At 48.7% G+C, this 139,135-nt stretch overlaps 6 protein-coding genes and 1 long non-coding RNA gene across 19 annotated transcripts; 2 read left to right on the forward strand and 5 right to left on the reverse strand.

Moving 5' to 3' along the window:
* Positions 1-18,130: 18,130 nt before the first annotated feature.
* NRGN (neurogranin) lies at positions 18,131-25,295 on the forward strand. Its single transcript, XM_031443448.2, has 4 exons — positions 18,131-18,324; positions 23,582-23,808; positions 24,060-24,077; positions 24,481-25,295. Exons 1-2 carry the CDS (start codon positions 18,310-18,312, stop codon positions 23,801-23,803), a joined length of 237 nt encoding a protein of 78 aa, XP_031299308.1. The 5' UTR covers positions 18,131-18,309; the 3' UTR covers positions 23,804-23,808; positions 24,060-24,077; positions 24,481-25,295.
* Positions 25,296-25,559: 264 nt separating this feature from the next.
* Positions 25,560-31,369, reverse strand: VSIG2 (V-set and immunoglobulin domain containing 2). 3 transcript variants are annotated; one of them, XM_010986506.3, is made up of 7 exons: positions 30,256-31,369; positions 29,660-29,823; positions 28,893-29,100; positions 27,950-28,108; positions 26,737-26,832; positions 26,466-26,610; positions 25,560-26,202 (listed from the first exon to the last, which is right to left on the reverse strand). In XM_010986506.3, the coding sequence occupies exons 1-7, from the start codon at positions 30,314-30,316 to the stop codon at positions 25,842-25,844; spliced, it is 1,194 nt and encodes a 397-aa protein (XP_010984808.3). In that variant the 5' UTR covers positions 30,317-31,369; the 3' UTR covers positions 25,560-25,841. The 3 variants fall into 3 exon arrangements, with proteins under 3 accessions (XP_010984808.3, XP_010984809.1, XP_010984807.3); XM_010986507.3 differs by having other exon boundaries at positions 25,560-25,742; positions 26,713-26,832; XM_010986505.3 differs by having other exon boundaries at positions 26,713-26,832.
* Positions 31,370-31,427: 58 nt separating this feature from the next.
* On the reverse strand, positions 31,428-39,701 carry ESAM (endothelial cell adhesion molecule). 2 transcript variants are annotated; one of them, XM_010986504.3, is made up of 7 exons: positions 39,479-39,701; positions 35,829-36,019; positions 34,626-34,830; positions 34,300-34,455; positions 32,924-33,046; positions 32,506-32,632; positions 31,428-32,264 (listed from the first exon to the last, which is right to left on the reverse strand). In XM_010986504.3, the coding sequence occupies exons 1-7, from the start codon at positions 39,546-39,548 to the stop codon at positions 31,949-31,951; spliced, it is 1,188 nt and encodes a 395-aa protein (XP_010984806.2). In that variant the 5' UTR covers positions 39,549-39,701; the 3' UTR covers positions 31,428-31,948. The 2 variants fall into 2 exon arrangements, with proteins under 2 accessions (XP_010984806.2, XP_031299306.1); XM_031443446.2 differs by having other exon boundaries at positions 34,626-34,833.
* A 4,010-nt stretch (positions 39,702-43,711) lies between these two features.
* MSANTD2 (Myb/SANT DNA binding domain containing 2) lies at positions 43,712-72,149 on the reverse strand. 5 transcript variants are annotated; one of them, XR_010378947.1, is made up of 5 exons: positions 71,288-72,149; positions 53,472-53,561; positions 49,461-49,716; positions 47,757-47,817; positions 43,712-45,244 (listed from the first exon to the last, which is right to left on the reverse strand). XR_010378947.1 is itself a non-coding variant. In XM_064482177.1 (4 exons), exons 1-4 carry the CDS (start codon positions 72,047-72,049, stop codon positions 44,392-44,394), a joined length of 1,776 nt encoding a protein of 591 aa, XP_064338247.1. In that variant the 5' UTR covers positions 72,050-72,098; the 3' UTR covers positions 43,712-44,391. The 5 variants fall into 5 exon arrangements, 4 of the variants coding, with proteins under 4 accessions (XP_064338247.1, XP_064338246.1, XP_064338248.1 ...); XM_064482177.1 differs by lacking the exon at positions 53,472-53,561 and having other exon boundaries at positions 49,461-49,560; positions 71,288-72,098; XM_064482176.1 differs by lacking the exon at positions 53,472-53,561 and having other exon boundaries at positions 71,288-72,098.
* Positions 72,150-107,311: 35,162 nt separating this feature from the next.
* Positions 107,312-122,946, forward strand: ROBO3 (roundabout guidance receptor 3). Of its 3 annotated transcripts, XM_064482180.1 has the most exons (28): positions 107,312-107,471; positions 110,510-110,836; positions 111,142-111,299; positions 111,767-111,887; positions 111,982-112,120; positions 112,435-112,562; positions 112,834-112,958; positions 114,137-114,308; positions 114,607-114,812; positions 115,051-115,132; positions 115,432-115,597; positions 115,795-115,961; positions 116,576-116,697; positions 116,885-117,110; positions 117,315-117,436; positions 117,694-117,865; positions 117,992-118,177; positions 118,957-118,980; positions 119,057-119,099; positions 119,287-119,426; positions 119,714-119,908; positions 120,073-120,211; positions 120,345-120,557; positions 120,954-121,105; positions 121,230-121,340; positions 121,550-121,717; positions 122,174-122,358; positions 122,694-122,946. In XM_064482180.1, the coding sequence occupies exons 1-28, from the start codon at positions 107,312-107,314 to the stop codon at positions 122,703-122,705; spliced, it is 4,161 nt and encodes a 1,386-aa protein (XP_064338250.1). In that variant the 3' UTR covers positions 122,706-122,946. The 3 variants fall into 3 exon arrangements, with proteins under 3 accessions (XP_064338250.1, XP_064338251.1, XP_031299302.1); XM_031443442.2 differs by lacking the exons at positions 107,312-107,471; positions 110,510-110,836; positions 111,142-111,299; ... (12 more) ...; positions 117,694-117,865; positions 117,992-118,177 and adding an exon at positions 118,621-118,651; XM_064482181.1 differs by lacking the exons at positions 107,312-107,471; positions 110,510-110,836; positions 111,142-111,299; ... (12 more) ...; positions 117,694-117,865; positions 117,992-118,177 and adding an exon at positions 118,360-118,651 and having other exon boundaries at positions 118,957-119,099.
* LOC116150181 (uncharacterized) lies at positions 112,356-118,065 on the reverse strand. 2 transcript variants are annotated; one of them, XR_004133850.2, is made up of 3 exons: positions 117,975-118,065; positions 114,113-114,289; positions 112,356-112,584 (listed from the first exon to the last, which is right to left on the reverse strand). It is a non-coding gene; the product is annotated as an uncharacterized LOC116150181 (long non-coding RNA). The 2 variants fall into 2 exon arrangements; XR_010378948.1 differs by lacking the exon at positions 117,975-118,065 and adding an exon at positions 115,624-115,856.
* A 1,461-nt stretch (positions 122,947-124,407) lies between the features above and the next one.
* Positions 124,408-137,704, reverse strand: ROBO4 (roundabout guidance receptor 4). Of its 3 annotated transcripts, none has more exons than XM_064482182.1 (18): positions 137,567-137,704; positions 136,903-137,232; positions 136,531-136,688; positions 136,215-136,335; positions 135,799-135,926; positions 135,472-135,700; positions 135,097-135,209; positions 134,234-134,402; positions 133,904-134,089; positions 133,733-133,775; positions 131,670-131,806; positions 131,301-131,546; positions 127,665-127,772; positions 127,322-127,460; positions 126,915-127,037; positions 126,399-126,757; positions 125,202-125,408; positions 124,408-125,068 (listed from the first exon to the last, which is right to left on the reverse strand). In XM_064482182.1, the coding sequence occupies exons 1-18, from the start codon at positions 137,619-137,621 to the stop codon at positions 125,058-125,060; spliced, it is 2,862 nt and encodes a 953-aa protein (XP_064338252.1). In that variant the 5' UTR covers positions 137,622-137,704; the 3' UTR covers positions 124,408-125,057. The 3 variants fall into 3 exon arrangements, with proteins under 3 accessions (XP_064338252.1, XP_031299299.2, XP_064338253.1); XM_031443439.2 differs by having other exon boundaries at positions 126,915-127,166; XM_064482183.1 differs by lacking the exon at positions 137,567-137,704 and having other exon boundaries at positions 126,915-127,166; positions 135,799-135,955; positions 136,903-137,010.
* Positions 137,705-139,135: the final 1,431 nt, after the last annotated feature.

Below are 139,135 nucleotides of genomic sequence, written 5' to 3' on the forward strand. Positions count from 1 at the left end.
CGGGGAGGCGGGCGGCGGGCGGCGCCCTTTGTGCCGGGAGCTGTTCTAGGGCTCAGATGATGCAGGGGGAGTTTTAGGCAGCATAATGACTCGTTTCTCCTCCACCACACTGCACTTAGCGGCGGTGTTTTCGTTGCGGTGGTTTAGCCCGCCGGCCCCGCCCACAGCCCGGGCCCCGGGCCCTCCAGGCAGGCCTCCTGCTGGGTACCGCCCCCCTCCCCCTCCCCAGCCCCGGGAGTGTGCGGCTAGGGAGGGGGCGGGTGCGATGCTGAGGTACTAATTGTATTAATGAGAATGGCAAACACACATTCTTTCGAAAGGAGAGGCTGTTGGGAATGCAATTAACCACTACAGGAGAGCGTAAAATATGTCAGGTTTAGCAAATGAAATTAGTATCTCCGATTACTAGAACTTCACTAATGAGATGAATACAAACTGCCTTTCCTGGTTGCAAGAGGAAGAACCTGTCACATAAAACCCAAAAGGCCATTTCCTGATAGGAATCTCTGCCACTGAGACAGGCATTTTCCGTGTTGAGGATTCAGGTCGTGGAGCCCAGGACGATGTTCCAGTGGTTGGTGACGCACACCCTGACATTACAAACCGAGGTTGGGGGGTTGGGAGGGGGGAATGTCCTTCTGGAACTGTGCTCCCGGGACTCCAGAGGGTTCTGGACAATCCCCAACATGCATGGCAAGATGGCCAAGGATCCCACGAACCCCTGGCACCACACCCCAGTCACTTTTGCCACATTATCCACGCAGCTTTCCAGACCTGGAAGCAAGTGGTTGTGGCCCTCTTTTGGCCAGATATTTCCGCAATGTCTGACATTTTTTTCCTTCATGAAATTTGTATATAGCAAAAGCTGGCTTTGCTTTAGGCAGAGCATATGCTTCATATTTATTGGAATCAGTTTTCTAGTTCCTTAGCATTCTGTTCACTGATATTCCGTATGTTAAAAATATCTCAGCTTTTCCCCCTGATACTCAGTAGTAGGCAGCCACAGTTTTCCTCTATAGTTTTTCTGGGTAGAAACCAGAAGCTGCTCTCCACGGCCCCAGGGGAGTATTCTACACCTTTGGAGAGGATGACCTGATTTCCTACCCAGGAAGAGAAAGACGATTTTCTTACTCTCCACCAGTTTCCCAGCTAATGATACCAGGCAGCCTCATTCCAGGGAGTGAAGATCCTTCTTTTAGAAAGAAAAAAGGTAAGGCCAAAGACTTTGCCTCTCCCGTAATATTCTGGAATTCTGATTCTTCTTGCAAGCCTATAATGTATTTGGTGGAGGAAGCAAAAAGAAGATCTGAACTCTTCAGTAAGTCTGGGACTCAAGGAGATTGCAAATAAGCTCAGCAGGTCCACACTTCCTGGGAGGACTGTGCTATAATCTCCCTGGGACCTCACATGCTGAGCCCACAGCTACAATAGCCTCTGTGATTTCCCAGAGGTCCAGTGGGAAGGACTTTGTCTCTGCTGATCCCCTAAGAGACACAGGGAGCCACTATCTCAGCAATGGGAAACTGCTTTTTGTGAGAACTCCAGCAACAAGAGAATAATGAACAAGCCAGAACTGTCCACATTTGAAAAACAGAATTTGGGGTTAAAATGATAGAATCAATATCAAAGCTCATACATACACACACACACACACACACACACATCTGTGTGTGTGTATACGAATGCACATGAAAGAGAGAAAAGGAGAGAGAGAGGAAAAAAAGAGAGATAAGGTTTCCACTGCTATTGCCAAGGCAGAAAATACTAGTTTTCAGATAGCCCAAGATGGAGCTCAGAATGGCCTTCTCCCCATTCCAAGTAGGGTGGGGTCGGGTTGGGGGAGATATTTATCACAAAGAGGGAAAAACAAACCACTCCTTGGAGGAGACCTCAGTTGAATGTGCCCCTCATCTGCTGGAAGGGTGAGGTGCAGGATTTCCTGCCAAGGCCAAGCCTAACTATCTACTTTACTAACCCTAACAGCCCACCAGCGATCTCCTGGGAAGAACTGCCCCCTCATAATTCATTTATATGAAACACTGCAGTTTATTGTCTCATCTGAGGCCAGAAACTGTCCAGAGCTGGGCTACAGGTCATAGCTTGGTAAACCCACTAGCAGATCAGGTACCCACCCTGGACCCCTACCTGTCTTCTCTGAGCCTGGCCTCAAAGAGATTCTGTAAGCAAACCAGACTTACAACCTCCTTATGCTTCAAATATTCTTTTTTGTAAGATGGTTATCTCGAATTTAAAATGTCTCTTTTCATGTAAACAACACATTGGTTCATTCATTCAACAGCTGTTTATTGAGTACCTCCTATACCAGGTGCTGGGGGCACAATGATGAAGAACAGGCATAAGACGTATATTTTCAGATCAATCCATAAAAATCCATTTAATCAATAAGAGAGACAAGCTAATGTTTGTGTGGGAGAATCCCACTCTGAGCTCCATCTTGGGCTACCTGGAAAATAGCATTCTCTGCTTGGCAGTAGCAGTGGAAACTGCCACCTGGTCCCTGAGCAACAGCAGACACAGGTAAGAAAGTGCAGAAGCCAGTAATTGTTGAGCGCCTACTGTATGTCTGGCTGTGCAGGCAGTTTACGTACGTCTATGAGATATGCCTCTGTGACACAGACACAACTGCTCTCTGGTTTTATGGATAAAGAATCCAGTTCTCAGAAGCCTAGTCAGTTGCTTAAGGTCATAGAGTTCGTGACTAAGCTAGAATTTGAGCCGAGGCTGCAGACACCCAAGCCCATGTTCTTCCTTCTATTCACCAGTTGACTGTCTCAGTTTGGGTTCCAGGGCTTTGGCCCCGGTGTCACGGGAAGTGAAGCTTGCTGATGTGGAGGTCATTCCTAGGTCGATGGTTCTGCATTCAAGCTCCGAGGACACCAGCCATTTCCCCCACGTGGCTTGCTGCTGTTGTCCAGCTTGCTGCCTTCCCTGGAACCCTCATGACTCTGGCCATGTACTCAAGTGGCCAAGACTCGGCTAGAACTGAGAAGCCTTTTCTTCCTCTCTGTTTTCTCGGGGGGAGGCTGTAGGAGGCTTGCAGGAGGAAGCCAGAGTGTGAGTAATGAACGAGCTGTTATGTAAGAGGGAACCACACTGTCTAGGACACACGGGCTTCTCCAGGAGTCTAGGAGCCAGGATGCCGGGGTTCTGTTTCAAGTTCTGCTACACTCAGATCTGTCCCCTTGAGCAAGTCTCTCCCACCTTCTCCAGTTTCCTCCACTGTCACCTTGACAAGATGGTGCTCTTCCTCCCCTTTCCCACCAACAGACTCCCACAGAATGGGGCATGGCGGCCACCAAGCACTGGGTGGCACTCTGAGGGACAACCCCCAGGCAATGGCGCCCTCATCTTCAGGGGCTCACCCTCCTGTGGCACCCCACAGAGGTTGTGGTCCCACATTTGTCTCTCAAATGTCTTTAGACTTATTTGATGTGCCTAAGAGGCCTGGGCTTCTTCCCTAGGGGCCCAGTAAGGTTATTATGCTTCTGATTGTCTAGCTGTGTGCAGAGGAAGCCAGCAGCAGCTTCGACTTAAAATAAAATTAGTCTCAGCCTGGACACGTGTTTTCTAATTCCACCTCTGCCACTAATTAGATCTGCATCCTGGGAAAGTCACTTACCTCTCTGGACCTCAGTTTCCGCATCTGTAACAGAAAGGGATTAAACCAGGTGTTTCTAAGAGTCTTGGCAGTTTCCTAACCAACCCTTACCTAGGCGTCTGGGCCATCTTCTACGTCCTTTTATTTCATAACCTTAGGAATGGTACAGCTCCATGGGCTGATTCAAAATGACACGTGGAAACCAGCCCACACCCAGGCCGTTCCCAATCAGGCACCTAATTAGACCCCTAGTGTCAGGTTCTGAGAGGCCACTCCAGCCACTGTCATCAGGAAGTGTCTTAAATAAAGCACGGCTGCTGCTGTACCCCCTCCCCTCCCCCGTCCCCAGCACAGGCTCCTTTGCCTCAGTCCAGTTGAGGGAGGGTTCCTTTGCACAGCAGGCCGCTGCCCGCTGCCAGTCCCTCTCTGAAGTAAGAGGGGTGAGGCTGGAAGAGGAGACTTGTTCCTCGCCCCAGCCGCCCGCATCTCAGCCTCAGGACAGTTTTGCTCTGCTCCACACGCCCTGCGTGGGTCGGCTCCTGTTGCTAGGAGAACCTGACCATTTGCATTTCCTGCTGTTTTTATTTTAGATTAGCAGCCGCACTGCTGCAGAAACACAGGGTATTTTAAGAAAGACAGAAAAAGGAAAAGTGAGGGAAGGACCTAGCATAAGACCTCCTTCCCAAAGGCCTCCCAGACACTCAGACCGAGGGGGCGCCCATCCCAGCCCCCAGCCCCACCCTGACCTCTTGCCTCCTGTTCCCTGAACAGCACCATCTCCCCACCCGGACACCTTCACAGGCACTTTCAAGCTATACAAGAACAAAACAACACAGTCTTCTTCCAGAAAAAAGTCAGGCCTTGGACTCAACCTAACACACAGCATAGTTTATTCATATTAAAACAAACTAACCGATAGAAATACTTCTAGATTCTCCAACCCTGCCAAACCACCTGCTCTCCAATTATGGAGATTAAGGATTATGTTTTCTCCTTTTCCTTGCCCCTTTTCTGCCCTAAACATGGGGGCATGACTTTTCCTTAAGGCCGCACACAGATCAGTATTGCCTTCTCAGATCCCCCTCCCTTCTAGTCATCTCTCCCTCCCTGTTCTAAAAATACCCGCGTCTTATCACTACTACCGCTCCCTTAGATCGGCAATCTATTCTTCTGTCTTCCCCATAGACTACGAACTCCTCGAAGCCAGCGTCTATGCAATTTTTATTTTTTTAAATCCCCTTATTACCTCGAGAATATTTTGCTCACCATGGATACTCATTCACACCTTTTAAAATTGGTTCATCCCCATCAAGCATGCATGGAACCGACCAAGAATTATATGCCACAGGTGACCGTGAAACATTCTCGATCATTAAGGAGCTCTTCACCTGGCAGAAGAAGACAAGTAAACGTTTTTAAACAATGTGATGAATGTTGTAATAAAGATATGTTCAAAACTGCAGAAAGCTTCTGGAAGCAGGGGTGGGGGTGGGGTGGAGTATGAACCAGAGAAATCAGGACCTGCTTCACGGAGCTGAAGAGGGACAGCAAGCCCACCGTGGGATGACCACTCTCTCATCAGATGCAACAGCTTGTGTAAAGGCACAAAGACTTGAGAGAAATGGAGTGAACTGAACATGCCACCCAGGTCCTTAACAAGTGGAATCTCCCTCTGGCCCAGTTCACCTCTCTGACACCCACGACCTGCCCTATTTGCATCTTTCTTAGAAACTGAAAATGTCTTCCCTCTCCTCAGTCACCTGTTCCAGGCTGCGGGGAGCCAAGTGCTGCCAGTGAGAGGAGAATTATGATAGACCAAGGAGCCGTTCCTCGACACACACCGCAAAGCCCCTTCATTCCTCAGTGGAACAAGCACCTGTTTACTTAGCATCCTTTCAGATAACCGCCCTTGCCAGAGGTTAGACCTGCACACCTCCCGGGTGGGGCCCAGCCTCTGCAGACCTAGTGAGAACCCAGGCGTGGCTGACGGGTCTCCAGAACAAAGTGGCATTTGGATGCCTGGCCTTTATCCTCAGTCAGCTTTGTCTGGGCAGCAGGCATGGAAACCCTGGAGAGATGTAATATCTCCTCCCCCAAATCCAACATTCTTGACCTTTAGCAGCAGAAATTCTTACTTATCTATCACTCTCTCCTTTTTTCTTATTAACGGAAACGCAGATTTTATCCGGAGCTGCAACATGGTCAGCTGAGAGACTGTATTTCGCAGCCTGTCTGCAGGTGGGTGTGGACAGTACGATGGAAGTGGATTTCTGGGACAGCTCGTTAACAGGGGAACAGAAAACTGGAATGGAGCCTTTTGGCCCCCTCCTCCCCACCCCACCTTTCTCCTGCTTCCTGCCCAGAAGACAGATGTTCGGCCAAGGCTCTAGCAGCCATCTTGAACCATGAGGTGACCTCAAAGACGGGCACCTCATGCTGAGGACGTCCCTGTGGGACATCATACGGGTTCTGATGGAAACTCACAATTCTCCCCCAAAAAGCTATCTCTAGGCACACGCACAATTTTGCAAACAACTCCCAGAGTTTCAGGAGCCCTGCCACCAAGTCCTGGACCCCAGGTTAAGAATCCTGCCTTAGCGGTGTGGGGAGGGCCAGCACGCACCTGGCTTCTTTGATCACCATGTTAGAGCAGGGAGAGCCTGGGATTGTGCGGTGACCACGTCCTCTGTAACCTGACAGGCCTCGTCTTCCCCCTCCCCAGCCATTCTCCTGGGCTGCCAATCCCACTCCAGAGTCACTTCATACCAGGAAAGAAATTAGCATTTGTGTTGGGACAGAAAGTGACACTGCTCAGCTCTCACTGTCATTCTGCTCTTAATTAATATTTAACCTCAGAGAGACTGTGTAGCAGACGGAAGTGGCTGATGGGAGAACAAAGCCCGAGATGGCTCTCCTTTTCAACACAGCCTCCCTCACTTCCAGCTCCTCTCTCTGTACCTTGGGGCCCTGAAGGACCCAGAGGGCCAAGGGGAAGTGAGGAGGGGAGGCAGGCGGTGCCCCTGAGGACCCTCACCTGTACTTTTTGGATTTGCTCCCTCAGATCTCTTATCTGGAGAACCCTTCTGCAACAGAATGAGAGCAGCGGGAGCCCAGAGCCTGATTCTCAGGGCCCAGAGCTAGACCCAGGCCTGGCCTGCCCAGAAGGGTGATGAGACAGGCAGGAGGGGGATTGGGGGAAGCAATGCAAATGTGCCCCTCAACAGATTATATTTAATGCACTATTTTTAGTTGCCTTCAATCCCTCGGGGCTGTCAGGGCGGTTGCAGCCCCACTCCCCCGGGAGAGGAAATGACAGGCATTATTACCCAGCCCAGAACACTGGTGCAGTGCGTGGTGGGGGGGTGGGGGGGGGAGGGTGCCTTGCCAGCTCCAAAATTCCCCAACTTAACTTCCAACGGGAAATTGAGGACACCAAGAAAGATCAGGCCACGTACAGAAGGCCCACAAGACCCCCTCCTCTGTTCCCAGCCAGCCCTGCCAGACCATCCTGAGATACAGTCCACTGGGCCCAGACCAGGAGTGTGGGAGTCTCCTCAGTCCCCAAGTGTCTTAAAAAGTAGGTTATACAACATCCCTCACTGCCAAGATCTTCCTTCTCTCTAATCTTAGCCCTGCCTTCGGTCTAAGCCCATCTCCCCTTGCTCTGCAAGCAGAGGCAGAGAGGACAGCTGGTCACCACCCCCACCCCCAGCAGGAGAGCCCTTCTTTGTCTCGATGAAAATGATTCAGTTTCCTCTTGGCCTTCTCTTCTCCAACCTGAGTCATTCCGTCTCCTTTAACCTTTCCACACATGTCATGTTTTTTAGCTCAGCGCCTTGTCACTCTTCTAACCCCGCTCTGAATATATCCTTGGATATATTCCTCCTCGGAACCTGAAAGATTCCGGGCCTTCTCCAGGGAGCACCTGCGCGGCAATTTGAATAGAAGAACTTACCCAGTGTTTTCTCATTGTCATAGTTATCCTGCCTCCACAGGACCAAACTGCTGCCTCCCAGCCATGTGATGTTGTTCAAGCTACTTGACCTCTCTTTCCCCACACTCTTCTTGCCAGTAAAACATGGATATTAGTGTTTGCTTCATTGTGAGCATTAGATGATGTAACGTATTGAGATGGATGTACATTACTCAGTCAGCCTGGTCTGGAACAACCTCCTTTCTTCTGTGGAACTGCTCTTGCCGACTCTAACCAAGTGGTTCTGCAGGGCACTGCCAATCGTATAATCCAGCTGGTCACACGGTTGTGCCATGGGCCAGGTCAGTTACAATACTTCATCCTTCAAGCCACAAGGATTGGGGCAGGGATGAGTATGCAACCTAACTCAGGTTTGTTGAGACCACTCCTGGAATTTAAAAATTATTATTAATGAAGTTGGGATTGAAGAACAAATTTCCCCTCTGTTCCCAAGGCTATAATGGTTTAAGTTCAATGGTGCCTGCAGACAGAGTTCCAGTATCGTGAGGATGGCAGCATTATGGAGAAAGAAGCAGACATAGGAGACAAAAGAGGAAGAAGAGAGTCTTGATAAGATTCTGTATTCCTGGATCTGGTCGTTTCTGAAGCTCCTTCTCCGCCCTTGCTGTAAGTCAGGTTTCTACCCCTTACAACCAAGAGTCTTGATCTATACAACATATGATGCCCTCAGTATAAGGCAGATGGCTCGTAACAAATATTTGGCACAGAAAGTGCTCTCAGGAAAATGGTTTGAGACCTTTCAGACTTAACAAAATTTTTACTTTAGTTTAAGGTAAATTCAGAAGTCCTTGTATATATATGTGTATATATATACTGGTTTACAACAATAATAATGTCCAATAACAAGTGTCCTCCCAGAGTCCCAGAGATTTCTGCTTGCAGGTACAAGCCATTCCCATGTAGGGCTTAAAAGTAATGGCCATTTTAAAGGAGACAAGCATACTTGACCCAAAGAACTGGTGGAGACTCTTCGTCCTAAGGATATCTGATTAACCCTTCAGATTACCAACACGACTGGACTGGCAACTGCGTGTGGACCACAGTACTGTCCAGAGGAGTGGTGGGGAGAGGAGCCACATCCTGAAGGAGCTGTAAATGCTGTACAAACGAGGGATTCTGGATGAGTATCCGCTCTGCCTGCTCTGTCTCCTTCCAGTGCTAACCTTGGAGGGTTTTATTTTTAGTAAAAGAAGTGGGAAGTTTCTTCATGGGATGGTCTGATATGGTTGATCCCAAACTGAATAAGTTTATATGTTAATGACTTCCCCCAACCAACCAAGCCTGTAGGATGGATAAAGATGGATAAAGACCAGCCTGTCACTGCCACCAATAAGGAATTAAAGGGCTACCACCTGCCACTTTTTAAAAACCAATATAGATCAGCCATCCGACTAGAGACAAAATGCCCCAAACCATTCAGTCCTCATCAGTCTCTGGGTTTTCTTCTCTGTCTTAAAGGAATTTTCCTTACTCATCAGTAATTCTAAGTATAGCAAGCCCACACACCAGACATGGGACAACCAGGAGAGGCTGATGTGATAGAAATGCTGAAAGAGACCAGGGGACAAAGGCTTTGAGCGTGACTACAGGAACTATAAATGGTCACCCAGAATCCTACAATGGTTCCTTCAACTGTGCAGAGCCAATGTAGGGCAACTAATCAGGAAGCCAAGCTGCATGCAATCACGCAATCACATAAACTCATGTCTGAAACAGTAGCTGTTCCAACTTAGACCTTTCAGGGTCTGTAATCAAAGAATCGCTGGAAACAGCTGGCACTGGCTGTCCCCGTCCTGTCAGGATGCTCGGTACACTGATCTGATGCCCTCGGACATCCCTTGGATTATTACAGCATGTTAAGGATTAGTTTGTGTAAATCTTATGGAAAGCCCGAATGATAATGGCTTAAATATATAGGAGGTTATTTCCTCATGGTTTTAGCATTTGACTTGATGCTTCAAGGTCAAAAGGGAGCTGATGCAGCTCTAGACTTCAGCTCTGAATTCAAGGAGGAAAGAAGAGGGGTTGGTGGTGCCAGCTGCCTTTGCCTCCTCCTGGCTGGAGAGTAAGAGCTTTCCTAGCAGATTTCTCTGCAGAAATCTGCTTATATCTCACTGGCCATAGCTGGGCTCTGTGAGCAGCCCTAGCTGCCATAAAAGCTGAGAAAGTAAAATCAGGCTTAGATTGATTTTGACATGTTGTCAGGTCAGGATCCATGACGATCCCAGCAAAATTGCAGTTCCGTTAGGAAGTAAGTAGGGGGAACTGAATGGACATTGGCCAGGTAACCAGTAGTGTCTGCCATGATGGTTTCATTAAGATCCACACCTCATCACATAGTATCCCAAATGTGGAACTTTCCTGTTGCTACGATCTGACATACATTAAGCAAATCATAACATAGCTTAGCTCTGCCATCGTGTTCCCAGTAGAACAGAAAGTGCTCTCTCTTCTTTAAGAACCAAGCTTTATACTCTTTCACTGCCGAGGAACACCTGCTACATAAGATTGTGAACACTATACAGATCTTTGACTCTGTCTCCCAGGTTTATGTGAACCCTGAACATCTGTAGAAAGACCGTTTAAATATCTTAAAGCTTCAGGGCCCAAGGGACAAAGTGGTTTTACCTAACATGCCTTCTCTCTAAGCAGCAGGAACATTTCCACTAACAACCCAATCCAAAACCAGCTCATGTTCCAGCACTCCCCACGCTCACCCCACTCCGACACACGATCCCACGGCAGGCAAAGCGAAAATAACCAAAGTGTATCGACCCAAATGACTATCAGTTCTTACCTCATTGAACGCAAACACTCCACCCAAACGCCTGGATAACAAAAGCTTGTAGTTAATAATCCTGTACTTTTTAGTGCTTCAATTTGACCCAAAAGGAAAAGAAAAAAAAAAGTCAAACTAAAACAATATCCCTTCCCAAGGTTAGAGCCAGGGTTAATCTGCGTAGAACTACTCTCGTTTTTTCACAGGGAAAGACATTTGACCCAATGACCAAATTCCTGTGTCATGATCCATTCTGAGGGGTGTGTGACATGTCTTTCATGCTGGGTGACGCCCCTGAGAAAACTTTCTCTTCCAGGTGGCCTGCCACCTAGGCCCTGCAGTGGCTGAATTCTAATAGCTGCTCACCTGTATCTTGGCTCTATTGGATGACAGTCTGCTTGGACAATTCTGTCAATGTCTCCTTCCTTTTGAAGCCTGGGGGAGAGACCTTTCCATACCAACACTAACTGTCACCCCAGAAGCTCATATGAAAGTTCGGTAGAAGGTGATATTTGTAACACCATCTCCAGCCCGATGGCTGATCTGTTTTGGTTTAACGGAAGTGGTAGGTGATAGGCCCTTAATTCCTTGTAAATGACAGTGGCAGGCTGGTCTTCATTCACCCAAAGGGCCATTGGTTTGGCCTGGTAGGCAGAAGTCATTGACATATAAACTTATACTAGGCTTATTCAAGGGGATTGGGATCAACCACATCAGAACACCCAGTGAAAGAAACTGCCCATTTTTTTTTAAATGAAAATAAAACCCTCCAAGGTTATCAATGGAAAGAGAATTCCTCCAAATAAAACAGGGCAGCAAGACCACAAAGTCCGACTCTGATCCCCTGAGAGCCCCTTCTTCCTGAAGTCCCTCATTAATGGAAGCTGCCACCCAGTTGGCCTTTTGACCTTGGTCTCTTGGGTCTAACACTGAGTATATAATTCTTCCTTCGCAGTTCTTTGGCATAACTGAGACAAAGTTGAAATCCTTGATCAAACTAAAGGGAGGAAGCCATAAAACAGAAATAGAAACATTGAACTAGAGAAACTGGTTGTAGGCAAGTTCCCTTCCCAGGCTCACAGGCCCTGTCATGTTCTGTCTCCCATGCCCCTCCCATGAAGGGGGGGTAGGGGGCACCTCAGCAAAGTCTTCCATGGAGCACGGGGCCCTGTGTCTCAGCTCTCCAGAATGGACACCCTGGTACTGAATCTCAGAGACATGAGGAGCTGCCTCCCTGCTTAAGGCCCACCTACTAAGTCCTCACTGAGGACACACCTGGGCCTCTAACAGAATCAGGGCCCCTGAAGATTAGCTCATGCTCGACCACTGAAATGTGCACTTTTCTTTACTCCTTGCTTCCTCAGGACAGTGTTATTCATTTGTTCCCTCATTTATTCAATCATTCAAAACGTATTTATTGAGTGTCCACTATGTCCCAGACATTGTGACAGAACTAGAGTAGCCAAGAAAACAGCAGGAACCATAGACAGAGAATACAGACTTGTGGTTGCCAGGGGGGCGGAGGGTGGGAAGGGATAGACTGGGATTTCAAAATTGTAGAATAGATAAACAAGATTATTCTGTATAGCACAGGGAAATATACACAAAACGTTATGGTAGCTCACAGAGAAAAAAATGTGACAATGAGTGTGTATATGTCCATGAATGACTGAAAAATTGTGCTGAACACTGGAATTTGACACAACATTGTAAAATGAATATAAATCAATAAAAAATGTTAAAAAAGAAAAAAAGAAAACAGCAGGAACCTCTTTCTTTATGGAGCGTCCAGTCTAATGAACATACTCTTTAAAAATAAGTATTTAAGGGTCCCTATACGTCTTGAATAAAATGACAAAGGGGGAATCATAAAGCGTATAGATAAGTTTGGGGATGAGCTGAGAATTACTGAATGTGGGTGATGGGTGGAGTCGAATTCGTTATATACTGTTCTATTTGCTTTTGCATGTCTTTAAATTTTTCTGAAGAAAAACACAAAAGGCTGAAAAAAGTATTAACACAAGGCAATAGTCGTTAGATGTCAAATGAGTGACAGCCATGGCTAGTGCATTCAGATCAAAATTGCTGCTCAGAGGTCTCAGATCAGAGGGAGTCTGCATGGAGAAGCACGAGGCTAGAATACCAGACACACACACACACACACACACACACACACACACACACACACACACACACACACACACACACACACACACTCCAAGACATGCTCATTCTGGATGATTTCAAGAGAGTCTCCATCTCATGGATAAGAGTTTCCCCCTTCTTCCCCAAGGAAGACGCGCAGGGAGAATGACCTGAACATCACTTGACACACATCACTAGTAGAGCCAGGAATTTCTTTTATCTGACTGTCCTACTGAACCACAAAAGGAGAAAGTGTCTTTCAACAGACTAAGGAATAAAATAAAAATCATACCTCAGGTCAATCTTTCTATAAAAACCAGTTAAAACAGGCATTTGTCTGGACCAAAATCAAGGTGATTTATTAGGTTTGTGTCAGAGTTTAAAATATTATCAGAATGGTTATATAATAAGATGATTGCATTGGTCCAGGGTTTACAGGTGGGCTGCGAGGCCATCACTAGCTTTTACTCATCAGGAAAGGTGGGGAAGCAAACTGAGGAAAGGGAAGTGGACATACAGAACCAGTAAACGTTCTGGGCAATGTAGGAACAGGAGCAAACCACATCCAGGACTGAGCCACACTGAGACCCAGAGTGAAAGGGTGTGGAGGTGGAGGAAGCAGACACCTGGCCCATCAGCAGGTGCACGGGGCAGGTGTGTGTCAGAGCTCCTAGGAACAGCAGGGCCCCTGAGCAGGCACGAATACACATCTGGTGTGACCTGGAGGTCCGGGAGTGCTCCAGTGTGTCACATCAGGGCACTGAGCCTTAGACACAAAGACCCGTGTGAGAGGAAGGAGATGGGGACTGTTGTCCTCAGGGTGGTTCTGGACTGGGATAGCGTAAGCCAGCAGGGATACTAAATGCAGGGCCTGGCTCACAACATGCGCCACTGGCTGCAATGTCCTTCTGCCCATTCCCAGCCCCCTCCACACCGTCCTCATCCAGGAAGCCTTCCTGGATCATCCAAATTCTCAATTATTTCTCCCACATCTCAATTCTTATTACACTTAGCCGTCTGCATCATTCATTTGGCATCTATCACTTACTGCTTTGGGAGATATAAATGTATCTAGTACATGTATAGGTAGATATATACATACATCTAAGTCCATATATACATAAGACATGTGTGCACATAGATACATATATACACACATACATATACACTTTTCTGGTGTTTTTAATTTTTTTAATTTTTAAAATTTTCTATTGCAGTATAGTTGATTTACAGTGTTGTGTTAGTTTCTGGTGTTCAGCGTAGTGATTCAGTTATATATATATATTCTTTTTCATATTCTTTTTCATGACAGGCCATTACAAGGTATTGAATACAGTTCCTCGTGCTCTACGGTAGAACCTTGTTGTTTATCTATTCTGTATGTAGTAGTTTGTATCTGCAAGTTCCAAATTCCCAATTTACACCTCTCGCCCCCCTTTCAACCCTGGTAACTGTAAGTTTGTTTCCTGCGCCTGTGTGTCTCTTTGTTTTGATGCACATATACTTTTATTTGCAAGATACTAAGATCCAAGGGAGAAGAGACTGATTTGCTAACCACTGTACCCCGCTCCTTCCAGCCCAGTGCGAGTGCTAGGAGTGGTAGAGGTGAAAACACACAGAATTCAAAGCTACATCTCCTGTGTTTTGGTCCTAGTTTCGCAGTTCACTACGGGTCTGATACCGAACAAGTCACAAGTCACAAGTCACTTAACCTCTCTAGGCCTCGTTTTCTCCTCAGAGAAAAAAGGGATGAAAAATACTCACACCTCCTCACACAGTTCTCAGGAGCTCCAAATTCCATCAGAGACTTGGAAGCACTTTGTAGAACCACTATTCAGATTCAGGATAATGATATTATTCTGTTCTGAGTTTGAATCAGAGTTCTTCCATTTCATAACAGTGTAACCTTGGGTGACTTCTTCAGCCCCTAAAAGCCTTTGCTTCCTCATCTTTTAAACAGGAAACATAATGTCCAACTCACAGGGTTTTTTAAGAATTAAATGAAATCACATGTACAACGTGGCTAACACGACACACAGCCCCTAGAACTCACTCGGAAGTCTTGGTCCCATCCCCCGGCTCACCAAGCGTGTCCTATTAAACCTTCTGGATCGTGTCCGAGCAGCACCCTGCACACGGCGGAAGTTCAAGAAATAGTTACTCTTTCTGATCAAGCTGCTAATGACAGTGATGCGATGATAATGAGTAACAACTATCGGTGAAGATGACTTACTGGCCGCCTAACACCCAGCAAAACTGACTTTAAATTCAGTTGCTCCGTGCTTTCCCCCTCTCTCCTTTATGACGTGTGGGGTGAGGGTGGGAGGAGGCCTCCAGTCTGGCAGAGGCCCCTTTAAAAATGTACCCGGGCTCCTCCTCTGCCAACCAAGTTGCTAAAAATACTACCAACAGCAAAAGCTGAAATATTTGCAGAGAAAACTGAATTTGCTGCCCCCCCACCCCCTCCACTCAAATGGGTAAAATCCTGACCTAAGAAGTCCCCAGATCAGCTCCACCAAAGGCACAGCCTCCTGCTTCCCACCTCCGACTCATCACGGAGTCCCTCTGTGGGCTCGAGCTGGGATGTTATGTTCGGAAAGTGCCCACTCCAAGGGAAGCCACAAGTATTGGCAAATAGCTCGCCATGTGCCTTGGCTTTTCTCTCTGCTTACGAGGACAAGCTCTCTCTAAATCCCCCTCCATCTGTCTCAAGAAGGATCTGTATTGGACCCCAGAAGCTTCCCACTCATCCATCTTTATCCTCTCTTCTGCCGAACCATCTCCTCCCCTGCCGGCCTTGCCATCCTCTCTGTGCCCTGCACCTCCCTCCACGGGCCCATCCCGCCGCAGCGCCCTCTCTAACCTGGCCCTTCTGGAGTCCCCCTCCTTTCCAGGCCTGCAGTCCTCCTCGTTCAATAGCTGCGGGGGCTGGGAGCTGGCGAAGACAGAGGAGAGCTTTTGAAATGTGAAGAGTCACAGAGGATAACTGCAGGGCCCAAGCCCAGCGGGGTCACAGGTAATACCCAAAGGCTGACCTTGGCACCAGGCCTAGGCCGGGCAGCTTCTGTGGGGAGTGTCATCTGGTCTCACAGAGTGAGGCAGCCTGCTCCTCAGACCCGGAATTCCACACGACTACCATCCCATCCCCTTTCCTCGCTCCTCTGTTGGGGAATCAGAGGCTCAGAGTTGCACCCAGCAGGTCCTGCTGACAGACTCTGGCCTCCTAGTCCAGAAGAGGAACCCTTACCAGGGGGCGTGCTTGCCCTCGCTGTGTGGTGGCAAAGGGGGTCCACTTCTGTGCACGGCTTCAGATGCCAGTGGGTGGCAATGTGCCCACGTATGTGTCTCTCTGGATGTGCGGGCAGTGTGTGTGTCTGGGTGGGTGTCATTTAAATGGGGCCATCCATGTTGCTGCTCCTGCCTCTGGATATGTGAGTCTGTGGGTGGCTGTCTTCCTGTCTGTCTACCTTTTCCTCACCTCCGTCTGCCCATCCCCCAGGACAAGCTCTGCGGCCAGTTCTGTGTGGGCGCCTCAAGTGGGCTGTTGCTGAAATGCTTGTTTTGCGGATGGAAGCGACAGTTGAGTACCTGTTCTCCCTTGGGCCCACTGGTGTTCAGAGACACCCTCATCCCACACAAAGGTGTCTTTTAGGAAGAGAAAAGGGCTGTGCTGCTGGTATGAGGGTTTGGAGGGGGGCGCATTATAAAGATACCCCGTGTTCAGCTCTGACCAGCAGGAAGAAGGGCCCAGAGGCAGCGCAGCCTGCAGAGGGATGTTGCCTAGCAACTTGGGAGACTTTACTGCAAACTCACTAAATCCCGAATTCCTCAGCTCTAATTTGGGAAGAGACAAGCAGAGAGTCCAGGCCTGATATCCAGTCTGCCCCCAGTGTCCTCCTTCCCTATCTCCTTTGGATTCTGGAGTTGAAATCCAATGGGAAGCAGCACAAACCAAGGCCCTAGATGCGCCCATCATTTAGGCAAGGGCCTGAGTTCCCAGGACATTCTGCCATTTGGTGGAGGTGGGGGGATGGAGGATGTGCCAGAGACAGATTGGGGAACAGATTTTCAGTTACAAGGGTGGGTGGGTCCCAAACATGCTGGGAGAGACACCCCTGCACCCCAAGCCCTGGAATCCCAGCCAGCATCCAGCTTAGCTTGGGGGCTCCAGCTGGCTAACCGTGTCCCCAACCTAAGTGACCACCGGAATTTCCCTCCCACTCATTTTCCTTTTGGCAAGCAAAGCCCATGGCCTAAATGTTCAGGTAGGAAGGAAGTGTGTGACAGCCGTGGGGACTGGCCAGTGGCTGCGGGCTCACAGCAGTGCTGTTTCAGGATCTCCCATCCCAACCAGAGCCATGGGGCATTTTCCCCCTCCTCCCTCTTCTGCAGTCAGCAGACCTGAGCTGCAACCATCTTTTTTTCTTTCCCTCCTCTGGGACCTCAGCTGAGAAAGACTTTCTAGTTTTCTCAGAGATGGCTCACCCTATTCACACAGCACGCCGCACCGCCAACTCTAGTACCCTGACAGGTTGCGGGACATTGGAGACCACAAAAGTGGCAGGCTGCTCCTCCACGATGCTCCTCCCTTATCTCCCCTTTCCAAACCTCTCACAAAGCCCGCATCCTTCCTCCATCATGCACCCAAAGAACTGATGATGACTTCTAGTATTTCCCTACACTGGAGTTTAGGTTTTTTCTTTTTCCCAGGGGCAAGGGTGAGAGTGGCCAGTTCTTGTCTTATTCAGAAGCGGTGGATCAAGAGGTTAGGGAGAATTTGGTACGGGGAATGGTAGGGAAGGGCGCTTTTCCCGTCAGTATCTCTATATAAATACATACAAAATGGGTGTTGTGCATATATGATTTTGCCTCTTTAGTGCAGAGCATATAGATAGATGGATAGGTAGATAAACTGGTATGTCTATGCAGACATCTTGGGTAGAGTGTTTGCATGTGTGTCCACAAAACAGGGAGTCTGCATATATCTGCACGGTGTGTGTACGAGGTCTGTGTAGTTATTTTTGCAGGCTGTGTCTGTAGTGTCTGCATGTGGAAGAAGCGCACGTTTTAGTGAGTCTGGGGAGTATCGTATATGGGCATGTGGGGCCTTGCATGAGCTTCTGTGCCCCCACCGGGTTGTGCATTCCATAGCAGAGTGGTGGCGGGCCTTTTTACCCGCACATTTTAGGGGGCATTTCTTCGAGGACTGAGTGGGAGGGAAGGTAGAGGAAGCCATCTTTGGGACTCTAGCTGGGCTGCGGAAGTATGGGGAGGTGGGTGAAGTGCGCGTGGTTTTCTGTGTAGGTGGGAGGAATGTTGTGCCCAGATGGGAGTGTGTTTGTGCCCGGGATGTCGGGGTCCTCCTTCTGCCTGAGCCGGCATACATCTGCCTGGCAGTCTGCCGCCTCAGCAAGCAAGAGGGGTGAGTTTGGGAGGATGGGGTGTGTAGGAGGAAAGGATGGAAGTGTGTAGGCGGAGGGGTTGGGGCAGGAGGGGGAGCGAGGCGGAGGGAGCCTAGAGGGGGCGTGGTCCTCCCTCCATTTCCCCCGCCCATCTTGCCGAAGGCTTCTCCTGATTGGCTTGTCGACCGCAGGGCTCAGGTTACTTTCGCGAGCAGAGCGGAGCGCGGGAGAGAGGACCCGAGAGCAGAGCGGCTGGTTCAGCGCGGGTCCGCGGGCTCCCCACCGCCCCAGAGTCCCCACCTGGCACCACACAGACCCCACTCCCGCCCTGCGCCAGCCCCTGCCCCAGCCAAGGACCTTCAACACCAGCATGGACTGCTGCACCGTAAGTTAGAAGGCCTGGGGGACGGACACTTAGCTTGATCTGGGGGAAGGGGCTCCTGAGAACCCTCTGGAGGGAGATTGAGGGCTGGAAGTGGGTGCAGAAGACCTCGGAGCAAGAAGAGTGCCTGCTGAGACGTGGGTGGTGGGTGGTGGAAGGCACCCGCCTGACTTGGAAGCCCTAGGGAAAATGCTCCCCAACTCGCGGGGGCGTCTTGGCGCCCATCAGCCAGGCAGTCTGTGTTGGACTAGGAGCGCCGCAGGGCTTTGCAACCGGGAAGCTGCAGGTTAGACAAGAAGAGGAACTTCCCCCAGAGAGACGCTGGAAACCGTCTTGCGAAGCTATCCCGACTCCTTTCTCCTGGCTTTCGGCCCCCACCCCATTCCCCATCCCACTGCTGTCGCCGGCGGTGGGCGGACGGGATGACCCTCGTGACCCTCGCGCCCTGTACAGCGCAGGATGGGATAGTCAGTTCATACTGGTTAGCTAGTCGTGCTAATGGGCAGCAAAGAGCCTAGTCCGTTTGGTTCTGGGGGGAGATTGGTCCGACCTCCAACGCCTTCTATCCTTGGAGGAGGCTGAGTGAATTGACCGCGAGAGAGCCCTGCTGGCGAGGGAACTAAGTGTCTGCAGTGTGCCAGCGCCCACACGACCTAACGCCAAAGCAGGTTGCTCGCTGTTAAGGTACTCGGGTATGAAAGCCCCTGGCACAGGACCAGGCTCCTGGCGCACTAGAGGAGTGCAGTCATCATACATATATGAAATATATTTGTTATTTTTTATTTGTTTATTTTTAGACCCTACATATGGAGAAAGTCCTACTCCAAAGTCCTTGTTTTCTCAGACGTTGGGTCAGCTAATGACACAACAGGTTATGATTTGCCTGCTCCCCACCCCCCACCCTGTGGCTTACAAAAGGAAAACAAAGTGAGGTTTGGAAGGAAAGCATAGGCCACTTTAGAAGAAATGAGACTTCCCTATATCTGGGTACCGAGGACTTAGGGACAAGTCCTTGTGGTCGTTATTATGATGTTAACTCTTATTAATACAAATTATAGTTGTCAATTTGTGAATGCTTACTGTGTACCTAACACCTTATATTTAGTCATCACAACAACCCTGCAAGGTAGATATTTTCCCCATTTTACAGATGTGCAAACTGAGGTTTAGAAAGATTAAATGTTTTGCCCAAAGAGGCACAGCTTCTAAATGTGGAGATGGGATATTAGCCTTGTCTGATTCCAATAGTTGTACTTTAACCTCTCCTATATTTACCATATTTCCTCATTATAAAGGTAATATGCTCATAACAGAAAAATTTTAAAACTAAAGAAAACTATAAAAAAGAAACATGTCAGTCATCTACAATCCCACCCCCAGGAAAAAGCCCTGATAATTAATTTTCTTCCAATTTTTTCCTTCCATTTGTTATTCTCCAGGAAGCAGTTTTTGGTTGTGAAAGGAGGAATGGGCTCTTGATGGAGGTTCTGGGGCTCCTCCCCGTCCAGCAGTGTTTTATAAAGTGGAGAAAATAAATGGATGGCGGGTTCTGGATATGAGTGTAGGGAGAGGCAATATTGCTAATGGTAAGAATGATGGGGAAGGGAAGGCAGGAAGCATGATCAGTGGGAAGACAAGAGAGAGAAAAGAATCTGAGAAGCCAGGGAATGAATATAACTTGTCTCTGCTGGTACCTGCAGTACTAACTAAGGTAGGATGTCCGGTCCCCGCCCGTAGGCTCTGGTCTGCCCTGGACCATGCTCTTGAGTGCCCAGGAGACCATACTGAGGGACTGGGAGGCATGGTTAGAATCAGGGGCCCCTAAAAAAGGGAGAAGCTACCCACCCAAACAGTACAAAAGAGGCAAATACACAATTATCCCTGTGGCCCAGGGCCCTGGGTGACCTCCTCCAGCGCGTTCTGTACACAGGAGCCTTCCCTTTTCAGGTCCTGTCCTAGGTCTGCAGGACTCAAGGGCTGAGCGAGAAACAGCATCATTGTCAGCCTGTGCGGGTGGAGCAAGAAGTAACAGGGGCAGAGGGTTGGGCAGGGCTGGGACTGAACATTTTCCTATCTATCCCCATCCTGCGGAGGGCTGGGGTCAGTGCTGGGAGCAAGCTGGGATGTGCACAGAGAACAGAGTGCATCTGCAGGGCTGGGGACAGGTCCCTCCTCACCTTCCATTCTGGGGCTCTCCTTGCTGACCGTCTGACTTGGTGTTTGGGCAGCATCTAGTCCTGCCTTATTTCCTTCTTTCTCCTTGGTAAGGAGGCTCAAACAGAAATAAGAAGAAGAAAACAGATCTGTTGTTTTTTTTTTTAAGAGCAAGAGCTGTTGATTCAGATGCACCAGTTGCCAATTGACATAGTCACATATATCTGACTTTCCTGAATTCACTTAATACAAAAAGGCAAAGAAATATTTTTTTGGATCCTACTCCTTTCTTTTGCTTAGTCTCATTGACTTGGTCCAGCTGAACTCAGAAATAATTACCTGCCCCGAGGCAGTGGTTAATAGCACAGGCTTCTGAATCCCACCACTATTTGTCAGCTCTGTGACCTTGGGTAAGTTACAAAATGTCTCTGAGGATGTTTCTCAAACGCTAAAATGGGGATTAAATGAAGCAATGTGTGCAAAGCGCTTAGCACAGGGCCCAGCATTTAACAAGCAGTAGGCAGGGATCATTCTTAAAGCTTTTAGGATTTGGAAGCTAAAGGAGACTTCATTCACTGAGGCTAAGTTCTAGCTGTGGCTGAAGATATTGAGACCTGCAGGGGTGGAGTGATGTGCCCATTTGGGACCAGAAGGCATGGCTGGTGTTTTGCCCACTGCTCTGTCCACCCCACCCCCAGGCACCCACCATCAGATCTTGGCTTTGGAAGGCACCAGTCTGGGCACTATGACCCTTCCTGGATTCCTTTTACTGTCTCTCCATTTCTGCCTGTGGACAGGCCACCTAGCAGCTCTGCCCTGAGAATTCAGCTGGAGGGAGAGGGAGCTGATTCAGGGAGGAGCAGGGTGTCGGGGGTGGCTCTGCCTGTCGTTCCAGTCTGGAGGCAGCTGGGGTGTGTTGGTGACAGCAGGTGGGTCTTAGCATGGTTGGAGGAAGATACCCCTTCCTCCGCTCAACCTCCACAGCTGCAGGCCTAGGAGACAGGGTCAGGAATTTTTTTTTTTTTTGATCATTGTCCTCTTTTGAGGAGATGCTTCACTGTTTCCTGAGAATATCCCAAGAAAGGCTTGAGCTCTGAGAATCAAGAATCCCAAAAGAGTTGTCTCCATTTATAGGTGGGGAATAAGACATCAGGAAGAGAGCGCCAGACCCTGGAAAGACAAAAAGAGTATATCGGGCCCCTCCGCAACCACATTGGCCCTTGATAACTGCTTCTAACTGGATTTAGATCCTCTGTGGACATCTTGAGCACAAACTGAAGAACTTTGAAGCCCAAGAAATGAAGACAGCTTTGGGAAGCATGATGAGAGGAAACCAGGGCTCAGGCTATCTGAGACATAACCTGTGCCTCCTAGAGCAGGACCCGGCTGGGGCAGTGATCACTGAACCTCCACTCACACCCATCCCACTTCTGTGAACTGGACGAGTGATGGAGGGAGGGGAAAGGAATAGAATAGAATTACTATTACTACATAAGACCTTGGTCATTTCATGCCCATGCTGGAGAAAGCCTCAGGCAAAAAAAAAAAAAAAAAAAAAAAAAAAAGGCAGTTTCCTAGGAGCTAGAGGTCAGTTCAAAGGAGAAATACCCGCGTAATTCTACAGTAACCATCCACTCCCCACCGCACATCATCGCTGTGAGTGATATTAAGCAGCAAAGGGGCTGGGGGCTGAGGCCCTTTCCTTTCCACAATCTTGTCTCTGAAATCAGTAGCATCAGTTTCCCTCACTCCTTTTGTTCTCAGCTAGGGCAGGCTGCCAGAGAAACAGAAACCTGGGGCATGGGGCTGGGTCTCATTATTATTAGGTTGATCTCTGTGAAATTGTTTTATATGACCTCTTTAGCCAACAAAAACCACTGTTCCGCATCAACTTACTATTACTGAAAGGAAGCATAATAGCTACCATTAATTGAGCAACTAGATTATGCCAGAACCTTTCTGTGTATCACTGTGCTTCCCCATAACCCAGAGGTAGAAATTATTATCCAATTTCAGATGAAGGAACTGAGATAAGAAAAGATTAGAAAACTTGCCCAAGTCCACTCAGTTACCAAGTGGTAGAGATTGGTTCACTTTTGTGACTGCCTTTGCTTATTCTGCAGAGTAAGAGTTAAAAATATACTCTGGACTCTGACATACAAGAGTTTGAGTCTTTGGTCCACTGATAACTATCTGTGTGACCTCGGGTAGGTTTTTAACACTCTAATCATCAGTTTTATTAGTAAACTGGGACAACAATAAAAGGTACGTCATAGCTTTGTTGCCAGGACTAAATAAAATAACATCTGTAAAAAAAAAACACTGTGTTGCTGCGCCCAGAACAAGGGCAGTGCTTGAATGGCAGCTATTGTCACAATTCTCTTCTCCCTCATGAGGACATCACTGCCAGGGCTTCTTGCTCCTGCTTATCTTTCTTCTGTCCTTTTTTGGAATGAAGCCTTTTCTCTGTAGCTTCTTCCAGGCCATCTCCTCGCATTTGAGTACCTCTTGAGGAGTGGTCCGGAATGGAGAGACAATGGGAAAACAGCCTCCCGCCTCTAGCCCTGGGTGGAGGGAGGCCGCCTCACTGAGCGGTAGCCCCATCTTCACCCTAACTCCAGCTTGGAGCTCTGGTGGGATTTTACTCAGCAAAGGGACTGTCCTGCTCATTCTTCTAAACCTTCTCCCAGGGAATCCTGGACACAGAAGGGACCCTTCTGAGCTGGAGGCACCCTCTGAGGACAGGGGGAAAGGCAGCCACCTCAAGGGGTCCCTGCTGTGGTTTACTTTGCTCCTCCAAACCCACCCTCCAGTCAGCTGGGCCACTCTCCTAACTGGGGGGAGGCTGCAGGTGATGGGCCTTGGCTCACTGAGGGCCACCTGGCTGTCCTGAATTCCACCTACCGCGCCCTTCTCTTTCCTGAGTTGGGAACACAACTGTGTCCATCTGACCCTGAACTTTCCTTTTTGCCTGCCGCTGCCCAGGAGGGACACGCACACCGGTGGGCGGCTCCCTCGTCTCAGTACCCCCACGCTCTCCTCCCACCCCACCCTTGCGGGGTCTCGGCCCACTCACCCTACAAGTTCCCCCCTGCCCCGCCCCCAGGAGAGCGCCTGCTCCAAGCCTGACGACGACATTCTAGACATCCCGCTGGACGATCCCGGTGCCAACGCGGCCGCTGCCAAAATCCAGGCGAGTTTCCGGGGCCACATGGCGCGGAAGAAGATAAAGAGCGGAGAGCGCGGCCGGAAGGGTCCGGGCCCCGGGGGACCGGGCGGAGCTGGGGGCGCCCGGGGAGGCGCGGGCGGCGGCCCCAGCGGAGACTAGGCCAGGTGAGGCGGGCCGCAGGCTCCCGACCCCGGACCCCTGAGAGCGGCCCCCCTCCGCCTCCGAAGGAGCAAAGAAGACTAAAGGCGGCTGGGGTGGAGAGGGTGTGGAGTGGGGTGTGGAGGGAGCCAAGGATGGGGGCCTCGAAATCTGAGACGCGCGGTGGATGGGTGGGAGGAGGCAAAGGGGTGCATCGGGTTCCAGAGCTCACCTGTTTCTTTCTCCACCCTCCCTTCTGCCTCGCCCTGGACCGAAGAACTGAGCATTTTCGAAGGTAATGACTACGACTCCGAAGCAGCGGGGTGGGACCCCTGAGTGGGAGGAAAGGACCAAATCCCCAACTCTTACCTCCGCCCGCCCTCAGCCCCTCCCAGCCAGGGAAAGTGCACCTGCGCCTGCGGGTCTTTTAACACTTAGAGACACCTGAGGCTGTGACGGGGACACACCTGGACCAACACAGACTCTCAGTCACCCCCACTTGGCGGCACAAGCCCAGCCGGGGCCATAAGCACCCTGCGGCTCACACGTGTACTGGCCATGGGCTCATGTCAACTCAGTGACTCCGGGTGGGCGGTTCCGGGTGACCGGGGCTCTGCTGTTCCCCGCCCTGGTGTCCTGGTTCAGGAAGGATGGGGGAGAGAAAGTACGAGGGGAGAGCAGATCTTCTCTCTCCTCAGTTCCCGAAGAGAGATGGATGCCGCGTCCCCTTCGCAGTGACGAGACTTCCCTGCCGTGTTTGTGACCCTCTCCTTCACACCAACCTGCCAGCTTCAGGAGCCTTCTCTGCGTCCCCAGAGACCCCCTCTCCCAAGCAGGCTCCGTGGAGGAGTCGCTAAGTCTGTCCTCTTTTAGTTAGTTCTCCAGTCTAGTGTGGTCCCCATTCGCCCTTCCTCCCCACCATAACCCCAACCCCGCGCTCCCGAATCTTCCTTCTTTAGCTTCTCGCCCACCTCTCCCCGCACCCAGCATGCAGCTCTGCCTCCGCAGCCTCGGTGCGCTTCCCTTCGCGCACTGCGGAGGGCGCCCTAAGCATTGCCCAAGGACACACTTAAAAAAAAAGTCTCCATTCTGTGCGCAGCTAAAGGGGGCGTCCTGCGTCTCTGTGCTGTTCTCTCCCCACTCTAGCCCCAGAATTTCGGATCTGGGGCGAGGAGAGAGGGGAGGAGGGGTTTTATGGTGTCCGATACCCCTTGCTGTGATCGGAAGGGAAGTCCCTATTTCACACCCCAACCCCATGCCTGCCTGTAATCTGCCCTCCTCTGTCCCCAGCGCACCCGGAGAGCCGCCTCTCCAGCTCTCTGCTTGTTTAAGCAAACGCCGAGCGCCGGGGAGGCTCGGTAGGAGGAGTCTTCCGCGGTCCCGCCCCTGCTCCTGCTGGCCCCGCCCCCACCGGGCTCCTGGGGCTGTGGCCGGGAGGTTTTTTATCTCCGTGTGTGCATGTGACCGTGCTGGGTTGGAATGTGAACAATAAAGAGGAATGTCCAAGTGTTCAGAGGGTGCCAGAGGGGAGGGAGTTTGGATGCACAAGGCCACCACTCGAAATGTGAACAAGTCTCCTTGGAACAAACCAAAAAGTGGAGAGGGGGAAGGGAGAAGAGGGACCTAGGCTAGAACTACCCCTTGGAACCAATCATACTTCCTTCCTGCAGCATCATCTCTGGGACTTCAAGCCCGCTCCTTCCTTTACTGGTAATACTCCTTGGGCCGCCTAGAGGAATTTGCTATACCCGCAGAAAGAAGAGGGAGACAATATGGCACCCAAAGGCTTTAATTCTTTGTATTCCCCCTCAAGAATCCAGAGAGAAATCAGACAATTGTAGGGAGCTTGGACTTGGTGGTTGTCACAGTGCTGGCAGAAGGGGCGCTGTCCAGGAGCCCCTTGCTAGAATCAGCCCTCACAGAAGTTTGCTCTGAAACCCCAGGTGCAACGGCATCCTCCCTGATGGATGTAGGCAATTGTTAGTGAACGCTGGAAGCATCCCTCAGAGCACGCCTTTCCTCTGACCCAGGGACTTTTCATTTTTACTGTGCATGGGAATCATCGTGGAACTTTGGTTGAAATGAAGCTTCCAGGCCCCATCACCCTCCGGCGCGCGTGCGCACACACACAGACACACAGACACACACACACACAGATTCTGCTTCTGGAGGGATAGGAAGTGGCCTGAATCTGAATGTTTAACACACTCTGGTGATTTCTGTCCAGGTAATCTGAGGACCACATTTGGAGAAACATTGCTCTGGTCCCTATTCTGACTCCACAGCTGACCCCTAAAGTTGATGACAGGTTGCTTTTGCCTCCTTTCCTTGCTGCCCCACACAGATGAGCCAAACTCAGCTGAGGGTTCAGGACAGACTCAACACCTGGCCTCCGCCTCCTGCCCATGTGTACAAAAGGCCTTGAAAAGTGAAAAGTAAAAATTCTCCTAAGTATGAGGAAAATGAGGGCAGTTCGTGAACCAAACCCTCCACCGTGTACACTTGACTCACATGCTCTAATACCTGGGCTGTCCTGCCACCCCCACCACCAAAACCCAGGGCTGAACGGAGCCCCTCACTCTGACCCACCCCAAAGGTGTCAGAGTTGGAGGGCTGAAGTAACCAGCTCTTAACTCAAGCCCTTTCCTCCCACTCTGCCCCAGCCCCCAGCCCTCCTGCTCACCGTAGGTCACTACCCCCATATATCTCCTTGCGCTTCTTCCGCCTCTCTTTCTGGAACCTTCTCAGGCAGAACACAGCAACTGACAGGAACAGCACACCCAGGAGCACCCCAATCAAAGCCCCGGCCACTCGGCCTTTAGAAGGGTCTAAGGAGACACAGGATCCTCAGAGCTGCAGGCCTTCCTTGGTGCCTCAGATAGCCCCCCCACCCAGGCCTGCCAGCCCAGCCTTTGCCCAGCACCCCCTACCAGTCACAGAGAGGGTCAGCTCACAGGATGCACTACCCATCTGGTTGGTGGCCAAACAGCGGTAGGTGCCCGCAGATGCCAGGGAGAGATTCGTGAGAATGAGCTGGCCAGTCACCTCGTCTAGAGGGTAAAGAGAAAGCATTCATCACTCATTCAGCTCCCAGGGAGCTATACCATGACAAAACCGTGTTTCATTTCATCCTTATGACAGTCCTGTCAGGAAGGGACTAGGCGGCTCATTCTAGTAGTGGGGAGACGGGCTCAGAGGGGGAAAGTAATTGTCCAAGGTGACCTAGAGAGGAAGCGCTGAAGCCACTGCAACTTCCATGCCTGTCCCACCCTACACAACTGCCTTTTTGGGGCAGGGGGACACTGCACACACTTGAGGGGTTCAGAAACCACAATGGAACTGGGGTGATGTGCCTACTGGCTGATGTCAGATTTTTGGTTTCAGGGAAAAAGTTTGATTGCTAGAAACTGTAACCTCTGGGGTGGCTCTAAGCTGACACAAATGATTTTCTAAGTTGCTTACCTTCTCGTTAGAAGGAAGACCATACATCAGGAGGTGATCTGGGGGCTCTCTGGATGGCTAAAGGGGCTTGCTGGGGCTGGGGCTGGGACGAGAGCCAGGGCACTGGAGCCAAGGTGGAGAGGTTGAGAAGCCAAGGCTCTTAGCCAGTTATGTGGTTCCTCCGAAACTACTGGCTAAATGATTCAAGCCAGTCCCTGCTACTCTGCTTCAGTCTCCTCTCTAGGAAGTCTGGAAATGATTTGTGACCCTTAAGAAATCTTTAGATTTCTTAGCAGGGGGAAGGTAGAGCTCAGTGGTAGAGTGCCTGCTTAGCATACACAAAGTCCTGGGTTCAATCCCCAGTACCTCCACTAAAATAATAAATAAATAAATATATAAATACGTAAATAAACCTAATTACCCCCCCAAAAAAGAAATCTCAAAGAAATCCCCCAAAATAGACAAGTGGGAATCATAGAATGCCCCTTGCCTTCCACTCTCTTCCAAGATATCAGGAGTACGTTTAGCTGAGAAATGCCCCCAGGACCACGCAGCCACAGACTGTACAGAAAGACAAAGGGAGCGATAAAGGAAGCCAAGGAAGAAGCAGGGAAAAGTGTAGCAGCTTGTCTCCTGCCGCAGACTTGGAACTTGTACTGTGGGTGTGTGGAGTTTCGAGCTTTGCCCAGGTCCTGAGTCCCTTCTTCCTTGGTGGCTGGGTCTTACCTTGCACCATGCTGCCGGGAGAAGGTGGAGAAGACGACCCAAGGCGGACCCAGTTGTACACGGGCCTGGGGGCTCCCTTGGAAGAGCTGCATCTCAGTGCAGCGGAGCCCCCCACGGAGGTTTGACCGCTGTGACTGCACCAGGGGCGACTGGGGGGCACTGCAAAAATCACAGGAAGTACCTTAGCCATTTCCGACCCCCACGCCCACGAAGTGCTAGATTTCCTGCTTCCATGCTCCTGCCGCATAGTGGTCCACCTCTGTCCACATGCCACTGCGTTTCCCGGAAATGATTTCCACTATTGGAAATACTGATAGAAAATTCTTCCTCACTTTGAGCCCAAATCCAAGTAACATCCACCCATTGGTCCCAATTCCTGCCCTCTGGGCCCTTAAAGAGAAATGAAAAATCTCTCCTCCCCAGGACAACCCTTCAGATATTCGAATGCAGCTGTCATCCCACCTCCTAAGCCTTCTCTTTTCCATCTAAACATCACCAGCCTCTTTAATAGTTTCTTCAGTTTGCTCAGCTCCAAGCAGGCTCTAGTTTGGGGTAAGATGGACTCTCTGAACACAAATTTAGTGCTTAGAGATACGGGCCCTTTTTCCTTTAACGGCCACGCCCCCTCCCTGCTGCTGACCTAGAGAGGGACAGAATCTGAGCTACAAATAGGAGGTTCCCCCAAGACAGAGCTGTTGGGGGCATGACTCAGATCCCTATCTGTGGGAAGGTTCTCTCTTGAACATTTGCTAGAGACTGAGGGAGGGGACACTTTTGGTGGAGGGTGGAGCAGGGGAATGACTGCAAGACTTTGGAAAGGGGGTATTTTCCCTCGAGGTCCCCAGTGCAGTTGTGCGCTTGGGCTGGAAATCAGGACAGGGGAGGATTTAGCAGGGCCAGTGCAGTCTCTCAGGATACATGGTCCCCAGTTGCCCTGCCTTACCCAGCACAGTAAGGTTGATTAGCCCCAATCCATTGGTGTAGAAATCTGGTGGGTTGTTAACATGGCAGAGGTAGGTTCCAGTGTCTGAGGGGCGGACATCAGTCAGCTTCAGGCTGGCCACCCCTCCTGTGGGGGGATTGTGAAGCAGGCTGGCCCTCTCTGCCTTAGAACCAGTTGGATACAGTTGACCATTGGTGAAGTACAGGATCTGGGGAGAAGCAGAAGACACACATACATGCCTTTTGCCACCTGGCACCAACTCTACAGTCTTTCTCAAAAGTGGGTGTAAGAGGGCCCCTCCCTTATAGCAGCCGGGAAGCTGATACTCTGAGCCAGAACCATGAAGGTCTACCTGTCCCCAGATATCATCCTTCCCCAGATACTAAACGAACTAGATTCATTGCTTTCAGCTAATTGTGGCTCTCAATAATAATAACGCAAATATTCCTGGAAGGAACAGCATTTTATCCCGGCTTAGCCTCAGTGGGTTCATTAACTGAATCTAGAGCCGCACTAATGCACTTAGGGGCTCTGGGGGAGGAAGCTGGGTATTCAGCGCTGTATATGTGATACAGACTCACCAGGCTGCAGTCTTAAGAAAATCTAGAAAAAGGCCACTGATTTTTTCACCCAAGCATACTAATCCACAAACACACCCTCTCCGACCCGCGCCCTCATCCTAGGTGGGCCCTCTGTTCCTGCCTCTCCCGGCCTGAGCTGCCAAGAGGCAGGAGGGTCCCCACTCTGCGCAGGTGCCCTCAGCTTACAGGTTGGGAAGCGGAGATGGGCCTCCCAGGCTGTACGAAGCTCCACTCCAGGGCGAAGTTTTCTCCCACCGACGTGCTGTAGCTGCAGGTCAGCTCTGCAGTCTTGCCCAGCGGCACACTCAGGGGCTCTGCGGGCACCTCCACCTCCACAGCCAGCCCGGGAGCTGGGGGCGCGGCAGGCACAGGCGGGAGAAGTGCTCAGATGACCCGGCCAGGCCTGGGGTGATCAGAGGCCGGGACGGGGTGTGGGGAGTGGGGGTGGGGGCCTCCCTCCTGGGGTCCAACTCCCTCTGCTCCATCCCTCCCTTCCGGAAACCTGAGGTTTCCGGGAGGGAGGAGCCGACATCCTGGCCGGGTTTGTGGGTAAAAGGACCGAGAATGGGCCAAGTCTCAGGGTGTGTTTGTCGGGAAAGGAAAACAATAGTCAGGTGATGGTTAAATTCTCCTGAGGCCCAACTCTTCTGCGAGCCTTCCTGCCTCCCTTCTCCGCCCTCCTAAGCTTCAATGCCTCCTCCCCAACCTCGCCCCAACCGCGGCCCCTGTATTCCAGTCTCTGCCCCCCAGCTCTCACCACAGTCCGCTGGCCCCCTCCTCACCACTCAAGCAGACCCAACCCAACAGGGCCCCACAGAGGAAAGGCCCTGGCAGCTGGGTCATGGCCGTGTCCTGCCCTCTGTTGGTCCGTCTGGGTGTCTGGGTCTGGCAGAAGGAAGGGAGCACCCACAGGGCAGCCTCCTGGTGCCAGGCTCTAGAGAGACTGGCTATCTCAGAGCAAACAAGGGGAGAGGCTGGGCCCTCAGGTAAGGAAGTGCTCCTCCCTTCTCCAGACCCAGTGCAGGAATCATTCTAGCCCTACTCCCTTCTTTTGTCCCCTTGCCCCCAATTTCTGAAGCTGTCAGGCCCTGGGGAAAGCGTTGTGCTTGGGGTGGGCACCCCTGGGCGGGGAGGGATCAAAATGGGAGCTCTGCAGGAAAAAAAGAGTGACCCTGGAGGCAGAGGGACTTGTTCTGAGGACCTGAGCGCTGGCAAATGACGTCACACTTTGGGGCCTCACGTGGAGGTTAAGCTGCAGGCCAAGACCCCACCTGACCCCTTTGGAGGGTCTTGTTCCTTCCGAGGCCCTTCTTTTCTCCTCTGACATCTCTTCTTTGGTACTTTTAACACCGCTTGCTGAGACAGGCATCTCCATGGAAACTACAACCCCTGACCTGTCCCAGAACCACCCCATTTCATGGGCAGAAAAACAGGGATCTGGAGGAGACCGCACTCTTGGTAGGAAAGCACGTGGCAGGATTGTGGCAGACACCGGCACCACATCCTGTGTCCCGCTCTCCCTCGGTCCAGGGGGCATCACTGCTGGATGGGCAGGAAGATGGGTAAAGATTCAGAAGTCTGGGGCAGGGAGCACAAGTCAGGCTCCTCTCCCCAGCCCTTGAGGAGGAAGCAGGAGATGAAGTGCACGCACACCCAAGCTCTGAGCACTCAAGCTCCAGCAGAAAGTCACCAACTTCATCCCCTTGCTGCTCAGAGTGGGTAAGCATGTCCCCAGCCTCAGGCTCTTTGTGTCTCTCCACCATTGCCTGACAGCAAATGACCCTTTTAAAGACTCTAGAAGAGCCATCCCGAGCCAGTAAGCTGAGCCAGAGGCCACGTACAGAAGCCCTTTGCGGTCCCCCGCCTGGGTAGTGTCCTCTTTGCATCATCCTGAGACTCAGCCTCTCCTGGGAATTCCAGGTTTGAAAAGGCAATTTGACGCTCTCACTTCCCATACAAACACAATGTATCTTTATTGAAGTTTGCTAAATAAAAGCAAAATCATGCATTTCAAGTTAGTTTAAAAAATACCGTACTTATCCCTCGCCCCCAAACCCAACCAGGCCAGCAGGACAGGTTATATTAACGCAGGGAGCTGGAGTAGGAGTGAAGAATGGTGTTAGATGGGGTGGGGTCCAGGCCAGGGGGGCCTGGAGGGCTTGGCTGGCAGGCCCTTCCTGGCCCCGGGGGGCTAGGGGGGTGGTAGCATTCTCAGCAGCATTCCACTCCAGTCTCAGAGAGAGAAGGCCCAGGAAGGGGGTGGAGGCTTTTCTGAATCCCAGGCCCGCTTCCTGTTCTCCTATGTCCTGGAAATTTGGGTCTTAACTGAGATTCAGTTTCCCCATAGTAAAGAAAGGTGTGGGCAGAGGCCACCCTGAATGTGGCCACCCTGCCAAGACTCAGGCCTCTGTGCTGGGGATGTCCCCTACAGGAAGGAGAGAAACCAGATGGCTTAGCCAGCGAGGGGCCAAGCCATCACACCAGAGACCCAGCCTGACTCTGGGCGGGCACCATCACGGGGACAGCACCCATGCGGCTCAGAGCAGAGGAAGAGACCCCAGCAGGGTTATGGGATATTGGTTGAGGGTGGGCCCCATCTGTCCTGGGCAGCCCTGGGGAGGGCGGGACCTGACTGGAGAGGCTGGGTGTGGGGGTCAATGCACCAGGCCTGGGGGTGCCTCGAGGCAGCCGGAGGGCTCGCGCTGAGGTGACAGAGGAAAGGGTCCCATTCTTGGAGATTGTGTCTGATCCCTTGGGCCAGGGCAGGGTCCGGGGAGCGATGGCGTCCTCCCTAGTCATCAAAGAAGTAATACAAGGTCAGAAGCTGGAAGAGGGGGAGGGAAGAGTTTCCACAAGCGTTGTCTTACTCTCACCACCACCCCCCCTTCAACACTCCTCGTTCCCTTAAACTGCGCATAGGAATGATGTTTCAGCCACTGTCCTTCTTTCATGAGATGACAGCTACCTGAATTCCCAGCCCCTGCAAGGGGAGCTAGGAGAGCCCCATCCTGGCAGGGACTGGGGACACTTACTTGATATCGTTGGCCGGCTCCTCTAGGGCCTTGGCCCGGCGATGGTACAGGATGACCAGCACTGCCAGCAGCCCCAGTCCAACCAGGGTGCCCACCACAGCTCCAGCAACCACCGTAGCCCCATGGCCTGGAAAAACCTTGCTGTCAGAGGGGGACTCCCAGCTGCTCAGCCGCCTTTTCCAACCCCAGTGCTGCACTGTCCCATGGCCACCACATGCATTTTCTCCCTTTGTTAGAGAAGGTGACTGTCAAGCAGAAAGTGGTCACTGACCCAATGCTTGTATGCACATTTGATCAAGACAAGCTCCTTGTCCTGTTATAATGAGAGGCCTCAGCAGACAGGCCTCCACTCTTCTCTTGCACACCCACCCGTACCATTGACCAATCGTCTCCTTAACCACACTTACCCCTCACTGACCTGTGCTCACTTCCAGGGTCACATTGCACTGGGCACTGCCCACCTCATTGTGGGCCTTGCAAATATACACTCCGGACATGGAAATGGAAAGGTTTTTGAGGCTTAAAGACCCACGGATGGCATCTGTGAACACAATTTAGCCATCAGTCCAGGGATCCTCTTTCCCATAAAAAAAATCCCACCCCGCCTCTGAATGTCCTCTTTGACAGGCTGGGAGACTTGCTGTCTGTTCCCTGATGGAGGGACAGGCGTGACAGCTGGTATTCTGGTTCTGCTCCTGGCTGCCGAACTTCTAGCTCAATACCTGTCCCCATTTCCACTGCTCAGTGTCCCCAAGTGATATCTGAGAGGAGGCTAAAGAGGAAATGATGCCCAGAAAAACCCAAACACAATTTTTACTTTTATTTCTGAATGGCAGAGCAGTGAGAGAGAAAGAACATTGGGAGAGAATTAGAAAACCTGGGTTTTACGCATGTGACTTTAAAGAAATTACTTGCTATCCCTGGGTCCCAATTTCTTCATCTGTAAAATGGGGTAATATGACCTACCTGACAGTGTTGAAAGGATTATATGAAATGATCTAATGATTTTAACAATTAAAGTGTACTGGCTGCTCACCACACCAAAGACTGAGTGAGCTCTTTCTGTGTGCTAAATTACAAAAGTTTCACAACAAATCTTTGCTTTAAGCACTAGGTAAAAAAGTTAAAACCTTTTATTATAAAAATGGTCAAATGAAAAGTAGAAAGAGGGACAAAATGAAAATCCATATACCCACCAACTTAAATTCAATAATTACTAACATTTTGCTTTACTTATTTTCTTTCTTTCTCTTTTTTTCTGAGACATATTAAAATAAACATTTCAGCATGAAACAAAAAGTAAGGATATTGTCCCACATAACCACAAACCATTACCACACCTGATAAATTAATAATAATTCTGTGAAAGCATCAAATACTCCATATTAAAAAGGTTTCATCAATTATATCTCAGTAAAATTGAAAAAAAAAGTTCCAATTGCCCCCAAATGTCTTTTACAGCTGGTAGGTTCAACTCAGGGCTATTGATAATCCCATTTTACAGATGAAGAAATAGAGGCACAAAGTCACACACCTAGTGAGTGGCTTAGCTGGAATCTGCACGCAGGTCTTCTGGCCCCCGAGCCTCTGGAGTAAGTACCATCAGTGCACAGCGCGGGAAAGCCCCAGTACAGCGCCTGCACCTGCCAGGCCCTCTTTCTCCAGCCCCCTCCCCACATCCTCTTCCTCCACCCAGTGTTCTTTAGCTTGGCCTCCCCCTGCACCCCAGCCCCTCTGGTACCTCATTTCCCCCACCCCAGCCACACTCTCAGTTGTCTCCAGAAGTCCCCTCACCTAAAGCTGGTGCAAAGAAAACCTGGGAGGATGGGGGCGACCGCACCCACTGGTATTGGGCAGCAGGCTTGCTCCTTGGGGACTGGCAGCCCAGGGTCACGTTGGTCCCCACGCGGGGCACGCCCCGGAGGTGGCAGGATGGAGGAGCTGGAGGAACTGGCAGAGGGGAGACAGGTTAAAAACTCACAGCCAGGGCACCAACAGCTCCCCTCCCCCACTCCCACACACTGACCCTTCTGTCACTCCCTCTGCCCCTCCCCCGACCTTCACACTCAGTCGTTTGGGAGAGGGACCTCCCTGACCTCCCCGGGGTGCTCCCCACTTACCCAGCACATTGAGTTCTAACGTTCTGCTGCTGTGAACTCTGCTCTCTTTGCCTTGACTGGCTTGCACATTCACAGAACAGAGGTAGGGCCCAGAGTCTTTCTCCTTCAGGCCCTGGAGCCGCAGGGACACATTCCGGGAGGGCATGGAGTAGACCAGGGAGGCTCCAGTTTTGCTAGAGGTGACCCCACTGATGTGCGACAACACCTGCTGTGGGGCATGACACCTCCCCGTTATTACATGCGTGCTTTGTGTCCGTGGGCAGCTCCTCCCCTGCCCTCCCCCAAACTGGGGGTCTTCAAATGCCCCTCACCTGCACCCAGCCCAGCTCTCCATTCACCCCCTGTGCCCCTAGCCACTCTCTCACTGCCCCAGGTCCTCTTCACCAGAGCAGTTCCTGTTCCCCTGTACACTGTGTCTTCACCTCCCACTTGGGAGTTTAGAAAGTGGTATGATGGACAAGAGATGGTGCAAACAGGGGGATGTATGAAAGAAACTTAGACTGCTGGGTAGCTCCAAGAGAAAAAATACACTTTTAAATTTTTTTTGAAGATTCCCTCAATGTTTAAGGCCCTATGGAACCTGGATCCACCCCTGTAGTCTGAGTTTCTTTCATACTTACCCCCTACTTATCAAATGACCTTCCAAACATGCTTTCTAGGGCCCTGCAACGAGCCATGCAAGTAAGGGGCTGAAAATGATGGTTTTGTTGGTTTCTGGATAAACTTGCCTCTGAGTCTGATGTCAGGAAGGAGGGTAATGGGAGATTGTAGGAGGAGACTGCTCCTTGCCTCTCCAGGGGGTTATAAAGGGGCAGCAGGACAGATAATCATTTGGGAAGAGAAATGGCCTGTGATAATGTCCCCAGTACAGATAATGTGAAAATGAGAAGATGCTCACCTTTTAAAAGTTATGTGATACTTGCCCTAACTCTCCTATACCCTCAATCCTCACGTTCCCCCTCACCTAGCAAAGCGCCTGTCCACTTGTCAGTGTGCACTGGACTTCCAGGGGAACCTGGGGGAAAGAGAATTCTTTGGGGAAGACTCCAAGATCAAAACAAAAATTGAACTGGTGAGGAGGACCTTGCTTTTCCCTGAAATTCCTTTGCAACTTCCATTCCCTGGCCACCCTCCCACGGTTGCCAGGTCCCCTCTATGGCTCCCAATGGATGTAGCTAGCCTCTGCCGAGAGGATTTCCTCACCTCCATCAGACCCTTCTCTTCCTCTAAGAACCACATCAGGGTGAGCACCTCCCAAGGCTTGGGCTTGGTCGAAGACACCTCCCCTTGCAGTGTGTACCACACGGGGAGCACCACTTCTGCTCCCTCTACCGCCTGCAGCTTGGTCAGTCCAGGGGGCACGTGCAGCTCCAGCTGGGCCCGCGATGGGGGTGCTGGGGACGAGAGCGAGGAAGGTGAGTGCAGACTCTGTCCAACGTGCAGCTGGAGGGGAGGACGAGCCTCGCGGGGTCCCGGCACTGCAGGTCTCCGGGACAGCCCAAGGATGGCTGACGTGGGACCCCACTGTCAGTTTCACCAGGGCTTATCCTCCCCAACCTCAGCCTTGTAGCAGGGATGGGAACACGTGTTTCTGCATTTATTTGTATCCAGAAGCGGAGATTTCCGAGCCCCAAGGGGAGGGGGAAGATTTTCAGCGAGAAGGGGAAGACAACAAAGAGGAAGGGGCAGATTAAAAGTTTTGATCTATGCTCCACATAAGCTACTTGCTCCCGCAATTTCTTGGGGGCAAAAGCCAACAGGGAGAGACCCAGGCCAGGATCAACAGCGTTCCCATCTCCCGAGGTCTCAGCCAGATGGGCGTAGGGGGTTGGGATGGTTAATCAGTTACCGGTCAGCCCTGCGGCTCCTGAACTACTCTGAACCAGGGAGACTGGAGCGGCCCAGCGCCCAGCCCGGCCCAGCGACTGGGTGCTCCCCACCCTCCCACTCAGTCTCCACACATGCATTTCCCCAGGGAAGCTTCTAAGGGCCCTTTTGGGGTCCAGGGGATCTGGGCCAGGACCTCTGAGGTCACAGGGAATCAGGGCCAAGCTGGGAGAACGAAGGTCTCCCGGCAATCAAGTACGAAACAACAACCAAGTTCGCAGCTGTCTGCCTGCATATGGCCTTCGGAAGGTGGCCGAGGGTTGGTTTCAAGGAGGTGACTGTTGAATCATGGCATCCAGGAACACTCACTACCCTTCGGAGAGACAATGGAGCAGCCGAGACAAAAGCCCTTTGGGGGAATAACTTTGGGCTTGTACCTCGCCAGGCCTGGGGATGCTGGCGGCCCTAGTCCTTGGCCCTGCTCTTTCTCGGCCTCAACACTCCGCACTAGTGTCACCAGTGCCACCTCTGCGTGGTGGTCAGGGACAGAGGCCGCACACAGGCTGGGCGTTCCACCCTCCTAGAGAGGGGCTGAAGGCTTCTAAGGGCCCCAGAGCAGATCCGGCCAGGATGCATGCCACCCCCACCGCTTCCTGGCTGCTCCTCTTTACAGAACCCCTACCCTTATTCCTTGGCCTTCTTAGCAGCCCCTTTTCCATTTCCTGGCGGGTCCCTGCAGGCTGAGCAGGAAACTTGTGCCTGTTGATAAGCCTGAAGACAATGAGGAGGCCGCCGCCGGACCGGAGGCTCTGTAGGCGAAAACAGCCTCGCCTCAAGGAGCCGGATGGCCCCTCGGGACCTGTTCACCAGCGGGGACCCTGCGAGGCCTGCGGGTGGTGTCCCTCTGGCCCAGTCCTTCTGCAGCTCACTCAGAGCAGCCAGACACGGTTCCAGCCCAGAAACCTGCCTGGGTCCCCCGAGAGGGGCCAGCTGCCTCCATCTTGGGACCCCCAGGAACCTCCCCCAGGTCCTGCATTTATAATTTCACTTTGCAAAAGGTAGAGGGGGAATAAAAATCACTAGTACGGTCCACAGCGCACTCTGGGCAAAGGCTCCGTGCTGCGCCGCCAGCCAGAGACTAGGAGCTGGAGAGGGCCCGGCTTCCTGCCCTGGGTCCTGGGTGTCCGCTGGAGCAGAAGCCCCTCAACCCTTGTCCCCTTTCGCTTCCAGGTACCACAGGGAGAGGGAAAGGGGGGTTGGGGTCTGAGTGAAGGAGACAGAGGAGCCCAGGAGAGGGACCCACTTCAGACCAGAGTGAAGGAGCAGGCCAGAGCGAAGGAGGACAAAAATGGGCCCGCTCCCCAGGGCTACTATTTTTAGTCTCCCTCTTTCTCTGAGAAACTCCCCCCGCGGGCTTCTCACGCCCCAGGGGCAGCAGCACTGAGCCACCAAGGAGGAGCCCTGCTCGGAGCAGAAGGGCCTCTCCGGAGCCCCATAGGTTAGAGCTAATGCCTGCCTGCCCACCCCAAAGCACCGCCATCCTGTGGACCATTTAACCCTCAAGTGGGCGGCTGGAGCCAGGCAGTCCCCAGGGCAGCCCTGAAGTGATGTTGAGGTTGAGGCCCTGAGTATGAAAACTGAGGCTCAGAATTAGGATGGAAAGAGAACAGGGTGCAGGAGAGCTGCAGATGACGCCCTGTACGCAAACTTGAATTTTTCTCCCTTACTTCTGAGATCCTCAGCAGGAAGGGAGCTGGGGAAGTTGGGGGAAAATGCAAAAAAGGAAAGGGGTGTTGAGGCTGAAGTTGGGAGGTGGGGCTGAGACATTAAGGGACCCTGGAGCAGGCCCACCAAGCCTAGAGGGGGAGGAAGCTGTCCAGGCTTTGTTGTGGCTGGCAGTCTGGTCTTGAGTCCCGCTTTGTCTGGGGACCCTAATACTTCATGCTCCAACACCCTTGCAGCACAGACTGGGCTAAAGGGTGAAATTTAGGTGGTTCCCATCTCAGTCCCCATCACTGTGGTTCAGTTGCTCTCTACATCTTTCCAAGCCTCACTTTCCCTGGTGACCTCCAACCTGAGAGAAATGAGTTAAAGCTGATCCCGACAAACCTACCCTTCACCCCCATTCGGGATCCTTGAAGAAGGATGGCAGGAAAGCCTGTTTCCTTATAAGTAAAACAGCTTATAATGGGTTCCTGAGGGTCCTTTTTTCCCCCAGATGTTGCCCTGGGCCACCCCCAGCTCCTGGAAGCCTCCAACACTCCTCAAGCACTTGCTCTATGGAGGTGCCCTAATTCTCTGGCTCTTTGAGGCCCTCCTCTCTATTTCCTTTGTCCTTTTGGCTCTGGGAACCAATGGGGGTAGTGGACCTCTTGGGGGGGGGGTTCATAATTCTGCTCAGCTCGGCATTCGAACCCCTCCTCCATTTCCTGTGTCCCAAATGACCTCACGGTCGTGCTTTTGGGGCACCTCCCTGGTTTCCCAGGGCAGGAAGCAGGAGGGGGCAAGAGGGAGGTTCTGGGCTGGGGAATTGATGTGAGGAGCGTGAAGTGCGTTTGTCAAGCCTAGGGACCAGGGAATTCCCCAGGGGCTCTTGTACATCAGCTTGTGTGTGGGGTTGGGGTGTGGGTAGGGGGCGGGAGGGGGGCTGCAGTTAAGTCCTTAAGCTCTTTAGCCAGCGTCTTATCGAGCAGCTCAGCTCATCCGGCTCTGCTGGGTGGAGGTGGGGAGTGGGGGTGAGGAATGGTTCCAGTCACTCACCCCAAGCGATGCCCTAACCCTCTCCCCTATCGCACACACAAACACGGCGCCCAAAGTGGTAGCTGTTCCCTGGCACAGGGGGACAGAAGTCAGCACCAGACAGTGATACCCTGCATGAGGGAAAGTAGAAGTAGAGGAAGGGAGAGAGTCAGAGGCGGGAGTCCCGTCCCTCCCAGTTCCTCATCAGTGCCCAAACCGCCTTCCTCAGGGTCAGGTTCACCCATTCTCCCGTCTCATGTCTCCTCCAGGTCCAGCGTTTCACTCACCGAGGGTGGTCAGCCCCAGGAACAAAAACCGAAGCAAGCTGGTCGCCGGGGACCCGGGCAGGGAAACCATGGCCTTCCCTGGCCCTGACGGAGTCAGGGGCACCGGCTCCGGGACACACCGACCGACAGGTGCTGAGGCTGCACGACAGCCGGAGTGGACGCGGGAGCCGGGCTACTGACACCAAGGGCGCTCTGGCCAGAGCCTGTGCGTTCGTGTGCCGGTGGTGGGGTGGGGACCGACAGGGACTCGGGGGCGGGGCATTAGAGGGGGCGGAGAGGTCGCGGTCCTCCCGGGCGGGGCGCGCGGGTGACCCGCCGCGGGGGGAGGGGGGCGCTCCTAGCGCTCCGACGGCCGGATGCCAGGCCTCCGCCGGCTCAGGGCGCAGGGTGGGGTCGGGTGAGCTGTGGCATCCTCACAGCCCGCGGGGGGCAAGGGCAGAAGAGAAGGGTCCTGAACTATCACACTGCGCCATACTCTTCCTCCTTCGCCGGCGTGGGGTAGGCAGGAGGGCCAGGAAGGGCCGGAGGTTTGGGGATTATCCGACGTCCAGGGGCCACACGCGCCCGACACCCTCAACAGCCCAGGCTCCAGACCGACTAACCGGCTCCGAGCTTAGGTGTGCCGCATCCTCAGCCTAAAGGAAGAGGAGGGGAGCCGCATTTTTCCAGGGGCCACTGGGGCTCCGCGGCGTGGGAATCGAAGCAGCAGGAAGGGGCCAGAGCGCCGGCCGCGCGGACCCGGTTCTGCGGGCCGAAACTACCGATTTCCCAGCGCCAGGGGCGGTCTGGGCCGCGGGAGCCGGCCCAGGGAGCGGCCCTGGAAGGGAGGCGGCCACGCCCGCCTCCGCCCAGTCCCGCACGTGCCGCGTGAGCCCGAGGCGGCGGTAGAGGATGCCCGGGGCCGCGCCGGCGGTGGACGCGGGGACTGTGTTCACCTGTGGGAAGAGAAGGGGGGGGGGTCTCTCATTAGGTTCTCGGAGACTCCCTAAACCCAGGCTTAAGGGTCAGCCGGGGCTTGTGCAGCAAACCAGGGGCAGGGAAATGATTGGCGCAAGAAAACCCCAGGAGCTGAGCAGGAAACTGAGTAAACAAGAGCCTGGTTTCCCGCTCAACTCGGAAAAGCCTTTTGCTGACCGAGGAGGAGGAGACGGCAGCTGCAGGAAGGTAGACAGCACAAAGTCCCTCCACTTATTTATCCCCATGTCTTTGCTGCCTCCCATCCCTCCTCAGGCCGGCTCTGATCCTTTAATTCCCGGGACTACATCTTGTTCGCTGTGAAATTTAATTTAACCGTCCCTTCCCCCTCCACCCCCTCGAATCCCCCGCCAGTCGGTCCAAGGCGCCTCTGCGCCCTCTGGCGGCTGCAACTCCCTTACAGAAGGGCACGCACCTGTTCTGGCTTCTCTGTCCGGCAGCCAAAATAAAGATGCTTCAAACGTCCGGGCACAGCTCAACAACCGGGCAAAGGTCACCGAGGACAGAAAACATAACAATGAATCCCTGGCGCTGCCTTCTCTGAGTGGCAGTTGTCTGGGAAGAAAAGCAGCCAGGCTTCCTGGATTCCATTTACTTTACAAGGTTCTGCTCTAACACTGAGTGTGATCCTTGAGCCCGGGCTGCCCAAGATCTGTTTCTACGCAGCGCCCCACAGACCCTCTCAGCTGCTTCTTCCTAGTGTGACCCCTCTGGCTACTCTTTAAATACTTGCCATGCCGTGGCTTTGAGAAATGCTTATGCAAACACTAGACTGCTCATGCAACCCCTGGAATCTAACACTTGGCAGCTCAGTGACAGCAAAGGCAACAGTTTTAGGTAACTGCCAGTCTCATACCCTTATAGAGGGACCTATAAACTTGGAATTGTCAAGTAAATTGTGTGTGTATGGGGAGAAGGTGCTGTTGGTTTGGTTTTTCTATTCCATCAGTCAACTTTTCTAAAAATATGCTTTAGTTTTCATTGCAAACCACCTCTTTAAATATCCCTCCTTTGTTTCCAGATCAGGGCTAGATTATCTCAAATACAACTCCTTCCAAGAAAGGCAATGCAGAGCTCTTGGTTGCATCCCAGTTAAACCAAAGCATCTGATTACAGAGGCTGTGCTCATCCCTGTCAAGTACTACACACGGCAGAGCCTCAACATTCACTCTCAGGAGCTAACTTTTCAGAATTTGCCTCCCAAGTAATCTACATCAGAAGTGAAGCTACAACCAAAGACTTGTAAGCAGTGACCCTCTCCATGTGACACAAGAGCAATCCCTTCAGGACACTTTCACTGCTCTTACCCAGTCAGAGAACTTTCTACACTATCACCTATTCCAACCACTTTTTTTCTGCTTACCCTGAAGCGGTCAAGTGGTAGGAGTTAGCAGAGCAGCTCCATTACTTTCTGAAAGTTTTTGCCGAGATGCATTTTAGGGTGAACATTGCTCTCTGCCTTCGTGTGAAGCGGGAATGTTAGCACAGATAATCTGTGAGCGGCCTGGGAATGGCTTTCACAAACATGCTGCGTGCAAAAGCCAAGTTCATAGTTTCATATATTAAGAGAGACTTGCAGGTTACGAGCGTTTCTCCCAATCATACTTCTTTTATCTGTACAGTATTTTCTAATGCTGATTCTTACATTTGAATATAGTGTCTCCATCCCCCTTGAATCAGTTATAAGGCTTCATTAAGGTCTAAATAGTCCACTTTTTGTTTTTAGGAATGCCCCTATCGTTACTGGACACCCTGCTGTCCTCTTTTCTAGATTGTTCTGGCCAAAGAGAGTGGATATTCCGCACCCGCAAGGTACTTTCTTTCCAAGTCTCCATTTCCCAGTGCTCAGCTTTGTCCTCTTGCCCCTACCCTCACCATCCCAAGCCACGTCATGAAAACACACACTGGTCAGTCTTTGCCATATTCCCCATGCTGCCTCCTCAGAGTGGTCTAACGATGCCCATCCTCGGTAATGTTAGGTAGGTCTCAAACATGCTCACTGAACACTCCCAAAATGTGCTGCCCCTGCTAAGTAACTCACAGCAGTGAGAAGTGGGACAGAGGGAAAAATGAATGAAGCACAATGTGAGTTTTAGGGCTGGTCAGAGGCAAAGTTTGGAGGATGTCATGTACTACTCCTGGTGATAATGCTTTATTCCTGCAGCACTTAGCACTAATACTATGAGATTATTGCCACAAAATGGTCAATGGGGCCTCAGCTTTTAGGACTTCAATTCCAAGTTCCAAAGAAGAGCAAACTCACAAGAATCTCCTAAGGCCCATACTTACTGTGCCCAGGAAGAGGAGGTGCTACCCTCACACATTCCAGAATATTTATACTCTCCTAGCAGCTCACATCAGGAAACAGCCAACTCCATAAACCCAGACTCAAAGGACATTATTAAAAGTCATCCCATTGACTGTAAGCTCTCTAGCCATTAGAAAAATAAATAAGCATTGAACAACCAAGGGGTATCAGAATGAGAAAAAAAAATCATTGATTTAAGACCATTTGGTAGTGGGAAAGAAAGTAACATTTTTTTAATCAATATGCAGTTTTACTTTCAACAGTATAGAAAAATAGGGAGAATTATAGCTCTTACCTGGATTTGCAGTCTATTTAAAGTAGCGCACCTGAGAGATGTTGGGGGAATCATTAAAGATAAATAAATAACCAGTCTAACAAGTCCCTGCCATGAGACCAAAGTGACCCTTGACTACCCTACTAGTAAGCTAGTTCTCAGCCAAGAGTACTAACCTCTCAGTGGAGTAGTGCTCGTTGACCCACAGAAATCTCTGAACGATCTAAACGTGATAGTTACCTTCCCAATGGACTGATACCTTAAAATTCCCTGTCCTCTGGATCACTGACAAATTCTGTTTGGATGTTTCTATTAGATCTCCTCTCCTTTTGTGTAGGCAGTATGATGGCATCAATTCCCCCCTTGTACCCCTGGGAGAGCTGCCCCTGATTACTGAGTGTCAAGATGAGGGATGAAAGTCTCTCACAAATGTATGTACTTAGAGCCAAAAGGAATATCATTTTGTAGCTTTTGAAAAAGTAATACCAAATGAAATGTCCAATGGCCCTTGGTACTCGGGCAAGAAATAATGACACTGGTCAGTGGGGACTGTGTAGAGGGTGAGAGGAAGTGGAGCTGTCCTGCTCTGTTTGTTCTGTTCATTCCTAGCAGGGAAGTCGGAGCACAGCCCCACTGCCAGTGTGCCCACACTGCTACAGAAAGCCCAACTAGTACGCCACGAGGCCAGGAATTACTTTAATATTTTTTTTCTTAAAAAAGTTTAAATGGCAACACAATCATAAGGTTGGTACATCACAGAAACAAAGGTCTTTGCAGGCAACACTGATTGGGAATAGCAAAACACTTGGTTGGTGAAAAAAATGAAACTCTAAATTATATACAATAGTAGCTAAGGGTAATATTGAAAAACAGTCTATTTACTGTGACTCAGGATTTAACTTGCCATTATCTATTGCTTATTTATTCAAGATTGTAAATAATACTTATATAGAGACATAGAGATGTGTAAAAATGAAACATTGTGAAAAAAATACAATTTTTCAATTTCATATGAAACTCAAAGTATAAGTTTTGTCCAATATGGAATGTACCTAACATTTGTTTACATTAGGGCTCTAAAATCCATTTAAAAATTGCTTTTTTTGTTTGTTTTTTAAAAAAGAAACAACTGCCCACCATGCAAGTCCGCTGTGTAGCTTGCTTGCTCAAAATGAGCATTTTCAGGTGAGGTCTGTTTCTTCTGCCCAAAGTCTGCTATGATTCCTTAGTTGTACTGGCCCGATCGTGGAAACAGTTTCCATGAAGAGTCTGATGGCAGCATCTGGATGAGGGACGGTCTGGGTAATGGGAAGTGAGAAGAGAGGTAAGAGCCCAAATCCTTACGAAGGATGACATTCAGTTGTTAAATTTTAAGGGGTATCCAATGGCTTTTTCCAGGCACTCAACCAAAGAGCCGGCGGAAAGAAAATCCCTCTCTACTTCTACAAATTTGATATAGATGGATTTGGGGGAAACTCCAGGATCCACAATACAGTTCTGAGACAAAAACCCATTAATACCAACCCAATCTTTGCTGAAGGTTTTGGTATTTGCTTGGAAATGTAAAAATAAGCATTGCTGCAGAGTCCGGACCTCAGCAATCCCGAGGTAGCAATAGATAATTCGGGTGGGCTCTATTTCCACCTGTAGTGAGGCTTGTGCTGAAAGGGTTTCCATGTCAACCCGGCCCTCCTTTCCTGGGTCCAGGGGACGTCGCTCCATGTGGGGTGAGGGGGGCCTCTCAATACACTCTTCGTAGCCAATGGCATAGAGGCCTGGGCTTTTGGGAATGCCTCCTGGCAATAAATACTGAACAACGTTCCCACCAGTTGGTTTGGAGTGGGCAATGGGTATCCAGTCAATTTCCATGTGCAGCTCCAGGCACCTTGCTTCACTAATAGTGATCTCTAAAAATTTGTAGTAAACATTTTTCCAGTTCATTTTCTGCACTCGGGTCATGATGATCCGTCCCTCGGGCTTCTCAGAATTGAAGTACTCCCGGAGGCGCTTGCCAAGGGGCACCTGGGAGCTGATCTCAGCATAATGGTAACGGATATCCTCTTTCCAACGAGTGTTATAACCAATTCCAAAAATGGCCAGTTTATTAGAAAGATGAAGTCTTGAAAAGTCTGTCCAGCTCTGAAACAGTTCCCATTTCAACTGTACTGATTCCAGAATCTGTACAATATTCTGCATGATGTCTCTTTTCCTAGAAAGAGAAATAAAAGATACCTCAGGTGTCTAGATGAGCACTGTCCAACAGAACTTCCTGCAGTGGTGGAAATGTTCTATATCTGTGCTGTCCAATACGTTAGCCATTGGCACTTAAAATGTGGCTAGTGTGAGTGAGGTATTAAAATTTTAATTTATTTAAAATTACATTTAAATAGCCGCAGGTGACTAGTGGCTACCATATCAGACAGTGCAAGTCTAGATAATCACAGTATTAAAATCTGAGAAATGCTCACCCCAGGAAGCTTCTAGGAACTAATGATAAATTGCTTTCCATTATTTCTAAAGTCTGGCCGTATTACACTTAGTAACTATTGATATATAAGATCCTAAGATTTCAGAAACACAAGGGTCATGAATTTTTTTAAGTGGCTATTATAATGCATATGATGGCCTTCAGATCTAACTATCAGAAGCAGGTGAAGGATGCTGTATTCAGAAAGGTAACCAGTATCAGTTAAAGAAATGAACAGATTAATTTCTAATCTGGAAATTCTGAAAGTTCAATAATTTTGGCCTATACATGCTTGCCATAGGGAAATATACAACCAGTTAAGACTCATGATCTGATACAAAATTATGAAAAAAAATGACATTTTCTTCTATTTGTCTGAAATACAGTACTACTCCCCCTCCCCACAAAAAAACTGTCAGTTTAGCACAGAATTAAGATCTGAGACTTCAGCTGGAAAGTCCATATTGACCTTTGGTTTTAAGAGAGAAAAATTCCAAGTAATGAATTGAGATTGTTCTAAAAAATATTTTATAAAGGGAAGCAAAAGTATAGAAATTATTTCAGTTTTGACAATTTTGTTTCTCAGGTAGGGCAAAACTTTGGTATTGGAAGATTGGAGTTTGTTCAATATTAACTTAGTAACAAACAATTACACTCTACATCAATCACAGATTCATGCTACGAAAAAACTACCACACATACAATCAAACACAGGCAAGAAAAGAGGGTGTAATGGTTGTATGCTAACAGCTTCTTGGAAGGAGCCAGATCCTTGAAGCTTTCCTCTTAAATTCTCATACCTTCTAGGAGGAGAGCTTTCGGAACAAACTGGGGAATCTTTCATTCAAACTGGGGAAACAGTCATTCTCAGTCTGTCCTCTTACTCTCCTTGACTTTCTTTTTGAGATGACAAAGAGCTACTCTTTTGTTATCAGCTGCTTCTTGAGCCAAAGACTGCCCTGGACTTATCCTCCACACTTCAGTTTGCCTTGAAAGATACTCAAGGATCTGCGTGGCCATCTAGATGAAATCACTGCATTTCTGGCGAACTGTTTCTCTTCTCAGAGTACACAAAGGCACTCAACCACCTCTCTAATATTGAGGTTGTGGTGCTTATGGGGCTAAGACATAGGACTGTGTTTCTGCACCAGTCAATGCTTTAAAGAAAAATTATGTTTCACAGCCACCATCCTTCCTTGTCCTCTTTTAAAATATTTTACTGATCTCAAGGAGGACTAAGCTAAGGAGTTGGGATGGAGGGCAGACATTTGTATCTGCTTTGCTCACTGCTGTATCCCAATGCCTGACATACAGCAGATATTTGATAAATCAGTGGTGACCCTTCTTCACGGGTGAAGGACAGGGCATTTTACTACGGGACATATATGCTAGTTCAGGCTAATCCCACCTACACCTAGAATAAAAAAAATCCAATGCCCACATGAAGTGTTTATTCAGCATTGTCATTGCCCTAAATCATCCGTAAGGAGCAGGTATGAGGAATCTGTTACACTGGAAAATAAATCACCTATTAGGAACCTCTCTGCCTGTGAGCTGAAACCTGGAGCAGAGGCAGCCAGGCTAGACATTTCTGCAGAGCCTGTCAGCTTTCTGCCCCACTGATCTGATCTCAGCCTGACGCTCTGTGGGCTCAAGTCTCAGACTGGCTTTTCGAAGCTCTGGAGCACAGTGAGAACCGGCCCCGTTATTCAAACAGTTCCTGTTGCAGTTCCTGATTTCTGAAGTTCCAACCATGGGAAACGTTCAGGGGGTCTGAAACTGGGGACGCCAGTTCTGTGAGGTCTGAGTTCATCCCCAGTTACATCAGTTGAGCCTCCCCTGTAGTTCCTAAGAGCTTGCTTTTTGATTCCCAAAATGGAATATTCTAAGGGATTTAAGTGTCCCTCTGCCCCTCCTATCATTTCACCTAACCCCAGACAAACACAGGGCCTTGCGAGTCATCTTTGTATTGTATTTACACGTCCAAACATCCACACCCACACACAGGCAAATACCATAAACAAGCTTATTTTCATGTAATACATTTACTTCTTCTTCTTGTATACAAAATCCTCAGCATTTTAGGTTAACCACTGGAACACTCAGGCTAAGAAGATGAGAAAGATCAACTAGACCTGCCTCCTCAGTGGTGGCCGTGACTTTCACAGCACATCTAACTGCAGCAGTCACTCTCTGCGTCTCCCCGTTAGACTCAGGTAAGTGCACTCTGTAGAAAGATGGAACATCTACTTACTGCGCTTCTTCAGAAGACTCCTGTTTTATTTTTAATGTTCTCTTTGTGACAGGTATTTCATCTGAAAAACAGAGTTTTGGGAACACATTATATTTTCCTCAGTGGTGGCATATATTTACGTAGTTAAGATGTATTAGGTAGATATGCTTACTTTTTGTTCCATACTTTGCAATATGAGAACTTAATTCGAGTGTCAAACACTATCCAATGCAAGATTTATAAATATAACTCTTATTTAATGAGATGCGTACATTTATATGCAAGATCAGAAACCAGCTCTACAAGTATAAAAATCTTCAAGGTCACCAGTGGATTTCCAGCTAGGAGCTTAAAGCTTAATTTCACTGCAAACATGATTTTTAAAGGAACAAGAATGAAAATAACTCTGTTCTACTTAGATTTTCTAGGTGGGTTTTGCAGAGCAGTTATTCCCCCAGTATCAGGATCAATATACTCTGTATGTTATTTTTTTCCAAAGGTTTGGGTGACTTAACTCTCTCCAGTAAAACTGGAGTTATAGGTTGCCACAGTAATTTAGACCTCATTCCACGTTGAAATTAAGAGGGAGTGATCACTTAGCATCTGCTCTTTTTATTCTTCCAATCACTAAGTCTCTTTCTTACATTGTGTTAGTCTTACAGTTCTATAGCTTCTTTCTTTTCTCCCTCTCTTCCAATATTTGAGATTTTTTTAAATTTAGAAATAGCATTCATAAGAAATATTAGCATTCAACCCTTTTTCTTTTGAATTAGCATTTCTCTGTCATCAGAACGTCTGTAAAATAGTGCCTGTGGACTTTTACCTTCAGCTAGGGAGGCACATTTACAGTGCCGATCCCGGTTCCGCTTCCTCAGGGGCTGCCCAAGCACCTCGCTGGCGAGGAAGGGCGTTTGCTCGTGAGCCCTCGCTGCACCACTTGCCGCTAATGCGCAGTGGCCGCGGCAAAACCCTGCTTAGTACTTTCAAACTATGAAAACGAAAATTGGAGCATTTACTGCAAAAAGAAACAAAAAACAACTACATATACCTTCTTAATTAGGCCACGTAAGTTTAGACTTGATGGCCAGGAGTGTTATTTTCCATTTTTAATGTGAAGACTGTGAATAAATCATTCCAGCTACTGTTGGGATGGGATCCTAATTTATGAAGTTTGAAGGAGTAGGATCCCTGGTAAAGTTCAAATATCAGCGCCTTTCAAACACAGGCTTCCCTCCATTTACTCCTCAGACTGGAGCCTGGGAAGGGACCTTTTCCAGATCACAAATAGAAAAAAACAAAACAAAACAAAAACAACAACAACAAAAAAAAAAAACTGGGGATAAAGGAAAGGGAAGACAGTTTTATCCATTGCGGTTGAGCCAAGAGCCAATATTCTCGGCAGTCGTTTTAGAACTAGGAGGTGCAGGATATTTTAAATTGCATAGGATTCTATCTGTCACTGAGCTTTGCTGTGTAGCTCAGAATTATGTATTTAGGAATTTTGTCTTCAGGAACTTTGTGGGGCCCAAATTACCAAGCACTAGCTGGCACTTTAAGATTAAACCAAGGATGCCCAAATTGCCCCACATAGACTGGCTATATGCATTGTGCTGTCAGTGGGAATGGTACCAGAAGGTATTACGGACATTAAGAACCATATAAAGATATGTGTACACACACACACACACACACACACACACATATCATTGATGCTGGCTTTCTTACCCAATTCCTGATCTGTTGGATAGCCATGGAGATCCTGACTGTGGTTTCCCCAGTCCTCCTGTGAATACTCCTCCATAGTGCTGCCATCTGACTCCAGCTCCTGGTACAAGCCACTACTGTTAATAAGTACAGGCTGGCAGGGCTGAGCATCCCATCCTCCCTGACCAAACACCTGTTCCAACTGTTCAAATGTGTAACTGCTCTTTCTTTTCCCAACACCATGTTCTTTCACCCGACTGTAACACCTGCGAAGGGTCTAAGACACAAAGTCTTTTGTTATTCCTTTAAAGCTGTACTTCCTCTTCCAGGTACGGACCACAGATATTAATTACTATTAGACAGACACAGACAGACAAACACAGACACATTGTTACAGGAATGCTAGATTTCAAATTCATTATTATATTAGAAAAAAATACTAATTTAGCATTTAATCAAACATGTTATAATTCAAACAATTATTTTGCAATTAATTATCCATTAAACAAGAAACATTACAACATTATTGCATGTATCCCATACACATATTTTTATACCCCCACCCCCATTTTAAAAGAAAAAGAAAAAAAAAAAAAAAAAAAAAAAAAAAAAGAAATACCAGCCAGCCAATAGGATGCACACCTGCCACAGAAAAGAAAGAGCTGCTATTGTGCCCAGAATTTGGAAAAAGTGAGGGGAGGGAGGACAGAAAGAAGAATTTCCCAAAGCAAAGAATAACCTTCCTTACTCTTGATTAAGAAAGAATACAGGGTGAAAACAATTGCCTAAATGAATGAGCTAGTAAAACGTATTATTAACATAGTCCGTATTCCTTACTAACTCACTTTGTCTTTGGGGAAGTTGCTAAAATTTAAAAGAGATTTCAAATCAATCATGCCACAGATTCCCAGTCTCCAACATCAATTATCCAGAAACAGCACCTATGCCTAGAAATTAGCCAGTAATAATACTAGTCTGTTCTACCAACTCAGACTGCCAGCCAAACAAATCAAGAAGCCAATGATTTCTTTTTTGGGGGAGGGGGGGAAGTGAGGTGGAAGGGTGTTATTTCACTTCTTTTTCTGCCATATGGCACACAGCAAATAAATATTATTATGCATGTCCACAGATAGAACCTGGATAATGTTATTATTTTGCACAAGCCTTCAATTTGCTTCATGGTGTTCCAATTAATGCATATTTCCGATTATTAGTCCAGTTTCCTTAGTTTAATGGTACATCTCATGCTATCTGACATGATCGTTCAAGAGATAAATCAAGGACTTGGTCCCAGTCCTTGCACCTTAGTTCCAAATTTAGCTTAGTTACATTCAGTCTCTAACCCACCTCTGCCTCCTTCTGTTCCTTCGAATCTCCTTTCTACTTTACTGGGTTTGACTCTGAGAATTTTCATGACAGACAAGACCCTTTTTCTCTGGTGGATCCCAAATACTTTCTAACTCAACTGTGCCAAAGCACTTCACCTCAGACTTCATTTATACACATTAGCCAGACTATAAATTTCCCCTGAAATTGAGATTACTTTCCATAAGCCAATATATCATCTACTCTCACCAAATGAACACAACTCTGAATAATCTTTACAGAGCCTCTGCAAAAGCTCAGTATCACAGCTGCAAACTACTGGAAGACACTCTGTCAAATACTTTGCAGATCTGTCCCTTGAGGCCAGAAATCCCGACGGGCAAAAGGAATAATAAAAGCATGACATATACGACGATCTTCCTCAGACACAAGCAGAGCAGCGATTAGAGTCACTCCATCCTAAAACCAGCCAGCCTGTGCCCTGCATAAGCACCTGCCTCATTCTCCCTTTCTGGAGACCTCTTCTGGTGCCTCAAATGATGCCTTAAAAAAAGTTGAGGTTTCTGATAATATACTCTTTAAGAGTTCCTTCTTTCTCTTGGTAAAGGATAGTCACAAGTATGTAACACACAACTTTCTAGAAATGAACTTGGGAAACGTGTCCTGAGCAACTCTTTCAATGGAAGGAGACAAATGCCTGCAGCAGATCTAATTGGACTTTCTACACACTCCCCTTTCCTGGTGCCCTCTGCCCTCCTTGCAGGGATTGGAATTTGAATTGCAAACATCTCCTGCCAATTTATTTTTATCTCACAATGTCTAGTTTCTGCCTCCAAGAACACCCCAACCACTCTTTTCAACTCCTCCAAGGACCGTAAATGGAGAGTCCCAGCCATGTGCCTTTCACCCTTCCAAGGCCATAAATGGAGATGGAAACCATGCCGCTGCTCACTACTTACTGCCTAGAGAAAGGCATTCAGGACACAAAAGAGCCCAACTGGAGCTGTCACTGAGGGTTATTTCAGAAGTCAAGGAATAAAACTAGCATTCCTTTGAAGGAATTATCAGGATTGTGACATGGGCATAAGCAAAGCCACCAACCTTTGACCATGTACGTGGTGGAAAACCACAGAAAAGATTTACTTTCTTTGAAACTACCAAATTGAGCTTAAAATGTCACTTAGCGGATGTAATTATGACTACGGAAACTACCAATATCTAAGGGTTTCAGAAATGGAAGAACAGTCAGATGAGATATTTTATATTTCATCAAAAAAGCCTAACAGACCTTGCCACCTCTTATTTTAGTGTACTTTTGAACTACACGTTAATAGTGTAATAGGCTGATATGTAAAATATCTATTAGGGGGTCTGAATGAGAAATGTTCTGGTAACTCATAAATCCATGTGATAGGAATCTGAAGTATTAAAATAATGTTTAAAAAGATTTCCAAATTGATTTTAACTCTCTCAAGGCATAAATATACAAAAGAGGTACTTTCTGGGTTCACTGAAGACCACACAGATCCAAGGAGAGGCTGTTTAAATAGCACAAGTCAACTACGATGGAAAAAAGAGTAAGAACTTACACACCAGCTTGACTGCTACTGTAAGAAAGACTAGGATTTAGTTAAACTAGAGGGACTTGGACATATGGAGACTTTTCAATTCTTATTATCCGTAATAAAGCAGAAGAGGTTACACTTCCCACACACTAAATGATTAACCAAAGCATACCGTTAAGTGATTGTTGTATCTACGTCAACAGTCCTAAATAAGCCGACTACATACCTACTGTAAATCTGAGATTCACATAATGATCTGGAATCTAGGAAAAATGGAGTCTCGCCTCCCATATTAGACGCTATACCAAACCCAACAAGAACCTCAGTGCAGCTTACTTAGAGAACCATCTCCTGTTCAACACAAAAACTTTGTTTTCCTTCCTCCTTCATTCACCTCACTCATCTTAGAAATGTACAGGCACTTAGCTCTAGCAGTTTTTTAAAAATTAAGATCTCAGTGGGGAAAGAATCCGCTAAAAATTATGAGACTACACTATTGACAATTAAGAAGAGTAACGCTTCCCTTGCTGTTGGAAATGTCCGAGGTAAATCGGGATCCCTGTCTCCGCCCTGGGGCGAGAGCTGTGAGATAACACGACCTCCTAAGTGAAGCCACAGCCACAGAGGCCAGGGGGAGTCAAGAAAAGCCAGACAGAAGAACTAAAGCACAGGAAACAACCTGATGAGGTGGTCAAATCAGAGGAGGTCAAAGGTATTTGATTTGGAAGAAATGCCAAGTGAACTTCTGGTAGACCCACTGTGCCAAGTGTTCAATGGCTACAAAAGGAAAAGACGTGGAAGATGTCCCATCACCAAAGCAGGGAGAAAAATAAGATGGCTGACAACTGACAATTTATAGACAGAGGGAGAGTTCTGCCGAAGTTTAAGATTATAGTGAAAGGAAATGAGAGAATAAAGATGACATTAATTGTGGATGGATGTAAGGGGAGTCTGGGGGTGGGGTGGGGGGGCAGGTAAACAAAGGCAGGAGTTTTAGATTGGCAGGATTGGGGGTTTAACGGCAGCAATGCAGAGAGAGACCCAGGGTTACAGGACACGTAACATTAAATACAGTGCACAATGCAGCTATCTTGCCAAAGTAAGTAAATCCAGTATTGGGTTGTATAAGCAGAGGAATCACATGTAAGCTATGAAGGTGGCTCTTCCTCTCTATTCAGCACCGGTGAGGCCACAGCTGGAGCACAGCATTCAGTTCTGGGCATCGAACCAGCTACAAGAGAGGGAAATTGTAGAGTTCAGAAAAGGGCAAATAAAATAATGAAAGGCTTGGAAAATAAGATCTATAAGTAGGGCCAGTGGTTTCATCAAAGCCCTTCCTGACATCATATCAGCTACTTTGGGGGTAAAAATAAGGTTTCTTTTGTTTCCGTGTCCTCCAGTCCCTCCTTTGACTTTCAGGAAGTGGGAAGAACAGAATTCTTCCCTGGCATGGCCAAGTAGGAAGCAAGCTAAATAAATCTTATGGGCATACGACACCCAATTCAGCTACTGGCTCAATCATTTTCTCAAAATTTGCCCCGTTTCATACAATCATAAAATCATCACCATGACAAACCACTGTTCTAACAGAACTGACCGTGCGTGGAACAGGATATATAACAAGGAGGGATAGAAATAAGGCGTAACTGCCATATAAATGTTTAGAAAACACTGGCCTGATCAGTGTAAGATGTCAGATGAAAAACAGTCAAACTGCAGGGAGGACAGCTTAGTTATAATAGCAGGAAACAATGTTATAAGAAAACACAAGCAGTGAAACAGATTTTCAAATATAGCTGCTAAACTGGCCACACTCAAAATGGATTACATAGTTTATCTTAACCCACTGCTAACTAAATGTGATCAATTTAAGATTATTTAACCCAAAAGATTAAATAAAGAGTACACTTACTTGCAAACAAAGGCTTTAAAAAATCATGTTATATTCCACAAGAGGCAGTGGAAATTACACTGGGAGCAAACCTCCAGTAGAACCTTTACTATCTGCTTTCTTAGGTTTTCTGTACATTAAAATCTGGCGAAGTGACTTGCCAATCACCTAATCCTTCAAAACCACCAACCAAAAACCCCAACAAAACAAAACCAAAACTAAAAGCACAGCACTGCTCTCACACTCCCCAGTTCTTAGTGCTACAGAGGTTTTGGCAAATGAGAAATCTTTTTATTCTTACGAGTCCCTTTTCCTTTTCCTCCCCCTCTCCAGAGCAGAGGTTCTTAACTTTTCGGGGTCCTGGATCCCCTCCCTGGAAGCACACACATACAAAACTGTTCTGTACAGTGTTGGGGGAACATGGACTATCTGAAGAGCTCATACAAGAACCTCGGGTTAAGAAACTCTGCTCTCTGCCATGGGGTTATTTCTTCTACTAAAGAATATAGTAAGTATTAGTAAGAAACCCTAAAATAAGGTAGACTTAGCCTGTGTCTTAGGTTTTACAAGAGAGTCTGAAGACTGGGACCAGTTCAAATACAATTTCCCCAGTTTCTTCAATATGCTGCTCATTTAGATAAAGCAGCATTAATATTTCCTTTAAGAGGTAAATTAGTGAAATTCCTCTGCTTCTTGAAAGCAGCAATTCCTATCAGTAAAAGCTTACAAGGATATCAATTTACTCTTCACAAAAATATAGCACTTTTTTTCTACCTGGAGGGGAAGAAATCTTTTCCTGAAGTAGCAATTAAGCAGCAACAAATGATTCATGACTTACGCTGATGATCTGTTCCAATTGCATCACATAGTACTTGGTCATTCACTATCTGATTAACTTATTAATATAGATGCTAGATAAATTACCTAGGATAACAACTTAGAACAGGGAAATTCACACACCTAGAAACAAGTATAGTGAAGTCAGTCTTGACTACCTTCCTTGGTAGACAATGGCTAAGCTTTAACATCTCCCCATTTTAACACAGCCTGAAGACTAAAGGGACTCAAAGCAATAGGCAATGTCTATACTAACTCAGTCGTTAACCCAATGGGATCAAAGTCTGGTCTATTATTCCACTGAAACTGTTCGTATAATAGTCAGCAATGCCTTAATTACTACGAACAATGGTCCTCAAACTCTCTCCTTAACTCATGGGACCTTCCTGCAGCCCTGGATGCTGGTCATTACCTATCCGCATCACTATCCTTGCCAAACACCTCCTTTGTAAAACTTTCTGTGATATACTGATTGCCAGGGGGTGGGTGGAGCTGACCAAGGCTCTGATGACATACCAGGTTCTAACTTCCAAAATACTATGGAAGTTTTAAATGGGAAAAAAAACTTCAGAGATCATCTAGCCCAACTTCCTCATTTAACAAAATGAGAAGCCAAGGCTCCAAGTCAAATATAAGTATTCCTCCAAAAGGGACTTGGCATATAGAATTAGCAAATGCCACTCACAAAACGCTAACTTATCCTAAGAGAGCTGTTCCACTAGATTACAAACTCCATGAGGTCGGGAGTATGTCTGCCTTGTTTGCTGTTTCTTGGAGTCCAGAATAGTGCCTATCACATAAGGATTGTTCAGTATATATTTATTAAGTAAATGAATTGAGGTAATTTTGTAGTAAATCACTAGCAAGAAGATCAAAATTTTCTTAGGAAAGAAAATCAGGAAACTCACTGTTTAACCACAATGGTGGGTTATATTTACAAAAATCAATAAACCTAAGGCTCCTAAAACCTGAAAAAAGCAGAGGCAGCGAAGGGTATAAAACATAGACACAGTTATAATTAAAAAAGCAAAGTAATTTCTTCGTAGCAAAGGAGGACTAACAGCGGAGGGCAAGGCTCTTTTTAAATATCTACCACTCTTGTTACACTCTCCTTTGGGGGGCAGGGTTGGGGAGAGGGATCGCCTGCCAAAAGGAGCTCTGTAACCCTGTCCACATTTTATTATTTCTTATGCCTTACCCGTTAAATAAGTAAAATATTCAAGAATATAAAGTAGCTCTGTCAGAGATAGAAAAGGAAAAAAGACTCAATTGTTTCCTGGATTTTAACAGGGCCAAACAGAAGAATGACTACCAGAAACCAAGAGCTCTTACCTCTCTGCAGTCTTTGTGGGGAACTGTCCAGGACTGAACTCTACCGGCTGTACCATCCCGAATCTGGCTATCAACGATTCACTTTTGTGTCTATGACTGGTCAGTATGTCTTCACGAGGGAGAAATTCTTGCACAGAACAAATTATTCAGGAAATTCTTACTCTCAGTGAATTATCAACCCCTGATTTTCTGGCTTCCTCCATGCTAGCAGATGCGGGTCTTACCCAGGCAGATTATGAAGAAAAAGAAGCCCTCAGGGAAGACAATCCTAACTGTCAAAACCAAACAGCCTTCATTGCTCAAGGAACCATGCCCATGACCATAAAGCTTTTAACTCTATACTGTACGTAAATCATACAGACACTCATACAAAATCCCCCATGGGCAGCGATACTAGATAAGCCACACTTAGCATGCATGGTCATGTTTAATGGCTTCTTTGGGATACAAGAATCCTTCTAAACATGGAATCCTCAAGTGCTTCTCTAATAAAACAAGACAGTTCAAAAAATTAGATTATACTGAACTACTTAACTATTCAGACATAAGCATCAGACATAACACTGTCTTTCTAGAACCTTCTCCCCACCTAAAAGAGAAAAAAAAATCAGTTTGGTGAAATACTGACTCTGATTAGAGGTTATTTTCCTCCGATCTCCTATAACACCTCTGATGCTGCTACATTAGCATCTCTGTTGAATCTTTTTCTCAGTACTTCACACCCTAGGGCACCAACAAAAAGAAGTATTTGGATGCTATTAAAGAGCTTAAATTTTATTAGCATGTGATAAAATTGAAAAAAGACATTCAAGAGAAATATCTGTACTATACCTAGGATAGCAGGATCATTCATCTTTAAAAGCCTCCTGTGCAGACACCCTGCATTATGCAATTTCATAATCAACAGTGTTTAAAAATTAAGCATGACACATGAACATGTGCACCCAGACCCCCAAAATCCTCACACGGCTTTATTGTTACATGAGACTGCTTCCCAAACACAAAGACACTTTCTTCCACTCTTGCGACCGATGTTTATGCAGAGCGGGCTTCCCTCTGAAATAGGCCGCTTGATTGACCCCTCTCATATAGTGACCACTAATTCTCAGTTTTGCAGTCATTTTCCTACTAAAAACTACCATCTATGATGCAGAGATAACCTACAATACAGATTTTTTTTTCCGTTAGTAAATTTTGCTTATTTGGTTGTGAAAGAATTTGGACATCTAAATAAAGTCATCTAAAAAATAAGCTTATTAGAAATCCTCCATTAAGATATTGGGGTACAAGCATTAAGTGAAGTTTCAGTCAATTGTTAAAACCAGGTAAATATTAAATTACTTCACAAGATTGGGTTTTTTTTCTTGCATTTGCCTAGTACAAACTACAGGTCATATATGCATGAGAAGGATACATCTTCATATCCTGACACATACCCTATGAAAAACTTGAAAATAAGCATGTTTTAAGTTTATGTACCTGTCCTTGGGCAACCTGAACTTACTGAGGAAGTTGTTAGAAACTCAGGTAATCATTAACACTTCTAATAGCTCATTTGGTAGCATTTTTTAATTTTTACAAGGATTGCTAAAAGCAATCACCATATGAAAAAATGTCAATTATCTTCTACAAAAATCAAACAGTTTTCATATGTGGCTCAATGTCTCATGTAATGGAAGTAAACCATTACTCTCATTTTCTCAGTGCCTACCATGTGCTGAGATTTGGGGTAAGCAGTTCACATTTATTATTCCTAATTTTTACAATAATGCTAAAAGAGAGGGTCCCGGGAAATAAACCCTGGGGAGGCTGTGTGCAGGCGGTTTACAGGAGAGGGCGCTTTAGAACAGCACTTGCGAGAGAATGAGGAGCAGGACTGGGCAGAGAAAGAAGTGGAAGTGATTCCCAGCTGCAGCAGAGGCCTTGGCTAACCCTCACGTGAAGTAGAGAACCTGGATGACCCTTCAGAGTCGCCCTGAATTGAGGCAAGGAGGCTGTACCTCTGTATTTCAGCACTGACCAAACACTGGGTTCAGGCGGCCACTGGAGAGAGAGCCTGACCTTGGGCAACAGGAAATTCCTGGGAGGAATCCAACCAGAAGTCATCATCAGTCAGCACTGCAAGGCAGCTGGTGGGGTGGACTAGTGCCTCCCTCCTGCAGGAGGGGTCTGGGCCACGTGTATTACATCTCTCTGGAAGATAGGTGAGGCACCCCTGTTTAACATAGACGAGAACTTCGAGAAACCCAAGAGCTTATCCAAGGTCACTGTCAGACTGTCCTTAATGTCATCTTAGGTTTCAAAACTGGGACCTGGTATGCTTCTCTTCTGCAGATATTGAAAACTACACAAAGTCACTGTATTTACCTTTTTGCCATGGTCGCCAGGAGGCTCATAGGTCATTTCAGTATTTAGCTGAAGTAAACATATTTACCTGGGTTACTGCTATACACCCTGCACTCTCTCATTTCTCATTTTCTGATTCTATGTTTAGCTTTCTTCATATGCATATCTCCTTTTTATATATTTATCTTATATATTACAAAACAGTCCATTTCATCCTCACCATCTCTAAGGAGAAGAGTACCCAAGTCATTTACACATGAGGTGAACAATGGCAGGCATAAAGCAATGGACAGTACATGGCTCCCTTCAGTAAGCCACACCCTTCCTGCTTTTACTCTTAAAAAGTCATTCTACTTTGTAAATGTTTCTCCTTCTATAATGTCAAACTTACTTCCTTTAAGAGGAGCTGGCAGTCCAATACATACCATCACTTATATAAAGGTCTGAATGACTGAATGAGTCTTCTGCCAAAGAGTCCTATTTATGGTTCAACACCTGTTTTAAATTTTTCCTTGGGACTTCCAAATCAATGTCTCTCATTGTGTTTATAATCTTAGGACACTATGAATTTTAAGAATTCTTTAAATTTGTGTTTTCATTTCTATGACAAGAAACATGTATGGGCATAATGAGGCTCATCTGGGTGTTGCTATGTGATTCTGGTTTTGTATTTACGACTGTTTATGATCCCATTGTTGCCAAAATATTTCAACTGTCAAAATTTAATAAAAAGTGGGCTGATAATTTATAAGGGGGTACTGTAACCAACTGGTTAAGAGCATGGAGTCAGACTGCTTAGTCCAGCTTTGTGACCTTAGACAAATTAATCTCTCTGTGCCTCAGTTTCTCCATCTGTAAGGTGAGGCTAATAATATATCTCCATTTTAGATTTGTTGTGTTAAATGAAAAATACAAGTAGAGCATTTAAAACAGTGTCTGCTCAATAGCTTACGTTAAGTAAATGTCAGCTATTTGTTATTATTACAAAAATGATAGTCATACCATTTAAGACCAAAGGGCCTTGTCAGTAAAGGTTCGTTCAAACAGAGAAAAAACAACAGCAAAGTTGTATCACTAAGCACATGGTAGGAATAACAAACTCAAAAGAACCTCACTGTAGCAGTCAATATCAGAATCTTGTTTGGAAAAGCAAGTAAGTTTCAGCTAAACTATATCATCCAATATTAAAGGAATGCTCACTTGATTTTTCTTTATTGTTAGTTTTATTAGTACTTTAAGTGTTTTCTAAAGCTGTTTTTGTTTGATAACATGTTAAAACTCTTAAGAAAAAGAAATTTGTATCTAGATTTAGGTTTGTTACATATTAAGTAACATTGTTATATAAAACATTTTTGCCCATACATTATTCAAGTTTCAGAAACACCTGGCTATATCTTCATAGATTCTTCAACTTTTCAGATTTATTCTTTTATAAATAACGGCCAATCATGTAACCATTTTCAAAGGTCTATAGTCTTGGCAAGAATACGATGACTAACACTCTGACATACAAGCCAAGGGATTAAAAAGGGAATCCTACCTACCTATCCTGAGTGAGGATTTGGCATCACTCACTGGGCAACCTGTTTGCAAGAAGCAGGAGGCAGGCATGAATCAAGTAATAAGATATATGAACGACCTATATATGTTCTTGGAATTTGATAAAACAAAAAGCATGTAGACCTCACATTTATTTGGTGCATGAAAATTTATTGGAATTAAAGTAAGATTCACCATCACTTCTTGAAAAATAACATTTCAAGGATACATAGTTACGCTATAGTGAAGTTAAAATTTTTCCATTGATTTTTCCTCTTTATTTTGTAATGCAGTTTATATAATTTATATAAAGAAAAAATATTTTATACTGTTCTAAAATTGGCACAACTCTGATCTCTCAAGTCCAACTATTAACCATGTTTCCTAATTTGCACAAGAGAGAAGAATCTGCTCAATCTGCTGAAGACGGCACCTCTGGGGCCCAGCACAGGGATGCTCATTATCTAATGACTGCGTGAATTCCAACAGCATGGCACTCTGCTGCTTCCAGGGCTAAACCTTAGTGACAACTGGAAATACTGCAACAAAGAGGCCTAATATAAAATCATGTAAGTCATTCTTAACAAAGCCAAATGAATTTCTATTTCTTATGCATCATGAAAGGCAGCGAGCTCAAACTTTCTGAGATCAAGAAGGCTGGTATCCAGGAACATCACATTTGAGAGGTTTTCTTTCTAATCGTGTTAATTGTTTTGAATGAACACGTTTTAAATATTATATTGTTTTCTACCAGAATATAAGCTCTTTGAAGGCAGGGTTTTGTTTTTTTTGTTTTGTTTTTTTTTTTTTCAGTTTTATTCACTGATGTATTCCCAGCGCCTAAATCAATGTCTGGCATGCAGAAGCAGCTCAATAGATTTTTGCTAAATGAATGAATCAATGAATCAATGAATGAAAGAAAGTCCCTCACGATTGTAAATAGCATCTGAGAGATCAAATACAAGGTCAAGGTACTTTCTGACTTATCATACTCTTCTTTCTAAATCATAAACCAGCTCTATCCATTTAGAGAAAAGTATCTGTAAATTTTAATCAATAATGATAAAAGCAGGTTTTGGTAGGTATGAACTTTATTCTGGTTTTATTAATATCAAGTACAAACATAATTGACTTATTCAGATAAATGAAATAATCTGAAGGTAGTAGAGAAACAACATTGTGAGTTTCAAAAATTCAAGCTATTACAACAGAATCATCTTACACAGGCTGAGAAAATGCAACTATAAAACAGATCTAGGTAAATAACTTCCATTCTACTGTATCACTTTATATTGAATGAAGTATTATTTGGTAGCTTAAAAAATGTAATTTATGAATACAGCCAAGAACACATATATAAAAATAAAATGATGGCTGTTATTCCTAAAATGCCTGAGAATAAATCAGTTTTTATTCTTACTAAGGAATAGTACCACATCCCACCCACTAAGTGACAAGATAACGCTCACTTGATTAGTGCCAAGAATAAAAGTATTCCCACCGGCTCTCAAGGACTCAACTACAAATAGGTAAGAATTATACAGATTTAAATACATGTCTTATTCCAATATGCAGACATTACTCAATTATTCAAAACAATAAGGGGGAAGACTTCGCATAGATTACAAACTCCACATAATTTGTAACATATGCAGCACAAGAGGCCCAGACTCACCGAGCACCCCTTCTGAACACTGGATGAAGTTTCTGCAATGGTAAATAGCAGGCAGAATAACACACTGCACAAACCCCACAAAAGGAACAAAATTAAAGAGTATCTAATAATCAGTGGGCAATCCTAGCAATCAGTAGTTTAAAATCTAAAGTTCTTTATGGTACTGGTCTTTGCTTTTGAAATTTAAGAAGTTTTTTCTCCCTTTTTCTTTTCTTTTTTAAACATTTTTAAAACATTACACAGTTACAACCTTCCAAAGCGGGGAGGGTGGGGGGACACAGCTATTCTGCCTCATCCTAGTGACGTGAGCCTGCTTTAGAGCGCAGGCACGACAATTAACATTCAAAATTTTAGATCTGAAATTTAGTTCCTGCCCGCCAGTAATGTCAGAGAAAAAGAAGGCAGGATCACTTCTGAAACCTGGGGAGCAGATCAGAATCCAAGAGAGTCTGTACAGAGTACACCCTGAATGTAACACAGACGGGACTGTCCTAAAATGGTGTTTCAGTTGGACCTCAGTGGTGTCTAGAACCAACTCTAAAAACTTAAGCTGTAAGTACCATAATGATCTCTAAGGACAACTAAGAATCCTCTGTGTAAGTTGGTAGAGAAAGAACATAGTGAGCTGTGTGCCGAGACCGAATAAATCTTATAAATTAGAATTTTCAGATTCTCTGTAACAGCCCGACTAATTTTGATATATCTGAAGTCTGTTCCCCGCCTCTTCATTTTCCCTGGCACTGTTTTATTTCACCTCTTGTCTAGCTCACAGCAAGGAGCCTCTAAAAGATCTCTGTGTTTCCAGTCTCACCCTTTCCAATTCATTTTCCATCTTATAGCCAGTTCCAGAACCTCAGACTAACCATGTCACTCCCCAGTTGAAAATTCTTTGATAATTTAGGATGAAGTCCAAACTCCTTAGCACACCATCAGACCTCTTGTTTATGTCTTCAGTCTCATTTCTTACCACTTCCTACCTCCTTTCACCCTCTCCCCTCAAACTCTAGGCTCCAGCTATCTAGAACTACATAAAAAACACCCCACCGGAATTATCTGGGACACAGCCTGTTCCAAATTAATGACATTTCTTGAGTTTTGATACCTTAAGTCTAAAGTAGCACAATGACTGAAATAAACCTGATCTCACCTCATTATCTTCCATTCCTCTTTTATCTAACTGCAGGTTATAACCCATTAGTATGCTGGATAATCAATTTTAATGGGTTGTGATCACCTTTCTAAACACCCCAAGTAGGAAATGAAGACACAGTGTACACAGGAACTGCTCTGGTGAAGAGGACCTGAGGCAATGAGAGAGTGGCTAGGGGGACAGGGAGTGAATGGAGAGCTGGGTGGGGTGCAGGTGAGGGGCATTTGAAGACCCCCAGTTTGGGGGAGGGCAGGGGAGGAGCTGCCCACGGACACAAAGCACGCATGTAATAACGGGGAGGTGTCATGCCCCACAGCAGGTGTTGTCGCACATCAGTGGGGTCACCTCTAGCAAAACTGGAGCCTCCCTGGTCTACTCCATGCCCTCCCGGAATGTGTCCCTGCGGCTCCAGGGCCTGAAGGAGAAAGACTCTGGGCCCTACCTCTGTTCTGTGAATGTGCAAGCCAGTCAAGGCAAAGAGAGCAGAGTTCACAGCAGCAGAACGTTAGAACTCAATGTGCTGGGTAAGTGGGGAGCACCCCGGGGAGGTCAGGGAGGTCCCTCTCCCAAACGACTGAGTGTGAAGGTTGGGGGAGGGGCAGAGGGAGTGACAGAAGGGTCAGTGTGTGGGAGTGGGGGAGGGGAGCTGTTGGTGCCCTGGCTGTGAGTTTTTAACCTGTCTCCCCTCTGCCAGTTCCTCCAGCTCCTCCATCCTGCCACCTCCGGGGCGTGCCCCGCGTGGGGACCAACGTGACCCTGGGCTGCCAGTCCCCAAGGAGCAAGCCTGCTGCCCAATACCAGTGGGTGCGGTCGCCCCCACCCTCCCAGGTTTTCTTTGCACCAGCTTTAGGTGAGGGGACTTCTGGAGACAACTGAGAGTTGGGGGTAAGATAAGGTACCAGAGGGGCTGGGGTGCAGGGGGAGGCCAAGCTAAAGAACACTGGGTAGAGGAGGAGGATGTGGGGAGGGGGCTGGAGAAAGAGGGCCTGGCAGGTGCAGGCGCTGTAGTGGGTGCTTTCCCGAGCTGTGCACTGACGGTACTTACTCCAGAGGCTCGGGGGCCAGAACACCTGCATTCAGATAGAATAGAATACACCAGAGTGTACTGCACAGAGTGTACTGCACGTAGTTAAGTATGGTGTCATTACGTGCATTGAATAAGTTAATATTTGTAAAGCACTTAGAACAGTAAAGCACTTAGACACACAGTAAATGGCACATAAGTATCATTATTTTGTGAAATTTGTTTCAGTCATACACATACATATATATGCATGTGTGTGTGTCTACATATGTATGTATGCATGTTATGTGAGTACTGGGCCACAGGGTAAAATATATTTCTCCTTGCTGAATGTTCACAAAGATGCATTGCTCTGTTTTTTCTTCCCAGTATATACTTTAAGGAACGAGATATATAATGGATATTTGCATAACTGCAATTCAAACTATAAAAAAGTTATTTATCGAAACATGCACGTGATCTGGAATTGGCATGTCCACCACACTGTTATCCCAGAACTGTCTGCTCCACCCTTTTACACAGTCCTTGACAACACCACCAGCCAGTCATCCGCAGTGTCTAAGGCACACCTTCATGCACTATGGCAAATGTTCTTCAACCGAAAGACATGACTTTTTAAACAGATGATCACTTAAGGTTTTTGGAACAACTACACTATTTGGACGCTTCCAGCTTTGGATTCTTGGATGGAATATATTTTACTGCACTTGAAGTTTGCACCACTCTAGGTTATGCTGCCTCTGGGCTTTCGCCCTCACTGCTCATCTCTCTCTACTTACTCCCTTCCCCCCAGTTCAGTCCCACCTCACCTTCAGGATCCACCCCCTGAAAGCCTAAGCTGGCGTGCCCTCCCTGAGCGCACCTGCAGTACCGTGAGCTCACCGTCCACACGAAGCACAGCCTCGCTCACAGACTGCAACTGCTGCTTTTGCAGCCTGACGCCTTCACTGGAAGGCAGACACCTTGAGGTAAACGGCACCCACTGTATTTCTAGGGCCACCACAGGAGGCACTCAAACATTTGTTGATGAATAATAAAAAAAAATTAAGTCCTTATTTCAGACCTTAGTATTTAAAGAAACCTGGGATGAACTGTCAGATGAGTCTGATGAAAGGGAATGGGCCATGTTCCAAATCCTCCCCCAGATGCTTGGGCTTTAGCCAGGAGTTAAGCTCCATACCTCCTTCCTGTTTCCTCCTAGCTGTGGAATTCAAGGGCCCAGTCCCACTGCATCAGCCAAGATAGATATTGAAAAGATGCTTAAAATTCAGACTACCAAAGCAGTGGTCTTTAATTGTATTGCCATTATACCGTCTTTAATGATTGATCCAGACACCTTAAAATCTGAGGGATTCCTGTTACTCCCAGTCTTATGTGTATTTTTAGGCATGGAGCTTGGCTGCTGAATTTAGAATAGCCAAAGCAATATAGGTTAGTGATACTGTTTCTTTTAAATGTAGGCAGAATATTGTCTGCTTTTTGGGGGTGGGGCAGGGGGAGGTAATTAGGTTTGTTTGTTTGTTTATTTTATTGGAGGTACTGGGGATTGAACCCAGGACCAGTCTACCACTGAGCCTTACCCCACCCCCACCACCTGTGCAGAATATTGTCTGATCATCAACATTTTTAAGGTACATTTGATAAAGCCTATAGATAAAAATTTGGGATGAATTTTTCAGATTCAGAGTCCATTATTCAATAAATTTTACAGCCAATCCTCATGTTAATTCATCTTAGATTTAATATGTCCTATATCCTATTAACTTCCTGTACACTTTCAAGCATATGATGAAAAAATTTTAATGTCAGCTTAAAAATGTTCAGGAGAGTGCATGGATTTCAAAACTCTTCTGGGAGTACCTAAGCAAAAAAGTTTGAACACCATTATTCCAAAGCTGTTCTGGCCAAACAGAACTGCCAGAACTGTTCTGGCAGTTCTAGCCACTGCCTAGCAACATACGGTTATTCAAATTTAAATTAATTAAAATTAAGTAAGGTTAAAAATTCAGTTTCACAGTCACACTAGCCACATTATCAAGTGTTCAACTGCCACCTGTGACCAGTGGCTGCTGCACCATGTGGATACAGAACACTTGTATCACCACAGAAAGTTCTACTGGACAGCACTGTCCTAGAGAACCAAGAATATGACATGGCTTGCCCCAGCCAACTGAGGTTATAACAGTTTATTCCTTACACAAAAAGTGCCTCCTCCTAGAATGACGGACCATATCTCTTGATTTCTGTCAAGGTTCCTCCTGCTTGGGGGTAAAGTGACAGGGAGGGCAAGAAGGACCTCTGAGCTCCCCTTGGAGGTTAAGTGTGCAGCCAAGAGACTCCTTTCATGAAACAGACTTTAATATTCTGAGCAACAACTTTTTACCAACATTGGTCAATATGGTAGCCACTAACTACATGTAGCTATTTATAATTTAAAATTTAATTAATTAGAATGAAATATAATTAAAAACCTAGCTCTTCAAGCACACTAGCCACATTCTCAGGGCTCAACAGCCTCATGTGGCTGGCGGCTACCACACTGAACTGCAGTAGACACAGAACATTTCCATCATCCCTGAAAGTCTTATTGAACAGCACTCTCTTGTACTATGGGTTTTCTATTTTTTTTCCTTTTACATATTCTCTTAATGAAGAATCCAGAATTATTCCATCCCACTCTTCAGTAGTTTTCCCAAAATGCCAGGAAATACACTCAGAAGCCTATTCATGCACAGTATTAACATGTGCTTATTAGATCCCTCCAAAACTGAAAGCCTAAATAAACATGTACAGCTGGTCGTCCAGGATGCTCTATTCATTTAGGATACACATCAAGCCTCTGTCAGTCACAAGACAGACAAACTGAAACACACAAGCTTTTGGGTGGCAATGGCTTGGGAACAACAGAAACTGGATATGCAAAAAAATGGAAGGAAACAAATATGACTAAATCTTTCTTATGAACTCTGAGTAGCATACTGTATTTCTTGAAAATCTTTCAATGATAATGCATAAAGTCTTGTCTACTAACACCAAAGTCCTCAGAGATAGGTAGATTCTTACAATGCTCATACAGGAACAAAGGTATCTTCTGACTCCAAGTAATCTTTGCCCTATTGGTTCTCACAAACAATGACAAGTCTTGATAGCGAAAATGAAAGACCAAATATACTATACTGTGATTTGTCTGCTAACATATGATATTTGTTCCAAAGATTGTGGTGAATTGCTGATGAGTGGATCTAAGCAATGTCCCTAAAAAATCAATCATCTTGTTTGTTGGCAGAAGACTCCCTACCACTTTAAATTTATCTGATGAGCAACCAGCGCAGATCCAGCAAAGACAAGATTTTCAGGTCATACCATTGTCACCCTGCATTTCATCTTGAGGCAGAGCTAGAAGTATGTACACAACTGTTTCAAAGACATAAAGCCAACTCTCAAAAGGCAAATTTTTGGAGAACACCCAAAAATATGGGACTTGAGAATGAGTTTTGCAGCGCATCAGATTAACTGAGTGAAGTGTGAATACAGCATCTGGCTTAGAAGTGAATGCTTTCATGAATTCCAAGTCTAGATAGACCTTTCAGCTACTGCAGTATTGACTGTGATGAGATCGCTCCCTCCTTTGAAGTCACCACACTTATTGTCTGTTTTTGACATCTGACACTTACTCACGTACCGCACCGCATACCACCCCCGTGTTGTCTTATACAGCTTTTTAACTCCTGGATGTGTGTACACAGACTTCACCTGCACTGTAAGCTCTCAGTCTGTGTATTACAGTTCTTTTATTCATCCTAACACCAGGCAGACAGTAAACACTCAAGTATTTGGTGAATGGAGACATGAAGACAAGGCCTACAGAAAAGGAGAAAAATCATGCAGCGACTGGACAGAAAACTATCTACTGGTTTATCAACTCCCAAATTGGGATGGAATCGTTACCAGACTAATTTTCTTCTGGCAAACAAACAAAAAGTAACAAAACTTCACAACCAAACAATAATGTATGTAGCTAGGCAGTCTCAAACACATCCAATTTATCCAAATAATTAAACAAATACCAACAACAGGACATTTCAGACTTCAAAATGAAACTTTGTAGCAAAAAAAAAAGTTTATATCTGACTTTTAGTTAAAATCCTGTGTGCTAGAAATATACACATTCACTTGAATAGTACTGAAAAATAGTGCTTTGGTAGCAAAATCCAAGAGTTATTAATTCAATTTCAATACTTCCAATTTTAATACTTCCATTGTATAGATAAGAGAACTGAGGCACAATCCAGAGAGGGGAAGTGCTGTGCTTTAAGGTTACTCAGGAGGGTGGTCAGGAAGAGCTGGGACAGGACTCAGCTTTCTGTTGCCCTTATCTGATGAAGTGAAGGCGGCTCTATCAATATGTTGAAACTATGACTAAGCAGAAGTTTCAGGGAAAAACTGAAGTTACTATATATCTTCCTTCCTTTCAAACTTAGCAGAAATTATTTGCTGATTCTTCATAATTGAATTTTGATAGCTATTTCAAATACATCAGACCAGAAATGTAACTGACCCACACAGCGCTCCTCCCCTGAGCCTCAGACATGCGATCACACTTAACTGAGCTGAATCAGTCTGTACAAGATGTTCCTCCAGATCCATAGCTCACTGTACTACTTTGTTTCTACTCTACAAATTCTAAAGCGAAAAGGATTGCTGATTTTCTTTTGACAGTTCTCATTAACACAATAAAGTGAAAGAAACGCCTGAATTACTTGTTCTAAATTGCCTTTCTGAAACTGAAATCTAAAGATTGATTTGTTCTCAAGGGTTTGGGATTCTTTGAGAATTTTCTAAGGTTGTGCTTTTATTTTCATAAACATAGTTTGGACATCCACTTTATAATTGGGTAAGGCTATGATATCAGTGACCACATATGTTTTCTACGCTTAAGATTACATTCTTACTGTCTCCTAGAGGGACAAAGCTTAGGTTTTTAATGCAGTTTTTTCAAACTGGATTTCAAAGTCTATGCCTTTGGGTTAAAGTTTGAGTAACACTGCTCTAGATTTTTATACTTTCCAAAATTCTCCTCCTAGATTTTATTTGGTGAATTAATAAAAAGGTACCCACTGCCTACTATGTGCTAGGCACTGGAGATACGGTTGTTAGTAAGAGAGACCAGACCAGCTTGTCCTTATGAAGCCTATAATTCTGGCAGGAAAGACCAACATTGTTAATAAAGAAGTCTGGTTCCTTGGTTGAACTCACTTAAGGAGTACTTAAAAAAAAACAGCAACCACAACAAGTCCTCTGCCCTCCTTGTCAACTGCTTCTGTGGATCAGAGAGCCCATCACCATCATCTGCATATTCTCAGAATATTCTAAGAGCTTGAGGTCAGTTTGGTCTTATCTGTTTGGAGACAGGTAAAATGACCCTCTTTTTAAAATTCTTCAGAGAAGCTCAATTTCCTTTCCTTGCTCTAGGTTATGCTTCTCATAACTCGACAAAGATGCAACTCAACTAGAGATTTCCTGGTTATTTGAGAAAACAATTTTATAATCAGTGAGGTTTTGGTAACACACTTTTTCCTTTTGTTTGTGAAATTTCTATGGACAAAAATCAGTCAAGCTAAAACTGTGACAAATGCCTAAAGTGCACTTCTAAACTCCAGAAAACTTCATGGACAGATGCTAAACAGGGCAATACAAAAACTCTCCCCCAGAATTAACCTTAACAACCTTGACTACAACAACGAATGAGATTCAGAGAACAGTAGCTACTATTAGTTACTACTTTAATCGTATGAACCACTATTTAAATAACATCCTTGTTATTTAAGGATGAGGGGTGGGAGAAGACCCAAAGGCACATGTTATCAAGTAAACCAATTCAATTTTGTAATTGAGAAATGGGTGCCAGATTCCCTCAGCAGCAATTAATAGGTTTGAAATCCCTTAGTTACTGGACCAAATTTTCTAAGCAACGATGTCCTCAGATGAGCACTACTTGAGGCAAGATCTCCCGAACTTTGGAGCAATCTCTTTCTCTAGTGTGATTATGATAGTTCTTACTGGGTTTTCACCCACCAAAGAGTTCCCCCCAAAATGTCAGCCCTGTCAGAAAGGAAGTATAGATACTGTAACTCTGAACAAGTAGTTCCGTGACAACTGGGAGAAAGAATCCTACCAGAATCCTTTAGCAGACACTGAAGAGGGAACCAGCTTACCTAAAAAAACAACTCCGTATCTTCCAATAATACAAATCTGAACTCCTAGATCAAGAGTCAGTATGAAGAGCATGGTGGTACAATTTCTAGCCCAAATTAAGCCTCTGTATTTAGACATTCAGATACACAATTTAGGCCAGATGTACAGTGAGAGCTTTACCTGTCACCACATTAGGCACAATAACTAAAGGGGAAAACTGGCTTTCCTGAAGGAGCTTGGTCAGAAATGCAGCAGGGCTTCAAGCCACCCTAACTCTCGAGGCATCGACACTCCAAATTCCAGACCAACTATCAGTCAGGCTAACTTTAATTGTGCCGCTAACTCCACGAAAGCAACACACCATCCGGCTACAATCAAGCCTTTCCAATTCTCCAAAGCATCTCAAGACTGTCTCGTCCTTCAAGTTGGAAGCAAGCTCAAGTCGGAAGCAAGACGACTGACACAAAGGCCAGTCATCCGAAGGCGCTTTTTGTATGGCTCTGCCACTGCCACTCACTTGAAAATTCCTAAATTGGGGGCTCAGCAGCCCCCGCATTCTCCCCTCGCTCCATCCCGCCCCGGCCGGTAAGCCTCTGCCTGGAAGCCCCTGGCCTGGAACAAAGCGAAGGGCCCCGGCGGTGGGGGCGAGAGGCGCCGGCGGCACGGGGACTGCCGCCCGGCGCACAATGAGAAACTACCAACTTCAGAGCGCAGGAACATCCTCAATTGGCAAGAAAGAGGGGCGGCGGCAGGCACGCCCAACTTCAAACTCAGGAAACCTACGGGCTGGCGGCCATCTGGAAAAAAGCCCCCTTCCCAGGGAGAGAAGAAAAAGGCGGAGGAGATGCGAGTCGCCCACCGGGCCCCGGAGGGGAGCCCTGCGCTCAGACCGGCCCCCGCCCCCGAGGCCCGCTTCCCCGCCTTCTCTCTGCCTCTGGTTCGCTGCCCCAGGCCGGGCGGCCGGTTACCTTGATGCGCTCCCGGCACTGGGACGGGGTCCGCTCGTAGCCCAGCTCGGCCAGGGCCCGGGACACGCGCTCGTACATGGCTGGCCCGGGGGCCTTGCTGCCGAACACCGTGCCGGCTCCCTCCAGCTGCTGGTACCGCGCCTCCACCAGCCGCTCGTTGCCCCACACTGCGATGAGCGCGTTCGTCTCGGCCGGCGTCCACGACATGCCCCGGCAGGCGGCGGCGGCGGCTGCCGCAGCCCCGCCACCGCCGCCACCAGGGGAGAAGGAGACCGAGGACGAGGCGGCGCTGCGGCCCCCCAGCCCCAGCCCGAGACCCCCGGACGCCGCTGCCCCCGAGCCCGTCGCACTGCCCGGCCCGAGCGGGGAGGCACCCCGAGGCGTGGAAGGGTCGGACAGCGATGGATTTCCGTCGCTCAGGCCACCAGGAGAAGCCGGGGAGAGCACCTCCATCTTCGGGATTTTTAGCGGCGAGTTGGCGGGCAGCTCCGAGCCACAGGGCGCAGCCATCTTCCAAGCGGCCGCCGCTGCACCGCCCGGAAGTGACGCGCCCGCGCATCCGGCCGCCGCGGACTCCGGGGCTGCCCTCGGGCCTGGCTCGCCCGCGGGCGGGCGGCTGCGGGCCCCGGCGGCCGCGCGGAGGCCGTCGGGCGCCCCCGGCCTTCCTCCGCGAGCCCTGCCGCGCCGGCCGCTCCTCTCCCGGGGCGAGGGGCGGGGATGAGGCGCGCTGAAGCCCCGAGCGGAGGAGAAGGGTGGGGGCATGAGGGCGCTGGTGTGAGGAACAGATTGGAGCCTTCCCACTTCCTCTCCAATCTCAGCCCCCGGGAGGAGGGGTGAGGCCCGCGAGGGGGCCCCGAGTTAAGGAGGACTTGACCGTTTCGCTCGCTCGCCCTCCTCTCTCCCTCCGCTCTGCCTCCCCACTCGGAACTGGCCTCGGGGTGCAGAGGCAGACGTCCAGGGCGGAGGCTGGGCAGCCCTGCGCGGGGTACGGCCGGGAAGGCGCCGCGGCTGCAGGGAGAGCATTTCTGGGGAAGACTTTAAAAAGCAGTTGGGGACCAGGGTTAGAGTCTACGCCGTAGCTTTTCAAGAAACCCAAGCGCATTATTTGAGGAGCAACTCTGATTCTAGTTCTTGTCTATTTTCCCGCTAGTCTGGGTGGGTGTGACGGTCTGTAGAAGTTAGACGCCTTTATTGCACTCGCACATTTTGTCTGTGACTTGAATGTGTATAAACTCCGGAGCTCAGCAGAAAAGTTACTTTCCAGTACCATTCTCCCTCCTCCCTAATTTGGAAGTTGCATCGTTTTCTCTACAGGTTTTCATACTCTCGAGTGTAAAAAGACTAAAAAAAGACTGTCAGTTATGACAGCTCTTGTGACCTCTGGTAATTAGCGAATTAATCGCTCCTGAGTGCTCCGTAAAGTGCTGCAATTTAATGAACATTAGCACACTAAAGCCAATACATAGCTGTAAGGTATTTCAATATTCTTCCAAGCCAAAAATCTAATTGTTTATCTTGGATCTTTAACTTGCAAGCCTCAGTGGATTTTTTTTTCAATAAAATAAGCTGTGCAACTCTTTTTTTTCCCCATAGCAAATATGTTAGGCTTTTTAAAAAGTAGAGCTGAGGTCAGTTACATTTGAAACTCAGAATCACCCCAAAGAATGACATGGCTGTCCTGGGAAAGCCACAGGAATAAGCAACAGGGATGAAGTAAAGATAACTGTCTTCGTGTGTGGTGGTAAAGTGCCACGACAGTTTGTAAGTTAGCAGTATGAAGAAACGTAAAGTTCCAACATTTATGCTATTTCTTTCTCTCTTTCTAAGAAGATGTAGTCTGGCACCTCCCTTAAGAGTATGAGTTCTATGACACAACATTGTAAAATGATTATAAATCAATAAAAAATGTTATAAAAAAAAGAAGAAAAAAAGAATATGAGTTCTAGAGTCAGAATGCCGGGCTTCAAATTCCAGTTCTGCCACTTTTTTAGCCAACTTACCCAATCTCTCAGTGCTTGAGTGTCTTTATCTATGAAATGAGGATGGCCGCACAGCATTATTGTGAGAAGAAATGAGTTAATACAAGTAAAGCCCTTAGAGTGGTGCCTGGGTCACATAATGCACATGTGTGAGCATTAGCTGCTACTCACTTTGCTGTACTCTTGTTAATACAATCTACCCTTTGTCGCTTTCTCTCCACCTCTGGTTTTCAGTGTTCTCATTTTCAGTTCTCTTAAGGGCTCTAGCGGAATCTCAAACACCTATCAAAATAAAGTTCACTCTCATTCAGCCCAAAAGTAGGTTTTTTTTTTTAATGTCATAATGTTTAGTGTGTGTTTAGTGTGTATTTAGTGGAGAGACATGCCTAAATCATACACAAAATCAGAAACTCCAAAGAATTTTAAAATCATTGCCTTCCCACTCTCATTTTCCCACAAGCCTGAAAAAAAAAATCACCCCTCCTATTGTTAATTTTGGATGATTCTCAAATCAACTCTGACTCACGCAGGAAGCCTTCCTAGATAAAGTGGGTTGATTGAGAAGTCTGTCTTCCCACAAACGTCTGTTTCTAGACATTATTTCTATACCCCCCCCTTAATCCCATACCCATCAGTCTACCCAATGAGAAAAGACTATCAAAAATAAAATTTCCAGTAACATCCTGACCTTAAGACAAAGCCAGTAATGTAAAAGCTGTTAATAAGTATTACACAGTATCAAGGCACTGTCAGGATCATGTGATTGTCGTGTTGGCTTACATGGCTGATCCTGGATTCCGGGTGTTGTGTGATGTGCTTGTTCAAGACTTCATGGTTTAATCTACTTATGGAATGGCTACTGTGTCAGAAGTAATGTGCTACACTTTTTATTGTGGATCCAAATGGTAGTCATAAGTAGATAAAAACTTATTTGAAAGATAATGTATGAAATGTCTCAAAAATAAAATAACGTGCAGAACAGGTATGGAATAATACAGATCTTCCACCTGTAAACTGTCAACTACTCCCTTTGATTGTATCATTCCCTCATCCATTTCCTACACAATCTGTGTCAAGTGTTTGTTTTTCCAGCTTTCCTATGAAGCCTCCCCTAATCAGTTGGACAGAAGTCCTCCCTCTAATGCCCATTCACACAACTTAGCACTTCACCTTAATGTTTTGTTTCAAAAGCTTATTAGTTCTGTTGCGCACTGTCTCACTGTGTTTTATGACTGTCAGTGTGTTTGTTGATTTATCTTCCCCCCACCCTTCACATTCCACACCAAGTTCTGTCACTGCTACCTCCAAACTGTTTCCTAGGTCTGACTACTTCTCAACCCTGGTCCAAGCCTCCATCATGTCTTATACTGGACAGCTGAACTTCCTGCTTGCATACCTGGCTGCTTACACAGTAGCCAAAGTGAACTTGGTATTTTAAAATGTTTTTCCTGTGAAATATAACTTACATATAGAGGACTACACCAAACATACAGGTACAACTCCTGTATGAATTATTATAAAGCAAATACTATGTAACCACCACCCAAATCAGAAAACAGAATATAGCCAGCACTCCAGGAACCCCTCCCTAAAACCCCTTCCCAGTATTAACCCCTCTCTCCCTTGAATAAAGATAGCCGCTATCCTGACTTGCCTTTCTTAATAGTTTTACCACTTTATTATTCATCGCTAGAAGTTTTCCCTGGTTTGGAAAATTTTAGAATTGAAATCACATGTATTCTGTGTCTGGTTTCCTTCACTCAATATTATGTTTTTAATTAAGATTCATCTATTCTGTATGAGGCTGCAGTTTATTCATTTTTGTTGCTGTAAAACACTCTGTTTTATGAATATATCTCATTTTATTTATCCATCCTACTGTTGAATCTTTGTGTTGTCTCTAAATTAGGAGATTATGAATAATGCTGCCACAAACATTCTTGTACATGTCTCCCAGTGCATATGTGCAAGAGTTTCTGCAGAATATATACCTCCCCCTCCCTTCTTTTCTTCCTTCTTCCCGTGTGGATACACAATTACTCCAACTCCATTTACTGAGAAGACTATCCTTTCCTTCCCTCTTTTGCAATGCCGTCTTTGACATAAATCAAGCCGTCCATATGTGCGTGGGTCTATTTTGGGCTCTGCGGTTACACTGGTCTATCTATCTGTTTTTCTGTTTGTGTTTCTTGTGGGAATATCACACTGCCTTACCAGTGGGTCACACTGGCTTTATGATACGTCTTCTGTCAAATATAGAACGTCCCTCCTCCTCTTCCTCTTCTTTCTCCTCCTTCTTCAAGTGTGGCTTGCTATTCTTGATACTTCATATTTCCATAGACACTTTAGAATGAGTTTGTCAAATTCTACAGAAAAAGCTGTGGGTGTTTTGACTGGTATTACATTGAAACTATGGACCAACTTGAGAAAAACTGACATCTTTATAATTGGTCTTCCAATCCGTGAAAGTGGTCTATCCCTTCATTTATTTAGTTTTTAGTTTCTCTCAGTAAAGTTCTGTAGTTTTGTGCATACAGGCGTTATACATATTTGTTCGGTTTATTCCTAGGTAGCAGGTATTTTTAACACTCTTGTAAATGATATCATTTTAAAAAAATTTTATTTTCTAGTTGTTTTTGCTGGTATATAAAAATGTGATTGATGCTTTTATGTTGATTTTGCATCTAATAATCCTGACAGAGTCGCCCTTTAAAACTGTAAATCATTGTACGTCATTTCCTTGTTAAAAACCCACTAATGGCTTCCTATTGTAAAAATAGAATCCAGACTCTTTGCTATGAGTGTAGTGATTTTGAAACATATCCACACATTATTTGATATACTCCTCTGAGAAGAAGTCAAATTTATGTTCCCTCCCCCTTGTACCTGGGTGAATCTTTGTGACTGCTTTGATGAAGCAGACGTGATGGGAGTGACACTGTGTGACTTCAAGGCTAGATGGGGATACCCTGAAGCTTCTGCCAGTTTCTCTTGATATACTTGCTCTGAAAACCTTTAGGCACCATGTAAGAAATGGGCTACCCTAAGTCCACATGGGGAGACCACAGAGAGAGAGAGAGAGCCAAGGAGCCAGAGATATTCCATCCTCCAGTTATTTGTCTAAACAGTTTGTCTAAACAGCCCAGACTCTAGAGATGGGAATGAAGGAGCTCTGAGATGACCCCAGCCCCAGCCACCACCTGACTGAAACCACACAAGACCCTTAGCAAGGGCTGCCTAGCTGACTCCAGGTACCCCATTCCCTGCCCCAAACCATGAGCAAAGTTCATGATTGCTGTTGTTCTATGCCATTAACTTTTAGGGTGTTTTGTTTACCTCCCCAGAGAAGCCTTTACTGCATCTCTATCATGTTACCATCTTATTTTATCAACACACATTTTCTGAAGTCATTCATTTATGCATATTTGTTTTTCTTTCATGTGTTTATTGTCTGCCACCCCCCTCTAGAACATAGGTTGTTTGAAGTCAAGGATTTTGTCTCTTTTGCTCCCTCCTAATAGATTCAGAACTTAGCACAGGGCTGGGCAGCCTTTCGTCATCAGCTGAGACACAGGTGCAAGTGACTGGTCACACCTCCTGTCTGAAATAACTAGGACACCAGACAAAATATGTGAGACAATGGTTTTCAAAACAAGGAACGTCAGAAAACAAAGGACAGTGAACCCAAGAGATGGAGAACAAACAAAGTGACTGTGCTGATGGTTTCCAGGTGCGTGTGTGTGTTAGAGATGATCAAACTACGCACTTAAATATGTACAGTTCATCGTATGTTAATTAAACCTCAATAAAGTTGTTATAAAAACGTAGTCCCAGGCAAATAGTAGGCACTCAATAAACATTTGTTGACTGGCTGTTGACTTTCTTGGACTGTTACTTCTTAGTGGTTAGGGGTTGATTCTTCTGTATGTGTTTATATAATACTCAGCAAAATACCATGTTGAATACCAAACATTCAAGTGCTGTTGTGTGATTCATATCATGAAACATTTACGACATGTCCATTGTATTAATGTCATTTAAGTGGGACCAAAGTTAATATATTTTTCCTGACAAAATATTTAACTTCATTAGCAATCAAAGAAATACAAATTACAAGAACAAAATACTATTATAACCTTCAATTTGTAAAAAATTTTAAATGATAACATAAGCATGAGTTTTTCCTGTATTCAGAAGAAAAAAGGAAGCTATTTCCATTTCTAAAGCATTTTATAATACCCACTTAAGAGACTGGGAAACAGGTGCCCTCTCTACACTGCTAATAAGAATGTAAACTGGAATAAATTTTCTGTAGAAATATTTTAATGACAAAAGCTTCAAAAAACTAAGAACTCCTTGATCCAGCTATTCCACTTCTAGAAATGCATGCTGAGAAAATAAGATTGCACACAAAGATTTAGTTACAAGACGGTTCACCTCTACATTGTGTACAATACCAATAATTAGAATGGATCTATAAACCCAACAGTGAGATACTGGTTAAATGCACACTGCTATATTCAGTCCATGAAATATTGTTCTGAAAGACACATGATGTAGTAAATGAATTGACTTAGAGAGATGTTCACAAATTTTTGTGTTAATCAAGAATAATAGGCTTGTTTAAAAATAATAGGCTTGTTAAGAGAATGACAAGCCACAGATTGGGAGAAAACATCTGCAAAACTAAATAGCTGATACAGGACTTATATCTAAAATATACAATGAATACTTAAAACTCAACAATAAGAAACAAACAACCAAATTTTAAAATAGGCAAAGGGTCTGAATGGACACCTCACTACAGAAGATATATGGATGAAAAATATGCATATAAAAAGACGACTAATGTCCTATGTTATTGGAGAAATGCAAATTGAAACAACAATGACATACCACTACACACCTAATAGAATGGCTAAAATCTAAAGCACTGACAACACCAAATGCTGACAAGGTTGTGGAGCAACAGCAATGCTGATTCATTGCTGGTGGTGATCCAAAATGGTTCAATCACTTACAAAGCTAAATAAACATCGTCTTACCATAAGCCCTAGCAATGGTGCTTACCACAAAAACCTGCATATGAATGTTTATAACAGCTTTATTCATAACTGCCAAAAAAACAGGAAGCAAACAGAAAGTTCTTCAATAGGTTAATGGAAAAACAAACTGGTACATCCACACAATGGAATGTTATTCAACAAAGGAAATGAATTATCAAGCTGTAGAAAGGCACGGAGGAACGCATGCTTCTAAGTGAGAGAAGCCAGTCTGAAAGGCTACACACTGTGTGATTCTAACTATATAATGTTTTGTGAAAGGCAAAACTAGAAAGACAGTAAAAAGATCAGTGGTAGCCAGAGGTTGGGCTGAAAGGAAAGGAGGGATGGACTGGTGGAGCACAGGGGAATGTCAGGGCAGTGGAATTATTCTGTATGATCCTGACAAGCATGCATGGATACATGACATTATACATCTGTCAAAACCCATACAACTCTATGACACGAAGAGCCAATGCTAATGTAAACTATGGACTTCGGTTAATAATAATACATCAATAGTATTGTTTCCAAGTCATCATTATCTCTTGCCTAGATCATTTAGAGAACTGCTTAAGTGGTCTTCCTGCTTCCATCCAGTAACCTCTCTGACCTCATCTCCTGTTGCTGCCCCCTACCTCCAGTCACACTGGCCTTCCTGCTGTTTCTTGAATACACAAAGCATGTGGGTGAGCTTCTCAGATTGGCAATACTTTATATATCACCACATGTCGATGCCAGGAGGGAAACGCATTCTTGAGGACACGAAAGCTTGCATTTGGAACCCTCTCAGTTGTAGATAACACCATGGGTATCTCTTCCTTTGGCTGGTTCTAATTTGTATCCTTTCATTATAATGAAACTATAGTCATAAGACCTGAGTTCTGTGAGTCATTCTAGCAAAGTATTGAACCTGAAGGTGGTTATGGGAGCTTCCTAATTTGTAGCCAGCTGGTCTGAGGTCAGGGTGGCCCTAGGGATCCCTGAATTTGCAGTTGGTGCCTGAAGTCTTGAGCACACTTGGCAGTCTGAAGGTCTATACCCTTAACCTCATTTGGCTACTAATGGTAGCATTAGAAGAGGTTAGGCAAGGATATCCAATGTCTCAGCTTGAGAGAAATAGTGGTGTCCTGCAGGCAACAATGGTTTAGAATCAGTTGAGTTTCCACAGCCTGCATTGGATCCCGGATGGTACCTAGTACCTCTACGTGAACATCATAACACCATATATTTGCGCAACCTACCCTCACAAATTGCTTTCACGCTTGAGTTTCAAAATAGGTAATATCAGCCTCCTTTTATAGGGAAAGAAACTGAAGTAAAAGGGAAGATTCTTGTCCAAGGTCACTAGACTCAAACACAGGTGTTCTACGTCAGTGCAGAACCCTTTATAGCGGGGCCCACAGACTACAGAAGTCAATTACAACACCAAAGCAGGGGTAACTTCATGATCGGTTCTCTTTAAACCCCTTTTAAGAAACTGAAGGCAAATGGGTTCCCTCCAGATTTAAGGCTCAGGGTTCTCTCCCCTCTCTGTGATTTTCTCCTTTGGTGGCAGTGAAATTTGGGGTAAAATATCTAGAAACCCAGGTCCTCTCCAGTTGAAGAACCACATACTCCCTTAGGGCCCATCGTGGTCCCGTACTAATGCCCTTCCCAGGGGAGGAGAGAATGTGTCACCCTCAGCAAGACCGAAATTGGGTATGTGAGGAAACTTTTCGTTCACAGACTCAAGAGAACCTGTCCCAGAATTGTGTCCCACTACTAACACGTGCAAGTTCTCAAGTGCCCTGGAAGGGGACAGACCAAGCCTGCAAACCAAGTGGAAAATGGCAAACGTGAATAGCCAGTTTCAAGAAAAAAATCTACAGTTGGCTCTTAAGGAAATAAAATATTCCAAGTCTCACTCATAGTATGCAAAACACCAAGTAAAACTACAAGAAGATGTCATTTTTACCTGTCAGATTGACAGAAAAAAATTTTGGATAACACACTGTGTTGTGAGGTCTGGGGACACCTCACCTGGCACCTTCATGTGTTGCTGGTGAGATTCAAGATTGGAATGACCTCTGTGAAGGGTGGCTTGGCACTGTTGCACAAATGCATATTTGCATTTGGCTCAGCAAGTTCACTTTTAGGAATTCATTCTAAAGATGTATCCACATGTTAGTGTAAAGACGTCTGCTGTATATTGAAAAACATTGTCACAATATTTTATAACTCTTTTCATCAAGAGATGAGTCGGCTTCCCCCACTCTCTGCATTCTGGAATGGCCTTGTGGCTTGCTTTGACCAATAAAATGTAGCAGAAATGTTCCAGAGCTGAACCTCAAGAGGCTTGTATCTTCCACTCTCATGCTCTTGGAATTCTGCCCTTGGACCAGTTGGTGGTTAGAAACTGGAAAAACACCAAAGAGGCTGTTAGCAAAGCCTGGAGGAATAGTGAACAAACAGTTGCTGGAGGCTGAGAAAGCAGTGAGAAAATAGTTATTAGAGGCTGGAGAAAGGACAACTTGTGTGATGTGTGTGATGGAATAATTGGGAAAACGGTGCCCGCGGAAACTTGAAAGATAGAAAATGTACCTAATAAACTTTAAAATATATGATAAGGAGATCTCCAGACAGAATGCTGAAAGTGCCATTTGGCTGCTTCTAACAGAGTATATGCTGCCACACGGGAAGAGAGGGATGAGCAAACGAAGGCACCGTTCAACTCACAAACAGAATCTGGAGGAGATACAGAAGCCCAAGGATGTGCTGGTTTGGCTGATAATAACTCTTCTCCTCAGCTTTCCCAGCTGGTAAATATTTCTCAGCATTAAAGGAGTCCAAGGCCAAAAATCAAACCAAGGGTATGGCTGTAAGAACCTTTGTTAAGACCACTGAATGATTTAAGGGAATGCCTAAAGGACTCTCTCAACTGGGGCTCCTGAGAATCTAAGAATGTTTTCCCACCACCTCAAATTATTGCCCCAAAGGCCTTGATTGTCTTGATATATATGACACAAAACACTACAAAGTTCCCCTCTTTGGATAGCATTATGTTAACTGAGTCACTTGACTACCAGAGAAGAGGCAATAAACACACTCTAAAGTGATGCAGGGGCCTGCCACATGAGTCAGGATTTTAGGGGCTGGTGGTCGGGGACGCCCATGACATCCACTGCAATCTGGGGGACAACTTACTGCGCCTCATCCTTCTGCTTCAGATTTTGGATGCAGCATGTGCCTCATTTGGGAATACTGTCCCAATCCATGTATCGGGTGACTTTGAAGGCCACACATTTTGAGGGGTGCCCAGAGCAAGAACAGACTGTGCAGCAGGTTCTGGGTGTGGCCTGCATGGCCTTGCTGCCTGGCCCTGCGACCAGCAGGCTCCTCGGTGCCAGGGGTGTCTGTCCGTCGTAGCTGTGTTAGCCAGCAGAGTCTTTTGCAAGCTCAGCTGGGAACACTGTAGTGTCGGTCTCCGGGGTTCTGCGGCACAGTCAGGCCCACAACAGTTAATATTCTCAGTAGCAGATCTTGACCGATGATGGACGGAGAGTTGGTAAATAAACGTCCCAACTTCCTTGCTCCTCACGTGGGGCAGTTCTGAGGTGCTTCCTACACTATCTCCCAGGGTTTCCTGGTGGGATTAAACCCCAGCTGCCCACAACTCGCCCTTTATTGCCTTCCTTTCTCTCAAACACCTCTATTTCCCTGCTGGTGAACCTCTTCCCCAGATAAACTCCTTGCACTCTGATCCTTGTCTCAGCGTCTTTCTTTGAAAGAACCCAACCTAACCCACCAATAATCGGGAAAAAGGGCAAGGGTGTCGTTCACCTAGTCTCCCACCCAAAATGGAGCTTTTTCCCTAAATAGAAAGTTCCTGTGATGCAGTGCTCCAGCTTACTGAAAGTTCAACAAGCTTTCTGCTTTATTGCAAGTGCAGAAATACTCCCTTGACCACAGGTGAAGGTCTGCCAGAAGCCACCTGGAGCATCAGAGGTGAAGCAGGCTTCGATTCTCACAGAGCTTTAGTGGACAGCAAGCACGTCTGCTCACTGGCGCATTCTGGTAGACACTATACTAAGCATTTTACATGCATTATCTTATTTAAGCCTCATTTTACAAGTGAGAAGTTTAGCCTTAGCTTAGAGAAGTTACTTTCCCGAAACTGTATCACTGGTAAATGGTGAATCTAATTTGGATGCTGGCACTGTCTGACCTCAGCTCATGCACCACTTTCCTTGTGTCAGTCATCGCAGTTCTACCAGTTGGTAGAAAGTGTATTCCTCTTTTAAGATTAAGGCCCTCTGCCCAACTCTACTCTTTCCCTCTCCTTCTGCCCTAAGAAGGTGGGGGATACAGTAGAGAATTTCGTGTTGGACATTGGTTGCAGAGAAGATTTGAGACTAGAAACATAGGAAAAGAATAGCAATGGTGAGGATCCTACTAACACTGGGAACCATTAACAAGACCCCACAACTCCCTTGAACTATGTCTCTCTACTAGATAACTTGGGTTTTGCAAGACAGGAGGGAAAGTTCTGTTTCAGTGCCTTACGCAGGTTATGAAAATTCCTTGTTGAACAAATAATTGAAAGAAGACAGAACCAACTGTGCGGATATACATATGTTAAAAAGGTTGTTAAAGTTAGCACTGGGAAAAAGCAATAAACAAACTTATGACATCTCCTTATGTTTGTAAGTTAATTTCAAAGACCAAATGTTGGTTTGAATGAGTTGAGCTATTTGCACTGATCAACAGTATCTCAATGAAAGTGGGGTTTTCTGAGCCTAGTTTCTTGGTATGAGAGTCAAGACAATATGACATTCCATAAGTGGTATTGATGTGAACACAATTTTATTTCTGATGGTCATTAGTGGCCTATAACCAGGGCACAACCTTCCAGGTAAACACTAAACTTTGGAGCATTAGTAGAAGACTATTCATTAACTTTAAGAATTACTTTTCCCTTATCTCACCATCCCATTATGTTTGTAGCTTGTAATTCCCTATATTCAGACACAAGAAGGAATAAATTCACATATATTATTTGAAGTGTGTGATAGTTTACACAGGGCTTCCTAGTACAAAGCGGTTTGTCAGTTTTGCATCTCAGATTAGTTCCTGCTAACCCAGTGACTAAAGCAAATCCCTTCATGAAAAAGGTTTCCAAGCACGACCTGGTAATTGTTTTAATGGATTTTCAACGAAGGGTGAAGTACCCTGCTATGTGCCCTGCAGGCATTCCATAAATACGTTTTGACTGACTCTGTTAACAGTCCACATTAAAAAAAAAAAAAAGAACCAAATATGTACTATTTCAACTATCTTATTTTTTTTTTCTCCTAGTCTTTGTCTTTAGCGCAGATACCTGTAAACATTTAAGGCGATCAAGTGAGCTGCAGCAGAGGCAGGGAATTGCCCAATGAAACTCTCTGGGTTGGTGAGTTTTACTTAGTCTAAGATGCTCAGTATTTCCTAGGATCTGCTGAGCTCCAAATGAGGGAGAACTCAAGCTGCTCAGCTGATGGGAACATCCCACATACGTTAGGGAATGTGACAATGGCACAACTTCCTGTTTTCTCAGTGAGGCACAGATCTGCTCTGACTCTGGCACTGCGGTGGATACTTCTCCATTCTCGGTATTTGCTGTACGTACAACTGAGATAAGAAAGGTGCATAATATGAAAAAATGCTCAATATCACTAATTATCAAAGAAATGCAAGTAAAAGCTACAATGAGGTATCACCTCACACCAGTCAGAATGGCCATCACTAAAAGTCCACAAACAATAAAGCTGGATAGGGTGTAGAGAAAAGGGAGCCCTCCCACACTGTTGGTGGGAATGTAGTTTGGTGCAGCCACTATGGAGAACAGTAGGGAGATTCCATAAATAACTGAAAACAGACTTACCCTGTGATCCAGCAACACAACTCCTGGGCACATATGCAGAGGGAACTCTAATTCAAAAAGATACATGCACTCCAGTGTTACAATAGCCGAGACATGGAAACAACCTAAATGTCCATCGACAGATGACTGAATAAAGAAGTTGTGGTATATTTATACAATGGAATACTACTCAGCCATAAAAAGCATAAAATAATGCCATTTGCAGCAACGTGGGTGGATCTGGAGAATGTCATTCTAAGTGAAATAAGCCAGAAGGGGAAAGAAAAATACCATATGGTATCACTTATATGTGGAATCTAAAAAAATGACACAAATGAACTTATTTACAAAAGGGAAACAGACACACAGATGTAGCAAACAAACTTATGGTTACTGGGGGGAAGAGGGGAGAAGGGATAAATTGGGAGTTTGAGATGTGTAGATACTAACTATTAATAAAAAATAGATAAACAACAAGTTTATACTGTATAGCACAGGGAACTATAGTCAATATCTTGTAATAACCTATATGGAAAGGAATATATGCATCTATATGTAAGACAAACATTATGTAGTACACCAGAAACTGACACAACATAGACTATATCCTTAATAAAAAAAGAAAAAAGAGAAGACAATATAAAGAAGGGGGAAAAAAAGTGCATAAAACAGAACCTTGACCTGCTCTCCTCCCAAAACGTTCATTGAGACCTCCTGTAAGACATCATATATATATATTATTTTCTCACACACAAATGTATATCTGTGCTTTGAGTCTGTAACTCTTGCTAAAGTTATTGTATGATTTAGGCTTTGTGACATGCTGGGTATCACCTGAGGGAGGGTCATGATCACTTGGGGTGTATTAGAGACCATCCACGTGTCCATTAGATTGCAAACTGGAATTTAGTCAGAAGGCCCCAGAGTGGACTCTGGAGTTAAAATGAAGCTTCCATTTTTCAGTTTGAGGAAAATTCAGTACAAAATTCAGCAACAGAACAAAGAACTCTTGGGTGACCACCAGGGTGAAACAGGGTGACTGCCAGATGGGGGCTGGGAGAAAGATGAAAAGCACTGTGCCTGAGGGTGGGTTGCGGCTGTCACGTGTGTATGTGGCGCCAGAAACTTTGGGTTTGAAGTTACATTCTTTGCATTTTTCTTAGTTAATAACACAGTTTCTTATATTTATGAGAGATGGAACCTCTTTTCCAGGAGGAAAACCCAGAATGTCTCAGCAAGCCCTTGAGGAAACTCAGGGGATCACTCAGGTACCTCCGCAGCAGTCACAAAGGTATTTTCCAGCAGCTGCTCTCCCTGCCTCAACTCCCAAGTCATCTTAGGAGAGAAACAGCTTTTTGTCCTGGCTCTGATTCGAAAAAAGAGTTTAAGTCAGGCTTCAAGTCCAGGGTCAATTTTCATTAAAGGGGCAAGTTCTGCCACCTGGTGGTGAGAAATAAAATGCCACCTGCTTTTCTCATCTAATCTCTTGCTAGTCCCCCTCCCCTCCCCACTTTTTTTGTATTGAGTACCCAAACCTATGCTAATCAATTTGCAAACAGAAACGTGTAAGACAACCTCCCTGCACCTTTAGTGACAAAAAGATGAATGGGTGATCAAGTTAGGTTGGGAAAATAAATTAGTGTAATTCTTGTTTCCCTTAGAAAGCTGAGGAGAGCGCAGAATCCTTTGAGTCCGTTAGGGGGAGTGCTAGGTCTCCAGAGAAGAAACACACACACTAGGCTAATTCTGGAATATGCCCACAATTCCTTGGGGGTTTAGCCTATCTCTTCACTCACCTCAGTACCCTGGGGAGCTTGAACTTCCAATAACCTTTTCCAGCACTGCACATAGTTCAGTTCTTTCCTCTTTCACCAGCCCTCACTTTTCCTTCCATCCAGGCCAGTGCTCTCAAATTGTGGTGCCAGGAATCAGCACCGCCATCACCTGGGAAACTTTCACAAATGCAAATTCTCAGGCCCTATGACTTCCCAGACTAAGTGAATCAGAAACTTTGGGAGTGTTTTTAATAAGACCTCCAGGCTTGCCAAATTTGAGGACCTCTAGTCTAGAAAATCACACGGGTATGAACTAGGGAGACTGGTGGGAACGGAAGGGGAGGAGCAATTAATTCTACTGGTCAATCTGGTGAGCCCTGCAGAGTGTTAGAGGAAGCAGAGGAGCAGCTATAAAGGGAGATGACCCTGCACTGCAGAGACTTTTGCCAACTGAGCTTGGTGCCCGTGCTGGGGACACTAACCCTCAAATTCACCCTAGGTCAGATTGGTGACAGTACCATGTGGACATGGACTCAGCCTTCAATTCATGCTACTCTAGAGAAGTGGCTGCACAGTGTCCAGTGCAGGTAAAATAAACCAGAGCTGTGCCAACTGCTACCGACACTCGGTACCACCTCTCTCTCCACTCCCTTCCAAACCCACGACAGGTCCGCCTCACCTCCCCGGCAGGGTGGGCGCTGCTGGAAAGCCCCCTCCAGGCCCCCCCACCCCAACACACACACCTTGTCCCCACTTGTGATTGGGATACCTGGACTGAAAACTATCTCCATCAAACCCTTGGAGGCACTCAGCACCTTGCTCCCTCCTCTGCTGGGTGGAGAGAACACTACAGGGGCCGTGGGTTCTCCCATGGCAGATTCCACCAGCCACGGATGAAAAATATCCAGAAGAAGATTCCAAAGAGCAAAACTTGAATTTGCTGCCAGAAGGCAACCGTGTACTTACATAGTATTTACACTGTGTTAGGTGTTACAAGTAATCTAAAGATGACTTAAAGTATACGAGAGGATGTGCATGAGTTACACACAACACTTTATATAAGGAACTTGAGTATTGGATTTTTGGTATAGGGGTCCTGGAACCAATCCCCAGAGGATACCCAAGGAGGACAGTACTTACTAAAGGGAAATGCTATTTAAATGTGCATTATGGCAGTATCTAGAATACAGCAAAGCAGGCATTATTTTTTAGTATTTTTCTGCCACGGTTCCCACTATCTCCCCACCATTCCACTAAAACTCTGCATTTTTTAGCACAAACTGGGCACTTAAACGGTATGGAATGAAGAACCAAAGCACACTTCTGCTCTCTCCCATATTTTTCTCTAGCTGCTGCCAAAAAGTGTCAGGCCAGAGCCAGGGGCTCGGACTTTGTCAGTCTCTTCTGAAAAAATCTCTTTTTAAGGGGAAGGCAATACGCTTACTCAGGCACCTCCTTGCTTTCCATCCCCCCTCCCCACACGTGGGCACACAAAGAGCGGAAGCGGGGGTGGCAGTTGCGGGGACAGGATCCGTAAGTCCAAAGTCCCGGGTCACCTCGGCCTGGAGTCCGTCTAACTCAGCTGCAGACGAGAAGATGGGACCTGGGCGGGGAACAGAGCCCTCCCCCCGCCTCCCCGGGCTGGGTGCCTGTCAGGCCGCATCTGCTCCAAATTTATAGCCCCTCCTCGGGCCGCCGCCGGCCTCTCCACGGCCTCTTTACCAAGTGCAGCCCCAGCTGAGACCCCTCCCGCGGGGAGGGAGAGGACACACCCGCGCTGGCCCCGGGCTGGGGGCGGGGAGCAGGTGTGAAACGGGGGTCGCAGCCGCGCGGGCGCGTGGTCACCCTCCATCGCACCGCGGAGACTCGGCTTCACCCCAGTGTGCACACAATGGCGCGGGGGCCAGGCCGAGGGCGGCTCATTACCCTGGATCGGCCGGGGAGCGGATGATGAAAGAGGAGGGAGCAGGGGAGGGCTGGCCGCCAGCCCTCCTCGAGCGCGCGAGGATGAAGGGGCGAGGCCTGCATCGGGGACACTGGTCCAGTTGCGGCCAAGATCCGAGCTTCGCCAAATCCCCGATGTCGGCGCCAATCTGAGCCCCCCAGGCCGGGCGGGAGGAGGAGCCAGGGAACAACGAGAGGCCCGCGGGGGCTGTGGAGGGTCGGGCCGCGCCTGGGGAGCGCGCGCCCCGCGGGGCCCTGATTGCCTATTGTCCAAGTCCCCTCCGCGCCCGCCCCGCGCCGGGCCACCGCCCCTCGCGCTCGGCTGGCGTAATGTATTCTCCCTACCCGCCTCGCGGCTTCCAAATGAGCAGCCAGCACTGCCGACGCGGGCCGGGGGAAGGGGCTTTCACTGGAAGAGGGGCTGGGGTGGGGGAGGGGATGCGGGAAGAAGAGGCTGCACAGGAAGGCACTAGCCTGTCTCCAACGCTGTCCCTGACTCGTGCCTGTGGATCAGGGGACTTTCAGTCATTCCCCCAGAGCCCCAAATTCTGTCTCGCCAGATTGACGACTCTCTTCTCTAACTGAAACTGTTCTGGGAGAGATGCCCTCCCTTTATTTGATTTTATTTTTTTCTGGGCAGTGAATGCCTTTGTCTGGGCTCTGGAATGCTGGGGTAAAAGGTGGGAGGTCTGGACTGATGTGTGTACCTTTGACATTGAGATAAAAGAAATGGAAAGGGTAGGGGCGCAGGCAGGGGACTTCAGGAAGGGCGCTAGGCTGACCGCCACTAACCCGTCTCCCTGCTCCCTAATCCCGGGGGGTCTTCTAGCCCAGGGAACTTGCTCTGGGCTTCATGGCTTTGTTTCGAGCTCCTCTTTGCCACAGTCACGTTCCCTGAAAGATGGGCAACTCCGGGAAAGGACCTGAAAAGGGACCAGACAAAGGTTAGGGCAGTGAGGTCTAGTGATAAAGGACCCCAGCACGGAGGATTTGGACTCACACGGGGTTTAAAGGTAAGTAGTAGTTGTAGTGTCATCAGATTCAGAGGCCACAATCTGGCAGCTCATGGACCAAATCGAGGCGAGAGACACATTTTGACCCACCAAGTAATTTTAAAGCATTCTATTGTGAACAATAGCGTACTTTGGATAATAAGCACACACAAAATTAGAGGGAGTAATAGAATGAGCCCCCACGTACCCATCACCCAGCTTCAGCTCTTGTCCATTCAAAGGCAAGCTTCCTTTATCTATCCCCCTCTCCCCTCATAATTTTGAAGTAAATATCAGAAATCATATTTCTTCTGTAAGTATTTCAATGTAGTCCTAAAAGGTAAGGTCTCATTAAATAACATTATAACAATAATAACATTGTCACACCTAAAATATGTCATTAACTATATAATCAATATTCTAACTTCCTCAATTATTTTAATTGTTTCTTCATTGTTGTCGTTCAAATTAAGATCCAAATGAATCTATACAGCACAATTTCTCTTTTAACTGGATGTCCTCTCTTAATCTCTTTTTTTCTTTGCAATTTACTTGTTGAAAAAAACTGGGTCATTTATTCTGTAGAACTTCCCACAGTCTGGATTGTGTTGAATGTATCCCCATGGTGTCATTTAACATGTTCTTCTGCCCCTATATTTCCTCTAAATTGGTTGTTACAGATAGGGGCTTGATCAATTAATGCTTGATATTGTTTGTGTGAGAATAGTTCATAGGTAGTATTGTGTAATTGTACCAGGAGTAATGTCTGGTTGTCTGTTTCATTATTGTTATATTAGCATCCAATAAAGATCATCGCCTGGATCCATTATTTCATTAGGGATTGCCAAATTGTGGTATTCTGATTCTGTGATTCCATCTTCATTTACCAGCTGGAATACTTCTCTAAAGAGAATCTGTCATCAACTATTTGTTTATGCTGAGATACATTCCAAATAAGAAAGGCAAGATAAATGCGTGATTATTTTCCTTTACCTGTTATTTCTCAAAATAATGAGCTAATTCCTTAGCATCGTCTAAAGGTAAGCAATGATTTTTTAAAAATCATCATGAACTCATGGATTTAAATATATTTGATTGTTTCACACCAAGTATGTTTTGATTACATGGGTATTTTAAAATTAGGAGATACCATATTAAAAATACTGAGCTCTGGCTTCTCCTGTAGATGATCTGGCAATCCTGAGCTCTTTTCCAACCTGGCTAGAGCAGTCTGTGGTTGAAGAGCACTGCCCTCTTTGGTAGGCATTTATTCTTGCTCTGGTCTCCTCAGATCTTTTCTGCAATCTTCCTGGACACTGCAGGTGTGAGTTTGTAAACCAGATTCAATTTGTGTTTTATTTTACAGATGAGAGAACTGGTGAAGCACCTTACCTACCAGGGACTAGAAAAGTCTTCTGGTTGCCTCCCCAGAGGAGAGAACCAGCTGGACCTTGCCTTACCTTTAATTTGATCTGAGTCAGCACCTTGAAATATCTTAAGATAACCTTTCTCCCAATTTCCAAAACACGCTTTGTGGAGGAAATTTGGGACTATTCCAGACTCTCCCCTCCTTGCCTCCCACACCCAGTCAGTCAACTAGCCAGCTAATGAGCCTCCCTGCCTCCATTCCTGTCCTCCTCCAATTCATCCTCCTTATCAAAAAGAGGTGTTCCAGAACATAAGTCTGATCGTGTCACTCTCTGGCTTTACAATCTCTCAGTAAGTCCTCACTGCCTTTAAGTTGAGCTAAGTCAATCTTCTCTGTGCGTCATACAAGGCTCCCCATGACCTGCATCTTACCACATGCTGTCCCCTTGTCATGACCCAGTCCCTGTCCTCTAGCCAGACTGAACTATCCACAGGACTCTGCACACACAGTGCTGTCCCTATTTTGTCCTCGGTATTTTCTACTTGCTTCTCTAAGTGCCCACGCCTTCACCAGCTAACTCTCACTTACAGTTTAAGTCCCACTTTAAGCTTTGATCTTAGGAAACCTGAAATTGGTAGGCCCTGTATGTCCTGCTCTGCACTTCTATGGCCTCCTGTATGGGTTTTTGTATTTGGTATTTTTCAGGTTAGATTTGTTGTTTTGTTTTTGTTTTTGTTTTTGACTTGCCTCCCACCTAGCTGATGTGGGAGTTTCCTGAGGCCTGACAGGTGCTCTCTCTGTATCTCCAGTAGCTGGTGCAACAGCACACAGTAGCCGGGTCAGCGAGGATTTGGTTAGTAAATGAAATTAGATCAGAGAAACGAAGGTTTGTGGACTTTTTTGGATAGAAGGAAGTTCCCTCTTCCCTTGTAGGGAGGAGACTGGATGCAAATGACATCACCACAGTAAACTCACTGGACAGATGCCAAGTAGACGGCAAGGTTGCCTGGAGCTGATGCAGCATCCCGGGGGCCAAGCCTGGTGTGTGCTGCGTGGCTGGGCCACGACGGACCAGGACTAGCCGGCTTGTCCATCCGCGGACCTGGGTGTGTGTGTGTGTGTGTGTGTGTGAGTGTGTGTGTGTGTACGTGTGTGTGTGTGTGTGTGTGTGTGTGTACGCGCACACGTCGCCCACCCGGCCTCCTCCCGCTGGGAGGATAATTAAAGCGCCAAACGGCGGAGCTGGCGGGCAGTGTTCCCGGGGGCGCATTTCATCGGGGCTGATTAATGAGGCCGGGGAATTAATGAGGAGAAAGCTAAACGGAGGGAACCGAGCAGCGGAAGCCGGCTCAGGCCCTGGGGGGGAGGGTGGGGGGCCTCCGAAGGCATCTCCCGCCCCTCTATTCGGGAGCGGGTTAGCCTGAGCCACGCGTTGCGCCGGCTCCACTCGCCGCCTCCGGCCGCGGGAGAGGACCGGTGGCCGTGGGCAGAGGACCGGTGGCCGTGGGCAGAGGACCAGTGGCCGCCGCCTCACACTCGCCGCAGTGGAGAGCTCGCTGCTCCTTCCTCCGCGCCCCCTAAGCTCGCTCAACAGAAACAGAACATGCCCTTTCCACCTAAAACCCAACAAAGGACCTCAGGGACCACCCGCTTCATTCCGTAAGGAACGGAACGCTGGGCAGGAGTCCCAGAACACCTGCAGATTTCATTCCGACCCGAATGAAGAACCAGCCCTGTCCTTACCGACAACCGAGTAACCTTAGACAAGTCACTCAGTCCTTTGAGCCTGTTTCTGGATCTGTAAAATGGGATCATACTCCTTACCACCCTCCCCCCCACCTCAAAATGACTCAGATTGATTGAGAGTTAGTATGTACCGGGCAATCCTGTAAGCACTTGATGTGTATAATCTCCTTTATTGTTCCCACAACTCTAGGAGGCAGGCTCTATTATCACCTTTATTCCATAGAGAGGGACATTGAGTCAGGAAACGGGACATAACTTGCCCAAGGCCACCCAGCTACTAAATGGGGCTGGGAGGTGAACCTACAGTGTGACTCCTGAGACTGTGTCCTTAGCATCAAACAACAGTGCAGTGTGCAAGGTGGTTGTGAGGATCTAATCATATGACACACAAAAAGGACTTTGTAAACAGCAAAATGCTGCAAATGTGAGAAGAAGCCACTGTTGTTATTTTCATTCTGAGTTTTGAACCCAGGGTAGAGACAAGGAGTGAGAGATGGGTCCCCTGAACAGAGACAGAGAACAGGCAGTGTGATGGCCTCTCCAACAGCCTGTAGCTTCTTGTCCTGGCCACACTGTAGAGCAGATCAAAAAACGACCTGAGCCCCCAGACTCACCCCTCAATGCACACACCTCAAGGGCCAGACTACAGACACACCAAATGGTCTGCATGTCCCTCAAGTGGCACAGGAGTAGTAGCCTTGATTTTTAAAGGGTGGAGCACGACACAGAGGGATGGGGCTGAGTTTGGACTCCGACGAATCGTATTCCAATATGAGTCTGCTACTGACCAGCTATGTGGACCTGGGTGAGTCATCTGAAGACTCAGCTGTTGGTTGGGAATGATCAGTACGGTACCCATTTCCCAGGACTGCTGTCAAGGGACAAGCATGAAGCTTTGCATGTGAAAGGTCATTGTAAGTTTATGTTGTGCTTTGTATCTAGAAATGGCTGGAAGGAGAGTCCAGGTCATTGCCCTGGGACGTGCCAGCAGTTTCCAGCAATGGGCAACAGGGCAAGGTGCCCGAGCTTCCCAATGAATACACCTCCCTTCCCCCAGTAACCTGATTTTGGGATCCAAACTGATCTCCAGTCTAGAGTGATTTGAGCCCAGAAGCCCATCAGTTCCAACAATGTCTTGATGAGTTTGCACCAACCCAATTTCCTCTGAATGAATTTCTTTTGCTAACCAGGGAAACTGAGGCTGCCCAGGCCAACTAAAAGCACGTCCATCTGCCCCTCCTTGTCAGACACAGTCACCTTCCCCACCAACGGGACTCTCAAGCCCCCAGCCCTCACCAACGCTCCACACCAAACCCCTCACCGTGGGAGCCGGCCAGCACTGGCAAAAGAGGGAGCATCAATAATTTTCTCCAAAGGAGCTTGTGTCTAGAGAAACCAATATTTAACATCCCCATTTACATTGAAAGCGTGATTCTGATTATGAGATGGTAATGAGGGGATTAGCCGGAGGAGAGAACCCCCTGCCTGCTGCCCCTCCCATTCTTTCTTCCATCACCCTGCACAGTGGGCTTATTCCTAGAAGAGGAGGTGTGGGGGAGGGTGCAGGGCACTCCCACTGGGAAACCATCAGAGATGCCAGAGCAGGGCAGGGGTCCTCAAGACCCCATCTGAGAGCCCCTATTCATGTCTGGAATCAATTAGCCTCAGAAGGGGTGATGGGTGATATGCGAAAGCCTGACTCTGAGGGTCCTTCCATCCTTCCCCCTAGACTGGGCTGTGGCCCTCTGTTCTCTGATTCCATCCAGTATTTCAGACGAGCACATTTCTTACATCATGTTTTGCCTCCGAAGTACAGGACTGAAGTAAAAAAAAAGTCTGTTGGGAGGACTTTTGCTTGGCTCCTGATTTCTCCTACTTAACCACAAACCCAGCCTCCCTTCCCTAAATTCCCTGCCTCTCTGGAATGGCATCCTTGTTCTCCGGACCCTGCCTTTTAACCAGGCGGCAGTTTATCTCTAGCTCCTCCTTTGGGGCGAGGGGTGGGGGATGGAGAGAACCCAAGGGGGTCACCCATCCTGAGGCCCCGTTTGTTGGTGGACAATTGCGCTCAGACTGGATAATTCAGTGTGTGATTGTGGTCACGCCCCCCCTTTTGTGCCCCTTTCAGAGCCAATCTCCCAGGCCCAGATGGGTTAATCCATAATGCAGACGAGCAAGTAATTGGCTGTCAGCCCGGCCCTCTGCACCCCCTCCCTTATTAGTGCCACTGCCCTAATGAAGCCCAGCTTGGAGAGCCCCCTTCTCAATGAGGCGCCGGCCTCAACCCAGCCAGGCACACATGTGTCTCTGCTGCTCTGCCTGAAGCTGGGCTCCCTTTAGGGACCCTCAGCCCTGCCTCCCCGGGGTGACCCAGCTGCCAGGGCTGCTGCGGCCTCGGGGGGAGGCTGTGATGGATGGGAGGGAGTTAGTTAATAGAGCCCAAAACACATGGGCCCTGTCCCCACATCGACCCTCCCCCTCTCACACACACACACACACACACACACATTTTACAGCTTCCCCTGACAGCAGCCCTGGCCTTTTGAAGTAGCCCCATGGAATATTCCCTTCTTCCATCTCCCACCTAAGCTGTGCCAAAATGGGGGCTAAGGAACTGCTTCTTTGGACACCAGCATAAGTCATTGCTGCCCACCCCATCCCCAACCTGTGCCAACCTAAGGGGTTGCAGGCAGAGGTGGCTCAAGGCAGTGGTAAAAGATGAGCTTGGCCCTCAGTCTCCAATGACTACTAACCAACACTGGAATCTTTCCAGGAGATTTTCTTTCCCTTAATTCTTGGACTCCATCTCTGTCTTTTGATCCTGCTTCTCTTCCTCCCCACTTCCCAGCCAGTTCTTCGGTCAGAGGTGGAACTAGAACCAAGCCCCAAAGATGAAGCAGGGATCTACAGACCAGAACCGATCTCTCTGTTTTTGTAGCCTGTCTTGTCCTAGGCTCCCCATTACATTATGAGCTCCCTGCCTCTGAAAGGAGTCAAGCCAAGCCTGGATGAGAAGAAATATTTCGGGAGGATATTTGCAAGCCGTTCTCTGATTCTTTGCACTTGCTTCCTATTCCCACATCTCTCTTCCCTCCTTCTCTCCAATATAAAGAGCTGTGGCCTCGTTGACCTTGTTTCCAGATCAATGGATGAAAGGAGAGATTGGCTGCTGCCTGGGCTTGGGTGCCCATCCGGGCAGGAACTCCGTGTCCTGAGGTTTATCCTAGACCCATAAGCTACCTGCCCTCCTTCCTCTACTTAACCCTTTAAAATGGTAATTTTATATTTTCCATTATTAACAAAATATTTTTAAATGGAAGAAAGATGAAAAAATTGCATATATTCCCTCAAACCTAACCAACCATGGCTTCTATGTTGGTTTATTTTTCTTTCCATTTTTTCCATGTGCATGTAAGCAATCATTCAACACAACTAAAATGTTTACTGAATGTCTTCTACATGCCAGGCTCAGTGCCTATAGTTTTTCTACTTGGATTAAAAATCTAGTCTGTTTCTATCTTTCCTTCTCCCTTTTAATACCAGGGTTATTGCTCTGGAATATCTGGAAATTCTCACATTTAGAGACAGGGGTCTCAGGGCCTGTCAAGAATGGAATCCATAAGGGGCCCCAAAGTCCCAGCAGTCCGTCCCTTGGCGGTTAAGACCTGGGAGAGGAAAATAAGGCCCCTGTGCTGATCGTGCAGGGCTCAGGGGGTGGAGGCAAGTGACCCTGAGAAATGTCTAGCCCCCTTTCTGATTAGATGGGGTAACAACACTGAGAGATGAAATATCATTCAGGGGTTGCTTTTGGAAAATGTTGAGTATTTATGAGCTGTGCAATCAGGATCTAGGAGGTAAGGCTTTAAAAATAAACAGGTGGCAGGATGGGGGCAGGGAAGATGGAAGGAGAGAGAGACACATGGAAGAAAAGCTATGGGAAAGGAGAGGGACCAGTGAAAAGAAGGAAGGAAAGGAAGAATCAGTTCCCATGACGTGTCTGAACAGTGAATTCTCTGCATGTGTAGATAGTGAATGAAGTGACAATGATGCTGGCTTTTCCAGGTCAGACCATGGAAGCCCAGAGAGATCCCGGAGTCATATTCACTCCAAGGAATTGAGCTCCTGGGTATGTCAGTGAAATGGAGGCGATCTTTGTAGAAAACCAAAGATCAATGTAGAGCAGTGGAAGGAAGGACTCCTGGGCAGAGGGATCCCTGAAGACATTGGAGATAGGTCCAGTATTCAAGATGAATACAAGTAAATCTATGGACACACACAGCAACCCAACAAACACAGAGAATAAAGACTCAGTGATGTAAGGTGGGAAACCTTTCACACAGGTATTTAACACAAAGACATTTCCCTCTGAATGAAAATCATTACAGGCAAGGGAATATTCCTCCTTAATTAAAAAATGGAAAATTCTCCTTTGGATGCAGGGGATTTGGAGATCTTAATTGGTCTCTTCCTTTGTGAATTGTATGCTAACATAGAAAGAGAGAAAGAGGTGGTGGGAAGAGAGGAGGGAAGAGAGGAAGAGAAGTTGAGATTGGAAAATTGAGATAGACAGCAATAAAGAACATAGTCCATTTCTGACTTCCCTGAAACTGCAAAAGTTCCAGGAATTATAGAAATGAGGAAATATAAAGAGCGGCAGATTTAATACTGACAGGTATCAGGGACTGAGGGATTTTGGAACTAAAAAACAGAATGGCAGAAAAAGATCTTGAGGTCTTAGTGGATTACACTCAGCAATGTGATTGTAGAAGTCATTCTGTTACTAGAATTATACATGAGTAGAATGGGTGGGGAGCAGGGGACTCTTCCTTCTGCTCTCAGATGCAGATCTTTCACAGAGAAGTGGTATACCAAGAACACAAGTGTAGAATCAGCCTGAGTTTAAATCCTGACTTCTCCATTTGGTAGCCAAGTAACTTTAGGCAAGTTACTTAACCACTCTTTGCCTATGTCTCCCCATCTGTAGAATGAGGGTAATAACAACAGTGCCAATTAATTGAGCTATTAGGAGAATTAAATGTGTGAAGCACCTAGAACAGCCCTGGCAAGAGTAAGTTCACAATAAATGGTATCTGTTATAATTCATGTCTTCCTGAACATTGATTATATACTACACATTATATTAGTCACCCAGGGTGCAAAGATGAGTAAGATTTAGTTCCAACTGTCTAAGGGGAACTTGGCACTCATGGGGAAGATAGTCATGGAAGCAAATAATTAAAACATCACACATTAAGTTATACAGTAGGGGAATAAACCAAGTGATCTGGGAGAATCAAGGAAGGCTTCACTAATCAGGTGACTAAAGCTGGATTGCCCAGATAAGAGGAATCCAGCAGGTGGAAAATGGAGAGGAGAGGGCATTTCAGGAAAAGGAAATGGAGAATGGCAAGAGCAAAGGCATTGAAGTGGAGAGAGCACCACATAGGAAAGAACAAACATAGCTCGCTAGTGCGTTGTAGATGGCCAGAGGGATGGTGGAGGGTGGAGGTAACGGGGAAGATCTTGGAAAGGCAGACGTTATCTGGACTATGGTGATACTTATGTGGGGCTCTATCGCTTGAGAATTGAGGAGTCATTCTAATTTTTAATAATTTTTAAGTAGGAGAATGACATGTTCAGATTAGATAGAACATCAGAGACAAGCATGTAGCTCACTGTCTGGCTCTTGGCAGCTGCTTACTAAATGGGGGTTGAACAAATATGACAACTCCCCGAAGCAGCAGTGTAGAGGATTGGTCCTCAGTGGGAGACTGAATGCAGGGAATTAGTTTGCAATAGTCATAGTGAAAGATGAAGGCAGTGGCAGTGGAGGTGGGCAGGAGGTACAGAGCTCATGAAATACCTCTCAGGGACTCACTGGACTGGCATGCTCAGGTTCAGGGTTAAGGGGGATATAAAGAAGTTAGAAAGAGTCCAAAAGAAAGATCCTAACATAGCAATAATAAACATAGAGATAAACAAATGAGAAGTGTTCAAGATCTACATCATGAAAACTGTGACATTGTTAAAGGACATAAAAACTAGGCGGCTGTTTTCCTCCACAAACAAGTATCACTGGCCTTAAGGGGTGACAAGCATACTCCTTGCTCCTCATTGTTGAAAATGCCCCATCTTTGAGATTAATGTCATAAGACTCTATTACTCACCACCTTAGTACCACCCACTACCGACTTCTGGGTCATTCCACCTCATTCCTTGACTTTAGCTCTCAGCTCAGGGTCTCTCACCAACTACCTGCCACCGCTCTAATTCTTGATAGTTCTAGTAACCACTCAGATGATCCATTCAATATCCTTGCTGCTCAGTTTCTTGACCTCGCCTCCCACAATCTTGTTGTCTATGCTACCTTGGCCATTAATTCTTGTGGTCATTCCCTGGCCGACCTTGTCATAACCAATCACTGAACTACTCCATGATCTTAATTTCAAACATTCTCATTTCCAATTACCATTCTGTACTTTTCCCCATTCACTTGCTCTGATGTTAAAATTCCAACAAACCTTAGACCCCACCAGGATAAGCAATGGATCTTATTTTTTTCCCCATTGATCTCAATTCCTTTTCACTCTCATTCCTTCAGTTTATCAACTCATGGCCCCACTTCCTCCTTACTCAGATTAAATTCCGGTGGTCAATCAGCAGAATCAGTATCTCTTTCTTCACTCTCAACTCCCCTATCTGGCTCTTACTTCTCTGAGCACGTTTGACTAACCCACAAAGTTGGGCAAGTCCAACTCTCCACGTCTTCTGCACCTGCACCCAGGCCTCTGAAGGTACGTGGGGAATCACACAAAACCATGCACCATGGCCTCACTTTGAATTCATGATCACTAACCCCAAGCGGCCCTCTAACACCGCCTGCATATTATACTGCATTTCCATAGTTCATTCTCCTGCTCTCCTATGAGACTGTCATACATGCTCCTCTTTCCTCAGATCGCCACCACCTCATCCCTTGTCCTCACTCTTAGTTGATAATTCTGCTTCCTATTTCATGTGGAATAGAAAAGCAATCAGAAGATAACTCCCACTGGCTCTCACCACCGTATCTTACTACCTCCTTGTATCTGTGTCCAGACACCTTACCCCTTGTCCTGTTACTGTGGATGAATGATCTGTGTCCTGACCAAGTGCACCTGTTCACTTATGCCCTAAACCCCATCGCCTCTCTGACTCAAGGACATTGCTCCAGTCACCCTCCCCTCTCTTCTCTGTACCGTGGATGTCCCTTTTCTGCTAGATAATTCCAGTCAGCACAAAAGTACGCAGCTGTTCCTCCCATTTTATTAAAAACGATTTCTGATCCCACTTCTTTTTCAACTGTCTCCCTACAAATCTTCTCATTTCAGCAAAACTAATTCCTTTCCTTCTATTTTCTCATGAATTCATCGCAGTCAGAATTTGCCTCCACCAGACCACTAAAACTGCCTTTATCGAAGCCACTGTGGCACCCGCATTACTAAACTCAATGCTTAATCTCAGCCTTCATCCTAGCTGATCTTATTCCATTTACCATTGATCCCTCCCTCCTCCCTCACTTGGTTTCCAGGATGCCACACTCTCCCGGACTTCCTTTTATCTCTCTGGCCCTTTCTTAATTTTCTTTTTGCTTCCTCTTCAACTCTAAATTCTAAATATTAAAGCAACCAAAGGTCCAGTCTTTGGGCCTGTTTATTTTTTTGTACATCTCTCTTGATGATCTCATCTAGTTTTGTGGCTTTTTATAGCATTTTATATGGTGAAGACTCTCAAATTTAGATCTCTAGCCTAGACTGCTCCTCTGAACTTCCAGACCAGTTCCTCCAACTGCTCATGAGATTTCTAACAGGCATCTCAAATTTAACATGCCCCAAACTAATTTCTTAGTATTACCCATAAAATCTACAATATGTTTAGAGTTCCCCATCTCAGTAAAATCTTGTCTGCTCCATTTTCAGAATATATCCAGAATCTGGCTTTTTCTCATCATTACTGATACAACCCTGGTTCTAATCACCACCATCATTTGCCTGTGTTATTGCAAAAGCTTTCTAACTGCTTTCCCGGGTCTCCCTTTGCCCCGTGTTCAGTTTATTCTCAGCATAGTAGCCAGAGAAATCCTATTAAAAAGTAAGTCAGATTATGTCACTCCTCTGCTCAGAACTCTCCAATGAGTCCCATATCACACACACAAGATTGAAACTCCTTATTATGTCTTACAAGGTCCTACGTAATCTCTCCATTCATGGTGTCTCCCTCATTCACTCTACCCACACAGGTCCCCTTGTTTTCCCTTTAACTCACTAGTCATGCTACTGTCTCAGGGCCTTTGCATCAGCTTCTTCCTCTACCTGGAATACCTCTTCCTTAAGAGAGCCCCATGGCTCATTTCCTCACTTAGGATTGTTACTTAACTGTTGTCTTCTAAATGAAGCCTCTTCTGGCTACACCATCTAAAATGTTTGCTTTCCCACCACTACCAAATAATTCTTATCACTTTTTCATCTACTACATATTTGGCTTATTTATTGCCTGTCACCCCCATTAAACTGTAGGCTCCGTGAGGGCAGGAGTTCTTGTTTTTTTTGATAACTGATATAAGCCCAACTCCTAAAAGAGTGCCTTGTACAGAGCAAATAGTCAATAAGTACTTACTTGAATAAATACCCTGTTTTTGAAAAGAAAGAATAAACATTGTAAAGATGTCAGTTCCCTTCGATTAACCTATAAATTCAATGTAACTCAATAAAAATATCATAAAAGATTTTACCTAAAACATAATAGAATGATAATTCAGGTCATTAAAAAAATTCAAGAATAGTCAGAGAAACTCTGAACATTCAGAGTAAGGAAGGGAAACTATCAGAAAGTAAAATATATTACAGAGCTATAATAATTGGATAATTAAGTACTGTCTTAGGAGTTAACATACAGATCAACAAACAGAGCAAGGATTCCATAAGAAATTCACAGAAGAATTTAGCCTATGAGAAAAATGGCCCTGCAAATCAGCAAAAGAAAGATAGGGACAGTTGCTTATTTGTTTTAGGGAGAAAATTATATCTTTGTCTTACTCTTTACGCTAAAATAAATTCCAGATGCATCAAAGATCTAGTATAAAGTATTAAACCCTAGAATTACTAGAAGTAAGGAAGGATTCTATCTTTGTAATCTTGGCATGAAGAAGGCCTTTCTAAGCATGTCTCAAACTCCAAAGAGATCATGAAATACATTAATACATTTGACTTTATTTTTTTAAACCTGGCAATATGTCAAAGTGAAAAGTTGAATGACAGACGGGGTGGGGAGGATTGCAACATACATATGAGAGACAAATAATAAATTTTCTGCAAGAACACAAGAAAGCACATCCCAGAAAAATACGCAGGTGGCCAACAGACATATAAAATACGGTCAAGCGCACTTGCAATCAAAGATATGAGTAAATTAAAATAATAAAATGCACGTTTCATTTATTGAATTGTAACAAAATTAACAGTGTTTATAATATTCAGCCATGGTGAGCAAACAGGCACTCTCATGTACTACTGTGGGACTCCTACTTGTGACAGCATTTTGAAGGGCGATTTGGCAATCTCTATCAACATTTTAAGTGCACATCGTTCTTGATCTGTAACTTTGGGCAATTTACTCAAGTAAAGTTACTTTAATCACTATCCTTTCTTAGGCTCAGTTTTCTCTTCTGAGAAATGGAGATAATAGTACCTACCTCGGAGATTTCCTATGAGAATTACAAGATTATGCCTACAAAATGCTCAGATCAGGTTTCTTTTCTATCTTTCTCATTACTGGTAGCCCCCACACCCAAAACTGTCTGGCACATAGTAGGTACCTGATGAACATCTGCTGGATGGATGAATGAATAGAACCACTCAATTAACATTAGCTATTGTTAGCTATTAGTTGCCCTATATTTTCATTTCTAGGAATTTATCCCACAGATATGCATACATGCAAATATATATGCGTAAGTTGTTTATTTGTAGATTGTTTATACAAAAAATTCAGAAGTAACCCAAATCTCCATAAATAAGGGTCTGATGACAAATGAATGATAAATATATGCAATGAAATATTAGGCAGTCATTAAAGCAAAAAGTGGATATCTAGATCTAGATCTAGATATAGATATATACTGATATAAAAGAATGCCCTAAAATATTTATAAGTTAAAAAAAGCAGGCTGCAAAATGGTACAAATAATATGATCATATTTATGTTTTAAGAAGTATGTGTATGTGTGTGTGTGTATATAAATATATATATATATATATATATTTTTTTTAATTTCATAGGATACACAAGAAACCATCCGTAGCTACTCCAGGCTGAAGAAGGACTTAAGAACGGTATGGGGACTTTGTTTATCTTATACTCTTTCATTCTGCTTGGGTATTTTTGCATGAGCATGAGTTATGCCTATAATAATAAAACTATTTTTTAAACTAGCAAAATAGGGCCCCTAGGGAAGTATTAGGAATAAGGGTAAACGGGGAGTGAAGGAAGTAAGACAGAAAAATAAGGTGTATTGGGTTGAATAGTATCCTTCAAAATTCATACCCACCTAGAACTTCATAATGTAACCTTATTTGGAAATAGTGTCTTTGTACATATAATTAGTTAAGTTAGGAAGAGGTCACACTAAATTGGGTTGGGCCCTAATCCAATGACTGGTGTCCTTTTATAAGGCATACAGACACAGGAAAGAATGCCATGTGAGGAAAAAGGCATTTTGTGATGCATCTACAAGCCAAAGTATGCCAAGGAACTGGCAACCCCGAGAGCTGGAAGAGACAAGAAAGAAATCTTTAGAGGCTTGAGAAAGAGCACGGCTTTTGACCTCAGACTTCCAACCTGCAGAACTATGAAATAAATCTGTGTTGTTTTAGTTCACCTTCTTTGTGGTTTGTTATTATAGCAGCCCTAGAAAAATGGCTGTAGCAGCCCTAGAAAAATAATATAGGAATAAGAGAGAGAGAGAGAATGAATGAATGAGAGGCAGAGAGACAGGGAAGGCTAGTGTGAGCTCTGAGGATTAACTAGCCAATCAGATGTATTCACTAAACCCGTATTTACAGAGTGTTTGCTCTGTAACAAGCTTAATAAAAGAACTCAGAAAGCTCTTGTTCTCCCTAGCCTTTGTTCCTTCTGTACTGGGATGTGGCCATTTCTGCCCAGTTGCCTCCAGACTTGGTGTGTTGCATCGTATCTCCCTGCAGGCTCCTCCACTGGAACCCTGGGCGGGAGGGGTACTCTTGGACAGGAGGCCCTGGCTTATTATCTCAGCAGCTACAGGGGTTGAGCCAACAGACCCTGGCTCCTGCTGGGAGCAGGCTCCTGCTTCCTGCTTTCCAGCCAGGGGCCTGCTCTTTGCTCTCTGATCCCCCCTCCTGTTTGGCCTTCTGGCCCCTACTGGCTGGGTCACTGCCCCCTGGCATCATCGCTCTGAAGCCAGCAATCCTGCTGGGCCATTCACAGGCATAGCCTAGTTGGGGTGGGGGACAGATGTTAGTGCCTTGTCCCACATCCCCCTCCCCCCCAAACACACACATATGCTCAATGTGTGTCAGTGCCCTGGGAAGGGGTCCAGGCAGAGATAGTGATGGGCAGTTGCAGGCTCTGGGGGGATGTAAATGCACTGGGCATGTGTGTGTGCATGCGTGCATGCGTGCGTGTGTACTGGGGAGGCAGTGGCAGTAATCAATGTGAGATAGGAGGGTTGTCCTCAGACTGCCCTCCTGGGCAACCACATGCCAGCAGCTTCATCCACACCAGCTGGTGTGCAGGCTTTGGACCACCAAGAAGCTTCCCATACAGGCCCGGGCTTGGTCCCTGAAAATTCCCAGGTACATTCTCTGGCCTATGTGATGGCACTAGGCCGAGGAAGTTGGCCTGGGGTATCTATATCTCCATAGACACACGCACCAACACACACACCCATCCACCCCACCTCCCACATTTCTTCCCCCCAGATGCCATAACCCTATCAGAAAAAACTTACTATCTCCACAGACTCAACTCTTCCCCTCCTCCCTGCCTCATGCTATTCTCTCTCCTTTTTGCCAACTCCCCTTCAAAACCTCCTTTTCCCTTTCTTAACTTTTCTAAAGTGCAGACTGTTATTGATAAAACCCTGGAAAAGAAGTCTCCTGAGGTAGGGGCCCAGAACTCAACTCACTCTTTCTCCAGTCTATGGTGGAACCTTAGGTGAGGATCCTCCCACTTACAGTGCCCATGCTGAGAGTGTTTTAGGTGCTGTACCAGCACCTATAGCCCACAGGTTAGGACGTGGACATAGACACATGGAGTTACCTACCCTCTCTAAGCAAGAGGTAGAAGCCAGAGTTGTGCTGGGTGTTTGTGAAGGTTGGGGGCAGTCACTGAGAAGACAGCTAGGAGGCAAACTCCTTCCAGAACTGCCGATGGGAACAGCCTGGAGAGAAGCTGGACTTGAAAAGGTGCAAGGCCAGTGTTCAGGCTGTCCATCTGACCTTAAGAAGGGGAGAGAAGGAGAGGACTTCCAGGCCTGCTGGGCCTTCTCCACCCACTCTCTGCCCTACCTTCTACTAGACCCAGGGGCCCAGGGACCCTGAGGGGGCTGGGAATTAGGCTGTGCTGGGGAGGTATTTATTCTCCAGTACTCCCTAGTTGAGTACTGCACCCTTTTTTTGTATTAAATCTGAGTTGGTTCAAAGGGAGAGTATTCTAGAGACACAGAGAATCAGACAAAAAGAGAAACGGACAAAAAGCAGGGAGAGAGAAAAGAGTATCAAGAAGGGGTGAGGTGTAGAAGAGATTTGGGCCAGGAGTCTTGGAAAGGAGGGGAGTGGTCTCACTATTTGTCCAGCCTCCAAACCCAGGATGCCAGAGATTAGGAAGCAGCCTTGCCCATGAGCTGAGCCACAGCCTCCGCTCAGGGAACCCTGAGCAAATAGCCCTGATCCTCACATAAAGGGCCAATTAACTGTGCTGTCTCAGGGAACAAATCCGCTAACAGGGTGACAAGCCCCTAGACGCTGACAGGCCCTGTGTTTGCTGAGAGGCCGACCGGGAGCAAATCAGGGGATTAGGATGGGGCAGGAGCCACATGGTGGGATGCTGTTTCCTGTCTGCTGCAGCCCTCCCTGCCCTAGAGTAGGGCTGGTGCCAGGACACCGGATTTCTGTCCTGGTTCAGCCTCTGGTGTGATGGAACCCAGGTAACCCGAGTAGGTCAGCAGGAGGCAGAACAGAGGGCTCCTGAAATGGGAATCTGAGGCATCGGAGCAGAGCAAGCAGTCCAGTTTCTCCTTAACAGATGGGCAGACAGGTCCAGAGCGTGGAGTCTTCTCACTGGCAGATATAGGATTGGGACTCACTTCTGGGTTGGTCATTCCTGAAGGGATTAATATTTACCTGTTACCACATCTCTTATCTGAATGCAACCTCGCCCTGGAGTAAGGGTCAGCGTCAAATCCTGTCTCTTAGTATCCAGTGCTTTAGAAAGAATGTGTCATCAGCTCCTCTCCTACCTACCCCAACTCAAGGTTGGCTCGGATTTAGGTCGTCTGTGCGGCGCCAGATCCCCAGCCCAGCACGGGTGGACAGGGTGCTGAAAGAACAGCTCCCAGAGCGCTACCTCTGGCGAGGCGGTCACTGTGCCCCAACCCCGCCAGCCAGCACTTTGAGCTTTTGGCTTTGCAAAGTCACGCGCAGAGCTGAGGCGAGGGGATAGGAAAACACCTATACACCCATTTGCTTGAGGCCCCGGAGGGCTACCCAAGGACTGAGGTAGGAGTTCTGGGACAAGCCCCCCTCCCTTGACTAAGTCTCTAGTTCACCTGAACGCTGCCGGCCTGAGATAACCAACTCGCCTTAGCTTACTCTGGGGTGTACCACTGTGTGACACCTGCCCCTCTGGATCTTGACCTGTTCACCTGCTTCCTCCCAATTCGGAAGTAGCCACCCCTCGAAAGTACACATAGAGCACTCCTGCTGAACCAGAACCCTGCTACTTAACCATCAGCAGAGCCTTACCCCACATAGAAAGTCCCTGGTCTTTCTTTCCCAACACCCAATGTCACCTCCAGCCTAGGAAAGTGTGTGTGTGTGTGTGTGTGGGTGTGGGTGTGGGTGGAGGACTGAGAGATCTTCAGGTATAAAGAACTCCAAAAATGTTAGAAGCAGGCTGAGACTGGGTGGGAGGGTTGGGGAGTGTCATACCCCCCAACAAAGACGACAGTTATCAAGTCTGAACGGGTTGGCACGAGTTTTGTACCAACCTCATTTCTTCTTTTGCACTTGCTTTTACGGAAATAATATTGCTCTCTTTGTTGTCCCCAGACTCCTTGGTTCCCCTTCAGTCTCCTCCAAAAGGTAAAACAATTTAATAAAATACATCAGAGCAAAATAATGCAAAAGCATCCAAATAGATGCGAGAGCTATCCAAGTAGATGCGAGATGCCTGGGTTTCCCTGGGCTTTCCCCCTCCAGTTTTATTCCTGTTGAGTATCCTGCAGAAACTACTAAATTAGGGGGTCGGGGGCATGGACTTCCGGGTCAAGACGCCTCATCTCTCCGTTGCAAACAAGGCAATGGAGAGGCAAAAGAGTGGACGCACTGCGTAATTATTCTCCACTGCCTCCTCCCCGCCAACTCCCGCCTTAAACCACCCCAGCCGCCCGCACTCCCGCAGCAAAGCCTGGGGACTTCGGAGGGAGTGGAAGCCAGGACTTGGAGAGCTTGGAGAGATAGAGTAGTAATCTGGCGCTTTGCCTGTTTCCCAAGGGCGGGAGAAAGAGAGGAGGGATTTCTCCTTTGAAGTTAGGCAGGTGGGCAAAGTCCGACAGAGCCTCATCCCTCATCTTGGGTGCTTGGAGACAGGAAACTCTCCTACAGCGTCCAGAACCCACGCGGGACGCGAGGCGCGGGGCAGGGACTCCAACTCGCGCGCTGCTCGACTCTAGTCTCCGACTCTGCTCTTGGCCGTCGGGGTGCGGGGTGGGAGGGTGAATGGAGGCGGATTAATCCCTTAATTACGCGGTGATCGGCGTGGCACCTGCTTTCCGCTTGCCCAGTTCCCGGGGGACCCCGGCACTGGGGGGTGGAGAGAAGGAAGAGGGAAGGAGGAGGGCAAGCAGAGGCACGCGCGGTACCCAGGCGCGCCGGCAGGAGAGCGGCACCGTGGCTGGGGCAGCGCGCAGAGGCTGTGGAGGGGCTTACGGCTCCCGGCCCGCGGGTCTCAGACCCAGGGGCTGGGCCCCGAGCCCCCCGCCCCGGTCCCAGTTGGGTCGCGCCATGCTGCGCTACCTGCTCAAAACGCTGCTGCAGATGAACCTGTTCGCGGACTCCCTAGCCGGGGACATCTCCAACTCCAGCGACTTGCTCTTCGGCTTCAACTCCTCAGGGGCGGCGCTCAACCAAAGCCTGCTGCCCCCCGGCGATCCTTCTCTCAATGGTGAGAGCTTGCCCCATGGGGACTTCGGATCCAGGGATGGGGGTAAGGTGGGAGGGCGGCGTGGACGGGGAGTCCAAAGCGCTCCTGCCCCAAGGTCCAGGACCGAGCGGCGCCCCCCAGCGCCTCCCAGGGTGGTGGGGACCGACGGATAGTTTGGGGCTTAGAGCACTTGAGTGGGGATATCGGCGGGAGATCGAAGGTTTGGGAGGAGACGGCTGCTGAGTCCATTACTCCTCACCTCCCCAACCGACGCCCACGGCCACCCCAGGTGAGAACCATGGCTGGTGATGGGCATGTCCGGAGTAGGAGAGGCCCGAACCTATGGTAGGGAGGGGAGGGGAGGAGGCGCAGTCGCAGGAAGGCCTGGGTCAAGCCGGGCCACTCGGTGACCCACCCAAGTAACAAGTTTTCCTTCGGGGCCCTAAGTTTTCCAAGAACTCACTTAGGACGAGGGCGAGGAAGCCAAAATGTTAAATGCGGTTGCTACAGAGAGCGACAGGAGCGGCGACCATTTCAGGGAAACTTAGAAGTTTGCCCCTCAGAGGTAGAACTCACCGCCAGCCCACCCCGGCAGAGCTGCGGCGGGCGGGCGGCGCCGGCGGCGAGGTCATTACCGCTAATTACGGTGATTAATAAATGACTAAGACAGTGCGCGCTCCCCGAGCGCTGCGGGAGAGCGGCGAGAGGTGACCGCCAGGAACCAGGGGAGAAGCCCGATTGCGCCCCCTGCCGGCCGCTTCGGGAACTCCCGCTTCCCGGACGTCTTTGCCGTTGATTCCCCGCTAGCCCCAGCCTCCAACCCTCCGCATTCATCCAGTCAAATCTACTCTCGCCTGCTGGACTCCAAGGTGGCAAGAAAGGAGACCCGGGCGATGTATGTGTGATTGTGAGTGGGGTACTCCAGGTGCTGGGGGAGGAGCCCCGGAGCCCTATTACCATGGTCATTAGCTATTCATTAGCTGCTGTCGAAGCATCTCCAGAGACTGGGAACGACAGGAAGAAATTCCACAGAAAGGGTGTCTGCAGCTGTGTCTACAGGAATTAGGGGGAAAGAGCCGACGAGAAGGCTGTAGTATGTATAGAAAGCAGAGAGGAAGAAGATGGGAAATGAGCTGGGATTCTTCAATTTTCTGACCCTCCTAGATTTTCAGAAGTCAAGCCCAGAGCCCGCATCACAGACGCCCCAGACACGCGTCTGCTCATCCAGCGCTCTTACACTCTTTTCACCACACGTTGTCTCACTTAAACTCGAAATTTTAAGGACGAATGTAGGGAAGGCGTTGATGGTCACATTTTGACACCGAGGAAACAAACTCAGAAAGATGAATAGTAATCCAATGGTCACAAAAGCAACGCGAAGCTTGACAATGATAAACCTATTTCCATTACACCTTAAAGTTATGTGAAGGGGGGGGAGGAATGTTGGGGCCTGGAAGAATCTAGAGGCTGTAGGGACCAAGATAAGGTAAGGTTGGCCAAGGGGGAAGAGCCCTTAACTAGTGGTAGAATAGTCATATTCATGGAGCCTTCTCCCAAGTGCTTTACATACACATCGCGGTCTTATGACAGCCCAGTCACCGCTCCCACATTACAGAGAAAGAAACTGCGACTCAGAGAAGTTCAATAACCGACCCTAGTTCTTACAGCTAGGAAGGGTCAGCGTCTGAGATTCCACCCCTGGTCAGTTCCACATTCCTTGAGATCTTCAGCCCTGGGTCGCTCATTTGGTGTCTGGTCTGGCTAAACTAGGACTGCGATAGGATGGAGGAAAAGAGATGGGTGAGAAGCAGAGATTTCCCTCTGGAAGGGCGGAAATCGAGAAAAATTCTTTCCTTCTCGAAGTGGGAGGGAAACCAATCTTGTCCCTAAACCAGTTAAATAAACTGTTCCCGGACAGCACCAGCAGGGGCCAACCCGTGCAGCTGTGTCTCGGTTAGAACTTCTAAGAGCCCGGGCTGGGAAATGAAATCTAACCCACCCCGAGGCTGGAAGCAGGAGGTTCCTGCGGATTTTGGAACAGGGAGGGAGGGGCGGGGGCGGCGGCGGAGGAGCGGAGGTAGAGACAGAAGCGCGGAGGGGGTACCTGGTTATTTAAGGACACCAGGTTACATGAGGTGGCAGCGACGCCTACTGGCCACCACACGTTACAAATCCACTGCTGATGAAGCTGGTGGGTGTCTGAGCATAGCTCAGCATAGCTGGCTCCAGGATCCTGAATCCCAAACTGCAGAAGATAAAGCGAACAGAACTCTATGGGCAAGTGAGGGACACAGCAGAACACGCAGGTATACGGATCTGAGTGACCCAGGAAAGTAGGGAAATTCCTTTCTTAATTATTCTTCAGCCTTTCTTGGCTACATTAACCCGTAGAATAATCTGTTGAAAACTATGCCCTCTCAGAAAAGGAGCGTTACGTACTCTTCCACTACCATTTGCGTTTAATTCCTGTGACTTCTAAGGACCCCAACAAATGACTATCTGGGGTGACAGTAAGAAGGACACTGTGCTAATTTATGGACTCCAGGTTAAGGACCCTTTCTAATCCTAGGCCCCAGCCCATCATTCACATTTTCCCTTTCCTAAGGGATCCCAGACCGGGTCACAGTCTCCATTTTGCCCGGGCCGTGCGGAGGTGAAGAACCAAGTGTCGGCTCTGGTGCACCGCATTATGGTTGTTCACAGATAAAAGACGATCCGTGAACCAGTGCGGGTAGGGGACTGAAGACCAGCCGCCTGGAGGCGCGGTCCACTTGCCATGGCCCAGTCACAACGCATTTAAACTTGGCAGGAGAGGAGGCAGGAGTCTTTAGCCAGCCTAGAAAGCCGGCTAGGAGCTTGAGTCCCGATTCCTCCACTGATCGGCCTGTCCCTAGGCGTCTCCTTTTCAGCCTAAGAACGAGTGGGACATCTGCCGGGAAGGAGATACTCGACCCTACAGAGAGAGTGGGCAGGCGGGGTTCTTTTTCTCTCTGGAGCTTCCATCTCTCCCCCAACTTCCCGGTCTGAATGCTCTGCCTCACCCCCTACCTTCTACCCAGGGTCAAGGGTCGGGCCGGAGGACGCGATGCCGCGCATCGTGGAGCAGCCGCCAGATCTGCTGGTCTCCCGAGGCGAGCCGGCCACGCTGCCCTGCCGCGCGGAGGGCCGGCCCCGGCCCAACATCGAGTGGTACAAGAATGGGGCACGCGTGGCTACCGCGCGCGAAGACCCGCGCGCACACCGCCTGCTGCTGCCCAGCGGCGCCCTCTTCTTCCCGCGCATCGTGCACGGGCGCCGCGCGCGGCCCGACGAGGGTGTCTACACTTGCGTGGCGCGCAACTACCTGGGGGTGGCGGCTAGTAGAAACGCCTCACTAGAAGTGGCAGGTGAGAGTCTCAACGGCAGCTGGGTGCTTTCAGAGCCTAGGGGAGGCGGGAAGGCACCCGGTAATCCGACCCAGAGCCAGTCCCAATCTCGGCCATTAAGTTGCTTCCCCTGGGACCAAGATCTTAAGTCTCTAAAGCCCTCGCCTTGGCCAGAGGAGGACGTGGGCCTGGTATTTTTGCACCTGGGGAAGAGTTCCGGTCTGCGGTGACCCACGTCTCCCCAAAACACTCTCCTGTGTCCTCACCCAGTTACGCCAACCCACACCCTGTTTATTTCTCTAGTCATTCTCTTTCTCCCTCTGCAGTCCTCCGCGATGATTTCCGGCAGTCTCCTGGGAACGTGGTGGTGGCAGTAGGGGAGCCGGCGGTAATGGAATGCGTGCCCCCCCGCGGCCACCCGGAGCCTTCCTTGTCCTGGAAGAAGGACGGTGCTAGACTCAAGGAGGAGGAGGGAAGGATCACGGTGAGGGGCGGGGCCACGGCTGGGGATCCACATGGGGCCCAGGGTCAGGACCAGCGACCTCCTGAGAGGCGGGGCCCTAGGGAGGGATCTGGGACCTGTGTCAAAGGAGGAAGGCCTGAATCTAAACGTCTTGGAATAGCAGGGGGAATATCTTGGAGGTGATTAGGCAGGAAATTTGAATTCAGGGCATCAGTTGACCAGAGGCTGAGAGTCGGGGATAAATCAGCATGGTTTGATGGAATTGGTGTAAGAAGTTGGGGAGCATGACACCCCAGGGGCTGGTAGGATGTGGTTTGGGTTGTGGGAGAAAAGATACACCTGAGCCCCACCTTGGACAAATCATTTGAGGATTCCTTATCTGATAAGTTGGTCAACTTCTCTGGTCTTCCTTGGCTTGCTGTGAGGACCAAATAAACAAATATGCTTTGACGGCTACAAGGACCAAAGTTTCCATTATTACTCTGCAGATTCGTGGAGGAAAGCTGATGATGTCACACACACTCAAGAGTGATGCAGGGATGTACGTGTGCGTGGCCTCCAACATGGCAGGAGAACGGGAGAGTGGGGCAGCCAAACTTGAGGTCTTGGGTAGGCACATGGGGTACACTCCCTGGGAGGGTGTAGCCGAGGGAGTAAGTAGATGTGCAGACCTCCTGACTATTCATTCCCTCCCTCCCCATAGAGCGTCCCTCATTCCTGCGTAGACCAGTGAATCAGGTGGTCCTGGCTGATGCCCCTGTGGATTTCCCATGCGAGGTGCAGGGGGATCCCCTGCCTCGTCTATACTGGCGCAAGGAAGATGGCGAACTGCCCACGGGCAGGTGAGAAGCCCTCTCCTACTGCCTGTAAGGAGACCCAACCAGCTCAAGAATATACCAACCCCTAGAAAACTTGGGGGGTGGGGGAGGAAGGCAGATGCCTCTCACTTGGCAGCACAGAGAAGTCTGTATCCCAGAGTTTGTGTCCCCTGTCCTAACCAGTCCCCACCACCACTCATGAGTCCATGGGTACCAACTTCTGTCCCTGCTCAGGTCGACCTTGTCTTTATATGCCCTGATCCCAGGGTCTGTCCTGGGGGAGCAAGAAGGGGTCTGTAGCCATGACCAACCCAGCCCGGGGGTGGGGAGTGGGACAGGTATGAGATCCGGAGTGACCACAGCCTCTGGATCCGGCATGTGAGGGCTGACGACGAGGGGACTTACACCTGTGTGGCGGAGAACCGCGTGGGCCGTGCAGAGGCATCTGGCTCCCTCAGCGTTCACGGTGAGGCCCCACCTGGGACTGCCTGCAGCAGGGATGAGAGGAGGGAAGACGGAGGATGGGTCCAAGTGGAGAATGAGGAGAAAGGACAGATGTGGGTGTGTTCCCTGAGACTTCCAGAAGGAGAGGAAGGAGGAGAAAGCTAAGCAGGCTTGAGCAAGAGATGGACATCTGCTCCAACTTAAGCCAAATGTGGGCTTCTCTCTCCTGTTCCCTCCATCTGCCTTCTCAGTACCCCTGATTCCCTGTTCCTTTATCTCCCCTCCCTTCTCAGTCCCACCCCAGCTGGTGACCCAGCCCCAGGACCAGATGGCGGCTCCTGGAGAGAGCGTGGCTTTCCAGTGCGAGACCAAAGGAAACCCCCCACCTGCCATCTTCTGGCAGAAGGAGGGAAGTCAAGTAGGTGGCCAGCTGCACGGAACTTGCCACCAGCTTCTCCTCTGGGTCTTAGCCTCCCTCCTTCTACACTCTGCAAACTTCTCTCTGGGGTTCTGTTTTACCTTTGGTCTTCCCAGAAACCCTTGCAGGTCATTTGGGAGGATTAAATAAGAGTGAATATAAAACGTCTGGAACATATCATGTTTAGGTGGTAGGGAATGGTCTTGTATGGTAATTCCTTGGAGAGTCTTTCTATTTTAGGCAAGGCTGTCCTGAGGATGTAGCAGATCCAATTAGATCCCTCGTCCTCCAGACGCCTGGGGCCTGGGCTGTCACACTGCTCTGGGAAGCGAGTACTGTACCAAAGCTGCTCAGGGTAGAATGTTACTTGCTCTTCTACTTACAAGGGACTTCCATCAGGGGGAGCTCATAGTCACACACACCCCCACCCCTACCCCCGCCTCGCTTTCAACCTTAGCAAACAAACCTCAGAATACACAACTGGAATGAGCATTAACTGAAATTATAACATAGGTAACTCCATCTAAGGGAAGAGTAGGAATTTTGTCACTGGGAAACAGGGTCAGTATAATAAAATAAGTCCGATTAACCCAGTCCCACTGGAAACCAGGCCGCCCATTACTTCATTCCAAATCTACAGCCAGTTTTCCATCTTCTCTAGCATCGGGGACTGCTGCGTTTTAATCAGATCCTTAAATGAATAAAAATGCTGATGGTGGTAGCAGGTGGGAGTAGGTATCAGTCAGGGGCTCAGCATGGTGACATTTATCCTGAGACCCAAACCTGCTTCCCTAGCTTCGCATAGCTAATGTAAAATGTTAAGTCCAGAAAGAAGAGAAATGTACTTACTGTTTATCATGCAATGCATTGAAAGAGTTCCAGGTAATTGCTTTATTTAATCCCCATAACTACCCTCTAAGAGTAAAATTTGGGGAAACTGGGGTTCAGGAAGGTTGCCCGAGTTTCTCAAAAGAGCTGAGATGTGCATCCCAAAATCATCTAATAAAAATCCCCTGTTCTTGTGAATAGGTTTAACTGGTTTGCCCAAGGTCACAAAACTGGCTGGGGACAGAGTGTGAACTAGGACCTTAGGGATTTGGATTCTGGGGTTGAGAATGGGGATCTCTCCCTGCCAGCTGCCAGCTCATTCCCACCTCGGTTTCTTGCTCTGTCCTCAGGCCTTGCTATTCCCCAGTCAGTCGCTTCAGCCCACCGGGCGCTTCTCAGTCTCTCCGCGAGGCCAGCTCAACATCACTGAAGTGCAAAGTGGGGATGCTGGCTACTACGTGTGCCAGGCTGTCAGTGTGGCCGGCAGCATCCTGGCCAAGGCTCTGTTGGAGGTAAAAGGAGGTATGTGTCCACGGATTTAGGAAGGAAATAATAGCTTAAAGAGATCTGTTTTTCTTGGATTCTATGTAATAAGTCTGCAAAGGGAGAGGCATGTTCCTGAGGCATGTCCTTGAAATTTGGAAATCAGGAACGGAAACCACTAATAGATGGCTGGTCCCAGGTAGAGACTACAGATGATGATGAAAGCTCCTCCAATATCCAAGGGGAGAGGGAGTGAAGGAGCAGAGGATGAGGACAAGGGGCTGGTTGCTTGAACACAGGATCCTCCACTGAGGTGCCCAAGTTCTTCCTTTCTCAGCCTCCCTGGATGGACTGCCTCCCATCATCCTCCAGGGACCAACCAATCAGACACTGGCACTTGGCTCCACTGTGTGGCTGCCATGCAGAGTGACCGGGAAACCTCAACCTAGTGTCCAATGGAAGAAGGATGGGCAGTGGCTGCAGGGGGATGACCTCCAGATCAACTTAATGGCCAACGGTACCCTATACATCGCCAATGTGCAGGCGAGTCTCACTCCTGGGGCCCAAGTAACAGAATAGCCACATGGTCCACATGCCCAACTCCATTAGCTGCTGCGACTTCAATGCCATCTCCGCACCTCTGCTCTCAGATCACCTAGAGTGTACAGCATCCTCTTCATCCTTCCCACTTCCTTCCCACCTGGAGGTGGCATATCCACCTCCACCCCCTCGGCCTAACTTGCCCCACTCCCAGTTTGCCAGTCCTCTACCTCTCCTACAGGAGATACACATGGGATCCTACAGCTGTGTGGCCACGAGTTCCATGGGGGAGGCCACCTGGAATGGCTGGCTTAGGAGGCGGGGTGAGCTTTTCTTTTGTTCTCTTGTTTTGCCAGCACCTTTCTCCAAACCTGCTTCAAAGGTGGTCAACACCTCCCCAACCTCCAGGACTGGTTTGATCTTCCAATGCTATGGCCATGGTGGTGGGGAGGAGGACAGAAGGGTGCCCTAGGGAGGCAGATGTGAGCAGAAGTTAGTTCACTATGTCCCCTTTCTACCGTCACCACTGTCACAGCTCTACAGCTCTTCTGGGAAGGAGAAAGGTTACACCGGGGCCATCTTTCCCCCATCCTTCTACTTAAAGATTATCTCCTCACTGCAGAAGAATGGGGAGTGTCACCAGACCCCCCTACAGAACCCAGTACCCCTCCGGGACCTCCCTCTCAGCCAGTAGTCACCGAGATCACCAAGAACAGCATTACCCTGACCTGGAAGCCCAACACACAAGCTGGGGCCACAGTCACCTCTTATGTGATAGAGGCCTTCAGGTATGGAGGAAGTTTTGAATGCAAACCTGGAAAGCTCCAAGGAGGGGCTCCGATGTCCTGAAGGTCTTTGCTGTTGTGGGAAGAGTTTTGCCAGTTCTGTCTCCCAGGGTGAGGAGGTAGTAGGGACCACAGAGAATGGCTGAGATGGATTAGACAGGTTGGGCACAGAGAACTCTGTTACCTCTTTTCCGTTGTAGCCAAGCTGCTGGCAACACATGGCGGACAGTGGCAGATGGCGTGCAGCTGGAGACGCACACCATCAGCGGTCTGCAGCCCAATACCATCTACCTGTTCCTGGTGCGAGCTGTAGGAGCCTGGGGCCTCAGTGAGCCCAGCCCCGTCTCTGAGCCCATCCGCACGCAGGGTGAGGCCAGGGTCCCCATCTGCACGCAGGGTGAGGCCAGGGTCCCCGGATCACGGGTCTGATATGCAACATTGCCGAGCACCCCCCTCCCAAAACATAGCACCTGCCTAGTTCCGGTTCTGTCCTGGGGACCTGGCCTGGAATAAGAAGGTCATGCTTCCCTTTCCCTGAGGGAACCAAGAGAAGAGGAGAGAGAGAGAAAGAGAGAGAGAGAGAGAGAGAAACAGAGAGAGAGAGAGAGAGGGAGAGAGGGAGAGAGAGAGACTGATTTAGTCATCTTGGTAGCTCCTCATTTCTGAGCCTTTTACCACAGATAATGCACATTATAAGGACTAGAGGGAACCTCAAAGGGTCATCTTCATGTAAGAGATGAGGAACAAGGCCTTTAGAGGGCGCATATATAGTTACACAGAAAAAAATACTCTTGTTAGCTAGACGCTCTGGCCCACCTCTGGAAGCCGTTCCCCTGACCAGTCTGCTCCTGCCCCTGGGATGTGCTCGAAGGACTAAGTAGTGGCCTGGGAGACAGGGCAGAGGTAGGACATAGACACACACTCTCAGTCCTGACTCCCTGTTCCTGGTGGCCTCTGCTGAGTGGGCTCTTTGGTCAGTAGACAGCAACCCATCCAGGCCAGTGGAGGATCCATGGAGAGGCCAGCGGGGACTGGCTGAAGTGGCTGTGCGAATACAGGAGCCCATGGTCCTTGGGCCCCGGACCCTGCAGGTGTCCTGGACTGTGAGTGTGGCATAGGGATGAGGTTAGGGGTGGAGATGATGAAGGGGGACATAGGGGCCTTCAAGAATGGGTATGGGGGAGTGGGAGGTGAGGCTGGGGAAGATGGGGTGAGTGGAGGAGGGGCTGGGACTGGAGGACTTGTGTGTCCAGCCTCTCCCTCTGGTATGCCTTGTCCCATCTCCCACAGGCAGACGGCCCCGTCCAGCTGGTGCAAGGTTTCCGGGTGTCTTGGAGGGTAGCAGGTCCTGATGGGGGAAGCTGGACAGTGCTGGACCTACAGTCCCCAAGCCAGCAAAGTACTGTGCTAAGAGGACTCCCCCCAGGGACCCAAATTCAGATCAAGGTGCAAGCTCAAGGCCAGGAGGGGCTGGGGGCTGAAAGCCCCTTGGTGACCAGGAGCATTCCTGAGGAGGGTAAGGGGGTGGGGCACAGAGCTGATGGATGGACAAGAGGGAAGAGGGAGTGGGAGGGGGGATGAAGATCTGCCTTGGGGAGAGCAAGGAGCAGGTGGGAAGGAGGGATGCCTCTCAGTTCCCTAAGATGATAGAACTGGGGCCATGAGGGGCAGCTTGCAATGACTGTCTGTGTCCTTCTCACCATGCTCCACCCTGGCCCAGCCCCCAGTGGTCCCCCCCAGGGAGTGGCAGTGGCCTTGGGGGGTGAAGGCAACAGCAGTATCACTGTGTCCTGGGAACCTCCGCTCCCCTCCCAGCAAAATGGGGTCATCAAGGAATATCAGGTGCAGGCTTGGAGAAGGGACTGGGTGGGTGGGATGGGGAGTGGAGGGAGAGGGAGGATCGAGGAGCTAGGATTAGGGAGGAGGGAACCTAGGACTGGCTTTGGGACTGGGGATGAGGTTGGGGGAGAGAAGTTTCAGCGTGTTCTCTCCATATTGAATTACTCATGGCTAAGTCCCTTCTACCATTCAGAGCTTCAAGTTTCCCCGCGAGACCAGAATGTATTTCTGACTCTTTAAATCTGGGTCTCGGCCTCCAGATCTGGTGCCTGGGCAATGAGAGCCGCTTCCACCTCAACCGGTCGGCGGCAGGATGGGCGCGCTCGGCGGTTCTCCGGGGACTGATGCCCGGTCTCCTCTACCGGGCCCAGGTCGCGGCGGCCACCAGCGCGGGCGTAGGCGTGGCCAGTGCCCCGGTGTCAGTGCAGCTGCGTGAGTCCGGAGAGGGTGGGAGGGCCGGGCTGGGATTTAAGAGGGAGTTCTGGGGGTCAGGAACGGCCTCTTCCTAGCTCCCGGGTTTCCAGGCCGCTACTCCCCTCACCTCTCTGACCCCCGCAGCGTCCGCGCCGGAGCTGGAGCCTGGGCTCGAGGTGGGCCCAGGGCTGGCAGAGCGGCTGGCGAGAGTGCTGCGGGAGCCCGCCTTCCTCGCGGGCAGCGGCGCAGCCTGCGGGGCGCTGCTCCTCGGGCTCTGCGCCGCCCTCTACCGGCGCCGGAGGCAGCGCAAGGAGCTCAGTCACTACACCGGTGAGAGCCGGCCCGGGGGGGGAGCGCGGGCCCCGGGCACTCCGGCGTCTAGGAGACCGGAAGGCGGGCCTCGGCGTGGGCGGAGCCTGGAGACCCCGCCCCACAGGGAGGAAGGCGGGGAGGGTGGAAAGGGGGAAGGGGAGGGGCTCAACAGCTCAGTGTTGGGGGCGTGGTCGGGGGAGGGGTCGCACAGGAGCTCAGCCCCTTGAGTGGGGGCGGGGTGTCCCGGTGGCCGTCGCGACTTCGGTGGGAAAGGGTTGGGCTCGGAGGGGGCGGGGAGGGACCTGAGTCCGCGAAGCGGTTGAATTACCCTTAAAACGCCTCGGAAAGGAGCAGGCTTTGCCGGCAGCCTCAGTAGAGAAGGGGCTAACCTGGGGAGGAGGTGGTGAACTCACTTATGGAGGGTCGGGGTCTGGCGGGGGTTGTGACATGGATCCCAAGCAGCAAATTGTGAGGCAGGATCTGGATGGAAAGGTAGAGTCCGCTGAAAGGAGGTGACATGAGTTGTGCTTTTTCCCGGGAAGGGGCGAGTCTGGAGAGATCTGAGATCTCTTAAGAAAGTGGTTCCCAACCTTCACTACACGCAGGAATCACTTGGAGAGCTGTAGAAAAATACTGACTACTGAGTCTCACTCCTAGGAATTCTGATGAAATTGGTCCAGATTACAACCTGAGTAGTGGAATTGGGACCAGGGCAAAGGAATGGACAAGAATATGAATATTTCTGACTTTTCTCCCCATTTCTCCTCTTCTTTCTCCCACGGGTTCCTTTTTGGAAGCCTCCTTTGCCTACACACCTGCAGGTAAGCCATCTCTGCCCCGGGGGGTTCAGACCTCAAATACAGGCGCTTCTCACAGTCTCCCCCTCACCTTCCCCAGTGTCCTTCCCACACTCAGAGGGCTTGTCTGCAGCCAGTTCCAGGTAATTAATTCTCTTAACTCATCTCCCAAGGACAGTCCCCTTCACAGAGAGACACTCCCTTCCTTTCCAGGCCTTCGGCCTCCTGGTGACCACCTCCAGCCTCCCACCCCCACAGTCACGCCTGCCTCCCTTATCTCGAGGGCCTCTTCAGGTTCTCAGTCCCCAATGTTCACCTGCTGTCCCTCAGGCCACCCATGGGCCTTGGCCCTGCTCCCTACCCGTGGCTGGTAGACTCATGGCCCCACCCATCTCGAAGCCCCTCAGCCCAGGAGCCCAGGGGAAGCTCCTGCCCCAGTAATCCTGACCCAGACGACAGATACTACAATGGTGAGTTGTTCTAATTCCCTCACGGGTACCCCAGGCCCTGCACCTCTCTCCTTTCCACCTACTGGAGCAAACTGAAGGGGGTCAGGGAGCCCCAGTCTTCCTGAGGCTGGTGGGCCTTTGGGAGGCTGTGAGTTGGCGGAGCCTCTCTTGTGTCTAACCTTTACCCTGGGCTGGGGTGGGGGAGAAAGTTGATCCGGTGAAATCTTCTATTGCCCTCCATTCTCCTGTTCTCTATTTTCTGTCTCTGCCCCGTTTCCTCCCCTGGCCTCCCTCTCTCTCCCCCTCAGAAGCAGGGATCTCCCTTTACCTGGCTCAGACGGCCCGGGGCACCGCCACCTCTGCTGAGGGTCCTGTCTACAGCACCATTGACCCGGCTGGCGAGGAGCTGCAGACCTTCCACGGGGGTTTCCCCCCACATCCCTCAGGGGATCCAGGCACCTGGAGCCCGTATGCACCTCCAGAATGGAGCCAAGGGGAAAGCGGTATGACTCAGTTCCCAACACCCCCATTTGAGCCCTGAACACTGTCGCCCCAAAGACTATTCTCCACCCTCCCTGGGACCTAGCCCAACACTCCCTTCTGATGTGTCCCACCTCTGCCTCTTTCCTGACCATATCCTGGCATGTCCCCATCCTGCTCTCCTCAGGAGCCAGGGGAGGCAAAGTAAAGCTCCTGGGAAAACCAGTACATATGCCCTCTCTCAACTGGCCAGAAGCCCTGCCACCTCCGCCCCCTTCCTGTGAACTGAGCTGTCTAGAAGGGCCTGAGGAGGAGCTGGAGGGCAGGTAAGGATGCACCCTGCCTGCAGATGCCCAGGATACATGGGACCAGCCCAGGGCCTCTGGTTGGGGGAGGGCAGAGATGCTGGGAGAAGAAGGGAAGCGGGCAATCCCTACCCTCCTTCCTCTCTGCCCTTAGCTCAGAGCCAGAAGAGTGGTGTCCACCTTTGCCCGAGAGGAGCCACGTGGCAGAGCCCAGCTCCGGTGGGGGGTGCTTGGTCCCTCCGTCCCGAGGGGAAACCCCCTCTCCCACACCATCCTATGGACAGCAGTCCACAGCCACTCTGACCCCCTCACCTCCTGACCCTCCACAGCCCCCTTCTGACATTCCCCATCTCCATCAGATGCCCAGGTAGGAAGGTGTATGGTACCTTGCATGTTACAGGCCCTCGGTACATATCTACTCAGGGGTGAATGGTTGGGTGGATGGATGGATGGATGGATGGATGGGCGAGTCCAGGGTGCAGAGGTCTCATGGCTTTATCTGAGTAGAAGTGTGATTTGGGGAGAAATGTGGAGGATGACAAGGTCTCTCCCTCCCTTTGGACTGTTTCTCCATTGGAGTGAATGCAGGCTCCCTGGGGCATAGCAAAGATGGCTTTCCTCATGCTTCACTAGCTTGGGAGCCTTGTGGAGGATGGGCTGTGTCTTATTCATCTGAGTATTAGGTTGATTGTCCAGCGCAGTGCCTGGCACACAGTAGGCAATTTTTTGCTGAGCTAACAAATGAGGCCCCGTGTCATTGCAGGAGGGCACCCCTTGGGCCAAGTGCCCCTCACAGTGTGTCCCAGCCCACTTTGAGTAGCCATGAAGGGAGTCCTGCTGGCCTGGGTGCTGGCCCCACAGCCCCCCATCACCTCAGTCCCAGCTCTGTCCCTAGTACAGCCAGCAGTGCCCCAGGTGAGTCTGTAGGACCCTCAACTCACCCCCACCCCTCCATACCCTCCGAGCTTGTCCCCCTCCCCCTCAAGCCCCTTTCCCAATCTGCTCTTACTTGCTCCTCTCCCCTCTCCCAATGCCACAGGGCGACCCCGGCAGGTGCCTGGGGAGATGACTCCTCCACTTCATGGGCCCCGTGCCCGAATCCGGAAGAAACCCAAGGCTCTTCCCTACATGTGGGAGCGCAGTCCTGGGGGTGAGGGGGCCTTGGGCCTGGGAGATGGTGACAGTGGTTGGGACAGGCAGGAAACTAAGGGGAGCTCAGGTGGCTGGAGGAGGGAAGCGAGTGAACCCAAATCTTCAGGAGGCTGTTCGGTTGCAGCCTCCTGGTGCAGGGAGTGGGAGTGGGAGAAAGACTGGTGTCAGGGAAGCCGGAGACTCTGCTGAACACAGATCTCTCCCCAGACTTGCCCCCACCGCCCTTGCCGCCACCAGAGGAAGAGGCCAGCTGGGCCTTGGGGCTGAGAGCAGCAGGCAGCATGTCCTCCTTGGAACGGGAGCGGGAGCACAGTGGGGAGAGGAGAATGGTGCAGGCCGGGCCCCTGGGGGCCCAGCGGGGGCCCCACCCAGCTGGTAAGGAGGGCCGCTGTTGCGCAAGAAGGTGGGCCTTGGGACTGGAGCCTAATAGTGTAGTACAGATGGCACCATTGAGGATTCTCAGTCCAGCCCACCCCTGACTTTCAGCTGAGTTTGTGCATTTGATCAACATCAAAGACACTTGTCTCTCTAGCTCCCTCTGGGCAGAATCCCCTGAAGTCCCCAAGTTGTGTCCTTTCCCAGGACTGAAGCCCAGATGTGAGAAGAGTTGGGGCTGGGGGCTCTGTCCCTCCTTTCCCAAGGCTTTCTCTGCATGAAAGTTCCCTCCGGGTTTCTGAGCACGGACCGGGCACTCCACTTCTCCTCAGCCCCAGGATGGTCTGCCCTCAACTCTTCTTCCAGAGCTGGGACTGTGGTTGTGGTGGCACGGCGGGCAAGCTGCGATGTCCTGCCCCCTGCCTGGCCCAACTGCCCTTCTGTCTTGTGCTGCAGAAGAGGCCTGGCTCCCCTACAGCCGACCAAGCTTCCTGTCCCGGGGCCAGGGCACCAGCACCTGTTCCACGGCCGGGAGCAACTCTTCAAGAGGCTCCGACAGTTCTCGGGGCTCCCGGGGCCCTGGCAGGAGTCGGAGCCGGAGCCGGAGCCAGAGCCAAAGGCCAGGACAGAAACGTGGAGAGGTGGGGGCTGGGGATCGCAAAAAATGAGAGTGCGGGGCAAAGGAGGTTGGGCCAAGGGGTAACTAAAAATAGGAAGGTAGACAGGGCTTCTGGGGGATGTGTAAAAAGAAGGGGACCCAGTAAGCAAAGAGGAAGGGAGAAATTCTGTAGAACAAGTGACAAAGGGTGAAGATGTGATGACATAAGAGAGGGGCCTGGGCTCTGTAGGGGAGCTGGATCAGGAGACAGGCTGATGAGAAAAGAAAGTCCATCCCCACTGTGGCCTGTTTGCCCTGGGCCAGGGCCTTACAAGCCAGCCCCTCCCCCCCCACCCACTCTTCTCTTTCTCTCTCTAGGAACCAAGATGACCTTTGATGAACTATCAGAAGTTCCATGGGGAAGGGTTTGTCCCTGGGCCAGGAGCCTGGATTGGAGCCCTGCCCCTGGTGAAGGAGGGGTGAGCAGAGAGGGGCAGGGAGGGGGTCTCTCCCCTCTCAGCAATGATGCGTGGGGCTCCCTGAGGAATTGGCTTAGAAGCCAGAGAGCCACCTTCCCTTGCCATCTAAGACCCATTCATAGAAAGGACAATAAAAAGAGTCTGATCAGGGCCCCGGGCCACATGTGTCTGGTTTTGTGTGGGATGTGGGGAGGAAGAGGGCTGCGAGCGTGCGTGTATCATTTGAACTTTTTCTGCACCAAGTGAGGACAGGGCTAAGAGATGCCACCTGTCCTCCTTCTCAAAGAAGCTGAAGCCAGTCTCCCCAGTAACAACCAAGGGGACTTTCCAAATAACCAACAGCGAGAAACTTGTCCCGCCTTCCGAGAGTCGAGCCAGGCCCTCTGTTCTGTTGGTTCCCCTCTCTGGGCTGTGGCTACTCTCCTATCAGGAAATATGCCTCACAAGTGGTTTTTAAAAACTCAAAGACAGGAGAAGCTAAGAAGGAAAAACAGGCTTTTTCAGACTCCTACCCACACCCTGTCACAGATGGTGTGTGCAGACGGGCACCTCTTGGCCAGGTTAGGCCCAGATGTAATGGGCTGGGCTGGAAGAGAATTTTTTTTTAATTTTGTTCGTGAATGTCAGAGTCCCCATCACCCCTCCACCCACAGCTCATGCCACTCACTGGTCACCCAAGCTGTGTTTCCTTCTCACTCAGCAACTGCCCTGGGCTCTCAGGGGGTGGCCGCTGACCTCCAGTCCCAGGCTTTCACCTCTCCTGCCACTGTGACCTAAGTGTGTACAAATTCCTTCTTCTGATTCAGTCTGGCAAAATGGCATGTCTTCAAAAGGAATTTTACCAGGAAGCTAAAAGAAAAACAAAGTCCAAAAAAAGAAAAGCAAATAGAGAGGAACGGATGTGTATCTGGAGCACAGATTCCTCATCCTGAGATCACCGCCCTCTAGCCAGACGGGCCTGATGACGGAAGCAGCGCAGTGCTCCGGCCATCACAGTGCTCCGACCATCACATCAGGCAGCGCAGTGCTCCGGCCCCGCCTCATTCAGCTGCTGGGCTTTGGAGGATTCTCACCTTTTCAGGACCTGCTTCCCAATGGTCCTCCCTGAGGGTGTCCTCCTGTGGCTCTGGTCATGCTCAGTAGCATTCCCCCTGGTGTGGATTCTGCCCCTGACCTTTCCCATCAAGTGAGAAGGACATGGCCCTGCCTGCCCGCCAGTGGTTTCCTGTGGCTCAGGCCCTGGAGGCCCTGCTCTTCCATTTCTCTGTCCTGTTTTGTCTGAAGGGTGTTCACATCACAGGTGGTTCTACCTTTTTTGGAACTTAGCTACTTTACCTATTCTAAGAAGCCATCTGGGACTGGTCTTTGGGGAGGGGGGCTGGGAACACCGAAAGCAGGAGTTGTCTTCACAGGAACAGCTGCTAAGAGTAGCAGACCCTGAAAATCCCCCACCCCTCCCTTTCCTGAATTCTGCTTAAAATCTGATGGATGCAGGTAACTCCCTCCTATAGAACAGAACAGAAACGAGTGACACTCCCTGAGTATCAGTGAATGCTTGATCCCGTTCTAACCCGGGTGCCCTCCCCAAAATCCACGGAGTAATCTCACAGAACTCAAGTCATCATGGCTTTATGGTCTCAAATTCCTTAAGCTTGTAGTGACAACAGTATGAAGAGAGTGCATTTGTCCCACATTTTCGCACTCATTTCCCTTCAGCTTCCTCCCCTGTCTTGAACCCTTCGCCTTGGTACTGAGGTAGGGCTTCCCTGCCTCTGGGGCGCCCCCCCTGCACCTCCCTTCACGGTGTGGCTGGGGAGAGAGTTGAGCCTGCCACTGTAGGAACGTCCAGAGGGCAGGGCCTGAGAAGCTCCATCCTCCACAGCCCTCGCACATGAGCTTCCTCCAGGAAGAACTCTGGCTCCCCCACTTCCCGGGATCCAGGTGGGTGGGGAGATCAGGAGACAGAGCTGCTTCTTAGGTCAAAAGGGCCTGGTTGTGGGAGAGGCTGGAGCAGAGGGAAGAGCAAGCAGCAGGGGGAGTCAGGTGGAGATCACTTTTTGCTCCTGGGTGCTCCAGGTCTCCTTTGTTCATATTCTGTTTTGCTTTCATGTGTTTTCACAATCCCGGAGGGACAAGGTGGTCCGGCAAGGTGGACCCCAACTGCCGAGAAGCACAGGCTGAGACCCGCACTCCACAGCCCAGGCTGGCGGCTGACGGGAGAGGTGGCTCTGAGCTTCTCTCCCTGGCAGTCTCGGGACACGGTTCAGGAGGAGTCTGCAGGAGAATATGAAGCAGAATGCAGTTAGCCCCCAGCTCCTTGGCTCTCCTGCCAGACCCCAGTCTCCCTCTTGGCTCCCCCGAGAACCCCTCCAGTCAAGATCATGATATTAGCCAGGCAGACACTCACCGCCGGCCTTGGGTGCAGGACAGCTGAGCTGACTTCTCTGGGAAGAGATTCGTGAGTCGGGGGGCCGGGAAAGCAGGCCCCTGGCCAGCCACTGGGTGTGGGTTTTCTCCATGTCCTCCAACCAGTCTGACCTCCACTCCCACGGGGGCAGGGAGAGGATGGGGGTCAGGAAGAGGTCATCCCGAGGGGAGGGAGGTGATGATGCATCTGTCAGGGAGGGTAGAGATAGCTGTGGAGGGTTGGCCTCCAGTCCTGGGGATGAGTTTAGGGCCTGTTTAAGGTGTACAACCAATAGTAGACATAACCCAGTCCCACTCGGTCCATCAGTCCCAGTGGCCACATTGCTAGGGGCCTCCGCCCCAGGGAAGGGAAGATGTTCGTTGGTTTCTGCAGAGAGAACAGCTTGAGCTCTTCCCTCCCAGCCCAGCCCTGGCCCTCTGTCCTAGGTAAGCCTTGCTCTTTCATTTGCCACCAGCCTGATGGCTTTTCTTGGGGGCAAAATGTGGAGTTAGGGTTTGTAAGATGGGTCTAGGCATCTGATAGAGTGTATGAGGAAGGGAACACCACAGAGGCACAGGAGGCCCTGACTGCCTTCTTGTGACTTGGGGATAATGGTCCTAGCCTGCTAGACACGTGAGGCAGGGAGCCCAGTTTCTCCTCACCTGCCACAGGCAGGACAGGAGGAAGGCCGTGAAAGCACAGGGGAGGTGAAAGAGAAAACAGAACTTCTCATTGTGAGGACAGATCAGAATCACCGGGCTGGAGTGAGTAGGAGAGGCTGGGGAGCAACCTTTCCTGGAGACCTGTGCCCAGTAAAAGGCGAGTCCTGGAGGTAGCGGAGTGGGCAGTACAGTTGGCTGCCTCTGGGCTTTAGATTTGAACAGTTTGTTCTCATGGGTGACCTTGGACAATTTAAAAAAAACCATTGGACTTAAAATTTCCTCATTTGGAAAGGAACGCTAAAGACTATTCCTCATAGAGTTGCTGTTAATACTGAAGGCATGCAAAGCACTTAACATGGTGCCTGGACATCATAATCCTTAATAATAATAACCCATAATAAAAACTGGCTGTTTTAAGGGCGATGACAACAAAGATGATGGTTAGGAAGCTTTGCCTCTTGGTTGAGGAGAAACTGTGCCCACTCCATGGTGGGGAGGTGGGGGAGGTGAGGAGTAAGACAGTGCCCTCACGTACCCGTGAACACGCAGTCTGCCTCCCTGGGCTCCAGACCAAAGCCAAAGCTGTCCACAGCCACGGCCAGGGCCCGGGCGAAGTGGGCATCAGCGAGGAAGGAGCCATCGGAGGAGCTGACGAGGCTGGCTCTGGCGCTGGGGGCGTTGTCCTCGGACGCTGAGCCCCAGCCGTTGGCCAAGGAGCCCTCACTGGGGGTGGGGGTGGGGCAGGGCCGAGGTGGGCTCAGCAACCCCCTCACCTCGGACCCCATCCCTCCTCCAGCCCTGCCCATGTCCGCTAGCTCCGAGGCTGTTGGGACACTGATGTAGCCGTAGGTGATGGGGGGTGAAGGAGCCCTTGGCATAGGAGAGACACTGTTCCTAGGAAAAGGCAGAATGGGAGACAGGACATGGTTGGGGTGGCGCAGGGGTGGAGTTGCAGAAACAGGTCAGTTGAGGAAGGTGGGAGGGGCAAAGGTAAGCATATACCTGGCTCGTGCTAATCCATAGTCCTTTGATTTCCACTCAAGCTACTCACCTGGGGGTCTCCTCACCCTCACTGAGCTCCAGGCACAGGGCCACCTCCTCAGGGGTCAGCACACTGTCCTGATCCTCCCCCAGGGACGACAGTGACGAGCTGGACAGGCAACTGGATGCTGGGCTGGGACCAGAGAGGGAAGAGGCCTGGGGGCTGGAGGGGCTGGGGGGACCGGAGGGCATAAGGACGGGGACGGGGGCGGGGGCTGCTGGCAGTGCGGGGCAGGGAAGGGCTTGGGGCTCCACCGAGTGCCTGATGCGGGCAAGACAGCGATGGCAAGATGGTTAGAGCAGTTCTTCTCGTGCCTGCCCCGCTCCCCTGGACGCACCCACGCTCAGCAAACCCCCACCCCCACAAGCCTGCATCCCCAATGCCCAGCCCTACTTCCTGACCCCATGCCCACTTACTGGATCTGTTGACTCTGAGTGGAGGGTCCATGAGGAAAGAGGGGAGTTGAGGGGAGAGGGCGAGTCACCAGCTCATTCGAGGAGCTGAGGAGCTGTGGTCCCAGGGCCCGCCAGGCAACCAGAGCCCGGGGCACCACTCCTGGGGTGGAAGAGTCTGGGCGTGAGATGGCAGAACCCCATCAGCCGCAGGCCCCGCTGTGCCGGTCTGCACAGGCCCACAGCTTCCTGTCCCCACACTTCCCCCACCGAGCATCCCCAGGGACAGAAGCCAGATGTAGGGGCTGGTGAGCCCCACACCCTACCTTACACACCCCCCACTTGCTTATCAGGATACCCCTCTCACCTGGGCTTTGCGGAAGGTTCTTAGAGCCTCTGTTTCTCCCCTCACAGGCCCAGAGCTCTGTAGGGTGGCTGGCTCGGAGCAGCGGGGAGCTGTTGGCCTGGTGCAACTCTGCAAGGGGGAGAGTCAGTAGCTGGGGGACAAGCCTGGGTGGGACTTTCAGACCCCAGCCCCAGGCTCTATCTTCAGCTTTGTCATCCAATTAAGCTTTAGGGTTCCCAAACCCAGAATAAAAAAGGAAGAACCTCTCTCCATCCCCCCCAACCCCAACCTCCATCCAGGTAGCTGTGATATAAGGAAGGGGCACTAGGCTTGTAGTTAAAACACCTGCACTCATAGCCCAGCTCAGCCACACATTAGCTGTGTGACCTCAGGTAAACCCATTAACCTTTCTGAGCCCATTTCATTTGTAAACAACCACTTCAAAGGATGGTTTTTTCAGTTAATTAAAAACAGATTGGAAAGTTCCTGGCACCTAATAGATTCTCTAAAAAACCAACTTTTATTTTTCTCTTTACTGTATACATTGCAATTTCCTGATCTCTGTACCCTCACTTGCTACCTACTCTCATGAATTTTGGCTCTATGAAGGCAAATACTCCTTTTCTTGGAGAGAGAATCTGTTAATTTCCATTTCTCCCATGGCAAATTTCTCCCATTGCAAATGGTTCCACAGAGTCCTGCCCCGGTAAACCTGTTTCTCTCACTTGGGGAGGCGGGTTGGACTGTCAAGTTAAGCTGAAGGGTAAGACAAAACCAGGGAGCCCCAAACCATGCCAGGTGTGACCGAGTGTCAGCTGATGAGAAGAGGAACTTTAGAAGAGAACATATATTGGTCTCACTCACGGACGCAATGTCTTGCCCATGGATATTCAATACGTGCTAAGTGAGTGAGTGAACGGATGGATGATATCAGAGATGCAGGTGTAAACACGAGATGAGAAGAATCATATGCAAGATGACAGCTATCATCTGTCCTGCATTGGCCCTTTGGAGACAGAGCTCTGAGTGAACTGTGACGATACAGAAGACCCGGCTGTGGGCAACAACTTGGTTAGGCCCAAACCAAAACAGATCTAAGTTTAGACCAGAGGGAACAGAGTAATAAAGGGAAAAGATTTTCTCAAGACCAGGAACAGAAGAACATCAAGCAAAGGATAAAAGAAACAGCCTTCAGATTAGTGTCACAGGATCAGAAGCCCAGACAAGAAGGGGGACCAGAGATCAGGCAGGACCCCTGAGGCAGAGCTGTCTGCTCAGTCTGATCTCAAAGATCTGGGGGCCACATGTGCAGGTTCAGAGCAGGGACAAGGCATTCATCAAGAATCCATCTGGGCCCTAGGAATCCATGTACAGTAGCCAGGCCTTCTGAGCCCCAGGGATGAAAACTCACACAATGTCTAGACTTCCTCCATCCAAATTTCCTTTTGTAACTTTGGCTGGTTTGGTTTTTACTCATTTCCTTTAATTGTTGTGTGACCGAGGGAGTCCTGGAGGCCGGCTTCAGGTGCTCCAGCCCTGCTTTGTCTTGTGCCTTGTTTCTTGACTAAGCTTAGAACTGGGGGCACAGGTTGATTATACTGGTTTGTGTGGAAAGGGAAGGGAAAAAGCAGGTCCTGGAAAAGGCTGTATTTATCCCAGTTCATTTCATTTCCTCTAAAGGATTCTGGTAACAAAAAAGCCTCCTTCCACCTTGCTTCGACTTACTTGGATTTAGTTTCAGTGTTATTTGAATTAAACTATACGGTAAAAATGTTATCAAGGAGGGGTCAAATCTCATTGGGCACACCTGAACTGCAATAAATATTTGTTTGAATTAATTATTTAATGAGGACAGTCAATGTATGTATTGGCAAAGTGCACTAAGAACCTGGTATAATAGATGAGCCATGGGAGAGTACCGTTCTGAGTCTGTTAGTCGTGGAGAGAAAAACCCCAACTAAGGTCAGATAATAAGAAAACAGAGGAAGCGGGGCAGGGCAGGTAGGGGACACTGAGAGAGCCTGCCAGTTTTAGAAGACAAAGAGTCATCAGTCTCTTGGATTAGGTGACAGCAGGAAGGCTGGCTCCACGCCTCTGGATGAGATCTCACTGCTGCTGCCAAGAGTCAGAGGTGGACCGAGTGTCCACCAGCCCAAGGGAATCACTGTGCTCAGCTCGTCCTGGGGCAGTGGTGGAGTGGGGCTGGGGTCAGCAGACAAGGGGCACAGTGAGGACCTAAACCTCTGAGTAAGCTTAGGAAGCTCCATCTCAGAATTGGAACCTTTCTTAAGAATTGACTGTAGAAAATTGCTCGTCTTTTCCCAGTGGTATTACTGTTCTCAGGGGGGCTATACATTATATTCAAGTCAGTGTACTTCTCCGTGGAAAAGCTAGGGATTGTTTTTTTTTAAAGTCATAGTTTATTTATTTATTTTTTAGTTGGGGGCAGTAATTAGGTTTATTTTTTTTTTTTTAATGGAGATACTAGGGGTTGAACCCAGGACCTCCTGCATGCAAAACACACTCTCTACCACTGAGCTATACCTTCCTCCTGGAAAACTAGTTTTTAAAATTAAAATTATACAATCTCTTTTTAGCTGGTATTTCATTACCACAGAGGATTTCCAATGCAATAGCTCTGATGGGAAGCTGGAAAAGATGCCAGCTTTAGGGTCATATAATTCTGGATATCGGACAAGATCTTAATTACTCTGAATACATCCTTTATCTTAGTAAAAGTTGGATTATATCCACTTAAAAAATTGACTGTTGAACATTTGTAAACCTCACTAATCAGTACAGAAGGCTCACGAAGACAGCAGAGAGAGTGCAGGCCAACGTTCAGAAACAGGAGAAAAGAGCGAGAGAATAGATTTCCCAAGGGTGCTCCCAGATGGATTCAGAGTAGCCTTTGGAAGCAGACCATCCTGGCTTCAAATATGCAGTCTGCAGCTTATGGACCTGGGGTTTTGAACAAGTTAGCCAATTCTGATCTTCTTTCCCTGTCTGTAAAATTAGAGAGAGAACGCCTAGCCAGTACGTTGTAAGGATTAAATAAAATAATAAATATAAGTAAAGAACCTAACAAATAGTAGTTGCTAAAGAAATAGAGGCTAGAATTACTTCTTTCTGGAAAGTCAAAGCAAGGAGCCAGAAGTCAGGAGAGAAATCTGAGCAGAAAGGAAATACTCATTCTTCTCTGGGAAGCAGCTTGGGGGTCTGTCCCTGGGCAGACCTGTACATGGTGCAGGTACATTGTACATACGTACACAGGACACAGTGCAGAGCTAATGAGAGCCTGAGGCTTCATGCGAGCACTGGTCACATTCGTCCAGGTTCAAGAATTAGACTTTGAGCTCATAGAGACTAAGGACTTGTCTGGTGTCTCTGTGTCCCCCTGTCCGGCATGCAGTGGTGCTTACTAAATGTTTGCTGAGTTGAGCTAGTGCAGAAACAGGGCCCACTACTGGTGTGGTGAAACCCAGGCAAGAGCACAGTGTGAGGAGAAGCCGAGGCGAGTGCACTCCGTGCAGGGTGCTTGGCCACAAGCGACCGTCAGGGCAGCAGAGCGGAAGCAGTGGGCGGGATGCAGCCCACACAGGCCCACACGTGCCCCCTACCACCCGCTTCAGGCTGTGTCTATCCTCCCATCCTTACCTTGCTTCTTTTTGGCCTTCCAAGCCTCTGTGGGGGCCAGAGACAAGCGCGGAGAAGAGAGGCCTCTGCGGCCGCGGAGGCTGTCTGAACTGGGCCAGGGGCTGGAGAGCCGGGCCAGCTGGGGTGCCAGCCGCCTGACAGCTGGGGCCTGGGGGCTGGAAGGCAGCTCGGCGATGAGGGAGCCATAAAAAGTGCTGGTGTCGGGAAGCAGGGGCACGCCAGGGCTTCGGGGATCCCAGGAGATCACTGCAATAAAAACCGACAGGAGGAATTATGGTGAACGCCCCCTCCCCAATGTCCTCCTTCCCCAGCCCTGGGATCCTGGCTCCACTGCTGGGTCCGGCTCCCCTAACCCCTAGGCATCCTCACGGGAGCGGTGACCGTCTAGAGGGTCCCGGGGGTCCACTCCCAGCCGGCTGCTGAGGCTGCTGCTGCTGCTGAGGTCCCGGGAGCCAGATGTGGAGCGCCAGGTGTCTGCCAGCCATGGGGAGTCGCTGTGATCCGTCCTGGGCAGTGCAGGGCAGGGGGTGCAGAGAGGTTGAGTGAAGTGACAGCCAAGACTCCAGCTTAGGCGGGTAGCAGAAGGGGTGGAGTAGACGATGGTCCTGGCTTTATTCTTACTACTTTTTAGCCCTTCACAGACTCCTTAAGATCTCTGATCTGGTGTCCCAAACTCAGCACACTTGTCTTAGCCTGGGGTTTGGGGAAGTTCAAGTTTGCCCAGAGCTAGGAGATATTCAAGAGAGACTCTTTGCACTGAGACAAAAAGAACACAGATCTGGAGCCAGATCTGCTGCAGCCTAGCTGTGCAACCCCGGGCAACTCTGTCTGCTAGCCTCTCTAAGCCCCAGTTTCCCTATCTGTAAAATGGCAACAGTAAGGCCTTCCACACAGGCTGCTGCTGTGAGCTGAGATGAGGAAAGGTGAGATCACTCAGCTGGCAGAGATGAGTTTGCTACATGGATGTGGGCCTCTCTACCTCTAGTCTGGCTCCCTTTGAACAGGGTACCATGCCAGCTGCTTGAGTGATCTTTCAAGAACAGGGATCAGACCAAAGCACTTTCCTGCCTAAAATTTTCAGTGGCTCCCCATTTACCAAGATAGAGCCCAGCTGCCTAGCATGGCTAACAGGGCCCTCGTTGGTCTGGCTTCCAGGTCCTCAACCTTACCTTGGCTCTGACTCAGCCCACACCCTATGCCCCAGGCAGACCAAAATGCTAGTCTTTCCCCATGAACACAGCAGGCTGTTTCTTGCTGTTCCCTTTGCCCTTTGCCTTCTTCCTGTCAGGAAGACTGTGAAACTTTCTTCCTCCCATAGTTCCCAACCCAGCCCCCTCCATGTATCTGTACATGTTTTTGCACTTTCAACACTGGGTTACATTTACGCCAGCACTGAGGTTTCCTGGCAGCCCGAGACTGTTCTAAAGGAATGAATGAACAAAGTGATCAGAATGCAGTCTCTCTCAAGGACAAGGGATGAAGTCCCAGGGCAGCTACAGAAAGTTCAGGGCAGAGCAGACCAAGCCCAGGAGGTAGCTGGGGGAGAAAGACAGTTCAATCAGCACAGAACAACACAGAAACACAGCACCAGCCAGCAGGGAGCCTTGCTCTGGACTGAGAAACTGACAGCAAAATGGTAGCCCAACAGCTGGATGTGTCTGGCACTTAGCAGGTGCTTGATAAACTCCTGGTGAATAATGCAGACCTGGAATGTGACGCCTCCAGGAGGAAATCTAATGAGATAAACAGCAAGAGAAGGTGGGCTGAGATGAAATGGTTATTTAGTGTAAAACTCAGCCAATAGGAGAAAAAAGGATGTTTTCTTTCCTAGTGTCTTGTCTCATAACCACAGACATGCTCTGCAGCCAAACACACTTGGAGCAGATGGACCTGCAGACTGGCTCTGTTATGGAGAACAAGGAGTGAGAATTTATCATGTGGGGCAGAGCACGCCCCCTGCTGGAACTGTGGGTGGGTTATTGTGAAGGAAAGATGCCTCAGTGGGTAGGTGATTTACTGAAACAAAAGGCACTACCAGGTAGATGCTGAGTGTGCTGAGAAAATCAGAAACCAGACTGGTCCTCCAGTGCTAGTTCTTCTCCACCTGGCTGAATGAGCCAGTGGGGGAGCGCAGTGTTAACAACAGTTTGTGACAAGAACACTAGGTTAGGAGTTCAGAAGGCAGCTACTAGCCTTGGGCAGTCACTTAAGTTTTGAGTCTCAGTTTACTCACCTGTCAAGTGGTATAATAGGAACATTAATAAATAAAGATAAATGTATTCTTGCTTGAAATTCAGGGGAGATTCAGGTCCTGGGATGCCAAACTTCCTGGTAGCAGGGGAGACTAGTACTCCAGCCAATTCTCTGTTCCCAGCTCCACTGTCCCTCGGCCCCTCTGCCCCTCCCTCACCTCAAGCCCCTTCATCTCTCACCTGTGTTTTAGGATGGCGTCCTCACTGGTATACCGGTACAGACCTGGGAGAGGGCAGGAGGAAGGCTCAATTCAGAGTCCCCAGCACCTGGCCAGAGGTCTAAACCCCTGGAGTACCCTGGCTGGACCCAGGGAAGGCCTGACCACCTGGGAGTCCGCTTTACCTTCTTACCTGGGCCCAGGTGCATCCCCGATCGACGCCGGCGGTGGATGCACACAGCGGTGCCCAGCAGCAGCAGCCAGAGCACAACGCCCCCACTGGCAATGACCTCTGGCCGCCTCAAGGCCGCCCTCAGCTGCTCCAGGGTCCACGGGCCATGCGCGCTGGGCTCCCGGGCAGCTCGCTCCATGGCCTGCTCTGTATGGGAATTTGAGCTCAGAGACAGAGGGCAGGTGAGACAAGGAGGGTCAGGCAGACAAGGGGGAGGAGCTGGAAGTGTGAGGAGGGAGAGAGGAAGGTAGGAATGGGGGCTGGATGGGGATGAGTGGGCACTGTCCTCACCTAAAAGGAGGCAGACAGGGTGGCTGGGCTGCCCGGCCCCAGCGCCGGTGACTGCAGCCACTTGTACGCAGTAGGAGCCTGGCATTTGGGTGGCGATCTCCAGCTGGGTCTGCTCGCCTGCCACGGTCCAGTTGGCTGGGGCCAATGACGTGTTGCCCAGGCTCCAGACCTGAGGCATAGACAGAGGTGAGCTCGGACCCCAGCACCATCCCAGCAGCTGAGCCCCTCATCTGCAGGTCAGACTCTGGGCATGTGGTCCTGCCGTTCATCTGGGGACACCCCCACATGCACCCACATTTCCTATTCCCGTCTCCCTTACAGAGTGGGAGGCTGACAGAAGAGGAACAAAAGCAACCGCTGAAATAGGACTTAGACCAGAGGTTCTCAAACTCTAATGTGCCTCCGGGTCACTTGAAGAATTTGTTAAAGTCCAGATCACCAGCCAGTCCCATCCCTAACTTTTTGATTCCCAAAACCTGGGAAAGGACCTAAGAATTTGCATTTCTGACAAGTTCTCAGGTTATGCTGATTTGCTGTGCAAACTCAGACACCACTGCCTTAGAAGTCAGAGTCAGACACAGCCTGCTTTGATTCCTGTTCTGTTTCCTAGACCTGTGACCTTAGCGTCATGTCTCATGTCTGTAAATTAGGGATAACGACCCAGGGTAGACTATAGAAGGAATGAGAGTAAGTTCTTGGCAGTGTCTGGCACACAGTAAGGCTCGTGCTCAGCAACAGTAAGTTTCCCTCACTTCTCTGTGCAGGTACTGTCTCTTAGTGCCCAGAGCAAGGGTCACCAGAATGCCAGGGAAGAGGGATGTCCGGCACTTCTGGGAAGGGGTGTGTCGTCTTGAGGGGGGTACCTGGTAGCCGCGGATGATGCCATTGTGGTTTTCAGTAGGTGGTGGGAACCAGCTCACAAGGACACTGCCATTGCCAGGCTTCAGGGTCACCTCCTGGGGAGGGGCACTGGGCACTGAGGGGCGGGAGAGAGGTGGTAAGGGATACTGAGGGAGAGGACTCCAAGGAAAAGAGCTGGAATGGGGCACAGGGTCAGAGGCCACACTGATGAGAGTAAGAGCTTCTTGCAGCTCTGCTTGCTGAACCAGGACAGAAGGGAGTCCAGGGGAGGACCCACCATCCCGTCCCCTCCGCCATAGAGTGGGACAGTTCAGGGATCCCCAGACAAGAGGGGGCTGGGGGTCCATTGTTGGGTTCTGGGGTCATCTTTCCCTGACCTTGTTCAGGCAGCCTTAGGAGCAGCACGTTGCTGTCAGGGCCTTGAGCCCGGCCGGAGGATGGTCTCACTTTGAACTCGTAGTCTTGGCCCCAGTGGAGGCCTCCAAGCTCTGCGCTCTGCCACCCAGCCAGCAAGGCCTCTGCCCATGGAGCTCCCTGGCCTCCAGGGGCAGCCTGGGCCCTGAACAGGGCGGTGTAGGACTGAGCGGGGGCAGCAGGGCCGCTTACCTGGGAAAGAGTCCAGAGGAAGCGGGTGGGCTCAGGGGTCTCACGACCAGCCCCTTCCTGAGCGGTGGCTGGCCCCACCCACAGGTCCTCAGCCTTACCTTCCAGCTGAGCCACACAGCAGGCCCAGGCTTCGTGCCCTTCGCAGGGTCCGAGTTCAGCAGGGTCACATTTTCCAGCTGAATGCGCACAGCCAGAAGCTCCAGGGGCTCCCTGTAGTCCTGCGTCTCTGTGGGGAGCACAGGGCTGGGATGGGGCCTATAGGCCAGAGTGAGGAATTGAGGAGTGGAACATCCCTCAGCCACCCAGGAGCCAAAATTCCCAGGTTGCCCAGCTCTAGAGCTCTCTTATTTCCACTCTAGGATGGGGAAACCGTGCCTAAATGGGGTCCCCACCACTCTGACCCTGATCCCAGGTTAAGCCCCACACACCCTAACCCCAGCCAAAACCAGATCATACCACCCTAATTGAAGCCCCCGATCTTGGCCCTGACTTTAGCTGACCACCCTTCCCTTACCCTGGACAGACACCCTGGCTGCCCGGCTCTCCCGTTGTCCCGCACTGTTGGTGGCCACACACATATAGGTCCCCGTGTCGCTCTTCTCTGCTCTCGCCATCAGCAGGGACCCCCTGGACACCTGTCAGGGCCAGGCGCATTGTGAAGTCTCCCGCTTGGGGAGGGCCTGTGAGTGGGGAGGGAAGCCCTAAGGCCTCACTGCCTCCCCTCCTGAAATTTTGCAGGGCCTGCGGGGCTGGAGGGTGGGTCAGTCCCTCAGGATGTGCATAGCTGTGGCCAGGACAGGATGAAGTACGAGGAAGGGAGCTACACTCACCGAGTGCCGCCCTGGCTGCAGGGCCAGGGGTTTCCCATCCTTCCACCATGAGACTGTGGGCTCTGGGTGGCCCCAGGGTGGCCCACACTCCAGAACCATCTGTTCGCCCACTGTGGCTACTATGTCCCGAGGCTGGATCTGGAAATCTTCCCGAAGGACTGTGGGGAGAATGGAGGGTCGGCAGGGAGCGGTACCCAGTGCTCCCTCCCAGGTCCTGCCTCAGCGCCTCCAACCAGGTTTACCCCACCCACTCTGTGTTACCTGCCTTTTCACTGCCATGTGATCAGTCTTCAGAGCCCCACCTCCCAGGTCATCCATTTAGGGCCATCCCAACCCGGCTGTCCCTCCCAAGTCTCCCAGCCCAGGCCTCACCAGCCACAGAGAGCCGAGCACCCCGGCTGACTGCTGTGCCCAGCCGGTTGCTGGCCTCGCACGTGTAGACACCCAGGTCTGTGGATAGGGCCTGGTCATCGTGGGCATGTCCCCGGGGAGGGGGCCGCAGCAGCAGGAGGGTTCCGTCAGGTAGGAGGTGGTGTACGTCTGGGGGCACCATGCTCAGGGGCTGCCCATTCAGCAACCAGCGGATGGTGGGAGGCGGCTGGCCTGAGGCCTGGCAGTTCATCCTGGCTGGGCCAGGGCCCTGGAGCAGCTGGTCTTCGGGGTGGACTAGAATTTGGGGTGGGGAGTCCTGAGCCAGAGCTCCTGGGAGAGAAAAGGAGGTAGAGCTGGTCTGACTACCAGTAGGGCCCCCAAACCCCTGCACTCCTCCTCTGGCTTCCCTTGTCTAAAGATCTGCTCCCAAAGAACACGCTAGCAGGGAAGGGAGAGGAACATGCCAGCAGGCATGGCATCCAGGTGAGGGCCTGCAGAGCTCTCAATCCGTCTGTCTCTCTGTCTTACTCTCAACATCACCATCACCATCATCATCTCTGGTACCCCAACTGCAAAAGGGAAGCAAAAGTGCAAGGGGGCCTCTTCCCTGCCTTGGCCAGGCCTTGGATCAAGGGAGAGTGGGCTGGGGGGGGGCGGTGCTCACCGATGCCGAGCAGAAGCAGGAGAGGCAGGGGCCAACGAGCCCCAAGGAGGCTCATTCCTCCAGCACCCACGGCAGCTCCCAGGCCTCTGTCCTTGTCCGCAGCACTTTGTCCTACTGAGCTCACAGCGGAGGGAAGGCGGGGCGGGGCGGGGTGGTGGTGGTTGTTTGTGACTGAGACTCTGCCCCAGGAGGGAAGCGGCTTTGAGGAAACCGATGCTTCCTGCCTGGCCCTCAGTGCCTAGGAGAACTGGGAGGAGGCCAGAGGAGAGAAACTCTCTGACCTTGACCCTTTAGTCATAATCTCTGTCTCCAACCCCAGCCCTAGGGTTTACCTTGTGATCTAGTCTGGGATTTCTAAGAGGTAATTCTCACACTAACCATAACTCCAACCACAGTTTTGATCCTTTAACTAAGCCTCTATTGAACCCTTGAATCCCAATCCCAATTACTTTGCTTCTAAGTGACCCTCTGCTAGAGTGGAACAGAAACCCGGAGGAGGAATCTCAGGGTCCAGCATTCAGCAGCTCGGGGTAGAAGAAAGCCAGCCAAGGAAGCTAAGTGGGGAGGGCAGGAGTGTCTGGTTACGTCTGGTCCATTTCCCAAGGAGATGTGGGGACAGTAGGACAGAAGATAGGAAGAATTAAAGGCTCTGTGACAATCTGGGAGATGCCCATAGTATGTTCCTAGTCAGATAAGATAAGAGACAGATAAGCTTCTGTGACAGACAAGGTCTGGTTAAGTGACCTGACCCCTGAAAGTCAATTTCCTTATTTGTAAAGTGGCAATAACAACAACAACAACAACAATAATAATAATAGTTCCTGCCTTGAGGGCTGAAGCAAGGGAGGGTATAAAGCATAAAATCACTTAGTACAATGCCTAGTGCATTATAAGTGATCAGTAAAGCTCAGCCAGTATTGTTACTTACTTTCATGCACAACCCATCACTGAAATTATTTGAGCATCCTTGGCCAGCAGGGATATTTTTCAGGCCCTGGAAATGTGTTTGGAGTAGATGACCTTTGAGAGTCTTTCCAGCCCTGAAAACTTATGTCTAGAGCAGACAGGCCTGTAAAGTCAGTGCTCACCTTGCCACTCCCCGCCTCCATACCCGCCCTAGAGAAAGGCAGCTCTCCCCTCTCACAGCCCAGCTCCTGTTTACAGGTTTCTTCCTTCCAAATCTGGAATCTCAGACATTTCCTGGAGTTGTTCCCGGAAGGCCAAGGCCAGGCTCCGGGGGCTCAGGGAAGAATGTCCAGCCTTTGTTCCCCATTGTTCCCGGCCAGCTCCTTTGTAGGGCCCCTAACCCAGCTGACGGCCTCCCTTCCTCCCCCTTCCCAGCCTGGTCTCAGTGCCAGCCACAGCCACAGCCCTCATGGCCTATTGAGAGGAAGACCTCTTTCACTCTCCTCTCTCATCGCAAATGCAGACCAAGACAGATTAAGACAATCAGAGCAAGAGAGCGCCGTGGTCTCTACAAACAGGGCATTTCCAAGGCATAAAGAACAGACAGTGAAAGTAACAGTGGCAGAGCTAAAAGAAGAATTGGGGTCAGACTTTGTTATTTCA

This window comes from Camelus dromedarius, chromosome 34 (assembly GCF_036321535.1).
Source record: "Camelus dromedarius isolate mCamDro1 chromosome 34, mCamDro1.pat, whole genome shotgun sequence".
Lineage (NCBI taxonomy): Eukaryota > Metazoa > Chordata > Mammalia > Artiodactyla > Camelidae > Camelus > Camelus dromedarius.

What these genes read in the sequence shown, in the direction of transcription:
- VSIG2 (XM_010986505.3), bottom strand. Translation starts at nt 30,316, where the DNA reads ATGACCCAGCTGCCAGGGCCTTTCCTCTGTGGGGCCCTGTTGGGTTGG. An exon ending in CCATCTCCGCTTCCCAACCT is followed by an intron (nt 29,101 to 29,659) that starts GTAAGCTGAGGG and finishes GCTTCTCCCCAG; the next exon opens with ATCCTGTACTTCACCAATGG. An exon ending in TCCCGGCAGCATGGTGCAAG is followed by an intron (nt 26,833 to 27,949) that starts GTAAGACCCAGC and finishes TTTACCCTCTAG; the next exon opens with ACGAGGTGACTGGCCAGCTC.
- ESAM (XM_031443446.2), bottom strand. Translation starts at nt 39,548, where the DNA reads ATGGTTTCCCTGCCCGGGTCCCCGGCGACCAGCTTGCTTCGGTTTTTG. An exon ending in CCTGGGGCTGACCACCCTCG is followed by an intron (nt 36,020 to 39,478) that starts GTGAGTGAAACG and finishes TCTCGTCCCCAG; the next exon opens with CACCCCCATCGCGGGCCCAG. An exon ending in GACCCTGGAAGTGAGCACAG is followed by an intron (nt 32,633 to 32,923) that starts GTCAGTGAGGGG and finishes AGGTTTTTCCAG; the next exon opens with GCCATGGGGCTACGGTGGTT.
- MSANTD2 (XM_064482176.1), bottom strand. Translation starts at nt 72,049, where the DNA reads ATGCCCCCACCCTTCTCCTCCGCTCGGGGCTTCAGCGCGCCTCATCCC. An exon ending in AGTGCCGGGAGCGCATCAAG is followed by an intron (nt 49,717 to 71,287) that starts GTAACCGGCCGC and finishes TTTGTGTCTTAG; the next exon opens with ACCCTTCGCAGGTGTTACAG. An exon ending in TCCAACAGATCAGGAATTGG is followed by an intron (nt 47,818 to 49,460) that starts GTAAGAAAGCCA and finishes TCTGTTTTTCAG; the next exon opens with ATGAAATACCTGTCACAAAG.
- ROBO3 (XM_064482180.1), top strand. Translation starts at nt 107,312, where the DNA reads ATGCTGCGCTACCTGCTCAAAACGCTGCTGCAGATGAACCTGTTCGCG. An exon ending in AGGAGGAGGGAAGGATCACG is followed by an intron (nt 111,300 to 111,766) that starts GTGAGGGGCGGG and finishes ATTACTCTGCAG; the next exon opens with ATTCGTGGAGGAAAGCTGAT. An exon ending in GGCAGAAGGAGGGAAGTCAA is followed by an intron (nt 112,959 to 114,136) that starts GTAGGTGGCCAG and finishes CTCTGTCCTCAG; the next exon opens with GCCTTGCTATTCCCCAGTCA.
- ROBO4 (XM_031443439.2), bottom strand. Translation starts at nt 137,621, where the DNA reads ATGAGCCTCCTTGGGGCTCGTTGGCCCCTGCCTCTCCTGCTTCTGCTC. An exon ending in TCTAGACGGTCACCGCTCCC is followed by an intron (nt 131,547 to 131,669) that starts GTGAGGATGCCT and finishes TTTTTATTGCAG; the next exon opens with TGATCTCCTGGGATCCCCGA. An exon ending in ACTCAGAGTCAACAGATCCA is followed by an intron (nt 127,167 to 127,321) that starts GTAAGTGGGCAT and finishes TGCCCGCATCAG; the next exon opens with GCACTCGGTGGAGCCCCAAG.